At 38.1% G+C, this 144,179-nt stretch overlaps 1 protein-coding gene across 2 annotated transcripts; it reads right to left on the bottom strand.

Annotated features, from left to right (window-relative positions):
• Window positions 1-4,773: 4,773 nt before the first annotated feature.
• On the bottom strand, window positions 4,774-65,964 carry FUT8 (fucosyltransferase 8). Of its 2 annotated transcripts, none has more exons than XM_074149124.1 (9): window positions 65,544-65,964; window positions 55,318-55,433; window positions 55,024-55,189; window positions 43,284-43,398; window positions 36,319-36,556; window positions 18,705-18,951; window positions 17,291-17,467; window positions 10,473-10,623; window positions 4,774-6,423 (listed from the first exon to the last, which is right to left on the bottom strand). In XM_074149124.1, exons 1-9 carry the CDS (start codon window positions 65,744-65,746, stop codon window positions 6,106-6,108), a joined length of 1,731 nt encoding a protein of 576 aa, XP_074005225.1. In that variant the 5' UTR covers window positions 65,747-65,964; the 3' UTR covers window positions 4,774-6,105. The 2 variants fall into 2 exon arrangements, with proteins under 2 accessions (XP_074005225.1, XP_074005226.1); XM_074149125.1 differs by having other exon boundaries at window positions 5,474-6,423; window positions 55,024-55,186; window positions 65,544-65,746.
• Window positions 65,965-144,179: the final 78,215 nt, after the last annotated feature.

The following is a 144,179-nucleotide window of genomic DNA, read 5'->3' on the forward strand; positions in this document are numbered from 1 at the left end:
TCCGTTCTTCTAGGTTGCTACTCTTTGGAAAGGTATCAGCAAACACACTTCTTTTAGAGACAGATCTTCAGCATACAGTTGGACAGCAATCTCTGCATTCAGTGGATTCTCTCAGCAGAGATGTAATATTCTTGTGGCTCTAACTTGTAAGTGGAGTAATTTGAGAATTGTGCAGCTCTGTTATACAAACGCCAAAGAAAGAGAGCAGAAACACTAAAACCAAGCTAAAATAAAGGATTCTAAGACTGAAGAGAAGAAAATGACCTGTCCCTTACGGTCCTGTAAGACTGCATTCAGATTGTGTCCCTATCACTCGTATATTAACCTGCAGGCATTAGTGTATATTGAAAGCCAAGTACGGATAGGGAATGCTATGAGAGTACATATTTCATCTGGGTCAAGAAACCTGCCATGGTGTGGGCTGTAAATCTTATTAGGCGAGGAACTTCTATGCCTCGTAAGCCTCCTAAACACTTATTAGTCACATCTGATTATGGTGTTTTCTCTTTGAATCCTTGACTATACCAGTTAGGGAAAATAAGAAAATGCATTTAGTAAATTAAATAAATAAATAAATAAATAATAACCTGCAAGAAATATAATTTCACATGTTATTATGAAAAATCAAATACGGACACTTCCTCGTCAAGTAATGACCACTAGCCACTAGGCTAGGAAATCAAAACACACTAAGCAGAAAGGTTTGAAGAAGGTTCATACAACCACAGTAGATCAGGCTCAGATGCAAGTAAGCAGTGGGGTTAAAAAAATTGTGATAGTCTTCGGGAAACATTGATCTAAATGATTCTATTAAAATGCTGTGACTGGAGGATGTCTTTAAGACAATGAGAGGAAATGGACTGAGGTCCAATATGCCTCTTGAAGAAAATGTAGGATAGTTGGAACTTTGTCTAATCATGCTCAAGAAAATCATGCTCCTTCTTAAATATAATAAAATCAGAACAAAATCTTGAGTCTGTATAAAGTGGAAAAACCATGCAACATTGAAAGTAAAAGCAGTACATGTATTTGTCAGCAGTTATAGAAGATGTCCATTATAGTCCAGTGGAGATAGCTCCTTCCCTCAACAGCGTCTCCTGAGGAGTCAGCCTAAGAGTGTGAAGTTAATTTTGAGCAATAGTAAAGACAGTTTGGTGCAAACACTTGGCATCCCTTTGTATTAATCCAAGCTTGAATTGAAGTGGCAATAGGATTCTGCTGACAAATAAGTTGAGTCAAAGGAAACAAGCACGCAAAATGAAGGAAGGTTCTGCTAATTAGCAAACATCATCAGCATTGTTAGGTATTTGTACATGGTACCAAAATGGTAAAGACCAGCAAACACCTCAATGGAAGGGATTCCCAGATGCCTGCAGTAATGCTGGAAGGCCTCTGCCTTATGAACTTTGATTCTGAAATAATCTTGTACGCACTCTTGTAACCACTGACACAGGCAGACTAGCAATTTATTTTTTTTTTGCAGACTTGGAAATTTTATACTACCCTCTTATTCGTAGAATGCAGTGCCACTTTTCATACTTTTTAGAAACGAACAGGATACTATGAAGTCAAATTCAACCCGTTTGCGGTTGACATTTATGCATAACTTTCTTTTCTTCAGTCTTGCTCCCTATGAGGTTGTAGGTACATAGAGGGGATCTCGACAAAGGTCTGTAGACTGCAATTAGAATTCTAGTGGTGCCTTACAGAAATGTAATTTTTGTGAGTTTTAAATGCAATTTTAATGCAAGATGATAAGTAAACCAAAGTTTGTGCCCTCTGACAGCCTGTTCCCAAGCCACCCAAATAAGAAATCAAACTGTAATACAGTAACAATCAATGATCAGGATATGACCAGCATGATGTTTATATATGACTAGAACTGGTACTGGGCAAAATCAAAATAGGAGTTGCAAATTTTAAGTAATTCTGGCAAAGAGCAGAATGATTTTGCTGGCAGAGGTCCTTAATCCATCACTGAAAGTTTATTTGTCGTTTTATAAACTGAAATAGCAACTTAAATTAGAAGTACAATGCCATGCTTTCTTACTAGATTCTCTCCTTCCCACCTCCTAAACTAAGCAAAACTGGATTCTTCAGACACTTGAGAGATTACATTGCAAAGAAACTTATGACCTGGAAAAGCAAAAGTTCAATTCATTGTTTTAAAAAGAGTTCCAAATGGTAGGTGCTGCTCCACTGGCATGAAGGAAAATCTCCCTCCCCTTATCAAGAACTTGGAATGAAAATTTTCTATTTTATATTCTATTATGTTCCTAGCTCAGAAGCCAAGACCCTTATTTATTAATTGCGTATCAAGGCAACATAAAACCCATTATGGACCAAATTTTTACATTGTGAGTCTCTCTCCATAAGAAAGGTATCATCAGTTCTCTTTTCTGAAAAATTCTTAATGGGAATAAATCTTTCTAGTAACTGCAAGTTTCCTTAAAATTCAGTGGTAGAGGAGGTAGACAAAAGACTCCTCTGAAAACAGATATTTAAAAAATTTTGAAATAAAGCATCACCCTTCATGAACAAATCCATAATACCCCACAGTTCACAGGGATAGGATGTTGGTAGAGGAGACTTGGGAATCCCGTGCATCTGACTGAAGATCAAGGACCGACCTCAGGTTGGTGTCATTGTGGCAGACGCAGCGAACTGCTGACAATGACCACAGTCTCCAGGTGAACCGGTGTCATAGAACACTAGTTAACTGACCTACTCAGAATGAATTTCTTAACCCAGCTGGTAAGAAGCAAGTAGAATATTCACTTTACAGAGACTACATTTACCTGGAAAAGAAGTCATTACAGAGAATGATAATGTAAAATAGCAAAGAAAGGAAAAGTACTCTTTGTAGTCTTTTTTATGAACACAACACACACACGTGCGCGCACACACACACAAATACTTCTTATAGAGAAAAAATTTAATTAAACATTAGCTTGTTTAAGAGAGTATGAGGGCTGTCTGTTTTATATATGTCAGACTTGGTGGTTTGGTATGAGGCAAAAAGTACATGGCTGGATCGTTGCAGAGCTACAAGGCGAAGGGAAGAAACAAGATGTATAGTACCTGCTTGCAAGCATTCTGGCTAGTATCTTCATGAGTTCACGTCTTTCAAGATTCAGCATTCTTTCAGGTATTTAAAGACAAAATTTTTCCTTCCTGTTATTTCACTTTTCTGTGAGCTACAATAAAAATTCAGGGGTCTCAATTTACCCATGGATCCTTTCATAGTACCTGGACTCCACCGTAACTGAGAATAAAGTCTCTAATATTAATTTTGTTTAATATAAAACTAACTCAGTTTTAATGTCCCCAGATCCCAGGATTCCAAGACGTAACTAACTGGTAGTGTTAAAGGAAACAAACCTCTAGAAACAGATACATCTAGTAAGCAATGTATTGCTGGGTTCCTTCCTCTGAGAAGTACTGCATTATAAGCACTAGAGGATCATACGGTCCAGGGGAACAAGGTAATAGCATCTACATTAGTACATAACAATAATTTTATGATTTCATGCCATTTCATGATCATTCACTCAAAGATGATGAGCTAATTATTCATTAGATACTTAGAATATCTAAGGAGGCACATATACCTTGCCAATATTTTGTTGGTTTTATAGTTGGTCGAGGAATTGCCACATTATATAGGTATGTCTTCAATAACATCAGTGTTTTCAGTTCTCTCGTTACTACATCAGAAGATCTGCTCTTGCCTTTGGGCTCATCTTAGATGTTCTGCCATTTACCTTCTTTAGTGATATTTTCAATTGAGTTACCTGACTATGGAGGAATTTTCATATGTTAATTCATTTATGAATATTATTTCTGCATAAGAAATAAACTAGAAATTAGGAGCTCTGAAGTTGTAAGTAAAGAGCTTCAAAAATAAAACATTTTCAAAATCTATAAATATCAAATAGATAATATAATATTTGTAGAGAAATAACTGAAGTAGTTGAAAATGCACTGATCGAATAAATGAGGAAGAAATGCTTGTGGGATTGGATTTTTTTTTCAAGTAGAAAAGGAAAGTAGCAATAGCTTTATATGTACAATTCAAATTCAAATTAAAAAAAGTTATAATTTAGCCTACATTTGTGCCTCTGAAATACCACAAGTTTGGCTAAGTTAGTGGAAAATCTATCAGAATCACTTAGACAGGAAACTAACATTGAACAGCTTCCTTAGTAAGTTCAATATAAAGAAGCATCAGTTAACTCTAGTCATCTTCAGTCACAAAAATTCATCATCTTTAGCATTTCTTGGCCGCTCTTACCCATTTGGCTTTATCCTTCAGTCCCTCTTTAAATCCCATTTGGTATCTATGTGCATTTTTACTGATATTTCTATAATAGTTTTTCAGTTGAGGAACACATAACTGGAAGGGGTCTACAGGATCAGTCCTGCAAGTAACGTCAAAGAGAACCACTTTGTAAATTCCTTTACATACCAATCAAGTTCCATCTTACTCACCACTATTTCAATTAGAAGACTGTTGCTGGACTTCACACCTCCACAGATTTCCTTTTACCTCTCAGCCTAAAATTTATTCACGGACAAGTGCATCCATTTGTTATGTCAACAGTGTTCTTGGTCTATTCATAAATATAATTAAATATCCTTTTAACTTTTGCTTTGTTAAGGTCAACCAGCCATGCTTTTTTAATCTTTACTCATGTGGCACTTTCTCACTGTCTGAATAGTAAACATTTTCTGCACTTCCAGTATTCCAGATTGGATTGCACTAGAATCAGTATAACGCTATTAATATTCTTTCTATTTGGAAATAATCTCTTGATATCTTGTACATTTTATATATATATATACACACACACAATGCCCAAATCTGCGAACTTGTTTGTAAAATTCTTTTGTAAATTATCTCTTTTCTTAATAGAGAGCAGACTAGCAACAGATTTCAAAACACTAAGAATTACTAACAATTTTATGTCATGCATAAAAGTTCAACCTTGTGTATATTTTCTTGGAACATACTATTTTCTGGGTAAATTGTTAGAATTTTTTAGAGTACTCTAGATTGGCAGGTTCTATAAATGGGATAACCTGGAGTATTTTACTTAAAAGTAACAACATTCAATGTCAAAATGATAAGTGGCTATCTATAAGTACCGCCCAAAAATATTTTTGGAAGAGAAACACAGAAGGTAAAAGAACAGCGTTAGAGAATAAATGTAAGGAATTGAGCCACTGAAGTCATTCTCCTAAAACCACCGTCACAGAACTGAGAAACACTGTGCCACTAGCAGTTGCTGTACTACATAATGAGCATTTAAAAATTCAATGAAACTCCAGCTACTTTTTCCCTTGTGGGTTTTATGGTTTGTTTTGGTTTTTTTAATCAAAGGCAATGTCCAGAAACATTATCAGTACTAAAGAATCCGTTAATGGCATTGTTTTACAAAAGTTCCTAACAGACAGTGACTATTTTATTGTTGGATGTATCCTTTATTTCATTAATGATGAGAAGTAATCAATGAAATGCTAAAAATAAACTTGTAAAGAAATCTAGTCTGAAATCTGAATCTGTTGTTTGAAGCAAGTTCAGTGGTCAAGGTAACACCAGTTGAAGACTGACTCTTGCCCATTGTGAAACAGGCATGGCTCTTCTAAAAAGGTCACAAATTTTTCAAATATAGGCACCATGTTTTAAATTTTGCACATACAAAATATGTTCATGTCACTCAAATTACACAATGTGGCAGTGTTATAAGTCTAAACATTATTGTCAATTAATGGCAGAAAAAAGAGCTCAAAGCTCATGTAAGACTAATGACTGGGACAAATCCTGAAAAGAGACAAATAGTATAAAACAACAGTTTTCCTGTTGCGTGTGGGTTTGTGTGTGCATGTGTGAGAGTGCATATAACAAAAAATGTTTTAAGAGTAAGTTCAGGTAATAGCCCATCCATTTGTTCTCAGCTTCTTATCCAGTTTCATTACTAAAGGCTTTGATTTTAACTGCATGTTAAAATGCATATTCAAATCCCATATAAACCATTAGTTAGTGCATTGACTGGTTTGAACCAATCAAAATTGAGAATCACTGTCAAATGTCTTCTTTTTAATCTACTTGTCAGCCTCTGGGTATGTAGGGTACTTGACTGTTTCAATTTTCTCCTTAACTTTATATGATGGGTACAGGCCTGTTCTTCCTAATTTCCTGTTGATGCCTTTTGAATAACCATCCCAGTGGTTTCCAGCTACGCCGATTATATCTCCAGGTTCCATAGGAATTTCATCAGCAGTTCGTGGATGATGAGCATAAATAGCAACCTGGTTGTGGGCGTTCTGTCCCCCAAAGTAGTAGATATCATCCAAAGAATGGAAATACGCTGAAGCATCTGGATGCAATGTCTGCATAATTTCATAGGCAACTCGACAAACCTTAGAAATAAAAACAGAAGTCATAAATATTGTCTGTGCCTGCAATAAACCACACAAGTCAGCAACCAATGTGTAACAACTACATTTCACAAGAGGATCAACATTTTAATTGGTACTCTGGTAATCAGATTTAGTAAATAAATAAATAGATGAATAATTATAACAGTCTACTTTTCAGCAGAAATTGAAAACATCCATGTGAACCCTAGCCATCCTGCTTTCTAAAATTGATGATTCGTAGCCAATCAAATGTAAAAGCAAATTTGCTTTCTTTTTCTACTACTACTAAAAGTTATATATTACTTCCCTTTGAACCGTTAGAACCTGCATTTTCAAAATTTATTCTACAATAATGAGGCTTTACATTTACTTTTCTAAAGGATGCTCCAATTTTCACAATCAAGTAGTTCCAGAAGTCCAAGGCTTTAAACTGCTGTTAATATTAGAACAACGACAGCAACTTGGAAGACAACTAAGTGAAATTGAACTCCAGCAAGACAATGATGATGTAGGCGAGGAGAAAGATGCATTTTGAAGTGTCATTGTTTCACATTTTATGAAGGGAACTGTCTTCAGACTGGGAAGAGGTCCCCACATGAGAATCGTGTTGTATTTCTCAGAATTGCCAGAAACATAAAAGGCTGCCACTATATTTAATAAAGCTCTTTTCAACCATTGGCTAGAAAGCTCTTCTCCATCAGGTGTGTCTGATTTGGCCACTGTGACCTTTCTGATTTGTAGTCTACATTAATTTTTTCAGTATTTTTCTCTGGTTTTCATAAGCTTGATAAACTAACAATACAGCAGACTTCTTCAGTATGAAGCAGCATTTGAGCTTTTTCATAATTTTCGGTCTCCGTAAATATAGTAAAGCTTTTCTTTTCTCCCCCTAAAAATACAGTGAATAGAACTTTGATCAGTCAAACTAGACATTTGTACTTCCCCAGCTTCTTTGAGAGAAGCATTTGTTTAAAAATGTAATAGATTTCCTTTTATCCCTCTCCATCTTATCTTTGAAATAACTTTTCAGAAGTAGCTTTCAGAAGATGAGGCTGAAGTTAATTATTTCGAAGAACTTGTTATACACCGTAATACAGAAACAAATTTGATTACCCATACATTGGTAAGAGGTTATTTATTTTATAGCTTCTGTGACCATTTCTGTACTGACGTGTACAATGCAAAGTACAAAGACTAATAAATCCTGGAAGGAAAAGTGATTATTAAGAAAAATACATCAGGCAGAGGGAGCTACAATTTCATCTAAATGAAGACTGAAGAGACAGAAAAGCTCTTTGTTTTAATGTGCAATCTTCATCCTGCTACTGTGTTATGATTTGTGTAACTATCACATGGCTTTTCTACACATCTCAATGCCCTGTGGCTGAAACATGCCAAGGTGGGTTGTTTCCCTTGACTCCACATCACTTGATCAGCCTCATTTCTTTAACAACAGTATTTTAATGAAATATATATTCTTCAGCTTTTATCAGTATCCATTTAGTTTTGGTAACATAAATAAGAAATAATATAGGGAACTTTCTAAAGCACCTGATCCTATTCACATATAGTGTAATTTTCTCTTACTACCTCTGTAATGAAGTTTTTACTCTTTTTGGCAAGGAAAAGAAAATGGAAAAAGGTCAGCATACAATTAATTAACGTGAAAGTCCAAAATCACACAGGAAATAAATTAGACTACATTCTTATCCTTACTTTCTCTTCATACAGATTGGACAAAAGATGGTCATTAATAGCCTGATTTTGCTTACCTTCAATGCCAAAGTAACTACCAAACTGTTGATTTAATTGATGAAAGGACAGGGATAGTAGTTTGAATGTTAGAGATCAGAGGATCAAATTAAACCCATAAAAGAGAAATCTTTCTGAGCAGTGGGAAAACTTGCAACAGACCTGAGACAAGCCCAATATGTGAAAATACTGTAGAGATCCACATTGTTCCATGACCAGCAAAATCAGTGCTAAATTATTTTTGAGGAATTTGAATTATTAAAACACAAGAAATTGCCCAGAACAAATTTAGGTAGATAGTTGGACCAAATTCATAGTCCCAGCTATTGAGAGTAACAGTCTAATACACGATTTCCTAGACTTCAGTAGTATTTTCTGCAAGTCTGGACAACAAAAATATGCCATCCAGCAAATATGTCTATTGCAAATGCCAGGAGGTGCAGAATGAGACTGGAGTTCAAAGAGACCATGTACCCCACAGGTACACTCAAAGGGGGTTGTACCAGATGACCTCCAGAGGTCTTCATCGACCTGTATCACTTTAACTATGTCGATGTGTTTTAGCGTATATTCTCTTTTTTGAAATTACTCCAATACTTACAATTTAATTACAATACATTCCATCCAAACCATTTGTACTTAAACATTTTTCTTCTGTTTATAACCAGTGTTTTATTTGAAGCAAACATTTACCACTTTTAACACATTTTAACACTATCTGAATATAATAATAGCAGAAAATTTAGAGATTTCTTATTAATTTTTCATCCAACAGCACATAATTCTTCCTTCACAATATGACCTGTCTCTACACCATTGCATGTGTGGCATTTAAGACATACAGCCACGGGGTTGGCTGGTGATCACCTCTTTCACGGTGACGTGCATTCAGTGGATATACTTCAGCTGAATCAAACATTGTTGTAAGAGTAGATGGCTCCTCACAAGCTTTTCTTAGTGACGATTTTTCCTTAGAGTTTGTTCATGTCTTGGTCTGAAGTAGCTACATCAATAACCTTCTAAATATGCTATAAAATGTCATCTTCTTCACAGGGTTGGTGAACAGTGAAATAATGTATGCACAAGCATGACCGATGGATAAGAGACTTTTCTATGCTTTTTCTGGTTTTGCTGTCTTCTTGTCATGGGAACGTTACTAAGAATTCTGGCTGTCAAGGTCAATGTATCACTGTATTGATGATATATTAGTATTAATACTACGCTTGTCACCTATCTAATTGTCATTACAGTGCAGAAGACAATTTACGTTTGAGGCTGTGAAAAACATTTCTTTTTGAAGTGAATTTTAACTTTAAGATTTGTGTCCACTTCCATGTAACAGTACAATCATGTGTGACGACAATCTATCGCCACCTATAGCTAAAAGCTTTCCTAACCAGGAGTGTCACCTAAGAGCATATATGACAACAATAGGTAGAAAAACATTCACTCTGACGTCAATCATATTTTGCCATACTTGAATTAGGTGGGTCAGCATATCAGTCACAAAATACTGCTTTCTGGCCTTTTTTAATCTTAAAAAAAAGCTTTTTAAACAGCTTTTCATGATATTTGAAATTAATATATAATATGAAGTAATAAGAAGGAAATGGCAATGATGACAGTTACATGATTCAGTTTTCTAATGGATTCCAACTTGCTTCATCAAACCACTCAAGGAAGGAAGCTTGTAGCATGTAATTAGCTGCAACAAGAAGTCTCTATGGATTACAGTGGTCAGAACTCACGTTTATTGCATTGCTGCTGGATTGCTAGAAATCTAATAGACTCTAAAGAGAAATTAAATGCTTTCTTCATTCTCTTCCACTCCCAAAATCAACTAAGGCAACAGCAGACATATTTAAACTGTAGCAGAGTGCAATGATGTGTAGAAATGGATGGACACAAGTTACATATTAACTCTATGCAAAATTAAGAAGTGTAAAACATGTTTTAAATTATTTTTACTTATTTTAAATGCCTTAACTGAGCTGCACAGAAATGAATGGATACAAGTTACACATTAACTTTATGGAAAATGAGGAACTCTTAAACATGTTTAATATTATTTCTTGCTTATTTCAAATGCCTTAATTAAGCCAGTAACTTCATTTGAAGAGAAGCAATCAACCAGTGCTTACAATCCTCTTCAACGTTCACATAGCATGCCAAGCTTTTAATTCTTCCCTGAAATTTTCATGAGAAAGCACTGAGAGTAAGATAACAGCAGCACAAAGAAAACTAAGATTTAGAACTGGTACATATATACTCTGCATTGTATTTGTATTTCAATTTACCTGGGATGAAAATGTACAGACCAGGAAGTCTGCCTGAGACAAAAAGTGAATATCCAGAATAACACCTCTCAGGGAGTTTTCAGTGTATCGGTTATGAAGTCCTGCTGACCAGGATATGGAGTTATCACTGATAAATTCATAATTTGGATACCTGTGAAAATACAATACACTGTTAACAGCAAAGTCTTTTTTTTTTTTTTTAAAGAAGCATCATCTTTGCTGCAAGGTAAGATTGTTAATTTAAGCGAGTCTCTGCTTTATGGGGAATAAATTATAATTTTGCTGAACATTCTAGAATGTTACTCCTGCCTCCAAGAATGCCCTCTCTTTATGCAGAAAAGATAAAACTAAATAAAATGATGCTGTAAGTCTGTCTGAGATCTGACACTGTAAAAGTGAAAACACATCAGGAAGTAAATATCACATTCTGCTAATCCTACTGATTATAGATGAAATATACTCAGATCACTTCGCTTTCTGTACTACTAAACAGAATACGGGACCGTATCTTTAACAGACTATGTTTTATTTGTTACCATACATTCTATTAAATACTGATTATGACACTGCACAAGAAAATCAGTAACCTTTAAAAGGGACATATTAAATAAATGAATCTAAACTAACAAAAAAAAATAAAAAGTCTTTCACAGTTATTAAGGCCACATGGAGAACAAATTTTGTGATTTCGTGGTCAAAAGGAAAAAATCGAAGTGTAAAATTTCATGTCAATAAACCTTTCTTGACATATCATAAGCAAAATAGTAATACTTTAAGTAGAAATATTTTTATTTGAAATATAAACCCTTGTTTTATATTATTTTAAAAATAAAATTAAAAGTTCTTAACATGTAACAATGACTTTGAGAGAAAAAAAAAATCATTTAAAAAAATGTCAGAGAAGAAGAACGGTCTTCCTCAAAACATTTGTATCCCTGTACTGGGGAACTGAAATCTGAAATAAACAGTTGAAAGTAACACAAATTAAATACATTTTCAGACAGCCTCCTACCAAAAATAAGTTTTATATGAAAAATTCCAGGTAGATTAAGAAAGAACATAATCATTGCTGTTACACAATAATTATATTTCAATCATGAAGTGCAACTCATGTGATGAACCTGCCAACTCGAAATTTCAAGTACAGCGTTAATTATAAAGTAATTAAAATAGAATTTATTTTTCAAATTTACAACTTCCTAATAATTATAAAGCAATATATTATAGAAGACAGTAAGGCAACTAATAGTACATTTGGAAGAATTAAACATTCTTATATAGTTTAATAAAGAAAATCAGAATATAGAGCAGGCCCTAATGCTGGAGCAACAATAGCTCAGACCTGTAACTAGATGCTTCAAAGCCTGACACTCCTGTGCTGAGCAAAGCTCAAAATAAGGTTTACACTCATGAGTTCTTGGAAAGATACTGAAGTCAGCACACACTTGGATACAACAATGCAGCTGCTGCATCCACTCTGGACACACTATAAACATGCATAGATTATGAGGACCTCCCGTAAGACTATCCCTAATTTATTCCATTTTAATGTCAAAACTATGGGAAAACTGTTCCCAAAAGTGAAATGGGCAAATACAGCTGGCTTTTCCACGTAACATTCACTACTCATGACTACCAAATCAGGAAATTTATCTCAAGTGCCAATCAAAAAGCCGTAAGCAAAACTTCCACATTTGAGGAAGAATTTTAGTTTATCTTCATAGTGATTTTAATAGAATTTTGTGTTCCCAAGAGAAATATCTGCTCTAACAAAAAATAACATATGCACGGTAAATTTCCCAGAGATAGTATAGCAACTTTGAAAGTTGCATCTGATCCTGAACATCAGGGGAAGTTCATGTTACATTAAAAACAAGACAAAACAAAGCAAACAAACAAAACAAAACCAACTAAAAAATAAAAAGGAAGAGAAAGTGGAAACATTATTCATTTGGAACAACTGACAAGATCCCTTCTGAGAAATTATAGAAGGATATGGATCAAGAAATAGTTTTTTCAAGATGAACTCTATCACAATGATAATTTTCTTTAGTATCTTCTCATGTCTAACATATTCTGTCAATATTTAACCAGCTCCCGAAATACAACGGATGACAACACAATATTTTTGATATATTCTATTTCTACTTCCATTGAGTGGATGATATTGGGTTGGGGTTTTTTAAAGAAACAAAAAAAGTACAGAACTGGAAATATGTCATACTCTACTGAGAAAACTAGCGGAGGAACAGAAATGGGCATCAGTCTTATTTCAGTGACACAGCCCTGAGGGGAGAAACATGAAGAAAGTTTAACAGAAGGTGTCATTTCTAGGGACAGTGAACATAGTAAAGATATTTACACACCCCCTTCCAAGTTCTCGGCATCAGAAACACTGTTAAAGTTAATCACTTCCTTCAGACTTCAAAAATGAGAATCCACATACTCAGAATAGACAAAATAACCTTTCTTAAAGAATTTGATTTCTTACAAGCAAAAGATCAGTCTAATAACTTAACAAATGAAGCACACCAATGTCATATTGGATCTGGTTAAAAAACAAACCAAAGAAACCCAAACAGAATTATTTGCACATCTCCTTATGCATACATTGAGAATTTTCTCCTTCCTCCCGTTATTCCGGAAACAGTCTTTGAGATACTTTTAAATCTGGTCTTTAATTCCATTTTGTAAAGCTGATCCAAATTCACCTTATCAACAGTTTCAGAACCTATTTCTTCAAACCATTGATCCCAGCTTAGCATTTATCTACTCCCATGTTTAAGTTTACAAGCACATTTATGTTGCCCCCCCCCACACACCATGCTATGTTCATGCTTGGGAAAAGAGGTTTCCTTTAAACACTCTAAAATGTGAGCATAATAGCTGCCATACTTTGCTGTCTCCACCATCCTGTCTCCAGGCTGAAAAGAGAGTGTAAAGAAAAAGTACAGTAAAAGAAAGCATAAAGAAAAATACATACTCCTCTCAAGCTTAGCCATATGTGGCCCACTGACCTTCTCCATAAGGAAAGGTTTAATTCTCCTTCCCACTCACTGTAATGCTTTAGATACTATTTAAAGCTATTCTTACCACAATGACTACAAAGAATAAAGGCAACTTCCAAAGCTGTATAGTTAGCTATTGCTTCCTTCTATTCCACTTTCTATCTATATTTATATTATGATTACTGTAATACTTACATTGTAACCTTCTGGAGATTGTTTGTTTGTTTGTTTTAAGCAGAACTCAGGCAAGATCCTAGTACTAGGATTCCTGAATGCAGTCGTAAATGAATAATAAATAATAAGATGTCATACTCTTATCAAGAGAAATCGCCTAAATACAGTATTTTGTAGGATCTCTCCTAGCTTTCCAAAGATAGTACCCACACATTCTCTTCTTTATAGCAGGAACAGAGCAGACTGTGAAGATACAACCAAAGAATGGAAACTGGCATAATAATTTTTTATTTGTATCAGATTAACTATATGTAGTCTATCTCCTCCACGTATCTAAAAAATAACATCTAATTCTTGTAAAGCTACCTAATAGATTATTGAAACCTATATACAGGCCAGGAAGGATTTGTGGGTTTTTTTTTCCCCACTAGGAAAAAGGGAAAAGAAGAAATCAGAAGAAGGTAGAGAAGAGTGAGTTTAAAATCTTTCCTTTCTGCATCTACCGGCCTCAGATAAGGATACAAACCAAGCACAGTTATGAGACCATTTCAAGTTCCAATTGGTTTCAGAAGCTGAATAACTCATTGTGTAACTAGAGCTTATCAGTACACTGTGCAGTGAGTGCAAACCAGGGACAGTCCCAGGCTCCTGCTATCAATTTGCTAGGTCTGGGGAAGTGTCCAGAACAGGCCATGCAAGTTTTCTTCCCTCTGAAAGACGCCTGTGAGCACGTGTGTAAACAGATGGAGTAAGAAATTATGTGTTTGTTCAGGTCTTGCTCCAAAAAGAAATGGAAAATGTATGAGCTGTTCATCAGACTCAAGGACTTTGAAGCGCTACTGAATTCTATATATTAGGCATATGATGGCTCAGGGGCGGGGAGCATTGCAACAGCTGAACTACAGATAGTACACAGGGAGAAAAGACATCAACTTGCTATTGTGGAAGTAAATAAACAGCGAAATAGGGTGTGGAAAAAAAAAAAGCTTTCATAAGTGCTGAAAAAAACCTCATGAGGGAGGCAAATTATTGCAAAAAATGAAAGAAGCAAAATAGAGATGACTTTACAGGTAAATGTCCTGAAAGGAAGAATGCAATTTGTGGAATTTTACTGCTCATATACATGAAAAAGAGACCTCAAAAGATCCATATATAAACCTGCAAGGTATTAAATATGGTTTCTTAAGAATTTATGTGCATGTTCAGCTGCATTATTTTGAACACTCTACCTTAAAGAGAGAAGATGCTGTCAATAATATTATAGACTGGAAACACATAAAAAAGAAAATACAAAATTTTGTATCAAAAAGTATCAAATCAGTCAAAGAACAAGCAATTTGCACCATCCCTAACATACCACTTACCTAAGACAAATAGCATGACCTCTGCTCGCCACAAGTTGTCAAGTGCTTTTTATCCCATAATCACTGCAGCTGTTGAACTCTCAACCACACTCCTCTCTAATCATGTTGTTGTGTATCATCCTAATTCTGAAAATATATCACTTCTTTCTTTCTTTTGGAAAGCAAAACAAACAAAAACAGTCTACAAATTGATCGTACTGACTCCACTGTCTTTAGTACTGTACTTGCAGTTGGTAAACAACTGACTGCAACGGAAGTTTCTGAAACTTAAGTCAAAACATTTCTCCTTTCATGACTCTGAGTGGTTTGAAATACTTCGCTTAATAGAAACAACATGCCTATTTGTGTGAATATTGGCGAAATTTTCATTATTTAAATGCCAGCATTGTTTGACAGCCACTCACTCTCATGTAAAGAGATATATAGAATCTAGTACTTACTAATATTAATGCACCCAATAATGAACGCAACATAAGCTACTGCAGTACAATGTGACAGCTGCTTCTATCAAGGCTTGGTAGTGCAATGTGACTAGAACTCTTTTATCAGAAGTGTAAACTCATTTGTCTTTTTCTTCACAACAAAAGAAAGAAAAGGTTCCTTATTACCAAAACCTGACCTTAACCTGACCTTCAGATGCCTTTACACGCTGAAACATCAAATTGCATCCTGCATTCTATGAAATCACAGGAGGGTTCAAATGAGTTCTATTCGATTGCAAGCAACAGTAGGGTGCAAGCAGCTTGGGAAATTATGTTTCAGTGTAAACTATAAACTGAAAATTCAGCAGCAACACATAAAAAATAATCACTATTTACAGATTCTATAGCTATTATTAAGAAAATGTACAAAATTAATGTTGTACTAGTAAGCTGTATCTTATCATATTTCAATAAAATGTGATTTGGAATGGACTTTGAATTGCCATAGAAACTGCAATGCTTAATAAAATCCAGTATTGTTTTACTAAACAAGTCACAATTCCACTATTAGCTTTTATTGCTACTGAAAACTTAGGATGACATGTTTACATAGGTAGTACATCTCATTATTATTCACAAAGCTAAAGTATACCATGCTAAAGGTTCAGAATTGAACACAAAGAAAAAATGCATAACTGAGATTGTTACAGTAATATTGAATTCTGTTATGTTACAAGCAGAAATTAAAGTTATTTAGGACAATGTAATGAATGAAATATTATAACCTCAATCTTGTATTACCTGTCTTTTCATTGTTCAGATTTGCACTTTAAATGTAATGTTATCATAATTGTTTCTGCTACTGTTCTTGTCTCTACATATACAAAAAAGGAAGGATTAGATTGCCATCATCTGGAGTTGTATATGTTCATTTAGTTTTTTCAAAACTCCATAATTTAAACAGCAGCCCTTTATAGATACGAAAGAAAAATAGAAATAGCACAATTGAAATAAACAGGTTTGCAATGCTGTAGAAAATTCCTTTACTACAAAATAGCATTTTCTGCTTACCTTGTATACGTCAAAGAAAATTTGTAATCCTGTATGTTATCTTATATATTTTTCCAAGCATGTCTACCAAGAATAAAACAGTTCAAAAATGTGCCACTTTTGAGTTACCTTGATTTTGAAAAGTCTTAATTTCCTTGCTTAAATGAAAAACTAAGTATTCTTCTGCTCAAGGGAGATAAAATATTGGAAACAGAAACAGATGCTATTCAGTAGACAAATAAATAGTACTCAAAAGGAAAACATGTGAACTTGTACTCAGTAACGTATACGCTTAAACTGAATGTACCCAAAATACTTATAAAAGTTTCCAGAGTCATGGCAATAAGCATCTGTGAAATTGTTTATATCCCATAAACACCATAACCCAATAAAGATATAGTTAAATATGAAACATTTTTCTTCCATATACATCTGCTTTATTTTACTAAACAGAAGGTTTTGTCATCTCAGTGACACCTTGCAAAACATGCAACTTAACAATGAGTTTTTACAGAAAAATACAGGACATATTAGGAGTAAATGCATCCATGCTGTGCATTTCCAGGTTTGAACAGTTGGATTTTCTATGACAGGCTCAGATATCCCACAGCTAGAATAAAAAAATCATCCAAAAAAAGGTAATTTCTGAGAGAAAAATCGAAATCACTGGAAGCTGAAATGCAATCTTAACTGTTTAAATGATAACAAAATAATTATACTAAGATTAGTGCACGCAAAAGTCAGAAATTGTAAAGCTAGCCAGAAGGAACAAACTGAAATATAAACATAATTCATCTTACTTGGATTTTGCCTCTTGCAACAATGAAGGGTCATCTGTAGCCAAATACACTCTTTTTTTGTCAACACGCATTCTGCGAGCAAGAAGTTCAAACCGTTCTTCAACATGTACCATATATTCTTCAATGGGATGAAATGCTGCCTCTGTTCCTACTTTGTCTGTCCTTCGGACGTGAACACTGGAAAGAGGCAGAAACTAGGAACTCAATCTATAAATAAAATTTCAGTTGCTAAACTATGTATTGTAACTTTAAATTTCATGCCTGTGCTTTTACAATGCATATTAAATTGAATCCCTACATAAAACCAGAAAGGATTAAAACTCATTGATGGTCCATCAGATACACTGGCAACATAAATTTAGCTGTCAGTTTGTTCTTGAAAGCAATATTATAAACTTCCAAGGATGGCAAAGGATAACTGAAAGAAGAGAATGAAGGAGATTTAATTATAGCATACAAGGTATTCCTTTTGTGCAAAAGGTTAAGTTACCCGGTGTAGTTAGATAATGCTTGATCAATACAGTTCAAAAGCAAAATAGGAATATTTGCATCACGAGTATATTGGGACACCAACTACAATGCAGGGTTTGAATGAAGGTAGTTAGAAATGCATCTTCCCCATCTGCTTGAAAACTAACAAGGTTTCAGATCCGCGAGCGGAAAAGCGGCCTATCAACTCCATGGTCAAAAGTCAACTAATATTTGGACAGAACTATTGTGTATTCCTAAAAAGAAAGATTAAGGACTGAAGGAAAATTCTGGCAGAGAGAGCAATATTTGCAGACTCTAGCACAGCAGCAGCAACATTTTTCATGTTACGTGACAGTAAAACCTTTCTTCCACAAGCGGCTCTTTACTGCCCATAAGTGTTTTCCTTCTTCCTCCCCATATCTCCCCATACAGACCTTTCCAATTCGTAGTTACTGCTAAGAAACAACAATAGTGAAAACAACAGCAGGAAAGGGAAAGGCACATACCATGTTCAGGTGCAGCCAACAATAAAACTAGTTGTGGGTTGTGACATGTAAAATGTAGGCTTAGCCTTTTTTCCACAAACATAAAGGCTACAGGCACTTGAAAAGAAGACCCAGACAGAAAAGTGTCTGGAATACAAGCTGTAAGGTAATTACATGAATGAAATTCTATATTACCTTTCTAGATATGGAAGGACATATAAGCAGACCTTCTATTGAGCCACCCGACTATAGGTACACAACTATGTTGAAGAAATACTCTTAATCAACTTGTACTATGCAAGAGTTAAAAAATAACAGCTTCATCTAGAAAGCACCCGCTCTCCCCACAAAATGCTTGAGTCTTTTGGATAACCATCATAAAACAATTTGTCATGAACAGGAATGACTATATACAGATATTAAAGCACAGACAGTGAAAAAGAAAACTAAATACCCACCCGATCACTGGATGTTTGAAACCAAGTTTCCTTGTGGCTTCCTCTATTTCTTTTTCTAACCAAGGCTGTGGACGAATCAAGTATTTCACAAACTGCGAGACCCACCACACTGCAGGATCCCCATGTACACGAATTAGCCTATCAGCCAGGTCTTCGGGGACAGCCAACGGTAAATAAGGTGGCCGTGGGTGTAAGCTGTCAACAATGGGAAGTTCCACCACCTGAACATCCTTATCATTAGCCTCACCTGTTTTAAAATAGGATGAGTCAAGCAGTTTACTTATTAATAAGCTTTACTATTGGCAAGCAACATCCCAAAGATATCAGCTAAACTGTATCTTCAACTTCAAAAAGACTACCTAACCTTTTCTCTACTTTTTCAAAATAGCATTAAAAAAATTAATAAATAGTTTCAGACTAGATTTATGTAAGAACTGTATCTAAAAATCCACTCCAGTAGAACAAGGTTGAAGGTCCTTGAATTGTTGGCAGCTGGTAGTTAATAAAATATAAAAAGTGTTCCTGTTTATATATTCGCACCTTTTTATATACAACTACACCACTACTGTACGGTAAGACTTACTTGGACAGACTTGTTATCTAAAATGCTTAAAATTCAGTTACTTGTTTAAAAAATAAACAAAGAAATACTTTAAGGCCTAAGAAATTGTTAAAAAAATAACTGTACAGCCTTGCTGCTCTTTTGAATACATGTTATTGCAGTAAATCCCAGCATTTCAGACACCATTAGAACCATTAAATTAGCTATTCTACTGACAGAAGGGAAGAAAGGACAGAGAGACAATTCCTGTCTTGAAGAACTTAAACTATGAAGATAAGTAGCAAATTAAATAGATTAAGGAAAACTACCAAGCACTATACAAGCATGTGATTTATATACAGATAAGAATTTGTTATCTTTTAAATACTAACTAAAGTGGAATATACAGATATTTTAGATGGGACTTTTACTGAAGGCTCAGCAGCTGCTAATCATTTTTAAGAGTTTTTACAAATTACGCAAACATAAGTGTCTACATAATTGATAACTCAAAGCTATTTTCATATACTGAACTAAATTATAATACATGACAACATAATACAAAACATTACATTTGTGAAACATTGAACATTTCAGGTAAGATTTCTAGTGTGCTCAATTCCTCCAAAGAATATTTCATTGTGTGCAGTGTTTATTGGCAAAGACAGCTGGTTCTCTGCTTAGTGCTCACAAGCTAGGAAAGAAAATTATTTTAAATATAAGCAAACCAAACTCACATAACTGTTGATGACCAAGTAAACCTAATGGCTGAAAAAAATCAATTCAGAGTAAAGATAACAAGTCTTATTTTAAGAACAGTTAAAAGTCCCTAAGGTTAAAACACTTTTGCATGCACTAAAAATCATTTCAGTGTATTTCTGTCAAAGTCCTAGAAATATGACGCTTGCATGATTAAGTCATACATTGCCAGAATGCTACATTAACGTCAATGATCCTACCCAAGCTAGTCAAAATCCAGCAGGAACTCTGAGATACGGTTATTTAAACAAGGAACGGTTGTTACGATCAGGTATATTTCAATTAATTTTTAATACATTTGGAAGAATACATCTATGTATATTTCATTACTGTGCTGTATAAACACCACTTTTAGAAGAATTTCCTGCAGATATGGATTATACTTTTTAATTCAAGGAGTCAACTCTTGTTTTTCCCATCTATTATACCCCACTTACAGACAAAGATTTACTAAAAGTTCATAAATTTAGTAAAAATATTGAGCATAAGTTTTCTTACAAGAAGATGGAAAACATTTGAATAGTGTGTCTTCAGAAAGCTGCAATAAAGAAAAGCAGCCTGAAGCCACCAGGAAAGTGCTACGTCTGGTGCAGACGTGAAGTATTAGTCAAGGGAGGGGATTCTGCCCCTCTGCTCCGCTCTGGGGAGACCCCACCTGGAGCGCTGCATCCAGCTCTGGAGTTTTCAGCACAGGAAGGACACGGACCTGTTGGAACAGGTCTAGAGAAGGCCACGAAAATGCTCCAAGGGCTGGAGCACCTCTTCTATGAGGACAGGCTGAGAGAGTTGGGGGTGCTCAGCCTGGAGAAAAGGCAGCTCCGGTGAGACCTCAGAGCCCCTTCCAGTCCCTAAAGGGGACAGATAGGGGAGGAACTATAGGAGAGATGGGGAGGGACTCTTTATCAGGGAGTGGAGCCATAAGACAAGGGGTAACGGGTTTTAAACTAAAAGAGGGTAGATTGAGACTGGATATAAGGAAGACATTTCTTACGATGAGAGTGGTGAAACACTGGCCCAGGTTGCCCAGAGAGGTGGTAGATGCCCCATCCCTGGCAACATTCAAGGCCAGGCTGGATGGGGCTTTGAGCAACCTGCTCTAGTGGGAGGTGTCCCTGCCCATGGCAGGGGGTTGGAACTCAATGATCTTTAAGGTCCCTTCCAACCTGACCATTCTATGATTTTATTAGTCAGAAGTTTAGACAAGAAACATTCAGCTTGGGAATGGTATGAAAGAATGCTTGAGGTTCTATCCTTTTCACCCTTTGCCCCTAACTGAGAGAAGTGGAAGGAACAGTGTGGCAAAAGAAGCAATAGTAATCTCACCCAAGAGAAAAAAGAGAAAAGACTCCAGTCTTAAGCTAGAGAAGGAAATTTGCTGCAATTCTTTTGAGGAGAAAAAGCAGAGATACTAAGGTGCACACAAAAAGGTGAACTTTTATTCAATATAGCACCACTGACAATTTTTTAAATGTCATTCTATCATTGAAAAAATATGCTGCTGTGTAAAGACAGCCATTTGGAAAGTCTTGTTATTGATAAAGCTTATTGAGTGATCTGACCCACTATTTCACATTGTGATCCTGAAAAGCCCCCAGCAGATTGTTCCATACCATTCAAAGGATAACAGTGCGCTTCTAAAAATTTCAGGGGCTCTCTTAAGATTTTGAAGAAAATGAGATTGGCCAGCAATAACTATGAAAGCTCTCAGCATACAGCAAACTAGATTAAAATATGCAAAAAACGGAATACAAATTTCAGCTTTCAACTGTATGTGATCCATTGTTTGAACAGTAATGAAGTTGCAAAAGATATGCTGTGAATAAAGATCAGAAACAAACAAAATGTATTTCATGAAGGCAAAACAAACAATTTGGTTGTGCAAAAATAACTCCCAGGTGAAGTGTTAATGAGTGCACTTTGAGGTATGGAAAACTACTCTTTGAGAAGGAACTGAAAATATCATACGGCTATTTCACAGAGAAAAATAAGAGTTCCTTAATTTGTAAAACTACACAGCGTGACACCCAACAAGGGAACTATCACTGAAAGTATGGGTAACAAATGGAAAGTCATAAAATGAAATAATCACAAGTACAGATCAAAGAATGTGTTGTTGTTATAATTAGAAATTTTGAAATGGTCACAGAAGCCTCTCATGCTTCAGGACTTTTGCCAGCTACTAACTGCTGACAAGATAATTCTGACATACAGGGTGTTGTGTTGAGACAACCCATGTAATTGGTTTTTTTTAAAGAAAACAATTAAAAAAAAATCAAACTATCAATATGGTCATCACTATTTTCAACAATTTTGTTAACAGTTTACATAACATTAGAAGTGGGCAAGGTGCATAAGTCTAATTAATCCAAACATACAAAATTCTGATAAAGCACGGCCATTAGACATCAGTAAAAGGAAAACTCAAAGCAAGTGTTTGCTTTTGTCCTGGACAAAACCAGTGAAGGATAAATCACCAGTAACCAGGAGGAGTAAATAACCCTCTGCAACAGCCATAGAAGCAAGTGACAGCTTTGTTACCCTACTGATTTACTTTGTTTTTCAGTGTCCATTGAAAGATTCTTAATAGGCAATGATCTTGTCCTATTTTCAATGGGTATACTTTAATAAACTTTAATGGCAATTTTGGATAGCAGGATATTGTTTTCATTTACTCAGAAGTAGGTTGCAATCAAAATCAATGATACAGTAGATAAGCAAAACTCAGTCAGATTGATAGGCAAGCATATACATTATAAAAACATTGTCACATTCTTGATTGATATGAATTGTAGCTGTTCCACTGAAGATAGTGAAATTGGGTTAAAAACACAGAACGATCTTATCCACACATTTCTTCAGTTTTTAGCTATGTAGTCTCTACATTTTAAAATACTTCAGTTCTTCCACTTCCCAGCTGTATTTTTTGTTAAATAATAGATCAGCCATAAAAGGTAATAATCCATACTAATGCTTTTATCTTTTTCTCATGTTAGTAGTTCAAATCACAGTATCATCATGTCAATCAGGTCCAATTCCCCCCTCAGAGCAGATCACAGAATTATTCAGGTTGGAAGATACCTCCAGAGTTGTTGTAAGTCATTTATATTTTACCAATACTTTAAGCTACTTCTTCCAATGTGATTTATTTTGCTTTTACAGTTGCCATAATTTGCCTCTCTAATTCTATTTATAGCTTCTTTTCATACAATTCATATGATTCCAGGTGCTATTTCTTCAGTTTGGGTTAACTTAACTAATAGTCCTCCAAAGTGCTGCAACTTAATCCATTTTTCCTTCAATGAGTAATCAAAAGATCAAGTGTTTTTGTAATAGTCATAAAGTACTGCAATACTGGTAACCCTCACTCTTTTATCATAGCAACATACTCTCGAGGAAAATCACAGCCTTTTAAAGAAATTGATTTTTATTTAGATGACCCATGCCAGTTGCACCACCTAGTTCTTATTTATCACCATTTTTTTGATATGTTTATCACTAATAGATCACTAATACAGTTTCAATTTCCAGAAGTCCCACTATTACTTTTTAAATACTGAAATGAGCTGAGTGTGTTATAAAAAGCATAACTTAGTTTCCCTGCAATATCCCAATGTGCCTCAAACACTTACTTTATAGCTCACAGGACTTACATAATTTTTCATGATTTGGCATGATCTTACTTACTGTCTGCTTTTCAAATGTAATGTTTGTCCTAATTTAAAACCCATTTAGAAACTTTTGCTATTTATCTCTTTCATATCAAATTCTTTGAAGCCTGAAAAATGTTGGTTTGGCTCAAAACAACCTTTGGAATTTTGTCATTTTACCTTACCTTACTTCCTGTCTTCTGACCATTGGCTCAGACCTGCATTTGGATGGGCGTTTTTGCTGGGTGTTCATTACTTTGCACAGCAAAAATATCGGCCTCCTTTCAAGTAACAACCAATACTGTTAGTTAATGTTAACTGAAAACTTGTTTGAGCACTTTATTCGTTCTCCTATTACTTTAAAATTTGTCATCTAATTTCAAAGTATTCTTTCAAGAAGTTGTCCTTAAAAGTACGCCAAGGAACACTTAGCAAAGGACATTCCTGTTGTGTAAATGACAACTTCAATTTAATTTCAGGTTGTGTTGCTAGGAAAACAACCGAATAAACCCAAATAAAAATGGAATAGCTTCATTGTTTTTCTGTTTTTATAATACAGACTTATTTAAGCTGATCAACTTGCATAGATTAATCACAGCTCTACTTAACTAAGCTCTACAACCTGAAAGACTTCCTGCCAATTTGTGAACAATTCTAAATTCAGTCACCCAAGACTGAGAGCCAGAGCACCAGGAATGCTGTTGGATTAGCATAGGGATATGGTGAGAGGGACCACTGAATTCTCACAAGGCTCGTCATTGTCTTGCTGGCTACTGTCATGGATTGCAAAGACAGCAGGTTCATGGTTCATCAACTTCAATGATATTTTAATGCTTTTCTTTACAAAGCAGACAAAATGAAAAATGGAAACTATGCAAAGTTCTGGTGTGTTGTGCTACTTATGAATTGTCAACTAGTTCAGAAGAAAGAAAAAGTATGATTTTATCTATTCTGTGATGCAGACTGCATCTCCTATAACTATCTTTTGGGCATTTCTGAACATTATATTAGAGTCACCTAGTAAGGACTTTATGCCATAGTTGAATTAAAAATTGAATTAAAATGGAATTAAAATGAGATAAAGTTTCCTATTTTTCTTTTACAGTAGGGAATGTATAATATAACTTGTATATCTAAGTGGGTTTTTTCTTAAGATTTCGCTTTGCACATTTTTAATACAAAGGTTTTGAACTTGGTTTCTGACTACTTTCTTTAATCATCCTTTATCTGATCAAACCCTTTAAGACAGGCAGGTATTGAATAAATTTGCTGCAATTCAGTTTTAAAGAAACTGAAAATAGAGTCCTTTTTTTTTTTCCCCGCCAGGTTTTATATACCATATGGGTAGTGTTGTCCCATTTGTCATCCCAAGAGGCTGATTCTCGATAGCTTCACGAGGGAATAAACCAAAATGTTTTCAAACATGCCAACATGTCTTCTGTTGCTTTTCTCAACCCAGTACTCCCAAGGCTTTTTTCCTGGGACCTTTCCTCTCCTCTGTTCATAACTCTTGCAACTACCCTCACGTTTCCCCATGTCTCCTACCACTCTCCGTTTGTCTGTTGCAAAGTGACATCTGTGATCAGTCAGTCACTGCTTCTCACTTGCTGGTAGGCCTGAATATTGACTTCAGCGGCTGCACACACATAGCCAGGCTACCTATTTTGAGGACTTTTGAGAGACCTTAACAAGACCTATTTCTTTCAGACAAATTTGGCCAAAATTCATCCAATATTCAGAATTTACGATTAAAAAAAACAGGAGCAGACAGAAAGATACAGCATGATGACAAAACCTTTGCTATCACAAGAAACTTAGCTAAAATAATTCTCTGCCAAAGATACAATTTTATCAGCTCCCTCACGCCCCCCAAAAATAAAACTTTGATGGTAGTCTTATTTCTGCTTCAGCAAAACCCCTAACTTTCAGAGCTCCTGAACTCCCAACATGTCTTTGTAACACAAGTTCCACTGACTTCAATAGTATTTATTTTCCCATGTCATTCTGGTTCTTTGAAAACCCTACCCATAACCAAACCCACAACTTTAGAAAAACAGTGTTCTTACTGTCCTAGTAAATAATGAGATTTCAATGACTTTTCTTCACCTTGGACCTAATGAAAGCATGAACTGAGTCTATCGATTTCCACATTTGAAATAGCTATGTCTCCAACACAACTAAGGCCATAGCATCTACTGAAGTCTCTAGGGCTTCTATTCCCTTTTTAGTCAGCTCAGGTGATCTGGCCTCAAGTTGCGCCAGGGGAGGTTCAGATTGGATATTAGGAAAAATTTTTACACTAAAAGGGTTATTAAACATTGGAATGGGCTGCCCAGGGAAGTGGTTGAGGCACCATCCCTGGAGGTATTCAAAAGATGGGTTGACACAGTGCTTAGTGAATGGTTTAGTGGTGGTTTTTTTATCAGAGTTAGGTTGATGGTTGGACTAGATGATCTTAAAGGTCCCTTCCAACCTCGACAACTCTATGATTCTATGACCTACATTCCTGTTTAACTTTACTGAAAACTTCTCATCACTTAAATATTAGAAGCTTTTTATGGCAATTGTCATGTCACTTTGAGAGAAAATCAAGAAGTAAAGATTTTTCCCTTCCTTGATTGTTTAGATACCCAGCATGCCAGCTGGAAACTTTACAGATGAAGTGTATGATTGCATTAATTGACTTCATACAACAGTCAGTGGAGGCATTTTCAGCAGACTGTCAAACCAAGTAGAAATCAGGAAACTTACTAGTAATCTATTTTTCCTTTTATCTTTATATACTCAAACTGCTTTTGAACACTGCCCCATTTCATCTAAACAGCCTATATGAAAGGGGTACCTGTTTAAGAAGAGCTCCAGCTCCCTGGCTACCAGAAAATAACATAAAATGTATTTGCAAAGGCAAATACACTTATATAAATGCAAAGGGGTTTTGCCATGTTATCCAGGTTTAGTTATTCATGCAAACAATAGTCAGAGTTGACGCTTTAAAAGTAAGATAAGGATAGCTGAGATAACTTAGGAAAATATATATTAAAGATCTTTACAGCAATACTGAAGTAAAACTAATTTTGGATTTGATTTGAAACAATTCCACTGAAGCTTATTTTCTTTTTCAGTCTAATGTTTATTACTACATACTTAAAAATACTTCCAAATACTTGCTTTGAATATTAGGTTGACTTTTCTGGAACAGAAGATAAACACCTTACTTTTATAATAACCCTTTAGCAGCCGCAGGGACTGATCTCTGGCACGCGTATGCTAATTGGATATATGTAAGAGCCTGTAACAAGCATGTATAAGCATGCAAAAACCAAGACAACTTCAAGGCAACATTTTAGGAGACCTAGAAGTTTCAACCTGTCAAGAGAATGGAGCTTAATATTCAGGTTTGGCTGTCCAGGCACTCAGTGGAGAAGAGCTCCGGGTTTAGACATCTACTGTCTTTCTGAGGTAGTGATTTATAACTTGAGCTCTCAATCATATCTTGTCCTAATTTGAACACTTTGAAGACTCTTCGTTCAATGAATTAGTAAAAATACGTTCATATGCAAGTCCAGATAAAACACAACCCTCAAGGTGCACATAGACAAAAAGACCTTTTAGTTAGTCATAAATAAAACAGCAGAGAATAAAACTGCTATGCTGTCGGAAATTCATAGCAATGAGGCACAATTCACCTGAACGGTGCATCCGAAAGAAACTGAAACAGGGATGTGTTCAATTTCACATGGTCTACTAATATAAAAGAAGGAAAACCCTGCGTAACCCTGCAATAATGGAAAAAGAAATTTTTCTGGTCTTCAGTCATAGCATGTATGCCCATTTTGAAGTGGTCTATCATCTGAAGACAGAATTCTTTATTTTCCAAAGAAAAGAAGGGGAAAACGTAATGGAAGAATCAATAAAAACCCATATAACTCGCATACAAATATAAAAGTTTTCTCCATAACTGTAAGAGTAATAAAGTATTATTAATCTGCACACCACTAGAAACTTAAAACTACTACTGTTTCTTACAGGAATTAAGGGCACTTTGCAAACAAAATACCTACGTTTTTGAGATTTGTCCCAGGATTTATGCAATAGCAGATAAAGGAAAAGAGGTTCTAATGATTTCTCTACAAAACATGTTAGATGGCATTCATAGACATGTAGTGCCTAAACTAGGAGATTATAGCAAAGGGGTTTTTCTTGGAATATTAAATATTTATTCTTTCATATGAAATGTTAACAAAATAAATGTGTGTCTTCCAATGTAGGTAGAAAAATCAATGGAATAAAACGCAGGTTTTTGAATTTCTTATCTGTTCACAACACTAGGAAGAAATCAGCGGGCAGAGAGTCTGAAGACTGAGGAACAGAAATACAAAATGCAAGAAATTATTTCTGCCTTAAAAGTCTTGGCATAGCTTTCAGTTATTTCACATGGTGGAAAAACTTTAATTCGGTAACATTTGCCTGCTTATTTGATTCTTCATGTCTAACAAAATATATAGTAATAAAAGTATCTTTTCAGTATGACATTCTGAATCTATACAAGAAATAGATCTTGAGCAATTAGCTGACATTTTCCAGTTGTTTTTTAATTATTACTCAAATGCAAAAAGACAAGAACCCTTGAGGATTTGGTGAAGCTGTTACACTGAAACGAATGAAACATCCAGCTTTGAATTACAGCCTCTCTACACAGAATTAATAGTATCTGCATTCATAGAAACGATGGGCCCATATTAAATGATACGTTCCGAAATATTGGAGTGCTCCTCCACAGTGCTGGAGGTGCTCGTGCCTTCCACCTGAAACGGTGGTAACTGTTTTCAAGACATAGGAAGGATTTGGATGAAATGTTTTCATGACTTGAATCCGACCCACAGCTGCCAGGTCGGACAACCCCTGTTTAAAGATTACTTAAAAGTAAGCAATACTACTTAACCGTAACATTGCTGACATTGTAATGACTAATGTAGTGTATTAGAAAGTAACTTGAATGAATGAAGCTTGAATGCAGGTGATAATTGCCCTAAAAACCTGAGAATGCTTCGGTTTGGATTGAAATTTATGCAGCCAAACAAAGAACTCAGCTTAACATTTGAAACTTTGTAAAGATTGTGTGAGACCCAACACATTTCTGAGGTAATTTTACTCTCAATTTGCCTAATGCTGTTTCTCGACATTCAAAAAACACCGATTTTTTTCATGTGATCATAAAACACATTTGTATTCTTCCCTATTGTAGACACTACAGTGCAACTTTTCAAGCATAGAATGGTTACCTTAAATCCAAATAACTCCAATATTAGGCCAATTTGTAGCTTTTTGCTTATGGAACAATTCTTAAAAGAGCGACAGTTAAGCAAAAAAGGTTTTACAGTTTGTAATGGGAAACTGGCATCTGTTCAGCAACCTATGATTTATCATCCACGATTTCACGCTTGTGAGAAAAATTTGCAATTAATCACTAACCTACTAGTACTAGTTTTGCTAGTATATTGGGGCCATGCCTCAAAAGGTAGTATTTCATATGAACAGCGTGAGATATGTGATCAAATATGTGATCACATTTCTGGGCCCAGTTCTGGGCCATAGTTCTGGGCTCCCCAGTTCAAGAAGGACAGGGAACTGCTGGAGAGGGTACAGCAGAGGACCACAAAGATGATGAGGGGCCTGGAGCATCTCTCTGATGAGGAGAGGCTGAGGGACTTGGGTCTGTTTAGTCTGGAGAAGAGAAGGCTGAGAGGGGATCTGGTCAACACCTATAAATACTTAAAGGGTGGGTGTCAGGAGGATGAAGCCAGTCTTTTTTCAGTGGTGCCCAGTGACAGGACAAAAGGAAATGGGCACAAACTTGCATATAAGAAGTTCCACCTAAACATGAGGAGGAACTTCTTTCCTGTAGGGATGGCAGAGCCCTGGAAGAGGCTGCCCAGAGAGGTGGTGGAGTCTCCTTCTCTGGAGACATTCAAAACCTGCCTGGACACGTTCCTGTGCACCCTGCTCTGGGTGGACCTGCTCTAGCAGGGGGTTGGACTGGATGATCTCCAGAGGTCCCTTCCAACCCCATATCATTCTGTGATTCTGTGATCAGTTATTGGTACCACCGCAGAGAACAGAGGCAAGACTACATTCCCCCCCCTTCATGCATTCCTTAGGTTTCGAAGTCTACAAAGTGACAGAAATGCTTTAACTACCCCTAATCAAGAAATGTAGGGAAGTAAATCCCTACCACTTCGAAAATAATTATTTCAGTGGACACATTTATTCATGAATAAAAATCCCTTGTTCTAGGTTATTTTCATTCACTTCAATATACTTAAGTAATTCTCATTGAACAAAGCGTTTGCCAGTCTGCTTACAGTGCTGCCCATGCATGGAACTATTATCAGTCAATCACGTTTTATAAAGACATTAAATCTTATGCCTAAATTAACAATGACATAAGGAGAACGCATTGTATAAAATCTCCACATTTTTATTCCTTGAACATTATCAGATAGATAGTGCAATTATATACAACAAACATCAAAGAAATATACACATCCTTACTTCTGCCACTGGAAAATTTACTGCTCAATGGCTGTATTTAAAAGCAATGTATTCCCCATTTATCTCCCATCCTGCTGAAAAATGCTACTGACGTGGAAAACAACCTCTAAGAACACCATTCCTTTATCAAGAATAGATTTAATGTAATTCTTCATAGAATTAAATGAGAATCTATAGAACTCAGGCTATATAAAAGACTTAATCAGAACCAACATTCAATATTGTGGGCTTAGTTGATTACAGTGTGGAAGAGCACACAGATGCATTTTATGAGGAACTTATTAAAATACAAATGGATTTAGTGTAGTATGGGACTTTTGAGATTGCACAAGTGAACTTTGTGTTACAAGTTATAGCACTTATAACTCTTCAAAAAGAACTTTCACCTTCACTAACTAAAATACCTTATTATCATTAGAAATACTGCCATCTCACATCCTCTCTCTTTGCCAGATAATTTATGATTATGTTGAAGAGTAAAGTTTGCATCTGTCTCTGCTGGTGACTTACTTCTCTATGGAATATTAATCATTAATTTCTACTCTTTCCCTCTGAAGTTTCTTTTAACCCAATTTTATATACATCAGGAGCTTCTCTTCTATCTCATGGTAGTCTACATCTGGGGAAGCCTTCTGATGTGTTTTCTTGAAGCACAAGATATTAAATGAACTCAGTCTTCCATACCTACATGTTTTTTGCCTCTTTCAAATAAATCTACTAAATTTATGAGACACTATTTCCTTCTGTAAAACTCTCATTTACTCTTCTCCACTATAACATGTTTTTCTGTGTATCCCCTAAATTGATTCTGCATGATTATTTCTGTCAGTGATTTGCTGGAATCCTTTGCTGACAGCAAATAATATAATAACATATAAAGGACAAGTTGAGTAAAACAGAGTTAATTATAAATTGTTAAGGAGGTAACTAATACCTGTATGTTGATACTCACAGCATTTAAGTTAATGTGACATGATCTAGGCATTTTCTGACTGTGACACTTCTTCTCCTTTTGCATCCAAAGCAAAAGTTCCTTCTGAAGATTTCTTTTTTATTCTCAGGTCTCTGAGCAGAACAATGTTGTTCTTTTTCAGAACCTGCTTCTGTGTTTTACTACTTCATCCTACTTCCCACCAGGTATAGAAATTACTTTCACAAGTATCTTCATTTCTGTGCTGTCTGCAATGAATGCCAGGCTACTAGGCAGCAGGATGGGATTATAACTATGAATAATTTTGCTGTATACTATATTTAAAAATGAAGCCAAGAGTTAAATGTCTTCATGTGGATTTCACTACATATAAAATTGCTCACCCTACTAATATTTTCTGCCATCATATTGGTTCTAATTCCACCTTATTGCTGTCTATTTTATTGGTCCTAATTCAGATTGCAAATACTATCTCCCTGGAAAATACCTATCGCAACAAGGCTTTTAGCAGCTTCTGTAACAGAAACAATAACTACAGAAACCATTTTCAGGCTATGACCTATATTATATAAACGTAGCTATGACAACAACTAATGTATTTTTAAGACGAACTCTAAAGACTTTTTTCCTGATTTTGGACACCCACATTTTCATAGCAAGCAAAAAGCTACAGCAGAAATTTAAAAATAATTAAAAACAAATAATGTACTTTTGGGCTCCAATTTAACTTATTTCAGGGTTAAGGGAAGCCTGGACTCCACTTGTGCTGCTACGGGCAGTTGATCTATGCAAGTAAACCCTTTGTAAAGAAGGAAAAAGGAAAAAAAAAAAAAAACCAGAAATATAATTAACAGTTTTATTTTTGTTACACATGGATGTTGGCACTACGTTCAATTACATTACCAGGTATCTTCTAAATACAACTTCCTTTACAGTATTCTGAAGATTTTTTTATATATATATGAGAAGAACTTACCTCTCCAGAAACTGTTTTACATTTGAATAAAAGTTAATGAGAATCAGTTCTAGCAGGAAAAAACTAGAATCTTCTCTATCCATGCTTTGAAACAGAATCACAAATCATCATTTAAATTACTTGTAAAGCTACAGCAAAGCATGCTGTTCGGTTTCTCTGAGATCCAGAAAGCACCAACTTATTTCTAATAAAGGATGTACGCTTCATAAAAAGCAATACTAAATACTGAGTTGCAATGATAAAAAAATGTTGTATGCCCAAGTCCTAACTTAAAAAGTGGTAAAACTAAAAAAGACATACAGTACTTTTATCTGGTCTGCTGATGATAACATTAGCATAAACATACATCAATTAAAAAAATAGGCAAAAAAGCAATTTCTTTTACTTATGTCTCATGATGTATAATTCCTACCAGGAAAGAAATTAATTGCTTTTGGAATACACTGAAATCTTTGCCTCATTACCCCCTCTGTGTAATTCTGAATTCACCTGTATCAGTTTCATTTTTATTTTTATATATACTCAGTATTTTTGACTCAAAGACTTCTAATCATAAGAGGATTTCAAAACATTCCAAAGGACCTTAACTTCAAAGTCAACTTTTAACCATTTGAAAAGATCTTTTTCCAGAATTTATAACCATCTCTAACCCTTGATAGGAAATTTACAATGACCTCAAACACATTATGTAAAATAGGCTCAATAACAAAAATAAATCTCTCTCCTCCTCCATCCCATCTCTCTATATACGTATTTTCCTTCACTGTAAGATCAGCTGGTTAAATGAATTTGATTTCTATTTGTCTCTAAGACTTTGCTTCTTTTATTCCACTAGTAGTTTTGTTCATAAAGTTAAGCACTGATCTGACACTTGAAAGTGAAAAAGGTTTGCCATGTTCTTAAAGACAACATTTGCCTCTTCAGTTATACCTTGTATTTCTTTTCATGGATTGACTCATCTTGCGCAAAAAAGTAAAATACACATTTTAAAAAATGTGTCAACTTATTTTTCCTTTTGTTTTTCTAATGTTCCAATCTCTTGAGCAACAGCAGGTAAAGGACTGTTTAAAATAAATTACTCTACTTTTGCTCATCCAAGGCAGAGCTACTCAGTGGCTGACGGCTCTATTCAGCCTCTCTCATCCCAGCCTGTTTACTGGGTACCAGACAGCAGCTTCAACTGGGTCACTGAAATCACAATAACCTTCTACGCCATGCATGCAAAATACTAAAAGATTGAAAGGGAGAAAATCCATGGTTTTCAAGAACACATACCATCTTGACGAAATGAAGACTTACTCATGGAGAATCTACCATATCCCCTGAATAAATTATTACCGTAGTGTCCTGGTTGCAGCTCAGATAGCCAATGTTTCTGCAAACAACAGCCCTTATTTCCAATCTGAATTGTCCAGCCACATGCTTTTGTCTAAAAGTAGAAATTTTTCCCATATAGAAATGCCTATAAAATGTGGCAGGACCGGCTTTTTAAAGTTGCTTCATTTTTAAATTGAATTATGTTCTTTAACCTCTACTGTAAAGCAGATTTTTCTGGCCTTGAAACAGTGTAGTTCTTTCTGAGAATCCTTTCATATTTATCAATATCCATGCTGAAGGCCAAATAACAAAACTAGACAGTTGCAAGGAGAAAATAACTTCTTGCTACCATTCAATAACCCTCCACTTAAGACACAAAGATCACACTTCGTTCTCTCAGGCTATTACACTGCTCTGAAAACTCAGACCTACCTTATTCAAATTCTAAGGTCCTTTTAAGAATGCCCCTTTCTAAATATATTTTCATGTTTATGTACACAATTTTTTTTCGCATAGAGCATCTTACAAAGTACCTTCACAACAAAAAATCTATGCAATACCAGTAGCTTGATTTCAAGATTAACACAACCGAAACAAAGGGAAAATACAAGACAGATTGCTGTTCTGCTCTGTTCTCTCTAATCACCGTTCCCCACTATGCTTCACAGGAACGTAAATTTGCTTGAATTAAAATGCAAATAATGAAAGTTAGTGTATGAAAAAGATATTAAGAATTATAAATAGAAATTGAACAATTTTTTCTTCAAGATTTTATAAAGAAGAGTGAGCTATGGGAGCAAAAAACAATTCATACAATTGTATGCAAGTTAAAGGGGTTTTTAGGCTAACACTAAATATTCATCTGATTTATGTAAAAGAAAAACTACTGTCAACAAAGATCTAGTTCATGAAATGAAACTTTTTTTATTTATTGCAATTAATTCTGCAGAACTTTTTATGATTTGAGTTCGCAATTTTCATTTAGTCCTTTTGATTACTGTTGCCTGATTTGCTTTAATAAATTAAAAATTAATTTTGTATACCCACAGTATCGTCCTTCTTGAATTATACATATAACCATATTAGTTAATTCATATTTTAAGTTTATAGTTCAATGAATACTTAAAAGCTGGCACCACCACCAAATGAAGAGCTCTGCCATTTTTTCCCCTCAGGGTACCCCTGCCTTAAAAGCATTCATTCGTCAAACCATGGCTAGAGGCACCAAAGCCAATATTCAAATGTAACTGCAGGAAACTTTGTTTCAGGTTTCCTTTTCAAGTTATCTTTCATCTTACTGGTTTGCAGGCCTTATGGGAACACACTGTTATTTAAAACATATAGATGGCTTCTTTACTTCCAAATCCCTTCATTCCCCATCATGTAATGCAGATATGACTTCTAATCGTATATTAACCTATCCTTTATCTTAATCTGTTTTCTTTTTTAGGTTCCATTTAGGTTTTTATTTAGTTGTTTTATAGCCTTCCTTCAATATAGTATCAGGGAATGCCACCAGAACATCATAAATCAGCAAAAAAAAAATTATAAAAAGAGGCCTACCTCATTTTAGTATGTTGCAATGATAACAGAACATTATGACCTGGCAATTAAAAATATTCATGTTCAATATAGCTACCTATTTTAAAGAAAATGTATTAAAAAAATTAATGATAAATGTGTCTTCACAAGTTCTTTATATTATGGCTTTTATTACTAGGAAGCCATACATGCTTCTTTAACAATTCTTACCTAAATTATCCATAAAGTTTGGCCACAGATATCAAGGAAAAATGAACTGCAAGTAAGTTACAATTGCAGCCAAGATATAATTTCAAAATTAACCACCTCTTATTAAGATATTTTTTTCCTCTAGAATGACAGTACAGAAGCGTTTAAGTGAAATGGAGGAAAAAGAAAAATTATGCCACAGTGTAAAATAACTGCTGTATTTGCAAAAACCTCTGATTGAATTCTCAGTCTTTTAACATATTTAAGCTAGAGAAACTGAACTTGACTTGTAGGAATATCATGTTAAGCACAAAGAACAACTCCTGCCAGGGATGACAAGGGATGAGATGACCCCTAATTCTCCGCACAGATGAGAACGTGCCTTACTAATGTTTCTATCAGACTAATGTCAGCTCGCTTATTAAAATTCACCCTACTTCCAAAATTCCAAAAACATGCTAATTTCTTCTGAAATAGACAAGCTTAATTTTTATGCCTAGTTAGGAGAGAACTGGACCAATAATACATTAAATATATATATATATATTATCAGCTCATATAAGCCTCAAATCTTTGTAGAAGAGATTAGAATCTAAATTGTTTTGCTGAAGATAGACTTCAGAAACCTCAAAACTTTATGTTGCTAATACAACTAAAATAAAAGTGTCAAGTAGAGGCAATTTAATTAAAAAGAAGAAAGATAAATGTACAGATTTAAACTTTTCTTTTCAAAAAGCACAATTTACTAAATTATTATTCTACGCAGGTCTGCAAATTACATGAAAGTAATTCTTTGAAATGATACAATTTTCTGACTTTTTGGCCTATTTCTGTAATTTACACTGATACCTTGTCATAAGTATTCACTTGTATGAATATTTTTGATACATAATTAAAAAGCAACTTCTAATAAAAACTCATATAGACAGCATAGTTAGTACACTACAATATTAAAAAGTCTCCACCAAAGCAGAGATATCTTAGTAAGGATATTTTTTCAATACAATGAAGAAATAAGGTTTAAAAGATGCTTATGTATGCAACTGCAGTCATTAGTTATTACGCTCCACATAAAATTAAAGAAAAAGATATCAAAATAGTCCTATGTGAAAGAAGCTGCAAAAAAACATGGAGAAATTATTTGAGCTATTAAATCTTACCTGACCAGTGTCCAGTGGTGGTACCTGATCTGTCAGTACACGTCTCGCTTACAGGCCTAAAGACAGTCTCCCAGCCGCCGGTAGCGTAGCGCCAATTCTGAGACTCTAAAATGAGTGTTCGCTGAGTGCCGTAAGCGATCATGAAGCAGTAGACGACATGATGAAGCTGACAACCATAGCCACAGCCTTTGTTGATATTACACACAAGTTTCTTGGCTTTGCTGCAATCCTTCGGGTTCTGTAAGCATGGATGAAAAAGCCAAGCTGAAGAGAAGATATACACAAAGGCATACTTTTTTTCTGAACAACTGACAAATGTCATAAATCGTGCGAGTCATCCTGCTATAATACAGCTCATATTAAAATGGATGAGCAAGCTTCAGCTCTATGAAAATTTTATGTGAATTCTTGACTGTGAACACGAACAGTTATTGAACATACTTCACTATCCTAACGTAAAATAGAATACCTTCAACATTTTAAATTACTTTCTCATTTGTAAATCTGTCAGAATAAGCTAACATTTGGACTGAGAGTTCCCATTTCATCAACATGGTTCTCACTGTTGGAATGCTTTTTCCTTTGGCTTTTTTCCAAGTTTGTTAGTTCTCTTTCAATGAGCCAGAATGACATCCAGCGAAAGAAAATTTCCACCTGTCTACAGTATACAGAATAAACCAAACTCTTATTAATGGACCTCTTCCCAGACTAACTGACCATATTCCAAATACAGAATATGAAACACATACCTGAGGAGACTGATAAAAGACAGAATTTTAATCTGCATGCGCTCTCAATAAAATAATATACTACACTTCCACAATCCAAGAAACAAGGAAGGAGGCATATCTGTACATGATGTGAACGCTACGCTTAAAATTACAAAGTAATAAAAATTTTTAGGTATGTGGACAACACAACAACATAATCTATGGAAGTTATTCTTTCAGTAAAATACAGTACTTTGCTGTACACATTCGTATTTGCATGTCTCAACATACTCCTGCCTTACCAAAAGGCTTTTTATAAAATCTCCAGGTTGAAAAATCAGTTTTTGCCTAAGCTGCAAGAATAATGATATTTGAGCATCAGTATAAATTCTGTTCCTCTCATGTCTAAACAGCTTTAAATAAAATTTCTGTAAATTTGCAACAAACTAGGTGTTTCCAAAAACCAACAATCACCTTCTGGAGAACTGAGATCCATCCATCAAGTGATCTTAAAGATATTCTGAATATTCTGAGTCATAAAATACTTAATAAAAATTTTAATTTGGAAGTACCAAAACTAACCAAACAAGTTACCTATGCATTTTTAACAAATGGACACTTCCTGTGTGCATTCTGTGGTGCCTAAAGAAGGGCAAGTGCAAACTTCATTCTTCTCCAGTTGATGCACTAAGAGTTTCTTGCCTCTCTACCTTCCCCACTTACTTCCACAGAAAAATCTGCATTAAGAAAATGTTAAACTGATGATGCTGAAGAAAAGAATGTAGCAAGGTAACAACAACCATCTGCTAGATGCTACATTTTTGGGCCTTACTAGTCTGTCAGTAAACCAGAATCTGAGACTGAATCTATTCATTGCTCTGTTTAATGACTTCCCCTTAGATATAGACAACTACATGATTGTCATTATCTCCTTTCAATTTGCCTGATCACTAGTGTCACTTACTCATTTATAATTAAATAAGTATATGTAAGTCAAATGATTGAAATTTAACAAATTAATAATAGACATAGTTTAAGGCAACTAGAAGACAAAGTGTGTCAGTATTATGAATTCATAACCATAAATCTTGACTGGATCCTTGTGGCCAGGAACACACCTCAGTTAAGCTTAAGGATATGGCCTTTTTCAACTGTTTGCCTTGCCAGTATCTAATTTTGCCTTTATCATCCCAAAATGAGACTTCTACAGTGTGCTATTCTTATATCTATTCAGAAACCAGCACTGGCAATCATGGCATTTTTCTCCTTGAGTAAGCGAATTATCAGGATTCTATGTACTGGGATTAAATGCTAGAGAGCTTTCAAATGAACCTAAGGTTGCTGAGTCTACTATAGAAAAATGGAAGAGCTACAAGGTTTGCCCATTAGAGAAATAATCTCTTCTCCTAGAAAAGCGCCCATACAGACACATAGCTGAAGTCTTTCATAAAAAAATAAATGCTTCCCCATAAAAAAGTCAATGCTGATGGAGAATTTTCTATGAGATTTTTTTTTCCACTCTGGAATTTACGTTTGCATTTGTTTCAAATTAATTTGAATTTATCAATACCACACTACAACTGACACAACACACTACAAATTGTTTCTCATGAGTGAAGTGGAATAACTGCGAAAAGATAGAATACATTCAATTTGAATTATTGAAAGATACAAGTTTACACTTTCCAAGACTTACAGTTGTGAAGGGAACATCTTTTAGCACATATGCAGAGTGCCCAGAGCCATTTTTGTTGTTGCTGTTGTCATTGTACCATGAGTACTTTTATTAGAAATATATATCATTAATTTTAACGGCAGCAAAAGAGAGAGGATTTAATACAGTTTAAGACCAAAAAAATAAGTGACACATTAAATCACCAAAAATACTGGGAAATCCAGACACCTCAGAATCAAGTCTTCTAAGGAATTTTCTTTTCTTTGCATACATACACAGCCCCAAATAAATTAATAGTATGAATATGGCAATCTATTACTATTATAACTGATGATGTTATTGAATACTTCGTAACCTTTCTCTGCTTATATTTTTAAACTTCAAAGTTGAACAAAATGTTTTGATTCCTTTAAAAATTGGAGGCAAAAATATTCTGTTATTGGGTGACTGCAAGCTGAATCACAAACTTCCTAAAATAAATAGAACAAAAATAAGCACAAAAGGGGAAGAAAACAAACTGCTGCCTTCATAATCATTTACTCACTCTCCCGCTTCCAGAATATACAGGAGTCCTTGTCTGAGTGCTCTTGCATACTCTCTTCAATCGTTTGATAATGAACATCTCTGAAAATACAGTCTTTTGCTTAAATATAAGTTCCTAGCTTTTTAATTATTGCTCTAACTACAGGGAACTAGCTAAATGTAGCCTCATTAAATCAAATTTATGGTAATGCCATCCAAATGAAGTAGCAGTCATCACTATTCACAATCATTCAGCTAAATGATTTCCCAGGGAGATGTCCCAAAATAATGCAGCTGTCACTGTTCAACATGTACCAGAAAGAAAACTTTATGGTACTTTTATTCTTCACCAAAAAAAAATAATTTACAAATAATGTTCCGGATAGTTCTTTTTGGCATGGAGCTGGGAAGCAAGGGTTGTTAAATTTTTTTTTTTAATATAATTTTTTAATACAGCTATATTATGAATAGAGGTGTACATGTGTAATTTCAGACTCTGGACTGCTTTACACTGCATACTCACAGTAAGCCCTGTACTCTTCAAGATCCTGAAACTCACACTAGAAAATAAGTTAACTTGTCTTCCAAATGTGTAGTCACAGATATATTCCAGTTTTGGATCATTACTTGCAACAATCACTCAAGACAGGAGACATTTTAATCTTCTGAAGGGCTCCAAAAGCTTATTTCTGGCTTACTGTACAGGCAGGTAGGCCTCAGGTTTTTCAGACATAAGAATAAAAAGGAAAAGAGAGATGGTAGTAATTGTATATGTGAATGACCTGTCTCAAAGACTGTAACTACTCATGAGAAAGAATATTTTCTGCCTTTGAAAAGTTGGCTAGATTTCCACACCAACTTAGGGCAATGTTGCACACATGGAGAATTACCTGCTGTGGGGTCTGAATCTTCAAATAATCTTCAAAGAAACAAAGTATTCATGGAGTAAGGGACAAAGTGCAATCAAAGATCAAAATCAGGCCATGAAAGGAGTGAGAAATGGCAAATACACAGAAAAATGGCCTCTAATTATCTTAGTGGGAACAGTACTTTCATGCAAGAAACATTAAAGAACTGGTAAAGGCAAAGCCATTGAATTAAATGTCTAAGAAACCTTATATTAGGCAAGTCTACAGAAGATTGTCATGATTTCCATAAGAAACTAATCAAAAAAGGCATGACTCATGAAAAGTGAAATATTGTATTGATAACTACATTTAAAATAAGTATAGTGGAAGAAAAAATATTCACGTTTCAAAATCCAGCTGAATTGAAAATCTTGGCCATCATTTTCGATAGTTCCATAGTGACATGAACTCAAGGGAGACCTATTATTAGCTAAGTAATACCTTACACTGCATAAAAAACAAGCAAAAAACATAGTTTGGTGCTATTCCATAAATCTATTGCCATTTGTCAACTAGTGGATGCTCACTTCAAATAGCCTTGTGAAGAATTAATGTTAAGGGAAAACATCAGGAAGAAAAAATTAAAGGTATTATAAATTCTCACACATAAAGAACGATTGAAAATTTTAGGTATATTTAGTCTAAGAAGGGATTAATACAAAAAAAACACAGTTAGCTTATGAAAAAAAAAAGAATAGTTTAGTGAGAAAAGGTGCATTCCATAGTTCTGTTCCACATTTCAGTACAACAAAAACTGAGCATTCAACTCAGCTGTTTCAACTAACCTAAAAGGCACATAGGATAAACAGGGTAATACTATTTGTTGATAAAATACCCAAATGACTTTTAATTGTCTTGCTGCATATTTGCTAAACCCAAGAATTTAGTGCTATTTTTGATGACCTGCACAGTTATAATGCCACAAATATCAACATTTATCAAAGCTACATTTTTTGGAAAACACATATCACCATTCGTCAACTTAAACCTCAAAGACCTCAAATTAAGGAAACACATGTCCCTTCTGTATAGTTTCTAGATCCTTTCATGTGAAAGAGTCATATGGAATTTGATGTGCAGCAGTAAAGCATTCATATGTTTTTAATTTCCATAAGCTATGAGTGATGACTTCTTAAAAACAAAAACCAATGTAATTCCCTCTGTAATATGGAAGATACTAGAACTCAAAAAAAAAAAAATAAAAGGAGAGAAATACTAATTTTCTTATGTGGTTCTCTGTGTTACAGGATGAACCCATAATGATTAATTTTATATTTTAAATGCATAAATCTAAACCTCCCCTGGCACAGCCTCAGGCCTTTTCCTCTTGTCCCATCGCCTGTGACTTGGGAGAAGAGATCGACCCCCACCTCTCTACACCCTCCTTTCAGGGAGCTGTAGAGAGCGAGAAGGTCTCCCCTCAGCCTCCTTTTCTCCAGGCTGAACACCCCCAGCTCCCTCAGCCGCTCCTCACAAGACTTGTGCTCCAGACCCCTCACCAGCTCCATTGCCCCTCTCTGGACCCGCTCCAACACTTCAATGTCTTTTTTGTGGTGAGGGGCCCCAAAATGGACACAGCACTCGAGGTGGGGCCTCACCAGTGCCCAGTACAGGGGGACGGTCACTGCCCCAGTCCTGCCGGCCACACTACATGCATGCTACATTAAGTTAACTCCTACACAGATAATGAAACACGGGGCTTGATCTTTCTTTCCTACTCAGGAAAAATAAAATCTTGCCCCTGAACCCCACAGCAGCGAGACACAGGTCGCCCTCCCGCTCTCTCACACACAACTCTCCAGCGTCAGCTGCGAGAAATAACCGTTGACGATACCTGGAGAATCTCAACTCGCTTTCGCCAGCATAACTTTTTCAAAGCGCCTCAGCCCTCTAAAAAAGACCCAGCAGGTCGGTTTCCCCCCGCTTCCCCCCGCCCTTACCCGGGAAGGGCGCCTGCCCGCAGGCACTCCCGAGGCCCTGAGGGGGCGCGCGCTCCCCGCAGCCGTTGGGGCCGCCGCCTCCCGCCCCGGGCCTGCCCCAGGGGGTCCCACACACACACAAACCCTTTACATCAGTCTCCTCAGGACGACGAAAGAAGAGGAAAAAGTCGTAGAAAAGGCATGTTTTTCCGCATGCAAGGTAGTTACAGTACACCACTGCCAAAGTGTGATATCAAAAAGGATATCAATGAGGAACAGTTCTTAAGGAGTTGTTGAAGGAAGACAATAAAGTGATGCCTCCTGCGTAATTTACAGGGAGGTTTTTTTCCACGGAAGGGTGTCCTTTCTTATTTAACAAGCAACAAATACATATCTCAGTCACAGAAGAGAAGGTTCCAATAGCTGAACTGTGAAATAATGAAAATCTGGGAAACAAATTCAGCCGTCTACACAGAGAAAAGATGTGACATGAGGAGTGGCCAGACAGAACAGGGCGGTGAGGTGCACACGAGCAAGGAAAAACAAACCAAGGACAAATAAAACAGACTACTTCCAGTATCTTTTTGATATATAAACTACATAAATAGTTGCATGCATTCCTACATGAATAAAAGTCCCAAAAAAACAAAAGCTTTGTTTAAATTTAAGGCACACATAAGCACATACATTAAAATGGCTTTATGCACTCACAAATAGGGGCATCTCACATAAATATTGAAACTGTCTAGGACTAGACAACATATTCTACAACCACTTCAATTTTGCATACTTTTATTATTAAAAATGAACTGCTTGTTCAGAAGTTTCATACAAGGATTTTCATATTTTTAACACTGTTCAAACATATGTATTCTGATACTCTAAAGAATGAAAAATGAAAAGCAGAGACTTATCTATTATAATAAAACAAAGTATCCAAACAGGTAAGTACGGCCCAGTGAAAAACACGGATTAAAAAAAAAAACAAATCCAAAAAAACAACAAAACCCCAAATCCACAAAGATTTGCTTGAAGTACTATCATTCCATATACATACAAAATAATGTTTGAAACCAACTTTCTAATTTCTTTTGTATGTAATGCACTGATAAACATTCACTTAAAACTGTCATGTAATTATCCTATAACAAGGGTATAGCTAAGTGCTGTATGTAAAAAAACTAAAAAAACCCAAACTATTTACCATGATTTAAAAGCTCTACCCTCTTACCTGTAGATAAGTTATCCTCCTCTGTACCAAATCTGTTAGATCTTTGGCCTCTTTTTCTCGCCAATCTCCTGCTCCATCTGTTTGACTGAGGTAGTACAAGTCGGTCATTATTGACCTGTAAACAACAATGGAAAATAATCTTTAAAAATGGGAAACAATCTTATAATTGGAGGATTAGATAAAATCAAAGAAAAATTAAACAGACATTTCAATTATAGCCTCAAAACCAGTTTCTTCATGACCCCTCCTACCCCACAATCCAAACAGGAGCCAAGAAAGACTGGCTGTGTCCTCCATTTAACCTGTGTTCCATACCCATGAGTAATTATAGTATTAAACAGGAGATGGGTTAAAAAAAAACTCACAGGCCTGCTATATAGCATTTATTTCTGGTATGTGCTAAAGGAAACTAAGAAGAAAGACCAGTTCCATGCTCGATACATTATCCATTATCCAGATGAAAGTGCAATAGTGATTCCTACAGTAGCTTCTATTACAATGCATTGTTACTTTGCCTCCTACAATCACCCTGCTATGCTTGTATGGAATATAATATTACAAAAGTCTGTAGCACACATACAACAAGAATCCTTCTATTCTTATGAGTGAAAACTAACTACAGAATACTATTACAAGGTTTAGTAAACTGTTTTCTATGGCATGTAGCTCCTTGTGACTCTGGAGGAAGGTAAGCGTTCTGTGTGCTTAGAATGACTGCACGCTACTAATACTGAAATGGAAAAAAAAGTAAAGAAATAAAAAATTCAGAACTGACTCATGGTCATATTACAAGTCTAGACTACAAAACGTTAATTTTGAGGCCTTGTCAAATATTAAATTGAGGTTATCTAATACACTAGAGATCCCCTTCTTAGGGTTATCACATTTCAAATGGCCAAATAAGAGGATAAAGAACTCTGTGTCATGAGAAGAAAAATGATATATGACATTTATTTACTGAGATTAGCCAGGAATTTTGTGAAAAACAGCCCAAAGAGTAACACCCAGGGAAAGGTTTTTTTTACATCTGTGGCTTTGGGAAGGAAAAACTAGAGGCAAACCATTAAAAAATATTTGTAAAAACATTAAAGGCTATTCTACAAGTAACAGGTAGGCCAATTCAGAACCAATAATTTCAGGGTTGTCTTTAGAGATTGAGAGTATTTAAAGTTGCTAAACATTTCACCATAGCAATGCTGAAGTTTTAAGTTTGAACCACTTTTCTTAATTCTTTCATCTGAACTTGAGACATTGCAATTTATTGCCTGAAATTCTTGATAAGCCAGAATTTTGATCAGTGGGAAGAGATGCAACAGAACAAAGGCTGAGAAACTTGGGAGGTGATAAAAAAGAGGTGACAAAAAGACAAGCATATTTCTTAACAACCTGGGAAGTGGTCTTGTCAGTGAAGTAATACAAGATACTGTTGCTGGCAGCACTTGTTAGTAGTGGAACCACCACCCTAGTTAAGCTAAGGCTATCCCTTGTAAATAAACTTAGCAAGTAAGAAAGGAGCAGATGACGTACCTCTATTAGACAACTATTTCCAATGATATAATATGCAAGCAGTATATATCAAAATAAATCAAGCTGTGACAGAGCTATCTTTTTAACCAGAGTTATCAGACAACCTTCTCTCGCTAATAACTGGATTTATGGATCTGTATCTTTCCATCCTCACACCCTCATTCCGTTTTTCATACCCATACTTCTACACAGGATAACAGTGACACTGACTTACTATTGCATCTACTGTTGCTGTATTAAACATCATACCCAAATTGTTCAGCAGCAGTAATGTTCATCTTCTGTCGATCAGTTGGAAGTACCATACTTACATTCGAATCTCAAACTATATAAATTGGATCTTCTTTTACAAGGTAGCTGAGCTTGAAACACCTTACTCTGGCTTTGTGCAAACAATAAACAATTTAAAGTATCATCAGGTAACTAGTTTCGAATCACTAACTAAGATGCATAATACTCAAAATAACATGCAAACAGTTTAGGGACAATTAGAACAGAATTAATGATGCAGTAGATCTAATGCAATGGATTATATACAAATAACTACATGGATGAAGAATCTGCTTTTCTTAAAGCAGAGTTTTCCAATTTTTAGAAAGCAATACAGGATAGCAGGCAAATTAAAAAAGGAACTCATGCATTTTCTAAGGATTTAAATATATTTTTCTTCTCAATCAGGATGCAACCATGCTGGATGTTTAAAGAAAAACTCTGTATTCCAGGTCTAAACATTTTAAAAAAAAAAAAAAAATCCCGTACTATCATTAAAAGCAGCTGTGCAACCACAGCCACCTTTAAAACAATTTTCAAATGTTCTCTTTCACTGGGCTTAAAAATGTCTTTTCTGTTCTTGTGATGTAAGTAATCAGCGTCTCTCCTTTTATTTTATATATTTCTATTAAATCTTGTCATAAAATAACTGAAAATACAAAGTCTACCAATAAAAAAAAAAAAGGCTTTCCCTCTCAGCAGTTAAGTATTTTTTCCTATTTCTAAGGAAGTGTTGTCCAAATTTTATTTTTTATATTGTTGGCCATGATGACCATGACAGAGCAAAGGCTTTTAAATAATTTAAAATAATTTAAATTATCAGCCTTGCAGATGAAACATAATTATTTTCCATCATTTCTGAGGTAAGAGGAATGATGAGAGTCCTTACACAGCCTCAGCAACTCAACACTTTAGGGGAAGGCAGGTTTGCTTAGTGAAAGCCACGAAGAATATCAAATAATTTGTGGAAAATGTTATGAATTCATGGAAGAGTTTTCAGATAGTATCCACAACCTTTTAAAAAAAAAAACAACTCTTATAAAACTCTGAAGTAAACCAGGAACTGAAAAATTCACAGGTGTTATCACACAGAAACGATTATAAGGTACTGCAATTTTAAAGCACTTTCAGTCACAGAGACTTTCTTTCTTTGATTGCTCCTGCTATGAAATGTGCATTTTTTAGGTTTATATCTGCTAGATTCTTTCGAGTGGGGCAGACCATCATGATGGCTTATTAATACAGACTTAGAACAGACACAGTCTAAGACCAAAGGCCAGAATCAGGCTTCATGTGGAGAGCTAAAAAGTAGCTGGACCAGTGATTCATGAACCCAAGATAGCCAAGTGCAGACAAAAGACGAGCCTGCACAGGATTCTTAGAAGCTCTCGTGGGTGGTAAAATGGCAGAAAGACAATTTCAGACAGTGGCACCGTAGATATTTAGTAAGTCAAACTTCGTCTTTCTGAGTGTTACTAACCAACAATATCAATTTGTTCTTTTTGTTTCATCTCATAAATTAAATCCTGGAGCTGTTCTTAAAAGCATTTTGCTCCTGGAAAACAATGGAGTAAAGAATATGGCTATATATTTCATCTGCATTTGACTGTCACAACTAAAGGAGGGAGGATGGCCATTTTTAACGTATTTTTAAAGATCAGTGTAGATGTTTACCCCTGTCATATGACAAAATTACATTTAAACTTCCTAGAAACTTTACCATCAACAAATAAAAACTCAAAGAAAGAAAAATTGTGGTATGTTCCACTAAATTCAAAGGAAATAATGTGAAAATATGCCCAAACACTGTGCGTCAAAGCTTGGCCAGCTACCACAAAAGCCCTGATGACAGTTGTTCCCCAGGAAGAAAAGGGATGAAACTAACTCAGTAACAACCACTTTGCAAACAATATAATGCCAACATAGGAAACAACCATGACAACTAGAGGATTAATCTGTTCTTTTCTGTTAACTCTGTATCAAATAGTCTTTCCACTGCTAAGATGACGTTACCTTCAACAACTCCCTTCTCTATGGCAACTGCAAGAATACAATTACACATTCGATAATGCAGGAAACTGCACTGGACTATGTTGTTTCTTAAACAGAATCAGTAGTGAAATACCAGACAAAAACATCTGCAAGACGAGTACTCTCCGGGGGAAAATCTACACAACCCCTAGGACACAGCCAAGAAACAGAATCGTAGAATTGCCTCAGTTGGAAAGGACCTTTCAGATCATGTAGTCCAACCATCGACCCAACACTGACAAAAACCATCACTAAACCATATCTCTAAGCACTACGTCTGCCCGTCTTTTAAATACCTCCAGGGGCAGTGACTCAACCACTTCCCTGGGCAGCCCATTCCAATGCTTAATAACCCTTTCTGTGTAAAAATTCTTCCTAATATCCAACATAAGCCTCCCCTGGCACAACTTGAGGCCATTTCCTCTTGTCCTATCACCTGTGACTTGGGAGAAGAGATCGACCCCCACCTCTCTACACCCTCCTTTCAGGGAGTTATAGAGAGTGATAAGGTCTCCCCTCAGCCTCCTTTTCTCCAGGCTGAACACCCCCAGCTCCCTCAGCCGCTCCTCACAAGACTTGTGCTCCAGACCCCTCACCAGCTCCATTGCCCTTCTCTGGACCCGCTCCAGCACCTCAATGTCCCTCCTGTCATGAGGGGCCCAAAACTGGACACAGCCCTGAAGGTGGGGCTTCACCAGTGCCCAGTACAGAGGGACAATCGCTGCCCCAGTCCTGCTGACCAAACTGACTGTTCCTGATACAGGCCAGGATGCTGGTGGCCTTCTTGGCCACCTGGGCACCCTTTTGGCTCATGTTCAGCTGACAATTGACCAACACCCCCAGGTCCTTTTCTGCCAGGCAGCTCCAGCCACTCTGCCCCAAGCCTGTAGCACTGCAGGGGGTTGGTGTGACCCAAGTGCAGGACCCGGCACTTGGCCTTGTTGAACCTCATCCCGTTGGCCTCGGCCCATCCATCCAGCCTGTCCAGATCCCTCTGCAAAGCCTTTCCACCCTCCAGCAGGTCGACGCTCCCACCCAACTTGGTGTCATCTGCAAACTGACTGAGGGTGCACTCGATCCCCTCGTCCAGATCATTGATAAAGATGTTAAAGAGCCCTGGGGGACACGACTTGTGACTGACTGCCAACTGGATTTAACTCCATTCACCACCACTCTCTGGGCCTGGCCCTCCAGCCAGTTTTTTACCCAGTGAAGAGCACTCCTGCCCAAGCCATGGGCAGCTAGTTTCTCCAGGAGAATGCTGTGGGAAACCATGTCAAAGGCCTTACTAAAGTCCAGGTAAACAACATCCACAACGTTTCCCTCATCCAACAGGCAAGACACTTTGTCATAGAAGAAGATCAGGTTTGACAAGCAGGACCTGCCTTTCATGAACCCATGCTGACTGGGCCTGATCACCTGGTTGCCCTTCACGTGCCACATAATGGCACTCAGGATGATCTGTTCCATGACTTTTCCAGGCACCGAGGTCAGACTGACAGGCCTGTAATTTCTCAGATCATCCTTCCAACCCTTCTTGTGGGTGGGCGTCACATTTGCTAGACGCCACTCAGCTGGGACCTCCCCAGTTTGCCAGGACTGCTGATAAATGATGGAAAGTGGCTCAGTGAGCACTTCTGCCAGCTCCCTCAGTACCCTCGGGTAGATCCCAATAGATCCCCATAGACTTGGGTATGTCCAGGTGTTGGAGCAGGTCCCTCACCATCTCCCTTTGGATTACGGGGGCTTCATTCTGGTCCCCACCCCTATCTACTAGTTCAGGGGTCTGAGTACTCAAGGAACAACCGACTACTACTAAAGACTGAGACAAAGAAGGCATTAAGTACCTCAGCCTTCTCCTCATCCTTTTTCACTATGGTACTGCCTTCACCTGTTAAAGGATGGAGATTCTCCTGAGTCCTCCTCTTGTTACTAATATATTTATAGAAATTCTTTTTATTGTTCTCAACATTCCAGTAGTGATTAAGGCATCCAACAAGAGAAGCGCCATTTGCATAACAGCACCAAGATTAACAAAGAGCTCTAATACAACTTACCCAGAGTCACAGAAACTGTCTTTAAGTCTATCATCTCTTAAAAAGCAGATCTTCTCTATGACACAACAGGCTTTCCTCACAAACAAAACCCCCAAATCTTAGTCACTGTCCCCACATAGCTATGTCATCATTTGATCACTAACCCACCCCTTTATCTGCTTTCCCACATAAGAAGGGCATTACAAACCGCCTTAAGTACTTATAATTAACACTATTCTTTCTAATCCAAATATTACCTTATATATTAAAATATTTATGTTTATATATATATAAAAATAAATAACATCAGCTTGACATGCAATGTTCTATTTATCTAAGACACATAGGTAACAATTTTTTAAGACACTACCATCAACAAAAGGGCATTCAGCAACTTGCCAAATCCCTTCAAAATTCAACAAGTCCACACATACTTCAAAAAAACCCACCAACAATAGTATCACAGAATCACAGAATGTTTTTGGTTGGATGGGACCTTTGAGATCATCGAGTCCAACCAACAAAAACACCAAAAAAAAAAACCAAAAAAAAACCACCACCACCAAAAAAAAAACCCAAACCAAAAAATCCCAGAACACCAAACACCAAAACCAAACCAAAACAAATACCCACAACCACACACCACACCCACCCACAAACAGACACAAACCAACAATCTCGGCCACTAGACCATGCCCTCAAGTGCCATGTCTACATGTTTCTTAAATACCTCCAGGGATGGTGACTCCACCACCTCCCTGGGCAGGCTGCTCCAGTGCCTGACCACCCTCTCAGTAAAGTAATTCTTCCTAATATCTAATCTAAACCTCCCCTGCCCCAACTTCAGAGCATTTCCCCTGGTCCTGTCATTATTCCCTTGGGAGAAGAGGCCAACACCCACCTCTCTACAACCTCCTTTCAGGTAGTTGTAGAGGGCAATGGAGTCCCCCCTCAGCCTCCTCTTCTCCAAACTAAACATGCCCAGTTCCCTCAGCCTCTCCTCATATGACTTGTTCTCTAGACCCCTCACCAGCTTGGTGGCTCTCCTCTGGACACGCTCCAGCAGCTCAATGTCGTTCCTGCAGTGAGGGGCCCAGAACTGAACACAGCACTCGAGGTGAGGCCTCACCAGTGCCCAGTACAGAGGCACCATCACTGCCCTACTCCTGCTGGCCACGCTGTTCCTGATACAGGCCAGGATGCTGCTGGCCTTCTCAGCCACCTGGGCACACTGCTGGCTCATGTTCAGCCGGCTGTCCACCAATACCCCCAGGTCCTTTTCTGCTGGGCAGCTTTCCAGCCACTCTGCCCCAAGCCTGTAGCGTTGCCTGGGGTTGTTGTGACCGAAATGCAGGACCCGGCACTTGGCCTTATTAAACCTCATCTCATTGGCCTTGGCCCATTGATCCAACCTGTCCAGCTCCCTCTGTAGAGCCTGCCGACCCTCAAGCAGATCAACGCTCCCACCTAGTTTGGTGTCATCTGCAAACTTACTGAGGGTGCACTCAATCCCCTCATCCAGATCATCAGTAAAGATATTAAACAAGACTGGCCCCAAAACTTAGCCCTGAGGGACACCACTGGTGACCGGCCTCCAACTGGATTTCACCCCATTAATCACAACTCTCTGGGCACGGCCATCCAGCCAGTTTTTTACCCAGTGAAGAGTACACTTGTCTATGCCATGATTCTCCAGCTTCTCCAGGAGAATGCTGTGGGGGACGGTGTCAAAGGCCTTACCAAAGTCCAGGTAGACAACGTCCACAGCCTTCCCTGCATCGAGAAGGCGGGTCACATGGTCATAGAAAGAGATCAAGTAGGTTAAGCAGGACCTCCCTTTCATAAAGCCATGCTGGCTGGCCCTGATCCCTCGGCTGCCTTGCACTTGCTGTGAGAGCTCACTCAAGATGATCCTCTCCATGATCTTTCCCGGTACTGAGGTCAGACTGACAGGCCTATAGTTTCCCGGATCATCCTTCCGGCCCTTCTTGTAGATGGGCGTCACGTTGGCCACCCTCCAGTCATCTGGTACCTCTCCTGTTGACCAGGATTGTTGATAGATAATGGAGAGAGGCTTGGTGAGCTCTCCTGCCAGCTCCCTGAGTACCCTTGGGTGAATCCCATCTGGCCCCATGGACTTATGCATGTCCAGGTGCATAAGCAAATCATTAACTACTTCCTCCTGGATTACGGGGGGGTTGTTCTGCTCTCCGTCCTTATCTTCCGGCCCAGGAGGCTGTACACCCTGGGGGTAGCTGGTCCGACTATTGAAGACAGAGGCAAAGAAGGCATTAAGTATCTCAGCCTTCTCCTCGTCCTTGGTCGCAATGTTTCCCCCCGCATCCAGTAAGGGATGGAGATTCTCCCTGACTCTCTTTTTGCTGACGTATTTATAAAAACCTTTTTGTTGTCCCTTATATTAATGGCCAGGTTGAGTTCCAGATGGGCTTTTGCCTTCCTAATTTTTTCTCTGTATAACCTAACAAGGTCTCTGTACTCTTCCTGAGTTGCTTGTCCCTTCTTCCAAAGGTGATAAACCTTCCTTTTTTCCCTAAGTCCCATCAAAAGCTCTTTGTTCATCCGGGCCGGCCATTTTCCCCTCCCTTTAATTTTGCGCCTCATGGGGACAGCCTGCTCCTGGGCCTTTAGGATTTCCTTCTTGAAGAGCTTCCAGCCTTCCTGGACCCCTTTGCCCCGCAGGATTATCTTCCAAGGGACCCTCCCAACCAGGGTTCTGAACAGGCTAAAGTCCGTCCTCCGGAAGTCCAAGGTGGAGGTTTTGCCAACCCCCTTCCTTACCTCACTAAGAATTGAAAACTTGACCATTTCATGATCGCTAAGACCAAGAGGGCCTCTGACCTCCACATCTCCCACTAGTCCTTCTTTGTTTGTGATAAGTAGGTCTAGCGAGGCACCTCCCCTCTCCTACCAGTTGTGTCAGGAAGTTATCTTCCATACACTCAAGGAACCTCCTAGACTGCCTGCTCTCTGCTGTGTTATATTTCCAGCAGATATCCGGTAGGTTGAAGTCCCCAACCAGAACAAGGGCTGGCTACTGCGAGACTTCAGCCAGCCTCTTACAGAATACTTCATCAACCTGCTCATCCTGGTTGGGTGGTCTATAGCAGACTCCCAACACAAAATCCCCCCAATAACAAAAAAACACACCATAAACTGTGATTCTCAGAGTGAATGAAGGCATCCGATTTGCTCATTCTAAACTTATGTTCTATTCCTTTCAGGAGAAGAGACCAGATGGACTATGTGGAGGGAAACGGAGATTGCTCCTTCCCAGGGGAGCTACTGTGCATCCTAAGGGAAAAGGACACTCCCGAGACAGCAGTGCATCACAGGCCAAAGGATGTGCGTGCAAGGAGCTGGGAGCTTTCCTATACCTCATGCAGCAAGACTGAAAGATTAAAGGGAAAGAAGCAGACAGCCTGGCTTCAAAGGTGAAAGAACAAACTTCCTCGGGACTAGAAGCAATCAATAAAAGCATTCTGCAACACAAGATAATTGCATTGCCCGAAGCCAACGTTATAAATAAATCAAGAACATAAGCTGAATATTCTAGAAATATTTTTGTACCTGTTTTCTCTTATGCAATTACTTTGAATTTCCATACTATAAAAAAAAGGTCTAAATTTTATTTTAAGAAAACCTACTTTCTGGCTGTTTGGTTTTAGTCTTCTTTGGGGACCTCACCATACAGGAAGGTCTACAAAGATCTACTACTAAAACTCAACAGACTCCAGGACATTCTACTTTTGATAACCACCGTGTCAGTCTAAAGAATACTTTTATTCAAAAAGAAAATTCTTAAATAAAGAGAAAAAAAAAAAAGAGCAGCAGTTGATTGCTTGCATCATATACAAGCTTCTTCCTGTACCACAGTGGTTTCAGACTTCGACAGTGGGATTAATCTCATAACTTTCCGAGGTTTACAATGAAGAATTTTATTATTCAATGCAAAGAAGTATGCCTTTCTGGTATGGGTTTCACCTCATCCTGAGGTACAGAAAGATGTGAAGATATAGCTGTCAAATATAGAAAACTTGCAAGTTGGGCTTGATGAATTAACCATCATTGGTGTAGGAAGGAAAGGAATAAGAAAAGGAGTCATACTGGGAGGCAGGAGTGTAAAAACTGTCTGGCATCAAACACACACATCATCGGTGTAGGAAGGAAAGGAATACGGAAAGGATTCATACTGGGAGGCAGAAGCGTAAAATCTGTCTGGCATCAAACACACAACATTATTTAATGTTCTACTGTGGCAACTGCCTGATGTGATCCTGGCTATACAAACAGAGCAGTAATGTGTACACAAGTGGTTTTGTTCCCATGACAAACACCAGTAAGTCTGGCATTAGACTACTTGCTCCAGCTTTGGCACAGATAGTTTAAAAGGTACATCAAGAATCAGTGAGCTGATGTCCAAGAAGCCTAAGCAGAAATAAATTCTCTGGAGAAAAAATATTTCTGAGTGGAGGTAACTACCGAAACAAACTGTCCAAGGAGGTAGCAGCTTCTCTGTCAGTTGACTCTTTAACTGAAGATCTCAAGTCTTTTGGAAAATTCTGTTTCAGCCAAGCACTACTTTTACTTCAGTCAAACATACATAATCGCACTCAGCAGAGAAATAATTGGATGAAATGTAATGGCCTATTTTGTATAGATAATAACTCTCAATAATTGAATGGTCCCTTCTCACTTTAAACTCCATCAATCTGTGACAAACTGGGGTTTGAAATCGTGGAAGATTAAATTATAAAATTTAATGGACTAAGTTATTTGCCCACATTAAAAATCAAATTCATATTATTTTTAAACTATCTTTTAAATAGTGCTTACATTATTTCCAAAGAATTGAAAATTCTTACTATTTTTTCTTTTTCCTACAGTATTATTTTCGAAGGCTCGTGCCTTACTACTGATGTTCACATATGCAGATCTCAGCTTTCTAGGAGAAAGAGGTACTTATTTACCATGGCATATTTATTTAATTTAACTATTTTCTTATGACTGTTTACTAACAAGACACAAATTGCCATTGCAATCCTGTTGGAACATAGAGTTATAAATATAATAGGCTTACAGACAGAAGTTACTGAATTTTTAACGCTTCCTGGATTAATTTTGTTTAGCATGAACAAACTCATTCAGAACGTTTTAGTATAATACAAAAGATACTTCAACAATGAGAAGGGCCAGAAGATCAACAACAACTGAAAATATAATTCCAGCACATCTTTGAAAACATAATTATGACAATGTAATTAAAGGTCATTTCTATCTGAAATATTCTGTTAAATTGTAATTATGAAAAGAATTGTCTTCTCAGAATGACAATTAGTCCTGAAATTAAGATATTACCCAATTTTTGAAGTATTTCCAATTATATAATATCCCAATGATCAATGTAATTTATATTCCAGTATTTATAAAATACACAATCAGATGCCTAAAAATAAGCATTTTCAAGGTTTTTTTAATGGTTTAGTTTTATGAAAAAATATGCACATATGCTCATTTATAGACAGATGCAACTGAAAAGCAACAACAGGCATTCAGGTCTTCTGATAAAAAAATGAAAATATATCAAGTTAAAGGGTCATACTCTAAGCTGTAGTGACATAGGCTAGATACATACTTTACGTCCCATGAAATACAAGTAATAATTTTGCTTTCATGCCCACATACCAGTAATTTATCCTAAGAGATTTTTAAGCAGTGTATCGGTAGTTCATTTAAATCAATCCATAATCCTGTCATGGTTTCAGTTGGGATAGAGTTAACTTTATTACTAGCAGCTGGTATCACGCTAGGTTTTGGATATACAACAACATAAATGTGGAATCAACTAATACAGGTACCTTTCCTGATGACCCAAATCAGACAGAAATTCATCAATGCGTCTTTGCAGTTCATTTCCTTCTAGATTTTTCAGTTTCTTCAATTCACTCTGGAGGAAAAACCAAAGTTCCTTAGCCCCATTTTCAATCCTCCTCCTCAAAATTTCATGGTCTTTTCCAAGGCCTCCTATTTTAAAAAAAAAAAAAAAAAAAAGTAGTATGAAAGCACTTGTAGCTGAATTATTTGTTAAGAAACCAATACATTTGTGATACGGAATATCAAAACTTGTTTTAGAAGAAAACTTATCTACCAACCATCTCCTGTCCTCTTCTTATAGTTTTCTATCTGTTCTTTGGCCTTCAAAAGTTGCTCCTCTAAAGCATGTACCTTTCCTGCAGCTGGTCCCTGATCAATGGGACCATCTGGTATCCTAGGATACAGAAAATAAAGAAGTTATTTGATGTATAAATATAATTGTTAATTGATACATTATTTGCATTAAGAATTCAGCTCTCCTCTCATTTTTGTTCCATACTGTTTTGCTGATAAGCCTTCTTGGCATTTTCTTAAAATCAGAAGAAATTAAACATAGTTACATAAATATAATTTTTAAAACCTCGGTCCCACAGGAGAAAACCAGTGCATAACACAGCTGGAGCTCACAGGGTCAACCTGGTGTTAAAACTGTGCTGTTTACAAGATTTCCACTCACTGACAAGACCAATCCTGGGCTCTGCTTTTGGAAATCGTATTTGCAGAGCATTTGTTGGACTGACCGGCACACCAGCAAAGCCTGATCGAGGGATGGGCCTTCACAAGACTCAAGTTCTGGCTACTTTTTACATTCACTCATGAAATGCACTCTGGTCTTGAATGCTGGCCATATGTTCTCAAAAGGACTAGAGCTCCAGCGCTGAAACTCCACTTTTAAGTTAAGTCTTGCTACATATTGGCACAAGATGATTTCAATGTACTTTCTCTCCCTAGAACAAGATCCTAGCTTCTCAAATGTACCATCATGATAATTTTTATTAAAACTCCTGTATTCTAAACTGCTGGTCACCTAAAACAACACTAGCAACTGTAACATCCATTTGTGAAATCTCTGGCATGTGAGCTCAAGAGAAGTATGAAAACATGTATCCTGAAATCTATGAGCCTTAAATCAGTCCTAAGGGTATTACTGAGGTTTGCTCACCACCTCAACTTGAATTCATATTTTAATAAGCTGAAATTATTAAAGTATAGAAATTAGATGTTATCTTCTATTTGCCTCACAAATTAAAAATTAATGCAGGGAAACTAAAGCCCCCTTTCATCTGTAGAGAAATGACACCTCTGGTGGATACAATGGTTAAAAATTATTCCACCTTTTATAAGACCTTTGAAAGAGCTGACCCTGAAAAGAGGAAGCGGATGCATAATGAAAAGTCTTGAGAACTATAAGGAATACAGAATTCTTGCAGAACATGAAGATGATTCTTCATTCGTAATGGAGTACGAGCACAAAGAGAAAGGGATATTCTCTCCACACACACATATACAGAGACACCATAAGGGAAGACCCCTTGCCAGACAAACGATGCCTCTAGCATAGAGCAAATAGTGGTTAGAGGGAGCATCTTCACACTAAATCAGAAACAACAGTGTTTTAAAGATCTTACTTAGACGTCATTAACTTTAATGTCTCTCAGATCTGGATAATTAAATACCAGTAAAAATTTAGGAACTGATGAAAAGTCCGTTTTCACTGGGACACTTGAAGGGAATAAATACCTAACGTGAGCATGAGAAAGGCATATCACACAAAGCATAGCATTTAAATCCCCTTTTTCAGAGAGGGGTGGGAGAGGCAGAAGAGGAAGCTCTGTAAAAAAGAAGTTTAGTGAAAAATTCTGCACTCTTAGAGCTACCTATTGAAAGCAAATAAGGAATAATTAAATTATTGCAAAACATTTATTTGTGTTTTAAAGCAAAATAAAAAGGAATTCTCAATAACTGTTCATATATCTGCCTTTTTATGCAGCGAGAGAAGTGTGACACAACTGAGGAAAATATTCTAGTCTGAAACTTGTGCACTCCCTACATATACTCCCTCCATATGAACAATCCATTTGTGGATTGTGACAGGACAACTAACCACAAAATTACCAGGAAAAACGGAATGTCTTATCTTGTACAAGTCACATCCCCTAAAGGCAGAATTTCTGAAAAACAATAAGGTAAAAGGATACAAAGTCATTACCATAAGAAATCTTCAGGCAGCGCACACATCCCCTGAATGTAAGGAAAGTCTGTTAAAGTAGCAATTACAGAATCCTACAGAAGGATGGTTGTGGATGATATGAAAGAAGCATGATAATTCTGACCATATGATACAATTAAGATTTTAAAAAAGAAAAGTTCATGTCATTTAACATTCAACTTGCTTCGGCATACTGCAATAAAAATTATTACTATACTTATGTTGTTAAGATAAAAGGAGCTAGGATGGGGGTAAGGGGTATTCTCCTAAACTAGTTGTTTGGACTTCCAGAAATTACATAATTTTAGGATAAAACTAAAATAAGTTGTCCTTTTTGCAGTTTTGTCTCTACATCTATTACCTCATCAGACTTGGAATTGCTGTCTTCCTCACTTTCATCCAGTCTCAAACTTAAGGGAAAGGCTCTTCTCTGCAACCAGCACAGCTTGCTTGTTACTGCCCTCTACAAGTACATCAACTGAGTTGGAGATAAGGCAACATTTGAGGGAGAAGTGTTTGAATTAAAATCCTTCTCTATACTCATGGCATCATCTATGTAGGTAACTTCTAGCGCAGAATATCCTAGGAATAACGCATACTTATAAGAATTCCTGTTGAAAAACATATACATAAGTTCTCATACCAAAATAAGGATTGGCAAATGACTTGCTCCTTAAAATTTCAGAAGTAAGTTTATCTAAACTATGATTCTAATCAATAATAAAAGATCATGCCAGTAAGCATCTAGCACAGAGTATCCTTCACTTATTGCTATGACAACATTGTTAATTATGTTATAAACACAAAATAAGCAAAATTAGAACCCACTTACATGGGCAGCCATGATAATACACCAAACAGTGGGTTTGCTTGAATTAATTTTCTCAATACTTACAAGGCGTGATTTTTGTATGCTGTATCCCACCATTTTATATTAAATATAAATTATCTTTTCCATAATGAACTATCAAATAAAGATATTACTTTATAACTTTAAACAGAGTAGAGATAGCCCGTTTCTGCTTTATCCCTTGTTTAGTAATCCAGCTACACTTAAAGACTGAATGAAGAACTCTGTGTACGTCATCCGTATCACGGAGGCCACTTTCTCATCACCTTCAGGTAACATAGAAGGGAAACAGCAAAGTAGCAATCTTTAATCTGAGTCTCCAAAGGCAAAAAGAATCACTCAAAATTTAATTCTAGTGACATTCAATTCAGCTGGAAGAACTGCCATAGTGTGTAAGATAATTGAAAAAAAAAAAATTAAAACAAAAAATAAATCATAAAACCATTCTAACCTTTTCCTATTTCCGAGGTATTTAAAAGGTTACCCTAATTTATCAGCAAAAGAAAAAATGTAAGATTTCACAAGGTCACACTCAAATATTTTCTTATTCTTTCATTTATCTCTTTCCGAGTTCTTCGTATGGAGCTGGAAGGTTTATAACTAACTAAAGCTACATTATGACTGGCTTTTCTGCTTTCATTTCTTTTTTTCTTCACAAGAAGAAAATTATGTGTAATTATTAATAACCACTAACAAAAACAAACAAACTAAAAGAATACAAGTTGTCACTTCACCCTTCTAAGATAAAACCTCTTCAGTAAATACAACTGGAAAAAACCACTCAATGTTACCTGCAAATAAAGAGCGAGCAGCGTCCCTTATCAATTTAAATCAGCATAGCCCTGATCGGTGCTGATTTATATCCACCGAAGCTGTGTCCCTTCCCTTAATTCAGAGTTGCACAAAAACCAATAAAAAGAGCAGAGATGCACATCGTATAGTTCAATGATTTTTCTCTTTCACACATTGGCCTGTGCAAGAGCCTCAGCTTCAAACTTGAGACACTTTAAATACATGTAATACAAAACTGTACTTTAAAATAATATTTAAATTTTTATCAACTCAAAGCTATTCTTGTATCCGAGTCCCTTTCAGTGGTTACTACAGGCTTACTGGGCCCAGAGTAATTGACAGAAGTACTTTAATAGATTTGCTTATGTTTAATTGATCCCTAGTTTGAATTCTATCCCAGCTTCAGCGCCAATTACATTAAAGCAATTATAGTGATCTTCCGAAATTAAAATCCTACCTCATCTTTCTGAAGCTACTCTGGGAACTATGAGAATAATGTCGGAAATATTGATGTTTCATTTTACTTGTTTGATTACATTTTACCCATTCCCACTCCTGTTCTACTTCATAACACATGATCCTATTCAGGTAAGAAACAAGTTATCATATTTATTAAAAGAACTGTAGGTTCTACAAAATGTAATATTTAATAGACTGTAGGAAATAAATACATACGGAATGTGATGTATTAGCAATATAAACACAATACGAATACATTTAACAGGATTCTCTATTTCCCTGAAGAGAAATCTGAGATTACTGGTTCCTATACTGCCAAGTTTATCTTCCAGGAGAGGAAAAATATTAAAAGATATATATATATATGTATATATAAAAGATAAAAATTTGACTATCACCCTGCAAGACACAAAGCAGCACATGAATACTATGAACCATTATCATATTGCAAAAAAGGAAATCTCAGACACAGATGAAGGCATAAAAACAACTTTTCCAGTTTCCATTTAAGAAAATCACATTACAAAAGTAGTAATTCTAAGTTCTCCTCCTCCTCCTAAAAGCCTTACATCATCTAGACACAACACTGACAGCCTTTAGCAATTATATCATAATCCTACTAGTAAATAATATTTTCAGGTAAAAGTACATTACAGACAAAAAACAAAACAACATTATGTAATGCTTTGATTTTATTGTTATTCCCTATCGAGTTTCCCTTATGTAACTACAAAAATTGTAGTTATCTGTAATAAGTGTTCTTGAAAAGGCTCTTCCGGTTCTACTGGATTGTCATGGTTTGGCCTCAGACAGCAACAGAGAACCAGGAGACCACTCTCAGCGTCCCCCACCCACCACTGTGAGAGGAGAATGGGAAGAAAAAGGCAAAACTGGTGGGTTGAGACAAGGACAGTTTAAGAGAACAGCAAAGGGAACTGGAAAACAGTAACACTGATAGAGGGATGCACAAACGTGGTTACAGCACCACCACTCACCCACCGGACCTGGGAGCCCCCTCCCTGGCCCTCTCCCAGCGATGGACTGGGCATGGGTGACATGGGATAGGATACCTGTGTCCCTGTCACAGCCTGGGGAGAATTAACCCTGTCCCCAATGGAACCAGGATACGGATACAGAACAGTAAAATAACTATCTATAAAAAAATCAGTTTTATTACTGTTTTGCACTAATGGGATCCAGGCTGCTTCTAAAATCAAACCAAATTTGCTCACATAATATTGTTAATAAACATGTAAGGACTAAGGTAACTCTCCAAATCTCATCATACCACAGTATTCACACACATGATTTCTAGAACACTGGCAATACAAAACACCTTTAATTTCATTTACCTTCTTCATCACTAATGTACATCTGTGCTTCTTTATAGCCCACAAGTAAGGTTTTTACAAAGCATCTTACTGGCAAAAAAACCCAAACTACAGTAACTTCTCACCTAAGGCTTTTCAAACGCACTGTAAAAACTAAGTGGTGCCTGAAGTCATTTCAAGTCATCAAAAGTGCACCACAAAAGGGTACTCAGCTCCTAAAGGTATAATTTTATTTCAGGCAATTTTCAAAAAGATGTGACAGTTCCAACTGGCACAACTGCGAGTGTTCATATTGAAAAAAAAATAAATCTCAAAAAAACCTCACCAAAAATCCTTACAAAAATATGAACTATTCTTGACCAATATGGGTAATAAATTACAAATATTTTTTAAAACTCCAGAAGAACATGATGGAGTTTGTGAAATCAAACATACAAATATTGGGGGGGGAAACACAAAACAAAACCCCCACAAAATAAACCCCAAACAGACTGCCCTAAAACCTAATTCTACTCCTCATGCATCCTGTGTGAAAAGAAGCAACCAGGGGAAAAATTAGAAGATCAAATATGATTTAAGTATCATATAGCAAAAAAGGGATAAGCAGTGTTGTATAAAGCTTTGTCACAGATATGACATTTCTCAACTTCTGAATGGCTGATTTTGCATGCACATAAGGTATGTTCCGTAAGGCATGTTTTTGATTTTCTTTTTTTTTTTTTTTTGCTGTTGTTGCTGTCTTTGGGGATGAGAAGCTGCTGCATAAATTGGCAGCAAAAGAGCATTCAAATCTCAGAGTGGAAAGTTCACTTCTTGTCACTGGATGCTGGCATTCATGGATGGCTGGATGAAAAGCCCAGCCCAGCTCCTATTTTGAACCATCCCAGAGGACGGACACTTTTATCAGGCGAGAAGCAAGTCAGAGAAGTCCCAAGAACCCATTACGGTGGGAAATGCCAGGCAATTGAAATGTATTGTCTTGAAATGTATTTTACCATACAACTAAGGTCCCAATGTGATTAAAGATGAAATACCCGTTTTCTCTGACTTCAAAATGGAAATTGTTACAACGTACTTTTGTTAAACTACTGAGTTGTGGTAACCGTACCTGCTTTCCATCCCTTCCTCCCTGCCCTAACTACCTATTACTAATGACACAGCTAGATAGTACGGTAATTTTCTACCATTCACAAGGCTTCTTTGCCCACTAAGATAAAATTCTATTAACTTGGAGCTTTTACCATCCAAGAGTTTTATTTAATTATGTCAAAATACTTTAACTAGTGTAGTTAATCAGAACCCTGTTTATTGTTACAGTTTTCCAGATAGATACTCTCGTCATGTTTAAACTCCTCCCAAAGTAACCTAAAGTTATTACTAAAATACACTTAAATTCATGTGTTAGTTTAACCCTGTTGCATGCTGTAATATATTCTATATCTTCACTGCAAAAAGCGTGCTGCATTTCTGTCAGGATAAAAAAAAACACCCTCTAGTTCTCTAGATATGAAACCTTAGTGGAGAAGGGCAGCAAAACCAAGTTTTTACCTCATTGTAACAAAACCCAGCTTGGCAATAGGGTTTACCTTTACAAGATGCACTGATGTAGACTGTCGTCTCGACCACTCGGGTTTCACAGCCAGTACCAGTAATTAAGAGTTTTCAGTACAAAACCAAAACTTCTAGCAATTAAATCATATTAAGTAATAGCTCCAGGCTTTCTGCCTTCGATCAGTAAAGCCTAAAGGTACATTATATCTTCACTTTAAGATGCCAACTGGAGCAAATGTAATCTTTTCCTGTGTAATTCTAATTCAATTTCTGAACTTAAGAACTTGTTTTGTTCTTTAATTCTGTTCACAGCAGCAGTGATCTCTTCCAGGACACGGATTCTGAATCTATGGACTGTTGGCTAGTGCCTCATCTTAAATAGCTATATTTAGCTATTTATTTTATAGCAATATTGCTATAAAATGGTAAATAGGACTATTTTAAAGCTAACACTTATTTTTAACACCACTCGTTCTATCTGGCAAAGAAAGAAATGAGATACTGAAATTCTATATGACATTTATGATTTAATACTTTAATGATGCAGGTTGACCAGGATATTTCTCAATCCTATTTGTGAAGTTCCTATAAAAACAGTATCACAGGTTTTGCTCAATAAAAATAATACAAAGGCTATACATTGTGATACTTCACTTCCCTCAAAGTCTAGTACTTCACCCATCTCAGATCACCTCCGACAAAAAACTATGCCTGAGTATCTCCCAGTTCCGAGCTGGCTCATTTCTGGCCAGCACTGACTACTGAGCCTGGAGATGTGGTGCTGTTCAAATTGGCATTTAAAGTCATTTTAGGCTTTCTCATGCAAGAGTTTCAGATTCTCCTGTGGTTACATACAACCACTTTGAAGAAAGGTCTCAGAAATATTTTTTAGCACGTATTCACAAAAAAGAAGCTGAACAGAGTCCAGTTAAGACAGTTTTGGATGACCTAATTTAACTCTAGAAACATGCAGCAATTTACTGCAGCATAGAGAAGGAATGTTGGAATGATCTATTGTAACATGTTTAGATTAGAACTAAACTCATGTTCTTATTTCTATAAATCATGGGAAATTATCAACAGTACAAGCTATTATTTAAAACTTGGCCACAGAAAATGTTGTATTTATCTGAATATAGATAGATTAGGGAAATGGAGAAAGGTGTTTAGAAAAATCATCACTGCTAAAATACAGCTTAGTCTGTGTCTAAGCATCTCCTATATCTACTGCCTCCTCACTGAGAGGAAGAGTACCCAATCATCAGTAAAATCAAGAACATTTATTCTCTTCTAGTCACTGTGTGATTTGAACTGGTTATATTTCAATGGCTGTGCAATACATCACATTATCACTCATTCAAGTCAGGCAGACATGGGGGGCTGAAAGCATGGAGGGTGGTAATCTTTACATTCAAGGCCAAATATTTCTCCCTTTGAGGCAAGAAACCTTAAGGCTGACTATTATTTTCTACTATTAAAGGAATTTAACGATATTGTATTTATGCCTAAGTTTCTTCATAGCAGCATACTCTACATTACACCATTTTGTTAAGAAAAATATATTAAACCTTTTACCAATGCAGTTGTTATCATATATTAATAAATTGAGCTTAAAAAACTACAGCCCACTCAGCCACTCATGGCCATATTACTCAAGGTGAAGATTATCTATGCTTAGTGTTGAAGGCACTTGGGTCAGCAGAACTTCTCCACCTCTGTGCAGCACACCTCATGAACACTGAGGTACTTCTTCAGGGCTGACACTTTCAAAACTAAGCCATTTGTTTTTTTCTAAGCTAAGAAGCCTCATCAGCACGCAACCGTATCTACCGTGCATTCCAGAAACCAGGAACAGGGTGCAGTGAAAAGAAAATCCAGTAAGGAAGGGAAGTCTACCCAGCCTACCAGATCAAATATCTCTGGCTATGCACAAAAGAGGGAATGCACCAGAAGAAACATCAGAACAGGGTTAAAAGGAAAGGTGTTCATTTCAATGCTACAGCATCCCTATGCGTGAATTCATTCTAAATCAAGGGGAGAAACAAGCTGACCTAAAGATATTAGAACAGGACTAGAACCATAAAACATGCTAGTATGGAAAACAAAGATTTTTGCAATTCCTTAATTTTTGCTACAATTTATGAGGCAAAATAGCAAGAAATAAGATATAAAATGGCATCTGCTCCTAGAGGGTATTAAAAGGAAGTCCAAAAATCAGTTTCTCACTGCCAAGTAAGAACCACCCAAGAGACAAGATGAAGACTTAACTGCCAGTGCCTCTTGCTCTTCATGGTCTACACAGGTGATCCATACAAGACCACTGCTACATACATCTCCTGGTGCTTGCGAGTATGTGGTTGTTAAAGAGACTGTAAGTAGATTCAGGTCACTTAAGAAATTTTAAAAATAAACATTACTCTCCCATTCTGTAAAATCTTGTATTGGCCTTTGCTCTTTTCTAACCTCCTACAACACATGAAGCCTCTGCACTTGTCCCCATAATCCACCAGGACTTTTAGGTTGCATGTGGTAGCATCTACATACTTAGGTCCAACCTGACTCTGACACACATCCTGCCTAAGAAGCTCTCCCTTGCAAGTTCTTAGGAAAGGAGACACCAGAAATCTATGTTAAAAGCTGTCTGTCTGAAAAAAGTGAAAAAAACTCACTTTAGATTACAATTATACCCATCTATAATGTAACAAATAATTATGAAAAGGGAGATTGTCCTACTATTTTACAAGTACTGCTACAAGTTTAGCAGCAAGGCTTTTTTACAAGTACTGCTACAAGTTTAGCAGCAAGGCAACTAAAAACTTAGTTAAAAGAATACATATAATGCGGCAGACTACTGCAGCTCATCTTCAACAAGTCCACGTTTATCTTCAACAAGCTGCACAAAGGTTTTCATCACTTTTAAAAAGAGCTCTCCCAGTTACTGCATGCAGAAGTGTAGAAAAGTCATTAGCTCTTCTAATTGGTTTGAACGTCTTAGTAATTGCACTTGTTTGAAGTTGGCATTGAGGAGCTCATCACCTACAGAATTCTTTTATTGTGACAGTAACACTTGGACACCATTAAATAATGACTGTTAAATAATGACTATATTAGACCAAAACTAAATGTACATTATTTGTTTAAAGTTTTTGCAATATATTTTCAGTTAGTTATAGCACTGATTAAAACACTTATCTATACTTCTGTTAAACGTGATTTTACCAAAAAAAACCACAAACAACCTTTTCAATTTAATTTCAGACATTTCATATTTCAAGTGTTTTCTGAAAAGTTTTAATTACTTTTAGATCCTACCTGAGAGATTCTGCCATCCGCCTTAAGTCTTCATTTTGCTGCTTTAAACGTTCAAGTTTAGCAAGTATCTTGGATAATTCACGACTAGAGTGATCTGGGTGCTCACTGTCTCGTACCAAGTGTCCACCAATATAAAAGAGTAAAGTTCCCCAAGCAAAGAGGATGAGCATAATCCAACGCCAGGAACCAGTCCATGGCCGCATTTTCAGAAGTTCAATTCACTCCAGAACTGCTTCTGCTCACAAAATCACAAACATTTTAAGTCCTTTGCCAAAAGTGGACAATTTCAGTTCCTCTGCTTCACCACATTGTACCAGAGAAAAGTTGTTCTCAGGGTTTATCTTACTGCAACTGCTTAGAGAAGATCCTTATGGGGCTGTACGTAGAAAGCATTAATATCGCATCATTCTTCATTCATATTCTGTGAAAAGAATAAAAAAAAATCTGAAATTATAATTCTGATATATAAAAATATATTGGATTGCAATTAAGCTAAATGTATTGTCATTAACATTCAGGAATAAAGACAGACAATGTCACTACTTTCTGTTAAGGAGAAAAAGAAAAAAGCTTTTAACTTTCCACCAAAAATATGCTGAGTTCAATAATGAATGACAGAAAAAATGTGCAAACAATTCTGGATTTGAAATGGTCAGAAGAAATGCTACTTTGTACAAGAGACATGTTTACCAATTTGTGTGTCCTTTCACACATTAGAATAGTTCAAGAATCATTCTGTGGTAAACTTAATAGTCTCCTTTACTATCAACAAAGAGCTTTTATTCAATTACAAATGTCTTCTCTTTTTTTCACTTTTATGAACTCTCTTCTCCATTTTTATCATGACTCCCACCCTGTAACAGAAGAGTTATAGCCATTCTAACAATATATTCTCCTATTTGCAAGTAGATTGGTCTAGCAGCAGCTGTAATACCAATTAAGTAACTTACAAGCACTGAAAAGAGTGTAAGCAATCATTTCTAAACAAACAATCCATTGTATACCTTACCTATTGCTAAAATTGCAAGACAGCACAACTTCTCTCTTTACCCTTCCACTGTACTTGCTAAAACAGGTAAGACCACTGAACACTGAAAAGAGGTAGAAAAGAGGGGGGTTTCATGTAGAACCAGTGTGGTACTGCTACACTTACACATTTGAAAATTGGGCATGACTTTAGAAAGCTAATTTTTGGATTTAAAACAGAAGAAAAAATTTCTATCAAACCTATTTCAACAAGTGTTATTATTAAAACTATAAAAATGCAAAAAAAATGCTTTAAAGGTAATACCTTCTCTCATCTAAAAACACTGCACCATTTTAAAAAATGCAAAGTCACCTCAACTCATTTTCTACTTGGCAAAACGTCATTCGATGAGCGTAAGAATCTCCTCATTCTATACAAAAGAGATTTTAAGATTTAACTGATCAGCATGTCCAAAATAATAAGCACTCCTCACCTCTTTTCCTCCTTCTCTGCAATGTAACATTTCTACCTTTTATAAAAGGCATATATATGCCATTTATACTCAATTTACAAAGTAACCTACATTTCCAATTCTCAAATCTGTAAATCCATCATATTTCCTCTGAGATGCTATGCATACCCACCTTCTCCCAAATTATTCTTCTCTGTTTAATCCTTCTTTCACCTTAACTTCTTTTTCATTTCATTTAGTTGTTTTATTCTGTTCCAACTCATTTCAAGTTTAGAGAGAAGATTTCCCAACCTGCAATAACTTCCAAACTCACCCAGTCATGGAGATCCTACATATACTTTTTAAAAACAAGTTTTAGAACTTGTTGCTAATAAAAAAGTAACTTTTTGAGCATTTGGTTTAAAAGGATAAATAGAAACTCAGACAGGAGAAATATCAGGCAACTGTTTTCGGGAAGGAAATAGAATGATAGCTTCCTCAAGTACTTGTCTGTGGTTCTGAGGATAAGATTGGTCAAGTACTTCTGGCTCTCAAGAGCTTATAGAATTTTCAAGTGCGTATTGGAGGGAAAAAAAATGCCATTTTTATTTACATCATTGTACATCTTGAGCAATTAATGGTGTAATTATTTTCAAGTACTTTGTTCTTGTAGCATCTTCACATTGCTTTATACCATATACCAACACTTTAAAGGTAACATCTTTTAATAGTAGACCTGGTTTTACTTCCTGAAAATAAATAAAATTATGTCTAAAACAATTAATTAATTAATTAAAAAACAAAGAGTTCTGAAACTACTCTTAGATATTTTAGAAAATATGCAAAAGATAGCATGTTTTATTTGATTCCTATGAATCTCTGATGATGTCATTGTTCTTTTTATAAGTTAGGTCACACTACAGTTAAATATAAAATGAAGATGCCAAACTATGTGAACAAATAGGAAGAACATTCTGAACTACCATTAAACAGCCTGTATCTCAAAAAGTGGTGTATCTAATTATATATGAGTTCTGACTACTCTTCACTACTGGCTTTGCACTGTAATGTGCCTTTGTCGTGGTTTGGGCCGGGTTGGCCAATAGATGCTCTCCCCCACCTCTCATTCCAAGGAGAGGAAGAAGAGAGATAAAGAGATTTATGAATCTAGGAAAAAACTGAACTACTTTCATGAAATATTAATAACAAAATAAAAAGGAAATAATGATATAGATACAACATATGTAAATATACATATATACACAAAATCGTATCAAGCTCCCAGGGAGATGTCACCAGCAGGCACTGGGAAAGTTCCAGACTGGTCTCAGTAACAAATGGGAACTGGATTCCGGAACACACTGATAGGGATGCAAGGTAGACCAACTGACAGGTCTTCCTCAGGCACCGGTCATTAAAGAACAAGAGCCATTGAAGAGGAGCCAACCTGACCCCTTTGGTCCCTCAGCTTTTATCCTGAGCATGGCCGATGGAACACCCTATTGGTCAGTTTGGGTCACCTGACCTGTCCACTCCTCCCCATGGGGTAAACAACCAGGTCAGCTGACCCCGGTTGCCACGGCAACGAGTGTAGGCAAGAGCCTCTCCCACTGAGCAGAGGGTTGTCTCCACTCCACCCCAAACCCAGGCAGCCTTTTATATTTTTTCTTCCATTTCATACTGTTCTGGGAATGCAAAATGTCAAACTATTTCAGTATTTCAAAGTCCGTACAAGACCTTTATATAAATTAAATTATAATAAATAAAAGACTAGCAGAAATAAAAGAATAAATAGGGGAACAAAAAAGGAAACATGATCACATTTTTAAAACTGTTCAATTTCTACAGCTTCTGTCAGGCTTCTGAAAGACCTCTACATGCAGATGTATACCACAGACATCTGCCTGACAGAGAGCCAAAATGTCAATATTTATCTTTCTTTAATTTTATATAGCTGTTTATGAGTTTCCATACTGTAAACTAAGCTCAGGACTGCCAAGAAGGAAAGTATATGCCTAAAGTTTGAGAAAAATCAGCAGCAGCCCACAAATCGTTCTCTTTAACATCTTTATCAACGATCTGGACGAGGGGATCGAGTGCCCCCTCAGTCAGTTTGCAGATGACACCAAGTTGGGTGGGAGCGTCGACCTGCTGGAGGGTGGAAAGGCTTTGCAGAGGGATCTGGACAGGCTGGATGGATGGGCCGAGGCCAACGGGATGAGGTTCAACAAGGCCAAGTGCCGGGTCCTGCACTTGGGTCACACCAACCCCATGCAGCGCTACAGGCTTGGGGCAGAGTGGCTGGAGCTGCCTGGCAGAAAAGGACCTGGGGGTGTTGGTCAATTGTCAGCTGAACATGAGCCAAAAGGGTGCCCAGGTGGCCAAGAAGGCCACCAGCATCCTGGCCTGTATCAGGAAGAGAGTGGTGAGTAGGTCTCGGGAGGTGATCATCCTGTACTGGGCACTGGTGAAGCCCCACCTTCAGGGCTGTGTCCAGTTTGGGGCCCCTCACCACAAAAAAGACATTGAGGTGCTGGAGTGGGTCCAGAGAAGGGCAACGGAGGTGGTGAGGGGTCTGGAGCACAAGTCTTGTGAGGAGCGGCTGAGGGAGCTGGGGGTGTTCAGCCTGGAGAAACGGAGGCTGAGGGGAGACCTTGCTCTCTACAGCTCCCTGAAAGGAGGGTGTAGAGAGGTGGGGGTCCGTCTCTTCTCCCAAGTCACAGGCGATAGGACAAGAGGAAATGGCCTCAAGTTGTGCCAGGGGAGGCTCAGATTGGATAATAGGAAGAATTTTTACACAGAAAGGGTTATTAAGCATTGGAATGGGCTGCCCAGGGAAGTGGTTGAGTCACTGCCTCTGGAGGTATTCAAAAGACAGGTTGACATAGCGCTTAGTGACATGGTTTAGTGATGTGGGTTTTTGTTTGTTTGGTTGGTTTTATATCAGAGTTAAGTTGATGGTTGGACTAGATGATCTTAAAGATCCCTTCCAACCTCAACAACTCTATGATTCTATGAAATCCAGTAATTCAAACCTGAGGTGAACCATAACATACATGGTCATTAACACCATCTGATACTGAGTATCAAAACACGAGCCCACCAAACTTAAGAGGTATGGGAAAGCAGTACCAGTAAATATATTTTATTAAGCAGGAAACAGGAAAATATCTAAATAACAATGATTAGTGTTATTATTAAATTATATTATACAGTGACGATCCTTTATCTAAGAATACTATGTTATATTTCTTTTACCACAGGAAGCCACGTATTTTAATTTACTGGTTATCCCCTGAGATTTACCGTGATTTGTCTTACATTCAGAGTCCCTTGCATTTTCCAGTACAAAAGCACATCAAAACATAGTATATTGACAAATAGCTACTTTGCATTTTCTTCCCTGCAATTTTAGATTAGTTCTCGTCTCCCTTCTCGGGGACCCCAAGAATGGTTGACTACTCTCTTACAACATCACCTTCCAATATAATGTAATAAGGTATCTCTTCTGTCTCTTTGAAAGGGCTTACCCTGGGCATTTGGAGTGAAAAAGAATGTATTCCTCTATTCTCCCCAACAGCTCTCGGAATTCTCTCTATAGCAATCTGTTAAGCTAAATTTCTTTTTAAATTTCACCGCTACACTCAGTTAAGAGGGTTTTGATCTGATCTCGCAGGGAAATCATCTCCCTTTCATCAGAACCCAGCTACCCTCCACAGAAATCCCAGTCCCAGCACTGACAGAGGTGCAGGGATGGACTGAAAGGGCGAAGCTCAGCAGAAGCAGCAGCGTACAAGAGTATAGTGGCAAAAGAAGCTTTAATGCCAGCATCAGCGGTGGGGCTGGAGATACCACAGTGAAAGTGGTAACCTTCAGTGATTCTTGAATGTAGGCTTGTAAAGACACAGCTTTTAGCTGTCTTGAAATAAAGCAGTTCGGACTTAACGTAAATGGTGGAAAAAATCTTCCACATATGAATGCAAAGGGTCTCCTGGTTCCATAGGAGACTGAAGATGAAGAGACTACAGACAGCTATGAAATCTTATCAAAATAATGAGACACAAATAGATACTGGGGGTAATTAACATCAAGGCTTTTTGTACTTAAATGTAGGATTTTTCTGTCACTCCTTATAAAATGATTTGTTATTTTAAACTCCTGTTTCAGGTAATAAGGAAATCAAGCCAGTATTATGAAGAAGTTTTGTAGAATAAAACCAAAGTAATATTAAAAGCAAATGCTAAGTTGAAAGCAATGTATCACCTACAGTAAGCTATTTCCCAGGTTTAATTTAATCTATTCTAAAACGTCAATACAAAATATGTAGTATTATTTAATGTAGCAAAAAAGTTCTGATAAGTACTTGCTATTATAAATCATTAGGAATACACAATCCTTAATGCATCAGTTGAATGGAAAATAATATTGTGAGAAAGGAAGTCAAATTAAATTTATTTAATGCTAAATGCATAGCATTGAAAATGTGGTTAGTGTCACAAATTTATTTAGATTCCATTAAAGAGAAGACAGAATATTTACATAAAAGTAAGGGTCTGCTTCAATGCCTTAATCAGGAAATCAAATTGTGCGTACTACACATGAAGCCACAATTGATTGTAAGCATATTAAAATGTTTTGTTGTTAAATTAACAGGGAAGGTTTGGTTAAAAACCATTGCTTCAATGCAATACAATATAGTGTGTACAAAATGACTAAAGGAAACAGTAAAGAGAACACTAACTTAATTGAAATGATAATTAAAAAAGAGACTGAAGTGTAGCTCCAACATCATCAGGAGAAATAATGTGCATCCATGTCAAAGTTATTTTGTTATAGCAAAAAAGATCAATGAAAAAAATAAATACATACTATCTTTGCTCATCTTGCCCCCATAATGCCTTCTGGTTATTTTAAAGCTTTAAAAGGTACATACTTACAGATTAGAAACGTGAATAGCCTAATACCATAATTTCAAATGAAAGGACATTTTCCATGACTTAACTAAATTCCTTGTTAACTCGCTATTTCCAACATGCTTTCAATAACAAATTCAGCGATGGAGTGAAGATTTTCTCCTTGTGTATTTTTGCTTGCTATGCAGAGTTATGGCCCCAGAATAGCATTAAGCTTTTTCTTGGCAATTTACAGTTTCAAGTTATTTTAGATCCAGTTCAAAGCAAGCTAAGCAAGTCCACTTTTGGCTCAACCACCTACTGACCCAGATTCACTCAAAAAAGTGTACCCTGTGTATGTTGAAAATAAAAAAAATTACTCATGAAGCAAAACTCATCACTACAGCTTATACATGCAGCGTTATATGTAATGGCATTTACATTATCTACAATTCTTTTTTCACTGTATAAAACATGAAATTCACTCCACTGTTATGAGCTATCACAATGACTTATCACTAAATGCAAAACACTCAAAAAGCATGTTACACTGTACATGCAACTCAGATTTAATCTGCACATCATTGTTAGTTTCTCTTAAAAGCAAAGTAAATTTAAATAATATTTTTTAAGATTTCACTAACAAAAATTATCTTCTTAGGAAAGCAGGCAACTCTTAGTAATGTTAACCTGCACTGCTCTCATAGAAATAAAATTAAGAAAAAAAAACACCAAAACCCCACCAACTTTCTGATTCCAGTTCCTATGTAACAATGATGCGATGGCAGAGCTTCTGACAAAGGATTAGAGCCTAAAGAAATAATCCTTTTAGGATATTAAAACAAAACTAAGGATCAAATGACAAAACACTTAAATGTAGTGTTTGATATAAATAAGCAAACGTTGCAAATATTATTTATGGTATACGCAATGCATTCTTTACGAAGGCTTATGTGTTATTTGATTAATGACACACCATCTTCATAATCTGAACTATGTCATATAGGTAAGATTTCTTCAGTCAAATCCTATGTCCTAGTATTTCAGGTAACCATGTCATAGAAAGCTTTTAAAGTTCCACCTAAGAAAAATGCATTTCCTTTCCCCATTATTGGAAGACTGTTTAAAAAAACCCAGTTCTTCCAGTGCTTAAAAGCCTTCTTTAATTTCCAAGCTAAATTTATATTGTGTTAATTTATACTTGTGTTTTCTTGCACTAGCATAAACTCAGTTTACAGAGCTCACTTACTGCCCTAGTCTGTACACAGTGGTGCATCTACAGAAAGCAGCCTTATCACTTGTCAGACTTCTATGCAAGTCTGAGCATGATACGCCGGTTCACAAGCACTTCACTGCAAGAGCCTTACAAATTCTCCACATCCTGCACCAGCTCCCATCCCAATTAAGTCTCTTCAGAAGATCAGGAATCAGAATTATATACACAACACACAAGATGTTCCCACTGTCTTCTATGAAACAAATACTTGCTTTTCTCTCTTGGATCTGCTGTCTGTGATATGTCCTAGGACTGGATTTGTCTTTTTCATGGCCACATTACTCTGGCAGCCAGCAACCATTTTGCAAGGACATAATGCCTCCAAATCTTTTTGCACCTATATCTCTTCAAATTTATAAGCTCCCATCTTATATATAGAAATTCTTATTTTTAGTCCTTTTAGCTTATTATACTTTATCCCATTCTACCACTACAGTATCCCAAGTAAAAAATTCTTCTTGCACATTTTTCTGAATCTCATCATAACACTCCTCTACTTTGTGACCTAAATTTCATTATAATCTATTATCTTTTGTGACATTGTCACTACTGAAAATACCAAGATGAATAACAGATGTAATCCACTGCACTAATGGTGGCTCTCCTTCAGTCCAATACTCTTCCTTGCAGCACAAGTCACCATCACTTCATCACTTCAGCTACTTCCGTTTCCAATGAATGATTCTACTTTTCATCCACATTTTCTTTAGCTCAATATATAATTTTCTGTGCCAAGAAAATGCTGAAAGGAAGTCCAGATACACAGCCTCTCCCAAACTATGTTTCATTAGGAAATTTACTTTCCCTCTTTGAAAGAGTTAATAAGTAAACCTAGAATAATCCAGATCAAACAATCTTTGGCAAACTCATGTTGTATTTATCTCATTTTCCATTTTCATCTAGCTACTTTATTAATTGTCATTTCTTTCAAAATTTGTCCCCATTCTTTACATACTACAAACCAGGGCTGGTAATTATTTCTAATTCTAGCATTCATCTATACTAATCCCAAGAGATTATCCAATTTAGTTCCAAACTGTTTACAATATTGACTGGAAACTATTTAGAAAGCATTTCATTCATCCATAATTTTTCAATTACCTTTATTAATATAAATTAATATATATTATTTTCTTCAATCAGGGAACAGAAACCCATTCACAGAATATGTATTCATGTTTGTATTCTAAAAGTATCCAAAGTGAAATTCCTTTAGTTTTCTATTCAAGTTCACTGTTTCAGTTATATGATTTTATTTTTCTATCCATAAAAACTATCCATCCCCTGCTTTTTCTGGAACAAGGACATAAATTTTGTAGTATTCTATATGTATACTTAATTCTCGTGTAAATTTACTTCTCTTTTCTTCTTGACTTCTGTTCACTTCTGTCACAGGGCAGAAGTAAACATAGTCATGAGACTTGCTTACTATTTACTCCAACAGCCACACCTCCATCTTTACTGCTGCTCCTGTAAAGGCCTAATTTTATAACTGTATGGATTGCTCTGAGCAATTTGAGTGATTTTCTCTTCAGGTACTTCCTGCTGCAGCTTCAGGAGGAAGGGAAGGGCTCAGGGGTCCGGCACCGGGGCAAGTTCTCTGAACCGCTGACATCGAGGAAGAGAGAGAACTATGCAGCAAACTTTCTAATTTATACTGCATGGGACGTTCATGGTATGAATTAATCCTGTTGGCAGCTTGAGTCAAGTGCCCAGGCCTTGCTCTTCCTCATCCCTGCACCTGGCAAGGCTTGAAAACACTGCAACTATGAATCCTAGCCTGTATATTTTTATAGGCTTTATAGCCCAACTGGCTATAAAGTAAGTATTTTCACGAGTTCAGACACCAGTCTCTTCTAGAAGCGCAATTTTCTCAGGCATTACAAGAGAAATTAGTCCAGTGTCACTCAAACCAGGACAGTATATTATCTTTCATATAAATAGCAGTAAATTTTTAAATATCATAACTTCGTAACACATCTGAAGAACAGCTTACCTGCTTCATGACATCAGGAAATAAACACAACTGCATCATGGGCTTGGAGGTTAACAAATAAGTGAAATTAGTAACTATTGAAAAGAAAAAAGATCCCTTTAGATTCATATTCAAATGAAAGTGTTTCACATTCTATAAGAACATCTTCCTTTTGATTTGCCCTTGTATCATAACATTGAGAAAGAAGCTAATTCTTCACCTTAAAATATCACATTTTCTACTTTTTATTGAACTAATTATGGATTTCAATCACTTAATGAAAATATTTTTAACTAACATCTTTCATTATACTTAGATTAGATACAATGTGATCTAGCAATCAAATAATTAAATCAAAAAGTATTTTAGGGTCTGCACTGATGTAATAAGTAACTTGTACAAGACAGTCTCGTTGGGTCCCAGTTCCCCTTCTTAGTATTTGCCAATCTCAGAATTATGTTTGAAGTTGAATTCATTAATATTTACAGATACTATCAAATTTGCAGCTGAAAGATGCTATAAATCTCGAATGCAAGATACAAATCTGCATAATCAATTAAAGTAATTCAGCCATTTATCAGCTTTGTCAAATCATTGTTTCCCCATTTCTAAGCATTACTCCCTGTTCAAAATACCAGTCAAAACTTTTTATTTTTAACCTTATTTTTTTATAAAATGAATACAAGGGTAATATATATTCTTTCGTGTACATTATGGTTTATAAAATTTTTAAACATGTTAAGGAAACCTTACAAAGAAAATTAATTTTCTCTTAATCAAAATATTAAAAGATACTAGAATAATCCCTTAATGCAACTGGAGAAATCACAAATATGGAGAAATGGAGAAAACAAAATACAAATAAAATTAATAGCCCTTTAAAAGAAGCAGAAGAATAAAACTCCCAAAATTTCAAGAAAATTTCTGCTATCTTGCAGAAAACATAAGCTCTCTTTATAACTTCTTAACCTAAAACCATAATTCAGCTCTCATAACAAAATTCGTCTTTGTTCATTTTAGTATTTATTAGAGACAACGTATGTATTGTTCCAATTCCTGCCTTTTGTGAATTCTGGTAATACCTTTAAAAGTATATAACATCATACTTCTCAGAAGTGCCCTCCATTCCTTTTGACAGACAGTATTAGGGAGGCTGGAAGCATTCTGTTTGCTTGTTCAGAATCATTTTAACACTTAAGATGACTGGGTCAGGTAGGGCTTCCCAGAGAAACAGAGACAATCTGCATTCCCTGGAGATATCCTGACCACGCTCAGGTCTAGATGTTCAAGAAACCGTACAGTATGGTAGTCAAGAAAATTCCAGTACAGCAGCTTGAAGCCCAAGCAAACTCAGGGTCCTATGCCCCAGTAGTTATGAAATTTATTTCTATTAAAACAAAAGAAAACAAAACATCACCAAAAAAAAAATATCACCAAACCACAAAGGAGAACGAAGTCCAGTATTAGTACTAATCCTACTTCAACACCACAGCTTTTGGTCAGAGATCAAGAAAAAAAAACAAAAACAAACAAACCCCCCAATTTTAGTAATTTTAATATCACAGACCAAACATTCTCAAAATTATGCTTTATGAACACCTAGTAGTTCAGTTATCACAATGGCACTGGTTCGGAGAGATCCATATCAACAGTATTTGCCAGAGGGGTGTTTATGCTGAAAGTATACACAGGACACTGTCCTTGAAACGGTTTGACATGAGTTAAGAACTAATCAGAAGAAAGAACTTTTTTAAACTAGATAAAAAACTTACACCAACAATAAAAACAACTACTGTTCGAAAATATTAAGCACTCTTTTGGTTTAGATACAGTAATAAATACAAGTGCTTATAATTTTTATAACGTATTACTTTTGAAGGCTTGAAAAAAGATACAGTAATTTCTAAATTTTTTTACAATTGATGCAATTTTAAACAAAAGAGGGAATTGTACCCTGGAAGGAAAAGAGCAGCTTACTTGTCAAATAGATGCAAGACTCTCTGTCAAACACTTGCACAAAAAGTAACTGGTGATTTTTCTTTTAGAAAGATAAAAGACTCAATTGCAGAAACAATACGCTCCACAGAAATTATATATGTGAACTCGTTTTAATAAGAAGTGGATAAAGCGGTCTTCAGTTTTACAGTCCCTTTTAACTATTAAGATAATACATTAACCAGAAACACAGCACAGAAGTTACCTTTGTCTTATCTGAACTAACCAAGTGTCTTTGTAAGATAAAATTATCTTAGCAAATGAACAGGACAATTAAATAAGAGAGAAGGTTTATTTATTCTTGTTTACTTACTGTATTGACTCCATACAACCCTAATCTAATATAGGCATAGTCAAGAATGAATAATAAAAATTCAAACATCAAAGTCTAACGTCAAGGATGATCTTCCTCCAGAGTTAATAGATTAATAATCTACTGATAGTCTTTGGTCATTTGAAAAGAAAATAGAAAGAGTGTGAATCTGTGGAAGCAATATAGTAAATGAACAGATTATGAAAGTTAGCAGGACATAACTTACATTAAAAAAGAAAGGATTTCCAACACTGAATTGCTTCTTACCCTTGAAAACAAAGGCATAACAAAATCTGGGGACTAGGCGTTTAATCTAGATAAATTCAGCTCATGAGGAAGGGACTTCCTAAACATATATATGTATAACAGCTCAAGGAATCAGCCATCGAAACAGATGATTTAATGAGGTAATGGATTCTCGGTTGCTTATTCCCTTTAAATTGAAGCACCAAAAATGCTTACAAAAAATATACAGTAGTTCAATCAAGATGTTGAAATTAATTGGGTTTTCTGCCCTGTGTTAGTCTGATGAACAGAAATGGCTCATCCCTTTCTTAACAAAGCTTAGAACTTATTATTTTCTTAATAGAGTACAGAACTTAATACCTCTAATTCTGTGAAATACTTCTGGAGATCAGGAAACCTCTAAAATAAAAAAGACCAGTCTTCTCAGCCCATCAAGCTGCATATCAAAGCATTAACATGGTCAATAGCCACATAGTATGGCTTATCTCCGGAAAAGATAAAAGTGCTCAGAAGTTTCCTTGAACAAGACTTGGAACATCCTGCTGAACTTTGCTGCTGCTGGTTGACTTCTTCCAGCAGCTGGAGATTTCTATTAACCAACAGCCCCCATGCCAGCATGACCCCGCTACTGGTCACATGATGGGATTCTAAAATGTGAGTTGCATTTAAACTGCATGTAAGAATGGACCCCAAGGCACCCTAGCATGACCTAGTTAAAATGTATTCAAACATGCCTACTGATCTTGCTGATTTTTCAGACAACGTTTTAGCCACAACAGCCAAACTTTAGATTTTGTTTCTCTAAAAGCCACAAAAAAGCCTGATTTTTAAAAATAGGCTAATGCTCTCCAAATTTTCTGGGATATTTCTTTTTAAATCAAGCTGAACTCTTTAGCAGGTAAAAGAAGAAAACTGCTAATTTTCAACATCACTCAGAATACAAAACAATAAGGTAACGACTTTCATACTGCATGTGGTTCCACAGCCAAGAACTTCACAAAGTAAGGAGATTGCCCCAAAACATTACTTTGTTCCATAGTTTTGCATTAGAATACAAATTTATGAGAAGCAGACATAAAAATGTTTTGCTTTCTCTTTCAGTGCGTTTCTGGAACCAAAGTACAGCTGCCTCTTCTGCTTGGGGGAAGTGCAGCTTCTTATTCGGTAGCATAATCTAGATACCTTGGGGAAGGAACAGAGCGGGACAAAAAAGATGGACAACCCTTATCTAATATTTGATGTTTCCATTCTTGTTGGTGCTAAAGCTCTCCACTGAATATTCCCTTCCACCCACTTCCCCATGCCATTCCTTAATGGCTGCAAACATCAGAAGCAAGATTAGATGTAAGATCTTTTTTCTTCTAGCTGGCATCAAAGCAACATGCAAAAAAATCAAGAAACTTAACACCAGCCTGTTCATAACTCAGCTGGACGTTCATAGATCAAGATGCAAAACAGGCAGAGAGCTGCTGAGTTTATAATAGTTATGCAAAAATGCATGGCACTTGGCATCCATAAGAAAACTGGAGTCCTATTTGCAACCAGGAGGTTTTGCAAACTCAACACATAGTCAAGGCAGTAGTGTTCAGAAGCTGGGAAAAAAGAAGAGTCACAGAACTGAGCTAAAAGCCTTCCCCGTTACACGTGGGAGGTTTGGAGACTGCATGATTTGACAACCCAGTAACAGAAATGCCAGAATACAATTTTGAGTGGGCCACATCAGGGAAAGAATGTCTGGAGTGATCATTATCTAAATAATGAGACTTGCTTTGTATCACCATTTTCTAATTTAAATTGAACTGTGTTTTCTGCAGTGCTTTTACTGGAACAAGAAAATTCTTGTTGAAGACTGTAAATACTAATATTGCCATATGATAAAGAAGTATTTCCCTTAAGTTTGATTCCACTGTGCCACAATATATGTATCTTAACATTTAAAAATTCCCCTTGGCACTCCAGTTTTCTTTGAAACACTACTCTGTTTTCAGAGATAAACTTTTATTTTAAGACACTGAAATTTACACACTACAAAGTGCGTAATAAGAGTATCTGATCTATAACTAATGAGCTAATCCAAGTATGGGAAGCCACTTACGTCTATTAGCATATAGGCTCCTGCTGTCTAATTTACACTCATTTACAGCTTTCATAGAGCTCCATGCCACCAAAACTTGATTGCTTCCTGCTTGACCATCACCATGGCTCAAGAGCACCACTGATCTAACATCTATTCTTTTACTTGAAAGTGAAAGAATCAAAAAACTCAAGGTACTATGCACAGTAGTACAGCTATGCATAAAACAGGACTGTGAAACTTGCAAGTCAAAACCTCAAATAAAGTTGCCAATGGCTCTTCCTTTCAAAATTGGTGTGACATATTATTCAGGGAAAATGACAGATGAGTTTAAAACTTACCAAGTTTAACACACCTCTGAAGGTACTAGATTTTTGTCTAACTCCTTTTATATCAAGTATTAAGATTACACTGTTAATCAGAATTCCCATTTTTGTTTATAGCATAACTATCACTAATTCATAAATTTGCTGTCAAACCGTGGTGTTAGAAGCTATCAGCCTTAACTACTGAGCTATTTTCTTTAATACACAAGATGGCTTGGGGTTTTTTCTGTCTGTGTATATAATGTGTGTAGATATATAACTTTATCAACAGAAACAAAAGAAAGTTGTTTGAATTTTTTTCAACAAAATATTTTCTTATAAACTAAACATTCATTGGTCATAAGACCAATTAATTTTGCATATAAAGTCTGTAATTAATTAAAAACAATATGAATACTGTATTGTAAAAAAGAACTTAAAAGCTAAATTTGCATATTTTCTCACATGTACTTCTAGTGAAACCCCATTCAAGTATTTCAGGTTGGTAATAAGGAACATAATATAGGGTTTGAAATTTCCTTTCTAAAAAGGCTAAGCATTAGGAAAAACCTATAGTCATGTGTTCTCCTTACTGTTTCCTAGGCAAGCTTACAATACTATCCACAAAGCAAGCCATTAAATTCATAGAATCACTTCACATAGACTCATTATTTGGGAGAAAAGCAGTATTTTCCTTCGTGGTGACCACGCTCTAATAAGGATGTGATTATATCATGGCCAGCTGCTCCTATGCTTAGTATTCCCCCAGCAGCATCTCACAATTCCTTGAACTTCCAAGTTACGGTATTTCCATGTACTGGCTTTTATGTCAGATATTATCTTCTTGTTCCTACTTTAGGTGTAGGTTTTTGCAGCCTAATTTTAGCAACGTATCAAGACAAATGAAAAGGTGCCCATTATTACCCACGCTGGTACGTGAGAGAGCTCTCCATGGTCCTGAGCAACCTCCTGCAGGAGTCACCTCCTGCGTCCAGCTAAGGCCCAGCCACAGATCATAAATCGAGTGCCACTGTGACAGATAATTGCTTCAGCCAAGTGAGTCTCAGGACAGAATACCCTAGAAAGGTAAAGGTGACTTCAGATGGCATTAGACTTCAGCTCCAAAGGAAGGGAGGAGCATTAAGGGATCTACATGTCTACTCCTGAATTTATTCACAAAAATCAGAAAGCAACAATGAAGCAAGAAAACAACAAAATAAGTCTACTTCACCCACTTGAAAATTACAAACTTACAATTAAAACAAATGGCAGCAGAACCTAAGTGGAAGGCAGGGTCTTCCTGCTAATGCCCTAAACATTACATATACACGATTATCTACCCTGAGGTGTTCAGAAATGAAATACTGTTTTCCAAAGTTGCTTTTGCTAAACACGGATTTTAGACAAAGAAGTACAGTGAACAGATTTTTAAAGACCTTGAGTAATTCTGTCTCTGGGTGTATAGGTCAAGAGGCAGGGAGAAGAAAGAAAATTTTGAGACAGATATGGTACCATAAATCTGATAGTAGACAATACCAACATCAATATTACAAAGAGATTAACTTAACATTTCATGTGTACATTTACTATTTAAAGCACAGGCAGAATGTACTTTTCAAAACACTGTAATAAATAAAACTGTGCTCAAAGGATGTCACATGCTGCTGCTGGTATAATTCAGTCCTTCCATATTCAAAGGACTTATTGTCCCCTGATTTCTACCCCTAACTTAGATCCTGATCCTGCAACTGACATTCACAGAAGCATCCATACACCCAAAGCATCAGCTGCAATCAATATACAAAAATTCTCAGAAACAAAAATAAACAGAACCCCTGACTACCTACACTATTTCACACATCTTCATTTTCCAAAACTGGTCTGAGTTATATCTAATCTTTTCAGAATGATATTCAGTCGACTATTTGGGGAACTATTCATTTTTCCTTTACGTGCATTTGTGTCAGTGATGTCAAACAAGCAAATTATTTACTAAATTCATTTATCACAGGGGATAAAAACACACAATACCAACACCACATTCTCAGTGCAATAGTACCTGGCCTATTTTCTAATCACGTTACAGAGAGTAAAAGATTGAGATTGCCAAAACATCAAAACCCACAGGCTTCATTTAAAATTTAAGTAATCATAAAGCATTACATTTCAAGTTTGTCAGGGGGGAAAAAGCAGATTAAGATATCAAAACTTTTTTTCAAAGTTCAGGGAACACTATATGCTTTAGATTATAAAAATTCTTAATGTTTGCTATTCAAATATCCCAGAAGTGCAGTACATGGAAAAACAGCAACTGAGAATTAGACAAGTAACATTGATGAAGCGCTAACTGATTTTCTCCCCACTCTCCATCTACTACCACAGTTTCAAGACAATACTACCAACATAACAAGCGCTGGAATTCTTTCTTTAGAAAGGATTCCTTATCCTCAGTGGAACTTTTCAGATATACCAGTTCTCCAACAGCTTTGGCCTTCTGCAGATATGCATGCTTTTATAAAGACTGAATCAGCCGCCAAAATTCTGACTGAATTGTATTTTACAACCTTCTTGTTCTCAACCTGCGTAACTTGTAAAGACATCAGAATCAAAATATCTAAGCGTATCATTACAGTATCTCAGATGCGATTCTAACTCTGCCTCTTCTGCTCATAGTTTATTCAAACTTGAATAAACTTATACCGCATACATCTGCTGTTTTCAGATTTTTCATAAAGGCATCAACTTGAAATGAAATATAATACTAATTTGAACACATTTGTAGATTGGGTCCAGTTTTTGAGATGCTGAGAAATAACCATTTCACAAGATGTTGAAAATGCAATGATAATTAGTTCTTCTAAAGAACAGTTCTATGGTTTCTTCAGCTACCTTTTCCGGTGTTGATTAATACCACATAAAAGACTTCAAGACTGTTAGTAGCTGCCACTGCATTTATTTGGAGTAGAATCTTAGCCTTTCCCTTTATGTAGTTAAACATCTTGTATGGCAAAAGGAACATTCACACTGAATTTCTTTCAGAAAATGTATCATAATTTTGTGATAACACTTTTTAAATTCAGAACAAAATTTAAAAGTGTTAAATTCCTTCATTAAACTATAACAACTAGGTTAAATGTGCTGTGCTTTTTTATTTTTACCTAGAGCAGCACTACTAAGCGCTCCTGCCATTGCCATCTTACCTTTCGCTACCACAGTATCTGCTCAACACTAGCGAATGTTGAATCTTTTGCTATGGTCAGCATAACGCTTTGGCAGTTTAAAATAGTTACAGGACTGGTGGCAAGATATTCTACTTCACACTATGATCATCAGTTTTCAGAAGCAGAAGTGATGATGGACATCAGTGTCCATATGTCAGGAGGTCAAAACTGATGTAAGCTTTCCTAAATAAACAAAACCAAAAAGAAGCTACCTGAATGACAGCCAGAAGAATTTTGTTATCTAGGTAGTAAATACATTTCAAATCAATACTAAAGACAGTAACACTGAAGGAAAGAGAGTGAAGGGAAACGTAATGAGGCATGTATGAAAAATTTCATGCAAGAACATGACATTCTACCACTGTAGTAGCCCAGGGTAATTTTATTTGTTAATGATGTTCAGAAACTTATTTTCAAATACCAGGCGGTTGGCAGGCTATTTTTATTTTCCTTTGGAGAAAAGGGAGTGATGGGCATACAATTTATTATTCCAAACTGTCATTGGTTATTTCACAGAAATATGTATAACATTACAAAAAATTTCTTTAATTGATATATATGAAAAACAGTACTTTGTACTTTTATACAGAATCATTTATAAATGGTCTAAATATTTATTAATAGATTTCATACAATTTCTCCAGGAAAAACTCTCTATGCAACAAAGGGTGGAAGAGAAATTACGTACACTGAGTTTATCTCAATGTGATTTGCATAGGTGATTCCAGAGAGAAATAAAAGATTTCAGATCCGGTTCTCATTAACCCAAAAACCCCTTGAGTTTGGGGGTCTTTATTTATTCACTTATTTCAGTAATACACGAGAAGTTAAACTTTTCAAACTACACGTGATGGAATATCCATTTTAAATATACCAGTATACTTTGCTTTTTGTAGCAAAAATACTAGACAGAAGTCTAAAATAGCATTGAGTGATCAAAAATTCAACTCCAGTATTAAAAAAAAACCCAACAAAACACTGTCCTGATTTGCTTTTAATGGATCTGTTAACATTTTCAAAACTGCAAAAGGGATTCCTGATGCTGGCAAAAATAATGGTGTACTGCCAACCAGATCTACAAACAAGAATGTTTTCATTTGTTTCAGATTACTAAATAATAGTAAGTTTTTAAAGAAACTCTGTTACACATAAAAACATTTCTGTGCTGTCAAAAGCTGGAAGAGGCTTTCAAAAAGAATATTATAATATTTGTATTGCAATACACAAAAAGAAATTATATGCGCAATAAGAAGCAACAACTGCCAGACAAAATCCTGCTTCACAGTTCTTTTTCTTAAGCAATGCATATTAAGATCATTATCAAGAAAATGGGAACATTCAAGGCCATTGATCTGAATTACCTTTAGTAGAGTGAGCTGAATTTAACTCCATCTAAAAACTCACCAAAATATCTTAGTCTTCCTTGATCCAGCAGTGAACCTAAAGCATTATTTTGACATCTGTTAAACGTGAACCAGAACAAATGGAACTAAAGTAAAAAATTCGCTGGTTGTTATTTAGGCGCACATGAAAAAATATCAGTTAAATACAGAACAAGGTGGGGGAGGATGGGATGCAAAAACTTCTTTGCTACCAAATTCAACTTTATGAGTGTAAAATACTTTTTTTTAGTCTTTTCACGTAGTCTTCAAGAAGGCTTCCACATACTGTACTGAGTAACACAAATAGCCGTATCTTCATGAAATGCTACGTGTGCTGGTTCATTTAGTGTCATTCAGATTTTTTGTTTTGTTCATCACTTGGCCACAGGAAGACCTCCTCCCAAATCTCATTTCTAACTTTCTTTTAAAGAAGTGGAGAGGAAAAAAAAAAAATAAGACACTTAAAATGTAAACATTATGTCAAGATTATTTAGAACCAAATATAACGCTAAAGTTTCCTATACTGATTCTATTCAGAAAACCTCAAGAGACTCTGCTTTCCAGATAATTTATTCTTAGAATGAACTGCACATGACCCAGCACAGTTCCTTCAGCAGAATAAGATTAATCCTTGCATTACACTCTTCCTATTATGAAAAATAACCATATATGCCTGTTTTTCCATTCCTTTATAGAATTACAAATTCACAAAAAGACTGCTTCTCTTTTCCCAGCAGACCTTCACTTTCTAAAAGCGATTGGTTCAGAGCCTTGCCAACAAGAAGAAATTAATTAACAGTTTATTGATCAGGTCACCTCTAAACTGGCTCTTCTTCAACATACCATACTGAAATACATATTAAGTAACTCTTTTTTTCACAGTTTCTCCAGATTTGCTTGGTACAGAAGTTAAACTTACAGATCTTTTGCCTCAAAGACCAGCTTTGGAACTCTTTTAAAATCAGTTTCTATTACATATACCACCTTCTATTTTTCTGGTACAGAAATCAATATAAGCAATAGTTACACAACAAAGTCAGGTTTATATATACATATGAATAGGATTTGGTGCTACTATAGAACTATAGCCAACTAAGATAAAGTTATATCCTATGAAAGAAGCACTCACATCAGCAGGGAGCAGTGTGGGCCACCATTTCACAGTTCTGTTGAGGAAGCTTTCCCACATACAACACAGGCTTTTGGAACAGTTTGGCACAAGCTTTTTTTCTTAAGTTTTTTTGTTTGTTTGCTCATTTGTTGGTTAGGGGCATTTTATTGCTTTCAGTGTTATGCCTTCTCTTCTCTCCTGCCCTATTCTCTCAGATTTTCTCCGCTTGACAAAAAAGCACATTATAGACCAAAACTGACGAACATTAGGATATAAAAAGGCATGAAACCCACTCAATAATTGCAATCACACACCATTGATTTTTTTTAACATATTCATAGTTCTGATGATTCTAGAAATCAAGATAATTTTCAAGTGTTCAGGATACCGTTATCAATAATAAAATGAAGGGGAGGGGATCTATTTTTTCTGTAATAAAGAAAAACATTAGATTCCCCCAAACACTTTGCACAGCAACCAGTTCTACCAAAATGATCCCAGAAGAATTCTCATATTTGGTATTAAAAGATAAAATAAAATTTTAGCAATGACTTGGTTCTTAGCTTGTTATAAAATAATTTGTCTTCCCTGCTTGCTTAATAGTTCATTCCTTAATGAACTATTGTATCCTCCTTCTATAACTAAATATCAGGAGGGGAAAGATTTAAAAAAAAAAAAAAAAACAAACAAAAAAACCCCACCAAACCCACAAACACAACCAAACAAAAAAACGCACACACAAAACAGAAAACCTAGAACCTTCTCCAGAATTTGACTGCATTAATTGATCCAGAAGAAGAGGGGGAAGAAACAGCAAAATTCTTCTTGCCTTAAAGAACCCTGAACAAGCAGTCACATTGAGCAATTTAGCTACTCATAAACACAACAGTTCTTCTAGATTAAAGAAACATTTGATTATTCACCATAACAGACTCGGAATTAGACTGAAGTCAAAAGACGTTACAGCATTAAACAGAGTAACAGAAAAAATTCCATTTCAGAAAAAACACTGTTGGTGTGTACAAAAAAGAAAACAGGAAAAAGCATTTGTTAACACTACACCTGCTAAAAAGAATACAGATTAAAAATGGAAGAAAAAAAAGGAAAACCTTTCCTGTGTGCATATAGGCATATACATGCTTTTAAGGTCACTAAAGAAACGGCACAGATTAAGATCCTGTTGCAATACAAGAGACTAAAAGAAGTAGCTGGCAATGACTTACTGAGTGTCTACACGGAAAGACTCAGAAGGAGCATAAATGTATGGAAGTACTAAATTGCAACAAAGTTCTGATCATTTTCTATATCAAATTATAAGTTAGTTCATTCTTTTGATGCTTCTTTACAGTTTGTTTTGACTCTCAGTACATACAGAGCCGGAGAAAATCCATAGATTTTAGGAAATCATACAGAACCTACTGATTATATTTGGCATGCACCAGCAAAAGATCTCATGGTCTCTGCCATCAAATCCTTCTCCAGACTATATGTTCACAACCGTTACTAAATTATGAAAAAGTCAATGCAAAGACATAAATTAAATGCAGGCAATAAGCAATCCTTCGATATAAGGCAAACGGGGAAAACCCTCAAGTACTGCCAAGTTTGAGGGATATGCAGAGTTCAAGCCTGAAAGATCATTGCTCCAAAAGGCATGTAGAAGAAATAAGAGTGAGGGGTGGAGAGCGTATGTTATCAAGATATCCTCTGAAGCCATTACAATACATGAACTGCATTCCACTAATGTTCTGAACAGAGATTGAGTTTTCCTTTTTCTTGACCTTGATTTGTTCTATGATCCCTAATCTGGTGAGGGATCAAAATAATGATCCACTGTAACACAGCTTCAGGTTCATCATACGAATTATTTCAAATCATAACACATTTTAAGAATTGTCTGCTAGTTAAAAGCAACAATTATGAATTGAAAAGCAGAGATCCCAGGTAATTTAAGTTAGTTTTCTGGAATATCCCAGGAAAAGCAGGAAAAAGCATTATAAATCAGTAAGAAAACATTGAGATCAGCAGACTTAAACCAACTAGATGATTTGTTTGAATGGAACCAGCCGGGAAAAAAATAGTGTAAGCATCTTTAATCTAGATGTTAATTTAAATTAAAAATGGTTTAGTAACAGAGAAATACAAACATCATCAAATATTTTGCGCAAATTAATTTAAGAATCTGCTCTGAAATAAAGCTTTTTTTTCATGTAACAATACTATTAGAAGGTGTCAGTTGTCATACTGCTGCCAATAGTGGCACATGACAGCATACATACACACACTTGGTTTTGCATACTTTCTGGCTCCTGTTCACAAAAATTTTGCATGCACAGAAAGGTGCACAATACAGTTGACATTCCAGAGCTTTCTTTATCACTGCCTACGATATGATTAATAGATTGTTTTACAATGCTCTGTGGGATGCTAATCACAGCATTCAGGACATTAAGAAAACTCAGAGTCCACTTCCCATAACTCCATTCATTGCTTTTTAGTGTGCGCTTTTTAAAATACCTGTGGCTCACTGCACCAGTTGTTATTCTGCCACAGTCCACAAGAAACATGAATTCTTCTCAGATGAGTGTTAGGCACATTTAACAATAGCATAGATATTTTTTCCATATTTGTTTGACTTCTACTACTACCAAATCATGCTGAAATGAAGATGAGATAATCAAGGAGAGAGGATGCATGATGCAGATGGTGCATAAAAATCACCAACTGCTGCAAGCATTCATTGACCAGCTGCACAGTGCAGAGCGATGCTTTTGGGCCTGTGAAAAAAAAGCACCGAGTTATAAGCTGTTACAGCTATAGGACAATCAGCAATCTCCTCACACCCTTCAGATAAAGATCACGTTCATGCCAAATACAACTGCCACGTAACACCGCTGACAACAAAATCAAAGTCGTTTGACAATGGGGCAAAATGGAATGATTGACCTCTGGAAGTTTTCAACCCCAGAGTACTGTCAGCCATCAGATCATCTATTTGAAGGGAAATATAAAGTAAATAGCTATCATCACATCTAAAAAGCCATTAAAAACATGACCTCCTGCACAGCACTGCAGTTGTAACATGCAGGAAAAAGAACACTTTAAGACAATGGAATTTCTAAAATGTGATCCATCAAGAGGAAAGAGATATAAAGCAATTCTGTCTTTCTAAGCCAATCTTAAGCACAGAAGAGAAAGGAGTACTTTTCTATGGTTAAAAAAAGGATACCATCAAAATTAACATGGTTGGGCAGAAAGGTGCAAAAGCAATCTTTTAAAAATAGGACTTTGTGAAAACATCAGCATTTTTCCTGGAAAGGCACATACTCAGTAGCAGAACTGCAATGCCAATATTCATTCTGAAGGATTCTACCTCTAGCCTGACAAGTGAAATTCTACAGGGTGTTGAAAGAGGAGAAAGGAACGATACAACTGCTGCACAAGAAGATGCAACATGACCCATTCAACGTGCACTGGATTGGCTGACAAGCAGCTGGTAATACCTTGAGACAAGGATGGATTTCACAGAATTTAATATTCCTGTTACACATTGTATTTTACATAGCATTTGTGACAAAAATGTTACCTGTAATACGCTGACTTTGGTTAAGGGTATGTTGGTAACCTGCTGGCAGAGAGGAGTATGGTATCAAGAAGTGAACTGGGATTCGTGTGTACTATTCTGTAACATGTTTGTTCCTTGAGCAATAAAAATGGGGTCTCAGTTCCATCTGCAAAGCCAACGGCAATCCTTCTTCCCTTTTTTCCATCTCATGTGTATATTTGACTAAACAGTCTTGTTTCACTGCCTCTAATACATTGTGCCTCCCATCTCTGCTTGCCAAGTAGCCTTTTTACCACCAGAGAAGCTCAGAAAATAATTTCCTAAGCTATGTCTTCCCTTCTCCTAATCAAAGTCAGTCTTTCATGTATCTGATACCTCATCAAAGTACCATTACCTGTTTTCTATGAGAATCTCTCCAAATTAGATCAGTTTGTCTCAGGAGAGGTTTGTCACCACCCTCAAGAGAAGTGTATACCATTCATCATACCTTACAGATACCAAAAGGCTGCAGGATAAACTGCTGGAGAAGCTGAAGATACAAAAGTAGAAACAGTGCACTAAAAAGGGCATTTAAAGGCAGTAGTGATTATGGCTGCTGCATGATACCGAAGGCAATCATAGCTGCACTCAGCACTGGAGAGACCACACCTCGAATACTGTGTCCAGTTTGGGGCCCCTCACTACAAGAAAGACATTGAGGTGCTGAAGCCCATCCAAAGAAGAGCAACGAAGCTGGGGAAGGGTCTAGAGAACAAGCCTTATGAGGAGCGACTGAGGGAGATGGGGTTGTTCAGCCTGGAGAAACAGAGACTCAGGGCACTTAGGTTTAGTTTAGTGTATCAGTCTAATCTCAGACATTTAAAATCGTATAGATTATCCATGGTATTTGCAATTTGATTTTTCAGGCACTATAAAAAATTTTACTAATTTATAGCCAAATAATATCCACCAGATTACTATCTCTAATTCTGCCCAATTTACAGTCAGTGCTTTAGATTTGGAACACTTAACTTTAAAATTAGATGCATTCAAGATCAAAAGTTACTTGGTCCATTGGAATAAAATACTTAAGCTAAAAAAATAAATTAAAAACCTTATTCTAATATCCAGAAAGAGATTCTATGCTGCTTCTGGGCATCTTTTGAAAAAAGTTGTTCTCCCCATGCTCCACTAACAGGAGAGACAATAAATTAAGAAAAAGAAAGGAAAAAAAAAAAAACCAAACCAAAAAACAAAACCTGTAACACAGCAAGGAACTAGACATTAAATCATAAAATGTAATAAGGTTATCAGAAAGTTATTAGACCGCCCCTCTCCTCGAAGATGAGATCACACATGCTTACATGTCTTACTACTTAGAATCATAAAACTGTCTAGGTTGGAAGAGACCGTTAATATCATTGACTTCTTATGAACTTCCAAAAACAGACATATGCTCTTCTCCGTCTACTGCAGTGCTTCACAAGCCACACTGCATTAATCTCCACTGGTAAAAACATCAGCTTGTTCGGTTTTGTGGTATTGCAGAGACCTAGAACAGCAGCACTTACTCTCTGTATTAAATCAGCCTCAATTTTTTCAACCTCTCCTCATAACTCATGGATCCATGGACTTTCCAATTTGGCAAAGTAATTTTGATTTGTTTGCATGTATTAAGTGCATGGCTCAAAACGGGACACAATGAGCTAGTTAACTAGCTCTAACTAACTCTATTTCTACCCTAAGTTGAGGAGAGGGATTTACACAGTGTTTCATGACAGTGCTTCCATGCATTTATCCTGGTATGGTGTTACATTTTCAGAACTTTTTTTTGTGTATGACACTGTTGACTTACAGACAGTTCTTAACCCTCAATCCTTTTTTTTTTTCCAAAATTCTCAGCCATTCCTTGTTCTGTATTTGCCTATTCAATTTTTCTTTAATTTAAAAGCAGTATTTTAAGCTAGCCCTTAATGGCTTATATCTCATTTTTACCAGATCATTCTAATTTGTTTGTTCATGTTAAATTCTAATCCAATCTTCGGGCTTCTCTGGTGCCTCTCAGCCTGGTATCATTTTTCACTGCAGTAAACATGCAAGTCAATGGATCCGTTAGTAACCTCTCTTCTTGAGAAGGAAAAAGACATGAAAGACTGTTGTTTGTGCTGCTGCATCAGAACTGACTTATATAGAACACTTTTAATAAAGCATATATTTCAGAGAGCCAGCCAAGCAATAAGCCATCTTTCAAACAAGAATCCAGGCTAAATGACTACCAGAATAAAACAGTGAGCTGAAGCCGAATGTTAGAACAAGAAACAGACTTTGCTGATCTTCATGTGAAGGAGAAAGTAGTAAGCAGGAAGGATAGTAGATACTCCAGAAACACAGAGGGATGATCCAGCTTTAATTGTGATAAAAAGGACAGGGCTATATCAGCAACATACACTTCTGAAAAGCCATTTTCCTTTTCCATCAGGAATCATGCTGAACGTCGAAATAAAGAATACCTATCCAGGTTCCCCTACGATAAACCTTAAAACTCAAAATATAAAGGCCTTTTGCAGAGATTAGTTTATCTTCAAAGGCCCATCACAGATAAATCTAACTTACGGTATGTTTAAGAAAGGATAAGAAAGTGTCTTAGAATGTAATAAAAAATACCCAACTGATCTTTCTCTTTTAATAAACTACAAAACCACAGTTCATAGATGGAATGGATTAAACCAAGTATGAAATATGATGTGAAAAAGAAGAAGACTACTGTGGGAATGTTTTTACATGTGAGAATGCAACCATCGCCACAGTTTACAGACAAGTCAAGGTAGCGTGAACACAGTACAAAATGAAGTATAAAAAACTAAGTATAAGCAAGCTTATATGCATGCATCCAGGCTCACACTTAAATCAAAACCATTCCTAGTTTACCAAACTGTAAACTAAGATACAGACAAACTGCTGCATTACGTAACATCACGTACAAGGGACCAGCCAATTCTGCTAAGAAGTGAGATTTGGACAAGTCATGCAAGTTCTTCATATATACTTTTCATTCATTTCCAAGGCCCAGAGTACACAGATATTTCACATGGGACAGTGGTGGAGGAAGGCTGTTATAAATTTTCTGCTCATATCTGCTAAGATTTTTCCCATGAAATATCTGCAATATAGGTGAAAGAGCCCAAGGAATAAGGGTTTTGTACGTAAGACAGAGTATACATAATGAATCTATCAAAGAATTTATCTTTTTAGACGTGAGAGGCAAAAAGAAGGGAGAGAAATGGGTGTAAGGAGAAAAGAAAGGTGAAGTGGGTGTCTGATTGACCCAATTTTGTCAGTGATCTGACATAAAAGCAAAGGACCTGACCTCTCTTCTGCAAAGTTTGCTTTTTCCAGCTGCAAGGATTTACGAAATCCTTAAGAAGGGCAGCTTTAAGTAGCACGGGCCTTCATCCAGTTTCTTTAGTTATACTCTTTGTCCCAGTGGAGGCAACATCACAAAGGAAGAGAAGTACTTACTTGCCAGCAATAATTATTGTACAAATTAATACTTCTGGTCACTCTTCTTCCTCACTTTCATTTTGAAGCCTAGGTAATTATCTGAAAGTAAAAAAGGAAAATAAGATCATTAGGCTTTATCCTTTTTTATCTTTATCCATGTTTTCATCCTTTGACTATTGTATGCTGCATTCAAGAGATGCATGCAAACAACCTTATTAAAAATATTGCTTAGAATTTTTTAGGATTTGTGATTAGATGAGTTGTAGCAAAAATCTCATGAAAACAGAAATTTATATGTATGAACAACCTCTGTTTATAATGAGGTCCAAAAAATAGAAACTCTGTCTGCTTTATTGCCCAAAAAAACCAACAAAGGTTAAGTATAGGCATCTGTGAAAACAAGACAAGAAAGTGAGAGGGAAAAAAGCAGTGGATGCATGGGATATATATAGCCACATGTTAGAGAGAGGGGAAAAAAAAAAAAAAAAAACACAACACGAGAAAAACTATAGGATCAAGACCTTAATACCAGATGCCAAAAATTAAAATAGTAAATGCCTCAAACTGAAATAGTCGCCACATGAGAAGAATAGGCTCTACCTTTAAAACACATATAAGCAAATGAAGTTGGTTTGTACCACTTGCTTATTTATGTTTTTACATAACATACATAGTAGACCATATATAACACAGTAGATTGTTTTAAACTTAATCTTACTTTTGGGTTATCAAGGCATGGACTCACTACATCATTTTATAACAGTGGTCTCACTAATTCAGAATGGCTGTACACTACTGAACTAAGTGTTGATTCTTGGCCATCTAACAGAAAAGCAATCAAAAGCTGCACAAATCAGACTCTGAAACAGCAATAAATTGGATGTTGAAAAAGCTAATTTGGGATCCTGAATTCAAGGAAAGGGATAAAACTGGGGAAGAAAAATAAATAGGAAACCAATTAAAGCAACAAAAGTACCGGGAATAGGAGTGAAGAGAAATGATAAATGCTTCAGATAATTGTCTTTTACTGCAATGAGAATTCTGCCAAACTAGTCTTATTTTTGAATGAAAATTAAGTGATTTTATATTTCGAAGAGAATCCAGAGCAGTCGTACTATTAAACAAACAAGGTGAACTAGCAACTCTCAAAATCTCAAAAGCAGCAACAGTGATAAAAAAAACCAAACCTGAACTGTGTATTTTCTTTTTCATGTAATCAATTATTTAAAATAATCAGCACCTACAAGGTCAGAGCCCATGAACCTCCAAAAATGGAATGCCTGGCAGAAAGAGTGAGATAGCTGAATTATACCCAAACTATCAATCTCAAATGGAAATGAAAATAGGCTAAGGTGGCACTCAATAAAAAGCATACAACTTGTCCTGTGAAAAAGGACTCAGAAATCCAAACAAAAAAAATAAAACACTGCTACCCCATGTATAAAAAGTAACATCAGGGTTTTAACTTTCCAGGAAAACTAAACTAGTTCTTTTGTTGTACCTCTCATCAAATCAGTTACACTACCCGTTTCACAAAAAAGGAGAGGTGAAACTATCAGCTGAAGGTGAGTCAGGAGGCCAAGCAAAGCTGAATATGGAGCCCACCTGTTCCAAGAGCCAGTGAACCCATTAGAGCACAGTCTAGAACGATGGTCACTTTTCATTTTATATGAAGCATTATGCTGTATTTTCTTACAAGTCCATATTTGCAACACCTACAACAGGTACAAGGTAGCATATATACGAGCCATATGGAAGGAAAAATAGACTTAGGCAGATTGGCTCATAGTAAACATGAAGTGGAAATGTTTACATTTCAAGTAATTAAAAGAACTATTACTAAATTTACAAGTTGATTTATCTGTAAGCAACAGAATTATAAGCAGTACCAAAAGGCCAGAGTCCTACCAGGCTGGGAAATTCACCATGCCCTACAAAAAGCTCCCCAAAATTTTAAACTGTGGTATGCTAAAATATACAAAACACACAGAACAGTAAAAAGAAAGCATGCATATTTGTGTCTTTTTTTCTACACTAACATGAGGTACCTGACTTGGATCTTTTCTGAGAGTGACTGTGATCAGAGCTATATACTGTCCTAAATGCAAATCAACCAATGCCTTATTGGCTGGTCCTAACGATCTTTTTTAAAAGCTAGAAACCAGCTGGTGCACCTTACGATCGTGTTACTCTCGCAAAGCCACATCATCTGTGAAGGAGACAGATCAGGATCTGGGTCATACAACAGCCACCTACCTCTGATTACCAGTCTAGTTATACCAGGAGTTCTTGTCACCACTCAAGGATATGAATATGCAATTGTTTTTTAAATTAAACTTAAATCATTTTCTACTACTCCAAACACATAAATCATCCTCTACTACTAAGTATGATAATCCTTCCTTCTCTAGTATTAGCAATTTCAGAAGGCCGCAGAGCAGCTTTTTAATGAAGTCACTTGCCTTATTTCAGCGCTAGCTCTACAGTTCCAAGTAGCTGGCTGCGAAGTGACTGAACCTACGTTCAAATAACCAATTTAAACCACAAAAGCCCTTAAAATAAACAAACAAACAAGAAAAACAGCTAAAATGTTCCTCTGAATGTTCTTCTCATGTTTGGTAAAGAAAAACAAATGAAAAATTATTCCTTCTGTAAGCCAAGTAAAGCTCAGAATGTGTTTTCCAGCTTTAAGATAAGATGGAATGTGTTTTTCTAATGGAGGAACAGTTATTTAGCTGAATAACTGAACTTCATTTCTCTTACACCCATTAATCCATCTCTCTGGTATCATTGTTAGTTGCTGATACTAAGCAAGTTTCCTTAAATAGATATGGAAAGAAAATGCATCCCAGGGGAAGAGAGGGAAAGATAATCTTTTTAATACATATATTAAAAAAAGATATCTATAATATCTATATAAGATTACCTATATTACATATTTGAATACATTCTTTTTATTTTCTTTAGTTTAACATTCCTTACTGCTAAGACCTAAGGAAAAGCTGAAAGATGCTCATCCATAATATGCAAGGACCAAAGTCAAATCATGTAACTTCTACTGCACACAGAAGACAGGCTCTCAGGAATTAGCTGTTTCGCACTGAAGTGCAAGGATTCTTTCTGTGGTTCAATTTTTTAGAGCAAGTTCCCCTTCAAACAAGCTTTGACTACCACAGGTTTGAGAAGGACATACAGTTGTTCAATGAAATTCTACTTCACTCAAACAAAATACAGATTTGGAAGCATTATTCCTCAAAATTCCTCAAAACAAGCCTAAAAGAGATTTCCGCAAATTGTTTTTTCTTGTCAGATACGACTTCACCACTTCAACCTTGTTCTAAGAGTACACCATTTTTAATGGCACAAATAATAATTAGGAGCAAAATTCAGTATCATTAAGTGCTTATCTTAACCAGAAGGAAATATAGAACAGCTGCTATAAGGTATAAAGTCCCTTCATGATATTGAAATTTTCACACATAATGATTTCTCAAGACATAAATCAAGAACAATCTACAGAACTGATACAGAACAGTAAATAATCTGCTGATTTCTTTCATGGACATATTAAAGGGCCAAACTAAGAATTAAGTTATTAAATAATATCCCAAGTAAAAACATATTTTTAACTTTTTCACTTCCTAGGAGGTAGGTCACCCAGAATGTAATAAACCAATGTGACACTCTGCAGTTTTCAAGTTCGTTCCTGCTCCCCTCCTTCAAGACACATTGGCCCAACCACTTGACTCATCTTTCCCTTTTATTTAAAAAATACATGACCTTGGCTGACACATCCCAATATTCCCAGAAGATAGGTCACAGCTGTTCAGTGCCCCCAGTCCTCTATTCTTCACTTTACAAAGTTTCATGTATGCTGCGGTGACACTGCTAATACATTATATACTTGCATGTGTAGTGCAAATTTGGAGAAAATTTGGGAAAACACTGCAAGCACTGGACCTCTCTTGGCTCTCTCAAATCCAGGAAAACATATGTTACATTTCTTTTCCCCAGAGTCCCACTTTTTCTCAGCCACGTGAAGTGCCATCTGGGCTTCCCAGCCTGGCAAGCTAAAAATCTACTTTCATTCATATCACCAGAGAGCAAATTAAAGGCAAAGACTGTCCTCTTTAATAAAATAACAAGACTTACAAATGGCAATCACAGCTCCGAAGTGATGAGTGGCGAGCATGGTTAGTTAAAGGGTCACAGGGAGGAAGAGGTGGCAAACAGTAGACTATCTTCCAAGCTTCCCTGATCTCTGTAAACTAAAGCAAAAACTAGGGGGAATAAAACTGAAGAAGCTGGAAATCTCAGAAAGTAAGCAAAAATATGACTCAACTGACACTACACATTTAGTGGGATGCTACATAAATGCATCCCACTTTGGCTCAGGAAGGACAGATATAGATGGTGGAGCAAGAACTCTTGTCTCGAATATCCAAGGTTTGTATTCTTGTTCTGAGATCCAGAATACAACACAGACCAAACACTCCACTTAACATTAAAATGAGAAAGTTACGGTGAGAAGGAAAGTGGAGATCTCCTATAAATCACCAAACAAGAAAATTTAACTGGATGAGGGTTTGGAGGGACTGTTGAGAGAGGTCATCTGTTTCTTTTTGGTTTTTTTGGTTTGGGTTCTTTTTTTTTTTTTTTTTCTGACAGCTATCAGAATCATTCAAAGCACAACATTTAATATTAAGTCTTCACGGAATAGGCCTTTCGGGAAATAGATCATAGATATAACTGGGTTAACCTCTAGTTGGTAACTGGCTTGACTACTGTCTTCATGAAAGTTAACCTAAAAGGTTACATCAATATACTACTGCCTGAAACTTTCCCAGACACTGACATGCAAATCATCATGTTAGAACAAGCCCTGAAATACTCCTGATAAAGGCCAACTGCGCTCTTCCAACCTCTGGGAACAGTCTGAGGGTTATCACATGGCCGGGAAAACTTCCAAATGGTATTGCGCATGCAGCTACCTGTTTTGAAGGCTGAGAGATTAACAGAAAGGACAAATCTTAGTCCATGCCAGCTGTCCTCAATATCAGACAATGGTCCACTTTATTAGTGTTGATGCAGCCAAAAAGGATTTGAAATCAAACTAGCTTATGGAAACAAAAACGAAGTGCAGATAAGGTATGGAAGACTACGAAAAACTAAGAAAAGGGAAAAGTAGTAACCATCTTTAGAAATTTAACCAAAAGAATGAGGAAATTTAGAGGCAAGGAAATCACACAGAGAGAACACTCTCTAAACACAGGCTACTGAGAGAGAAAACAAAAAAAATCTGTCAGGAAATCCAAATTAAGAAAGTTGTTAAGTGAGAATACAGACAACATGAAGAAGAAATAAAGGCTGAAATGCTGGCAAAACCTGTTCTCTTGAAATAAGGTCAAGAAACTCAATAAGAAACAGACCTGTGTTTGAATTTGAGGAAGGAAATTGTTTGTGCCATACAGCCTCATGATTATTTGTTATGGGTTACAGTAATTATTTCAAAAGAGAAAGCCTATCCTACCAAAGGACAAGGCTATGAATACAGTGTTTGACAGTCCCAGCAAAAAAAAAGTAAGATCTAAATCAGCAAGCTTCACAGAAGAAGAAAGCCAGTAACATGCATGTCACTGAAAAACAATTGTGATGTTGAAAAACACAGCAAACAAAAAGGAACATGGCTGTAAGCCAAAAAAAATCTATTTTGTTTCTATTTCATATTTACATAAAAAAGCCAGGGATTATTTTAAACTGTGGGATTTAATTCAGCCTCTCAAACGTCAGATACAAAGGAGAGAATTTTTTTAAAACACAAAACACAAATCTTACTACCCACTACAAATGGTAGCTACCCCTACAAATACCATTACTCAGTCTTTTAGAGTCAGAGAAATTTATATTGAGAAAGCGACCATACAAGAGAAATACCAACACCAACAGAATTACTAAAAATCCTTTATGCATGTATTGAAACAATTCATATAGTAGCAGATTAAAAGAAAGAAACAGCATCTTCTGTTGTGCCTTAGATGCCTACCCTATTCCTTCCTTTTTTTTTTTCTTCCTCTTTAAAAATAAGTTCTTCAAATGTGCCCACAGTGAGCACATGGTTTGATATTACTACGGAAGTTATACTAGGAATTCATACATAATTTCATCTTTCATTTTAACTTTTTCACACAAGACCCAAATAAAAATCATAGCATTTTATCCAAAATCTGTCGTCAAACAGCTTGAGTGACTCTGCTTTTATTAACAGATTGGTCAAATAGCAGTAAGGTGACATTAAGAAGACCGTGGTCAACTGCACTGCTGTGATTCTGAACCACGCCAGCAGCTGTGCGCATTGCAAAGATGGTATCGGTTTCATCCTGCTGCCATTGCTGCTCCGTGGGAAGGCCAAGAACAGATGCAAGCAGCGCTCAGCATCCAGGACGCTGAGAAAAAAGGATACAACACTGCTTCCCTTGAGGCGAGACAGCGCTGCAGCTTCAGGTTTATCAGACACGGGCTAATCAAAGGCAGATCTTCAAACAAAGGTCAAGAAGACTATCAGAGCTGAGATTTCAGCAATTAAGATCAAAGAAGTGGTCAGGGATTTTCAATAAGAAAAATCTGAAAGACCTTTTTGAAATTTGTCTGTTAGGTGGCTGATGTTGCCCGATAAGGAAACTGAAAATTTATATTGAATATAATTCTATTAACATGAATATTACACAAAAAATAAGCAATTTATATCTTTTGGTAAACCAGAAAATGCCTTTGAAACTACTCCTCAATACTATACACCACGTTTTACAGACCCCAAATGTTAGGGAAAAAACATGTACTAATAATACGGTACTTTTCATTTCAGAGAGGTTTCAGGTCTTTTAAGTTGCTCATATTTGAATAATCTTTGATACACCTTTTCGTTGAGTGTGCTTCGCCACAAACACACTAAAACAGTGTGATAGTAAGAAAAGACTATTGTTAAATGCATGAAAGTTCCTCTTGAAGTGGTTCTGTTATTTTCCTATCTCCCACTTGTACTATCCATTAGGCAATCTTGCATTCCTCTCTTATTCCTCTGATGATTAATTTATGAAGGAAATTTTTAGGAAATTATACATATGTCTTTCCTACTTGGTGATAAAAAGAAAATATAATTTTTAAAGTTATATGTTGAGTTTAATCAAGCTGAATTTCATCTTTTTATCTCTTTCAGTCTATAATTTATGAAAGAAAGCAAACAGACTCACTGCAATGAATTTACGGTGGGTTAAAGGCCCCACAACTGAGAGTTATTCATTCATTCATTCATTCATTCATTCCCAAAACAAGTATATATTGGTTAGTAACTCACATTTCCCTCTACTATCTAATGACTGTGGTACAAACTAGCCTATGTGACCAGTATTCGATATGATCTATTATAATTACAGTTTCATATATATGTATAGCTACATATGTATAATGTGGATATGTATAATCTATACTATACGTAAAAGCTAGTTTTCATACAGCAAAGGACTTCATAAATTATACCAAGCATCACTTATGTTTTCTTTTATAACAACAGCCTCACTTAGCCATAGATCACCCTTTCTCACAGCAGTCAAGAGGTGCTAATAGACACCATGCAAAGAGGACAAGGCAGTGCTCAAACACCAAGGCATACAGAATCATAGAATTCTGTTTTCTGCTAAATCCTGATCCAGCAAGAGGACAGTATGAAAGGAAAAGGCAGTATATGGAAGAACTCAAGGAAGCATGAAAGAAAAAACATTGAGACTGTTAATAAGCATCGAGATGTAATCTTAAGCCTGATGTAAAAGCAGATTTTGTAGTAGCTTTCACTATACGTATAGTTTTACAGAGATACAATTTGACATCAGTACTGTCCATCACTGAACTCATTATAGAGCCTACTGGATAAAGAAGGACAAACTTGTCACTACGCTTCATACATCTCCATCAGGAAAACAGAAAGTCTAAAGTTGAAAAAGAGCAAGATAGAAGATAGCTGAGAGAGAAAACGTTTCATCGAGGCTCAAACTGCACCCTCAAGAACTGATGACTCTTCCTCTCTTCTTCACAGTTCAAAAGACAATATTCCATTTTGGTTTACCACATTCCAGCAGAAACTTTTCACACTGATATATGTGCTACTAATACACCACTAAAAGTATTTACACTGATTGTTCTGAAATACTGTCACAGTGTATTTCGGGGTTTTTTTAATGTTAGTTCATACTAACTGTGCACACCTGGCACTATTCACCTTCAAAATAACAGTAAGTCTTCACACAGCACATCCAAACACAGCTGAAGAATTCTCAGATGGGAATTCACTTTTTCTCCATAATCTCACTTTTTTCTCTATAATCACATTTGACCTAACATATAAATAAAAAAATGCCATAATCTAAGGGCCCTGAGCTATAGATATTCTTCAACACCAGGTGATGGCAGTTAACAAACACCACATTGATGCAACATTTTCAAGCAACAACCAAGAAAAGGACTGTCCCAAGGAGCATTCTATACACTTCCATTCCAAAGCACTTATGATTTCAAAAAGCACAGTTAAAATTATCACCTCTCTCGATCAGATATGTCTAAGCCAGATAAAGAAATAATCAATCTCCTCATGGTTGCTTCTGCCAGGGAAGGTAAGAAGTTTAAGCAACAACAATACTACACATTTGTAAGAGACTTCAGGAGAAAAGCCACTAACAAAGGTTATCAATCTAAAGATTGAGGAGCACTTGAATAACAGAAATCGCACACAATAACATCAGGCACACAAGCTGTTCTTTACTGCCCTAGAAGTCAGATCAATGGAAACCCCCTCAATAAATGAAAAACTGTACTGGCTAAATATGTTTGACTTGCAGGTGCCACTGAATTACACCCACTATTTACACACTTCTCAGCAGGAAACAGTCATCTTCATGAACTCCCAGGATGCACCTTTGCTGTCTAACACAATGTGAGCATATTGCAACGTTTCACATCAGTATCATGAGAAAAAATATTTCAATAAACATTTAAAGACTGTGAAAAAGTGTTTCCATATTTACAGTAGCTACATATACATTAAGCAAGTCAGAGGAAGGCTTTTTAGAATATATATGCACTTTTGAGACAGCACTCTGAAATTAACGTGATACAATTCTGCATCCTATTTTTCACATTTATTTTCACCCATGTGAAAATATTTTCATTTCACATTTCACAACTATTGTCAACCACGTAATTGATATTTTGGTTGACACTTCTGATGGGACACTGAACCATATCTCCATCTACTAGCTCAGATTTTTAGAAACGTAAAAAATTAGTCCTATAAATTTTTAAAAACAAAAAGCCATCAAGATCAATCATTTATTCTCCTAAACAATCAGTAGTAAAACACATTCAAAATATCATACAGATGCCTTAACCAATATGGCATTACTTGACAATCTGCAAGAGTTTTTTTGTGAGGGAACTATGTAACAGCTAAAATGACCGGAAAGGAGAGCTTGTCTCCACAGACAGGATTTGCTCTGTCAGTGTGCCAGGGGAAAAATCAATCCAGGCTCCTCCGACCTACGCTGCACAAACACGGGATGCCCAGCATCTGAAGGGATAAAAGATTTACTTGCTATCTATATTCCTCTTCTTAGTCTATCTTATTAAAATAGTTATCTTATTAAGCCATTTGTTGTCAGGCACCATGTCTCAGCTCACTGTGCCTCCAGTACCTCCCCTCAGGTATTTATATACATTGATAAGATTCCCCCAAGCCTTCTCTTCTCTAGGTTAAACAGTCCCCAACTCTCTCAGTCTTTCTTTCGTCATCTTTGTGGCTCTTTGCTGGACTCCCTCCAGTATGTCCATGTCCCTCTTGTACTAAGGAGCCCAGAACTGGATACAGTGCTCCAGGTGTGGCTGCACAAGTACTGAGTAGAAGGGAAGGATCACCTCCCTTGAACTGCTGGCAACACTCCTTCCAATGCAGCCCAGGATACCGTTAGCCTTTTTTGCCACAAGGGCACATTGATGGCTCATGTTCAACTTGGTATCCCACGAGGAACTCCAGGTCCTTTTCTGCAAAGCTGCTTTCCAGCCAGTCGTCCCCCAGCAAATGGGTTTGTTCCTCTCTAGGTTCAGGACTTGGTATTTCCTTATGTTGAACTCCATGAGGTTCCTGTCAACCCATTTCTCCAGCCTGTTGAGGTCCCTCTGAATGGCAGCACAACCTTCTGGCATATTAGCCACTCCTCCCAGTTTTGTGTCATCAGCAAACTTGCTCCCTCTCCATCACCCAAGTCATCAATGATGTTAAACAGGGCTGGTCCCAGTATTGACCCCTGGGGTACACTGCTAGTTACTTGCCTCCAATTAGGCTTCATGCCACTGATCACCACCCTCTGGACCCAGCCAGAAAACCAGTTTTCAATCCACCTCATTGTCTGCTCATCCAACCCATACTTCATCAGTTTCTCTATGATGATCTTACGGGAGACAGTATTAAAAGCCATACTGAGGTCTAGGCAGACAATACCCACTGCTCTCCCCTTGTCTACCAAGCCAGTCATTTCATCATTTCAAGGTTATCAAACTTGGTCAAGCATGACTTCCCCTTGGTGAATCCATGCTGACCATTCCTGATTACTTTCTTTTCCTTCACATGCATAGAAATGGTTTCCGGGATTACTTGTTCTATCACCTTCCCTGGAATGAAGGTGAGGTTGACTGGCCTGTAGTTCCCTGTGTCCTCCTTGCCCTTCTTGAAGACAGAAGTAACATTTGCTTTCCTCCAGTCCTTGGGCACTTCTCCCATTTGCCATGAGCATTCAAAGATTATTGAGAGTGGCCTTGCAGAGGTTGAGCCTCCATATACTACCTAGATACAGCCAAAAAAATAACTTACATAAGGAAAGGAAGAGAACAGGTTGCCAAAACACAAAAAAATGCCTTTATAAAAGGGCAGTGGACTTGGGTATCCCCATAATATGGAGTGTTTTCTGGGAAAAATGGCATAAGCGATCCCTGCTTAAGTATCAGAACTGTAGAGTGAGAAAACACAAATAAACCCTCAAAATAAGACCAATGAGAAAAAATTGCCACATAGGAAAAAAAAAAAATTATCCTGAGTTTGTTTCAGCAGGGAATCAATTGTAACAGTGAACACGTTCACTACAGTGAACACTGTAGACGTGCATCCAGCTAACTAATCCACTTAGGCAGACAAATCTGACAGTTCCCCATCTATACTCATGAAGAACAAGCAAGCCCACCCTAAACAGCCACACCATTCAAATAGCGAAGCTGAGCTTGGTGCAGTTGGCATAGTAGAGGTACTCAAAATCTACATAAGGAAATGTGCCATGAAAGGCAGAGTCCTGGAAGCCCTAACTGAAAAATATAGTTGGTCACAAAATTGTAACTGTCTCTGCAAGACAGGACAGTATGATCTTTTCTCCTGTAGGACTTTAGAAAACAGTGGACTTGGAAGTAAGCAAAAATCAACATTCTGTAAAATGGTATCTCGAACTCACTCTGTGAAGTCTAGGATGAAAACGTCTCTGGCTGAGAGTTACCAGCATATCCTGTTACATTTTAAGACATAGTTTTATGACCTTACTACCCGATTTCAGTAGTCAGGGTATTTCCTATTCTTGGCCCAATAGCTTGAAGCAACTAGGGGTATATCGGAGATGTGTGTTCAGTATGCCTGAGGATAAACTGCAAGCAGGTGATTTTGTGCACATAGAGAGATCTGAAGAGCAATCAACTGAATAGAGACAATGTTCTCTCAGCACTTCTGTAGACACAGAATCTGCAAAATTATTATCTATCATTACCTATGCATGGCACTGCAATATATTATACAGGAAAATCAAACAAGCATTTTAAATTATGTTGAACTCTCTGTATCTTATATGTATGTCTAGCTCCTCGAGAGACCACCGTTTCTTTGCTCTAGGTTGTACTGAATCCCTCATCATGTAAAAGCCCTATCCGTTGTAATCAAGTGGAGAAGAAGGATAAAAGGGCTTTCTCACATGCATTCCAAGGGCCATCCTGCCACCGAAGGAAAAAAATTACATCAGAAGAAACCATCAACAACCTGCTAAGGGACAACATCCACTGCTCCCGAGGAAGTACACAAAGTCTATTCACATCTGTAGAGTTTGAAGATGTCACAGGGTGTAATGTAAGCTGTCATATTACCCAAATTGCAACCCATCTTTACAGCCTGGTAGGGCAAACTTAAAAGTATTCATATTTAGTCGAGTTAAAACTGAAGTTAAAAGAGACCAAAACTTGCAGAGAGAATGTCTAGCAGTTCATTCCAAAATCCAGCGCACTGACTAGGCATCTGCAAAGAAAGACAACTCAAGGAAAACATCTTCCAATGCCATGTCCAAAACAATGGGCCAAATCAGGAGAAGGGTGTCATTCATACTGTCCCAACAGTGAAAACACCCCAAGCAATGGACAGATCAAAAAGTAAGATGCTGTACTGTTTAAAAAAAAAAAAAAATCCCAATGGAACTGTGAAACAGACTTAATGAACAGAAAGGTAAGGACATGCATGTAGAAGATTGTGAACTATGAACAAGTCTTTCCAAACCTTTTTAAAAAGCTAAAAAACGTAAAAAGGAAGCGGAGAGACTATCTAAGCATACCAAGGCATGGCACACCACCACAAAGGTGTCTCACGGAAACTAAACCATAAATAGGGGAAACAAAATTAGGTTTTTTTAAAAAATGAGGATTTTTCTTCTGTGAATTCAACCCACGCCCTAAATAAGGAACAAAAGCTTGCAGCTGAGAAAAACTGAAGACATAACGTGCCCGGTCTTATACAACCTGGGGTGGGAGAGAAACAGGAGAGAGAGAGAAAAGAGACCACCGACACACTACATACACCACAACGGCAAAAACTGCCCAGTCTCAAGGATACAATCATCTAATGCATGAACACCCATACTGACTGTCAAACAAAGGAAGCTGCTTACTCAACACCCAGAAACAGAGAAGATGTCAGCTAAGTACAGCATATGCGAAACCTGTATACAAGTTTCAGGTATAGTACATATTTTATGATCATAAGTAGATGCATGGAACGAAAGACAAAGGCTCCAGGCAATTTGAAAGCTCATATTTTTGAAACGGGTCACTTGGTCAAAAGAAATCTCCTTATAGGCAAAGACTTAAAAGAAGTTTAACCTCCAAAAAGCCTGACAAATATATTTGGACCCATACAAATCAGGCTTACCATAAAAAGTTACTATGACACTGTGCAAGTTCTAACGAAATTATGGTGGAGTCCAACATAAGTAATTTAATAAAGTAGAGATGAGCATTGGGAGGTTGTTGGAACAGAATTCTTACTGTACTTTTACAAAATCTTTTGGAAGAGTGATGCTTTGAAGAAAGATTCTAACACACAGCAAGTCAGAATTAACTTCCATAAGATATTCACATCAATGTTCCACAAGCTTCTAAAAACAGTCTTTACCTTGCAGAATTTATAATGTCATGGTGATATTCATTGCTATTAACTATCTCAAAAAAGAAACTCTCTAATACTAGAGAAAATTATTCATCTTACCACTACAAAGTTATGAAGCAAACACATAATGAAAGCAGACTCCTAAAAAGTATTTACATTCCAAATTAATATTGCTACCATAAAGCAACTGTAGCAGCACAAACTTCACCAAATTCTAGAATGACCAATATCTGCAGTGTTTCATTTTATGTTGAATGTATTACACCTATAAATAAAAGATAAAATAAAAAATAAAAGATGTAAAATAAAAATAAAATAAAATATGTAAATTAAGCTTTATTAATACCTACTATTTGATGGAAGTAAGTAAAATGGTTGATTCACCGGAAACTATGCTTTGCTACAGAAATCACCAGCCATCTTAGGGAGGATCCCCAAAGACCACAGGTTAGCAAGTACACATAAAGGGGCAAAACCTCAGAAAAGGGTCATTCAAAGACTTCTTCATGTAGCATTCCATACTTGAATTAACAAAAATTATAATAATAAAAAAAATATTCCCAGCCTGTCATTTAACAGTAACTCTTTCCTACAGGCAACTCTTCTGATTTTGAGACTTGTAGCCGTAAGTCTTCCAAAACAGTTACTGGGTTCCTTGTATTTTACAACTGCTTCTCTTCTTTTATTTGTTCCCCATCCTCACTTTGGAAATGCGGAGGAGGGACAGAACGGAGAAAAAAACAGACAGAAACAATCATGTGAGGGAACTAGTATATCATATATTCAGGGGGAAAAAGAACTCAGAATTTATTGCAACTGATTTCACAGATAGTCAGAAAATCACCACCTTGAAATGATGCATTATGAGCTACATAATATGAATTTACATACATATCAAATGACAAATGACCCAGAAAGATCACCTATTTTTAAGGCTGACAGATACTTCCTTGTAGAAGATTAATTTTTCGCTTTAAGTTGCCAAAGACTTTTCAAGATGACCCATTCTGTGCCAGGTGTCCATCTCAAAGCTGAGCTACTTCAGTGTTTTCATTGTGCAAAAAACATTTTTCCCCTTTCCAAGCTACAGAAAAATACATTTTTGCCCCATTGCAAAAGGCTATTTTTTCTTTAAAAAGTTTAATCACTTCTGCGCTTTACGATCCACGTGCATTTTCCTAAGAGACAGCAAAATGCATATCCTGACACACAAATGTTTTTGTCAAGCTGACTGTAATGTTACTGTTATTGATTTTGTTTTGATATGTTATAGCTGAGTCACCTACACATTCTGTCTGTACTGACTGCTTACCAGTATAAATGGAACTAAGCATCCACAGTTGTAGACTCACAGGATACTACGGGTTGGAAGGGACCTCCCGATATCCCCAGTCCAACCTCTTGCTCAAAGTAAAGTCACCTAGGAGATCAGAACAGGTTACTCAGCTTTATCCACTTGGGTCTTGAAAACCTCTAAGACAGAGGCTGCACAGCTTCTCTGGGTAACCTCTTCCACAGCTTGACTATGCTCATGGAGAGGAAGTTTTTCCTCATATCCAGTCTGAATCTTCTTTGTTTCAATTTATGACCACTGCCTCGTGTCCTCCCACTACATGCCTCAGTAAAGAGCATGACTCCATCTTCTCAGCGATCTCCTCAACCAGCAGGTTGTTGTTAGGTTGCCCTGAAGCCACGTCTTCTCCAGCTGAACAAACCCAGCTCTCTCAGCCTCTCCTCACAGGGCAAGTGCTCCAGCTCCCAAACCACCCTGGTAGCCCTCCACCAAATTCACTTCTGTTTATTGATGTCCTTCCTGTACTGAGGGTCCCAAAACTGGGTAAAGTACCCTAGATAATGTTCTAGTGAGCACCAAGTAGAGAGGGATAATCACTTCCCTCCATCTTCTGGCTACATTCCTATTAATACAGCCCAGGATGTTGTTGCCCTACTTTTCTGCAGGGGCATGCTGCTGCTGGCCCATGGTCAGAGTGCTGTCTCCACCAGGACCCCAGGTTTCTCCAGCAGAGCTGCTTCCCAGCCAGTCAGTCCCCAGCCTGTATCACTACAAGGTACCCTTCCTTCCCAGGTGCAGGACTTCGCATTTGTCCTGGTTGAATTTTATAAGGCTCCAGATGGGCCTTGTGTCCACAGTGCCAAAGTCCACCTCAATGGCAGCCACGTCCTTATACACATCAACTATTCCCCTCAATTTGGTGTCATCTGCAAGCACAAGAGCACACACCATCACCTTCTCAGGATGAACCCCTACAGTACCCCACTTGTTACCAACCTCCACATATCACACATTAACTGTTACTTTCTGAATCCATCCATCCAACCAAACAGTCTTTCACTCATCTAGTTCTCCATCCGCTCAGGCTGTAATGTCCAAATTTGGATACAAGAATATTGTTGGATACAAGAATATTGTTGGATACAAAGTTGAAAGCCTTGCTAAAGTCAAGGTGCCAGTACTCCCCTCATCAAAAATTCAGCCATTTTAGAATAGAGTGCAATCAGGCTAGTCATGCATGATTTACCTTTGATAAATCCATGCCAACTGTTGCCAATCATTTCCTTCTTCTTGTGCCCAGAAATGTGTTCTGAGAACACCCATGCCCTTATTTTCCCAGGGGTAAAAAGGAAGCTAGCCAGCTTTGTAGCATCTTGGACTGTATTCTGGCCTTTTTTGAAGGGTGCAAGATATGCCTTTCTCATACGGGAAAGCTCTTCTGACATCCAAGACGTTTGAAAGACGATGGGGAGGGACCTCACTGTGACTCTGACCAGCTCTATCAACATCCTCAGACACGGTCCATTTGGCCACATGGACTTGTATAATTCAAGTTCTCTCAATAATCCTTGACTCAGCCACTGCTGGTAGCTACTCTCCTCAAACCCTGCCACTAAGCACAGAGGCGTGGGAGACCTTGTTGATGAAGACTCGCTAAGGCAAAGATGGCATTGCGTACCTCAGCCCTATCCATGTCCCCTGTCACTAAATGACACATCACATTCAGAAACAAGCCCACATTTTACTTTTCCAGCATTTTGCTACTGAATTACTTGAGGAAACTCTTCCTTCTGCCCTTGACGTCCCTGTCAAGTGTCATCTCTAGGTGAGCATCGGTTCTCTTGATGTCATCCCTATATACGAAGACAACATTTCTAAATTTCTCCTTTGTAGCCTGTCCCAGCTTCCACAGCTTGTATATCCCACTTTTGCACTAGAGCTCAGACATGAATCACAGAATCATAGGATCATAGAATACCGGGTTGGAAGGGATCTCAAAGATCATCTGGCCCAACCTTTCTTGGCAAAAGTATCGTCTAGCCAAGATGGCCCAGCACCCTGTCCAGCTGAATCTTAAAAGTGTCCACTGTTAGGGAAGCCACCACTTCCCTGGGGAGATTTTTCCAATGGCTGATTGTTCTCATTGTGAAAAATTTTCCTCTTGTGTCCAATCAGAATCTCCGCAGGAGTAACTTGTACCCATTACCCTCATCTTTTCCATGTGACTCCTTATAAAAAGGGAGTCTCCATCTCCTTTGTAGCCACCCTTTAAATACAGGAACATGGTGATAAGGTCTCCCCATAGCCTTGTTTTCTCAAGGCTGAACAAACCCAGTTCTCTCAGCCTTTCCTCTTACGGCAGCTTCCCGGTCCTTTGGTGGCCCTTCTCTGGAATCCCTCCAGCCTGCCCACATCTATTTTATATAGCGGGGACCAAAACTGAACACAGTATTCCAGGTGTGGCCTGACAAGAGCTGAATAGAGTGGAATAATGACTTCTATATCTCTGCTGGTGATGCCCTTCTTGATGCAACCCAGCATCCTGTTGGGTTTCTTTGCCCCATCAGCCCACTGTTCACTCATATTGAGCTTATTGTCAAGCAGGACCCCCGGGTCCCTTTCCATAGAACTGCTCCCCAGCCAGGTAGATCCCAGTCTGTGCTGCACTCCTGGATTATGTCTTTCCAGGTGCAAGACCTTACACTTGTCCTTGTTGAACTTCAAAAGGTTCTTGTTAGCCCACTCTTCCAGCCTCTCCAGGTCTTCCTGCAGGGTGGCTCTCCCTTCCGAAGTGCCCCTTTCCCCACTCAGTTTGATACGATCAGCAAACTTCATCACGGTACACTTGATCCCATCATCCAGATCACTTATGAGGATACTAAACAGCACTGGGACCAGGATCAATCCCTGGGGGACCCCACTCATGACAGGTTGCCAGTGTGAAAAGGAGCCATTTAGCACCACCCTCTGGGTGGCAGCCTCGCAGCCAGTCCCCCACCCACCGCATAGACCACTCATCTAGTCCATAACACACCACATCACGAGTGTCCACCACTCGCCCTACATCAACAGAGCAGGTTACTTTGCCATAGAAAATTCCCTGTTAAGTTCCTGTAAAGTTCCCTGTTAAGCCAGGCGCATGTCTTGATACACCTGCTTGTTTTCCAGAGTATCAGGATGGACCACTGGCATCTGAATTGCTTCTCAGTGATGTCCTGCTGGACCCAGCACGCACAAAGAGGTATCCATATGAACAAAAGGGTGGAAAAAGAGGGAGCCCAATAGGACTTGACTGAAGAAAGAACTGCAACGTGGGAAAAAGCTGATACAGTTGAAATGGTGAACAGAATCTTGAATTTGGGCTACAGAGCAAGTCTGAGATGGATGAGAAGACTGGTAGGAAAGGAGAAAACAAATCCAGATGAGAGACCAGCTAGGCAGGGAGACCAGAATGAAGTTCAACATTGAAGTTGAAAAACTTCATAAGACAGAGCAGGAGTCGGAACAGGAGCAGAACATAAGAGAGGACAGATGCTAGCCATGATAGAGAACTGGATATGAAGCTGAGGATAGTGGACAGAAGCCCGAGACCAGCAGACAGGAGTGTGAATAACTGGATAGGATTCAAACAGTGAAAGAACAACGGAATAAAATTTGTTAAAATCTCCCTGCACAGCAGTTCTGGATCTCAGACAAGAAGCCCTTCAGCAAGAAACAAACTGTTTAGATGGGGAAAACAGGATTGTGATAAAAATTTCAGAATAGGGCAAAAAAGACTGGGACAGGAAGATATTTAAATAGATATCACAGAAGAAATAAGCAGGAAAATCAGCACCTACCAGAACATGATCATTCCCAGAGCCTGGAATAGAACCCAAAATTCCAGAGTTTTGTCACTACCTTAAAACACTTAAAAATCTCAGAAGACCATTCACAGATCATATCACTGGGACCACAGATGGATCACTAATTACTAGTATCCCATTTCCTGCTAGCTCAAGTGGCAGAAGTCTCATGGCAAAATATACACATTTCAGCCTTTCTAAAGACTTATATGCTACAATGGAATACCATAAGATAGAAGGTTTCCTCCTGGCCATAAGAGTTGCTGTCTTTTTTAATCTAGCATATAGAACATTTTCTTTATGTGCAAAGTATTTTTTGAAACAGATAAGTACCAAAAACCTAATCCTCGGTTTAAAAAAAAAAAAATAAAAATTACAGTCACATCACAAAAATTAAAGACTATCTGATCTTGTTCTCTGTGCCCTTGTGTGCAAGGTACTTTTGCTGTGTTACTGAACAAGATGTTTAAAAAAAAAAATGTAATTAACGACACTATATTATATAGGGACCTTGCCATATGCACTGCAAATGTTCGCAAGGTGCTGTTAATAAGATAGGTATTTCAGGAAAAGAGAGGGAGTTAATAATATCCTGGAGAATTTTATTTTCTTCTTGTTCCTTGCAAGCAAAGAATCTTTTTTTAAAAAAACAAACAAAACCAAAAAAACCTTTCCATGGGCAATCCACTCCTCGTCAAAATTTTGGACTTAGTGTCTTGGGGCTAATGTTGCAGCAGACCTGAGTATTTATACTTGCAGTCTACATCAACAGACACCATACTGCAAATCAAGCAGCGAGGTCTCTTGTAGCGTATGCGTTCATGGATCCCTATCAAAACATCTATAAAAAAAATAATGAAGAAAAGCCAGGCTGTTGTTAGTAAATTACATAGGGAGACAGACCTTTCAGAGAAAACATTTTAGAACACGCAAATATTAAAGCACTGATAGATTATTTTGAAAAATCATATCATAAAGGCCCTAAATTGGATATGCAACACGAAGGGACACATAACACATCTCCAGAGACTCCTGCAAAAATATTACTAGCAAAACATGCAAGGCACTAGAGACTGAAGGTAATGAAACAGCAAAAGAGGAAATTAAGAAGGTACACTATGAACAGCACATAACAAATAGTGAGGCCATACGTTATTCGATACCAACAAAAAAGATTCAATATTGCTCATAACACAATATATGCCATTCTGTGCTACATACTGAAAGAAATCTAGTAGGGAAAAGTGTAATATTTAACCATATATTTACAGGCCAAATTACAGTTCCTACGAGAATCCTTAATTCTGACATTTCATGATTTATGAGGGCTTGATCTTGCAACTTCAAAGTTCTTTGAAGATAGTTTTTGTTGCATAATAGCAAAACAGCCATGCAATTTCCCTAAAATACACACACATCACTTCACTTGCAGACTATATTCATCATATAAAAGAGATGCATACTAATGCAATCATACATAGCATGCATCACCTACATTTGTTTTCCTTATTGTATTAGAAGCATATTCTATGACCAAACAGCAAGCTCTTGAATCTAGAAAAAAACTAAGTCACATTTTGCTTTGACACTAGCTCCCCCTCCAGACCAGCCTAAGATTACAGTAATTACTTTTTAAATTCTGACTCTGCAACAAGATTTAAATACTCAAGTCCAGATCTTCTTCATCTTTAACCCCTTAGATGTCAATGAACAGACTGATCAGATAATGTATATGTAAAATTATTGTTTATTATTTTTTACTGTACATAAAATCCAAGACAGAAAATAATTTGGTTTAGAACAGATCTGACAGATAAAGCAGCAATTCTATACAGCTACAGAGAGACGGGAATGGACAAAAAATACATTTTTTCAGATTAATCTTACGAATGGTCTGCAATTTTTGTAATATGTAAACATTCCATTATACAATCAAATCTCTGTTTGCAGCCCCAATAAAGTGATCATAAACTACAGATGCCAAAACAAAAGGAAGCCCCTATACAGTTTAGTACTACCTTTATTGATTCACTTAAGGTGAATTAAGACCATTTCTGCTCCAGCAAGTATAGCTAATATCTTTTTCTTGTTCTAATATTAGCTAGAACTAGTGTTTTTCAGTTCCTCAGCTAATGAAACTACCAAAATTTTAAACAAAGACACAAAAGTAGGAAAGCAAGCTACAACTTCCAGTCTGCCCCTCTGTACTTCCCAGCTGTCAAATGTCCTGGCAGCTACATCAGTGAATGGGTGAATTTGCGTGATTCAACACTCCAGATTGATTCCTACCCTTCCTTCATTATTGAACTGCTTGCTCAGAAAATATGGATAATTAATTATACTTTCAACACTGAAAGAAAAGATTGTCTCATTACGTGTTGTTGGGAACATATGCAAACTTTGCAATACGCTGCTTTTCCAGTTTAAGGTACGTACACATATGAAACCCTAACAAGTATCAATAAAAATTTGGCAGTAAGCATACCTGTAATAATCAGAGAAACAGACGTTACTGGAAATACATGAAAGCACAGTCACCCGCTCCTAGTAACTGGTTTTCTTTAATAAAGGAAGGAGTTGTAACAGCTTTCTGTAAAAGCACCCCAAGCAGCAGCAGAACAGGTAACGTTGGCCATTTATTTGCTTTTGCAGTTCAGACTTTTCTAAAGGTTTTGACAATTTACAGTGGAGAATGGCTTAGCGAAAGAAAAAAGAGTAATACTATAAAATCAAAAAGCCTTTTCGTGCTTAAACACTCTTTCTGAAGTATTTACTCCATTAAGCTTTCAGTTAATGCCTAGACAGTAAGATACTACATTCTGGGGCAGAGGAAGTACATATATATATACATAGATGTTTCAGCTGACACGTATGTTTCAGTATACACACACACGCACAAAAAGGTGCCGAGTGCTAATACAAGATCACAAAGTGAAGAATGTTCTGAACACATGGGTGCTTTCCGCAGCCACGTATGCACGGCATGTGGATCACAGCGTACCCTCTGTTCATTGAGGACACAAGGACGGCAGGTACCGCCTCAAGGAACTTAAAAGTCTTTTAACAAGCCATTTTTCAGCCGATGTCTATGCCCATAGGCTTTTTTGGTACAACCTGCATCACGGCATTATAGTCTCTACCTATCCTTGTACCCTCAGCTGTCAGCTTCTAAAAGCAGAGGGTCACAGCTTGGTCTTTGGAGAGCACCTAGAACGCTAGGGGTACACACTCGCAGGCACGTGTGGAAAACCTGAGCGTTATATTAAGCACACGCTTGACTAGAGGAAAAATCGCCGGAGCCTTATCAGTAACAGAATCCAAGACCAAAGCAATGAAACGTGCCGAAATACGGGAAAGGTCGCCGTGGGAAAAGCCCCAGACAGCAACCGATGGCTCTGCACCCTCGGAAGACAAGCACTTCCTCGAGCTGCCAGGCGGCCCTAGGGCGTAAGGTCCCTCCACAAAGCCCACCTTTCCCACCTACTTCTCTCCTCAAAAAAAAAAAAAAAAAAAAGCCCCAGGCGTCCCCCGGGGCGGCCGCAGTTCCCGGGACAAGGAAAGTTGGAGGCCGCCCCCCGCGCCCTGCGGCCGCGGCGCACGGGACGGCAGCAGCCGCGCTCCCCGCCGCGGCAACCCGCCTGCCCGCGCCGCTCCCCCGGGGCATCGCAGCCGCCCGGCGCCCGCACGCACCTCCCTCCTGGGCCCGGCCCGGCCCCGCTACCGACGGTGATGCCCCAGCCGCCCGCCAAGCCCCGGCCTCCCCTTCCCTCCTCCCCCCGCCCCGCGCCGGGCGCAGGCCCCCCGCCGCGCTCTCCGGCCGCTTCAGGCCCCAGCGGCGCCTCTCAGGTGAGGGAACCCACGGGGTACCCCAGCACACGGCGGGGGACCGGCACCCTCCCCGCCGCCGCCGCCACCAACCCCCCCCCCCACCCCCGGCGGCGGCGGTTGCTGAGCAGCGCCGGAGTCGCAACGGCGGCGGCGCCAGGCCCGGGGGAGGGATGGGGAGCGCTGGCTGGAGCAGCCCGGTCTGGGCTCGGCACCCGCTTCCCCGCCGCCGCCGCTCCCGGCTCAGCCCCCGCATCCCCTTACCCGAGTGCCGGCGCCGCTGCTGGCGCTGCCGTCGCCGAGGGTGCCGGGAGCGGGGAGACGCCGGTGGCGGGGGGGGAGCGGCGGGGCGGCGCGGGGGAGAAGGGCGGGGGGACCCCGCGGTGAGGAGACGGAAGCAGGAACCCGCCGCCGCTTAACGGGAGCCGCCGGCGAGCTGAGGCGGGAGGGGTGTGGGGGGGGGGGGTGGTGCGGAGCGCGAGACGCGGGCAGCGCGCGCGCCGAGGGCGGGGAGCGCCGCGCGCGAGCGGCTGACAGCGCGAGGAGCGGCGTTACGCCGGGGCAGCGCGCGGCCGGGGCAACCGACGGCGCGCGCGCGCGCGCGCGCCCTCCGCGAGCGCACTAGGAAGAGCTCGGCGGCGGGCGCGCGCCGGCCGGGGGAAGGCGGCCTATGGGAGCGCGCGGGTCGGGCTCCTGATGCTGCCGGAGCGCTCTCGTCATCCAGCCCCGGAGCGCGCGGCGCGCATGCGCGGCGGGGGACATTACACTCCCCCCCCCCCCCCCCGCCCCGATCCCTCACAGCCCCCCGCCCCCCGCCCGTCTGCGGCGCGCCCCCACCCCGGCGGCATCTCCCCACCGTCTCCCCACCGTCTCCCCACCTCCCCGGGCGGCCGCGCTCTCTCTGGCGGGCGAGGGGCCGCTGCGCAGCGGCCAGCGCCCGCGGGGATGGGGGAGGCCGGGAGAGGCGACGGGCGTGTGCGAGGAGCAGCGCTCGGCTTCGCCGCCGTCCTTCCCGCGAGAGAGTCCCGAGGCGGGCGCGGGGGAGGCCTTCCCGGCCGCTGAGGCCCGCTGGGGAGACACCCCTCCGGGCAGGGCCGGCTTTAGCGCCCGGGCAGCGATGCCGTGTCGGCGGGCAGGGCCGAGGAGCTGGACGGCGCCGCCCGGAGCCCCAGCCGAGGGCTGCCGCCCGCAACAGGCGGATCCCCGCCTGCGGTGCTGGAGCAGCTTGGCCGAGGAAGAAGCTCAGTATGGTCTGTTCGGGGGTTTCTGGTTTGGTGGGTTTTTTTTTTGGTTTGGGTTTGGTTTTTTTTTAATATAACGATCCCTACGAAGGACCGAAATCTCCCAAGGTTTTTGTAATAAGGAAATAAAGTGCGTGCTCTGTGTCCTGCAGGACGTGGGGGAGGCCTGCGCTGGCTGAGCACCCCTGACTGGTCCGGCTGATGCTTCAGCACCCGTTGCTTTGTTCTGCTGCTGCGGCTTGTCAAAATACTTCCTGAAAATGCACATCAACACAGGTGAACTGGGGCAGATGCAGAATTTCAGGGCATTTAATGTAGCTCTAATTTCTTGAACATTCACGTGGGAAAGCTGTAGACGTTTTCAGAGTTCGTGGCGTGCACTGGGAACGTTTCGGTTGTTCTTGGGAGATGAAACGGCAGGGATGGGAAGGTAGCATGTGGAGAGTGACAGCAAGAGTGTGTTTCCGTATCCTATGATTTGTGTAAGAGCCAGAGCTGTTCGGGATGGATTTTTTGTAATGATCACATCCTCCTTAGACCCCCTCCCAGCCTCAGAAGAGTTGTCCTGCCCGCATATTGGTGCTCTGTCATGTATTTGTTCACACTTGTCTTCTCCAGGTTGTTCCATTGTTCCACAAGCTTTTTTTTTTTCCCCTCAGAACTAGTGAACACTCACAAATGTGTTTATAAGATCTATGGAAGCATCTCTTGGTTTTTCTCTTTTGACTTCGTACATTATGGGTCATCTGCCTGCTTACATGGGGCTTGGGTCACAGCTGCTGCAGGCATTGTCTGGGGGACAGAAAGAAGAATTATAATCCTCTGTGCCCATAGCAACCTTCCAGAGAGATCAGGAAATGCAAAAATAATAGATATATCTGTTTTCCCTAAGGTTTTAATTCCTAACTGACAACACTAGAGTTTAGTTTAGAAATTGAAATCATAAGCAGATTGCCGGCGGCTGTCAAGTATTGAGTTGCTGCTGCTAGCCCCTATTACTGTGATAGTTGTTATTATTTTAATTACTTAGAATTATATTGCCGTCATGCCTACAATCTTAGTGAAGGATTTGGATTCCAAAACCCACTGGGTTAGATACAATGTTTATGCAGGTAAAAGAACAAAACAGTTGTTTCAAAAGAGCTTAGAGACATTTTCCATTTGTGACATAAATCCACTAGTGAACTATTGCTGAGGCATGCATAAGGAAAAAAAGTACGAAAAGCTAAACTATCATTAATGACCTCAAGCTTGCTACCCTACCATCCCTTCATGGAAGGAAAAAACAAAGCAAAACAAAATGAAAAACAAACCCCCCCAAACCAGTGCCACAGATCAAAAACATTTGAAAAGTCTAAATATAGGGTGGGTGCTGCACCTGGGGAGGAGTAACCCCCTGCACCAGTACAGGTTGGGGGCTGACCTGCTGGTGAGCAGCTCTGTGGAGAAAGACCTGGGAGTCCTGGTGGACAACAGGATGACCACGAGCCAACAATGTGCCCTTGTGGCCAAGAAGGCCAATGGCATCCTGGGGTGCATCAGGAAGAGTGTGACCAGCCGGTCGAGGGAGGTCATCCTCCCCCTCTGCTCTGACCTGGTGAGGCCCCATCTGCAGTCCTCTGTCCAGTTCTGGGCTCCCCAGTTCAAGAAGGACAGGGAACTGCTGGAGAGGGTACAGCAGAGGGCTACAAAGATGATGAGGGGCCTGGAGCATCTCTCTGATGAGGAGAGGCTGAGGGACTTGGGTCTGTTTAGTCTGGAGAAGAGAAGACTGAGGGGGGATCTCATCAACGCCTATAAATACTGAAAGGGTGGGTGTCAGGAGGATGGGGCCAGTCTTTTTTCAGTGGTGCCCAGTGACAGGACAAGAGGTAACGGGCACAAACTTGCATATAAGAAGTTCCACCTAAACACGAGGAGGAACTTCTTCACTTTGAGGGTGGCAGAGCCCTGGAACAGGCTGTCCAGAGAGGTGGTGGAGTCTCCTTCTCTGGAGACATTCAAAACCCTCCTGGACACGTTCCTGTGCAACCTGTTCTGGGTGGACCTGCTTTGGCAGGGGAGCTGGACTAGATGATCTTCAGAGGTCTCTTCCACCCCTGTATTATTCTGTGATACGCAAAAAGGCCCAAAGTGTATGCAGCGCAGGTAAGGGAAGGAAGCCCCACCCCTGCAAACATTTAAGATCAGGTTGGGTGGATCTGTGAGCAACCTGATCTAGTTGAAGATGTCCCTGCTCATTGCAGGGGGGGTGGACTAGATGACCTCTAAAGGTCCCTTCCAACCCAAACGATTCTATGATTCTAATCTGCATCAAGATGATCCAGAAACTAAGGCAGAGCTTTCCAAATGAGCCATTTACCTGCATGTTGCGTTTGCTTGTAGGATCCACCTAAAGAAAGATTCTGAAAGAAAATAAAATTGTTCAGGGAGACATCTGAAAACTGAAGAGTGTCTGCTGATAGATCTTCCCTGTCTAGCGGGAAACTACTGGTTTATAGACATAAATCTGGCTACTAGCCCACAAAATATTAGGGTACTTTCAGTGCAAACCGTTCTGAGATACAACGTCTGCAAACTGCATAAAAATCGGCACGAAAATAAGTAGGCTGTTTCATTAACATGCTTGTGGTGATTTCAGTTGTAATTACTGTGGTGTGGAACGAAATGCATTTCAAGCGATTGTTCGATGCAACGAGGATACTACTGCTGGTTTATTTGCTTTGGGCATATTATCTTAAACCAAAGAAAAACTATATAGTACTAGTATTGCCCCAGTATCCACTGGAGATACCAGCGGATGAGAGATGTGATCAATCTGCACAGAACTTGTGCAGGTATGAGTTATTTTTGTTTGTATTCTAGGTCTAACCATCCCGTAGCAGCTCCTGCTACCGGCTTCGTTTTTATTTTGAGGAATTGGTGACCTGAGCAGTGCTAAGCCGTGACATAATGGGAGAAAGCAAATTAAATGACTAGCGAGAGAGATGAAAGGCTACCGAGGGAATTGCTCTTGCAGAGCAGTGAGTTTTTACAAATGCTAAATGCAGCAGGTATGTACATTTAGAAGTACGTTTCCCAAACCAGATTAAAAGGCCAGTAGCTTATTTATTTATTTATTTATTTACCACCAAAAGAACCCCTCATTTTTAAGTGTAGAACCTCACCTGTGAGTCCAACAAGGAGCTCCTTCATCAGGTGACCAAGGGTCAAAGCCTTGGTTTTATGGATGCTCTGAAACCCTTGAGAAGGGAAATTTACACTAGAATATGTGATGCTTTTTCACTCCTATGATAAGGAAAAAAAAAAAAAGTTAAACAATTTTGCAGTTTTAAGGTGGAGGGTTCTAGTTGTCCAGTGTACGTACTCTAGTGCTTAATCTCACAACCCTAATGAATCGCTTTTAACTGATACATACTCAAAATCTGCCGGAGTCTGGTAATTCCTCCCCTTTGGCGAGAAGCTGACGCGCTTTTGCATAGCAGGTGGAATCTCAGCAGGGCAACTCTAGTTTCATTTTGATGAAGCATCCTGCCACCTGTCTCTGAAGTTACTCCAAGTAGCAACTTGAGTTAAAATGAAATGTAAAGATGTTTTAACTTTGCCCCCTCAAATACATGAACACGAACTGGGAGTCCACGTTTAACCCTCAGAGGATACAAAATTCTACTTTTGTGAACTGTCTTTCTCTGTGCAGTGTTAGCTGTCTCCTGTTCTTCACTAGCTCCAAACCCCGGTGTCGTAGAGCAGTCTTAATGGATACCACCAACTCGGGTAAAAATATCTGACTTCTTAAATCCTTATCCCTTTGAGTTGTATGATGGCCTCAAAAACTTCGCAAGCAAATTCAGTAGAATTTCACTTCATAGTAGAAGTAAGCTTGAAAGGAAGGATCACTAGAGCTAGAAAGCGTTTTAATTATTCCAGAATTTATTTGGGGATTTTTAAGCATCAGTTTGGGGTTTTGGCTACCTTAGGTTTTCTGAACACTTTTTATTCATTGCAGTATAGTTGTACCTTGCAAATACTTCACTGTTAAAGATTTCCAGTTTTACAGGTGACACCAGAGTTAAACCACACGCTTATCTGAATTCCTCCTTATGCAGCTCGGGGTTGTGAACTGGCTCACTTCACGCCAACTATTCTGTGTTATCTACTTCAGGCCACTATGAAACACTATACTCGAGTACAACCACAATCAAAATCAGAACAGGAGAGGGTTACAAGCATTTTTTTTCTGTGCTGGCTACAAAGAATAATACAAGTTTCAAGGATAATTTATCCAAACTTTATTTTCTCATATAAAGTAGGGAAAAGACATGGGCAGGAACAACTCTAAATCCAGTACATTTAAGAAACAAATGTAGAAACCACATTTGAAAAAAAAAAAATGGAACTGGGGTGGGAGGGTGTTATCCCTTTTTCCCTCTTAAATAAAGACTGTATATACTGCGGAGGAGGATGAGTTGGGAAAAAATGTAGGCATCTAAATCAGTTCATTTATCTTCCATTTAGAAGTCAACTTATTATGAGTACCCAGACACAGCACCAGTCAGGAGAGCTGTAGGACTTTATCTGCAGGAATGCAACCAGAACTTAATGGTTAAAGGAAAATCAAACCACAGTCAGCATGGAGATTACAGAAACTGCCAATGTTGAAAACATTATTTTTTTTTAAATGCTTAAGAATATTATCAATCATTTAATATAAAACCAACTTTCTTAAATTCTAAAGAATCTTTTAAAGGGTCCCTCAAATATTTATTTTCTCGCCCTCAGAATTTTTCCTGCTTTTTCCATTGGTTTGAAGTCTGATCTCCCACTTGTTAAGGCTTAGTTCCAGGTAGAACAATTTCAAACAATTGAAAAAACCACAAGTTAGTAATGTTATAAGAAACCTTTAAAAACCAAGACTTGCATCTATGACCATTAAAGAATATCACCAAAGCTTGTATTTTTCATTTTCCGGGAAATGCCAGCAGGTACAGCCAGTCATTATAAGTGCAGGACAAAGTAAAGTAATGGTTCCTCCTCTGTGAAAAAAAAAATAAAAAATAGTTTCTGAGACGTATTGCTTTTACAAGATGTAAGATAGTGCTTCAGCATTAATGTGCACAAGTACTTGCAGCTGCAAGCAACTCAACAAACTTTTCTCTCCCGTTTATCAAAAGGCTTTCCTTTTCCAGCTTAAAGCAGGTGAAACCATAACAAATATTGCACAAGGACTGTTTATCTGTATCCAAAGCATTTGAATAAAGTGTTTATATAAATCAGCGTAAACGTATTCTTTCTTGACACTTCCACTTTTACGACGCTTTGCTTTGAATTCTGACGGGGTTTGAGGTGGCAGACCGTTTTGTTTCTGTCCACACACTGGTTTTATAGCAAGCAAAGCCTTAAAGGTCACAAGGAGCGAAGTGCAAACACTATTAAAATGAGCCCGGCAGGCCCCGTAATAAAAAAAAATCACATCGTGGATGTTCAATAAACGTCAGAGATGCCTGTGGTTATGTGGAAAATATTGCTGCACAGTCGTGTGTCTCTTCTGGGTGAATGGAGCAGGGGCAGCTCCGCTGTCACAGCAGCAGTCTGCGCATCCCAGCAGAACGGAGGCGATGCCATCATAATGTTGGAAAGACACTACTGCAAAGGCAAAGACAAAAGGAGCTTCTCCAGGTATATTTTTTAAAATCGGGCCACAAGTAGTACAGCTATGTAAACATAATCATATGCAGATGCATAAGTAAAATACAAATTATCCAAAAAAGTGTGGTTTGGATTATCCAAAACCATGCACAGTAAAAGCTGCTTCAAGATTAAAATCCAGCAATGCAACCTGCGTTACGGGCTGGGCTAGCAGCAGCAGGGACTCTGCCGCCTGAAGTCCGTCCAGCCCTTCCCTCTCTAAGAACCCATTTCAGTTGCTAACAGCAGAAATACTTGCTTTCATAAACTGTCAGCCATTTGGACCAGCATTTTCAGAGCTCTGTCCCTTTTCTTTCAAGTGCCTTAACTTTTGGAAGAAGAGTTTCAAATTTGTCAGGATTACTCTGCTGATAAGAATGTGCCTTTAGCTTTTCCTCTGAAAATCTACTTGTATTTAGCCAGGCTATTTGTATAAGGAGCAAGGGGGGTATATAACTTTAAAAAAACCAGGTTTTTCACACCCCCAGAACTCTCATATAAACAAATTGAGGTTTGCAACTATGTTTTCCAACCAAATTTCCCAAAGATGCTAAAGGTATTGCATACAATCTACTCTTTCAGTAGGACCTAATCTGAAACCGAACTCCTGGTCTAGGGGTATATGGAGACTAAAAGAAGGAAGTCTTGTCTCTCATGTTTCAGTTCATCTCCATGCATCTCTTACTCCTGGAAAAGCTCACACATCCTTACAGACAGAAAAACTCATCATTTTTCCACTGTAAAAGACTAGGAGAGGCAGCATTTCTAGAGCTGAGCGGTGATTACAAACATCTAAATGTGTTTATGTGGTATTACTAAGATGTTAATTGCTACAATATTTGAAGGTTTCCTTTTTCAGATTTATTTTATAGTGACTGAATGCGTGGCACTCGAGAGTTCTGGTGTCTACGTTATTTGCAGAGTACATTAAAGCTGTATTAATTCTCTCTTCTAGACACTATTTACCCTTACGAAGGAGATGTGCTTGTTCATCATCAACACATTTTTGCATGAAAATTTCCTAGCTTTACTCAGCTCCTATTTCTACCACCAGAGGGAAGGGGAAAGTGGTGATTATTATTGAATGCTTAACTGTGCAACGATGTTTCTCCGGAGTAGTTTTTTATTTAGATACACCCACGGCAAATAAATAAAACTACTGGCTTGTCGGTATTTTTGTACACCAGGTCACTCTTTTCCTTTAGGAAGAGCTTGGCCCTTGGATTTGGGATTTTTGCTAACTTTCAGTAATTTATTCCAGATTGATGATTTGGTTTTGCATTGATCTGGACGTTACAATTGCTACTTGCTAATCAGCTTCCTTGCTCAGATCAAGTTCCCTACCCCAACACATTTGTGTAAGTAAATTTATCATTTCTCATAGAATTTTCAATATCGGAACTTTAACAATAGCATTATCGGATAATTCCTGGGTAACTTATCAGAAAGCCCTATCTGTGTGTGCACAGGGGTGCGGTGCCTCCATTCGCTCTCCGAACAATGGATTTCCTGTGAAGGTAAACTTAGACTCCAGAACAGCCTGGTCTGGTTTACTGCCTGAAATGGAAATATGGAAAGCTTTATCTGTGCCTGATAGGGAAAATACTCTCGCCTTTTCAAACAATCACCCCAGCTGTCCTCTTTCTCAGCATTGCCTTTGCAAATGGTTTATGCACACACTTTCAGTGGCTCATCAGCTCATAAAAGATCTGCCTGAGAAAGTTGGTCTGTAGCACTGGCCTCTCACATGGCACATGAGACTCTGCTGAATTCTGGACATAAATACTTCTGTAAACCAAACCCAGATAAGACAAACACATTTTATTCAATTAAGCTTTCATTAAGCTCAATTATTTTCTTTTGCTTTTGACTAATTTCCGTGATTTTATTATTACATCGGTAGCTATGATTGAAATAGTTCTTAAATGTCCCAAGGGCATTTCATTGTTACTGTGTCTACCAGTGTTTGGCACAAATGGAAAAACAGCTAATAAGCAAGTAAAATCAATTTATCAGTACCACTTACTTATCAGCCCATTCTCAAATCACATGTCCCACATGTAACTTGAATGACCAGTTTTTCCTTCCATTAACAAGTACATTAAGAAAAAGGATCTACCTCCCAGCAAGTGCCAGATAAACCAGATACTGTACCCTACCTGGAAATTAAAAAGTTATATGCAGCACCTTCGGTTGAATTTCATTCCTGCTTCTAGCAGTACTGGCACAAAACAAAGACTGTGGCTAAAAACAAGTATAAAGCATGACTTTGTATCTCATAAAATAAAATAACCTCCCTGCAGTCATAAAGTATCTACCAGAAAAGAAATACAGCCTTCACTTCCACCAGCAGGAACTAGAACAAGCCCTTCTCCTGCAATGGAGGTAAAACATCTACTTGCAGCTCTGGAAAGGGGTCTTGCTACGCTGACAGATGTACTCAGGACTTTCTTTCTTATTTATTAAACTCCATTATCTCTGGAAAAAAAAAAAAAACAAAACCAAAACCAAAAACAAAACAAACTCCTCCGACTGGTTCAAAACATAGCAGGCTCTTTGCTGGGAACAAGGGGCTGTTGGGAGCACACTGTTCTGGTACGCCCCTCTCTCCTGGTTCTCCGCCAAATGCCAAAGTTGTTCAAGGTTTTGCTTCTAACATTCAGCATTCCTGCTTGGTGGGAGCTCCCTCCATGTCCCACTGTAATCAAGAAACTCTCAGCCAGCGGGGAGAAACAAAGCTTTTGTCAGGAACGCTCAGAGCCACTGCACTGTCACCAGGTTTTGGGACTGGCTATCTTATTTCTCAGTTTCCCTTGGATTTTTTGATAATCAGTTACTTCTAACCTTAAAGAAGGAAAATAAGATTCAATGTAGTTAAAAAAGCCAAATTATTCAGGCTTCTCTAGTTGAAAAATGTTATGTTGTATGAAACGAAGGATTGAAACTGACTTTAGTCACTAACCTTTCACCTTTCTTGAATTAATTTTCAAGTGTTGACTTCATAGCATCTCTGACAGTCAGCCAGATTTTTTTTTTGACATTAGTAATAAACAGTTACCAGTTTTGAAATGTCTGATAGTTCTCAAATGAAGTATTTAACCATTGTTTAAGGCGGCTTTCTCTTCTGCCAGTTACACCAGATTAAGCTGACTTGCTGCAATGCCTTTTAGCAACATGGAAAGCAGCAGAGCATTGCCCAGTTTTGGACCAGGTTACTCCAAGGCAGTGATGGATTTGGCCATTGCTGAAAGAAGGCTAAAAGACCCACTTTTGCTTTCTAAGCAAATCTGTGTTTGACTACTGTAGTAGTGTTTCATTTGTACTAATAATAAGCTATCTACAGTATGCAAGCTTTTTTCAGTTCTGAAGTAAAATTTAGATATGAAGCTGGTGCACGCATGAGATTAAAATTCACCTTATCTAAAATGGTAGCACAGAATTTTCATTTGCACAGGAAACCTAGGGAGAAGTGCTTTATTAATTTGAGAGTTATGCCCAAAAGCATACGGTGTGTGAGTGAGGATTCCTGTCTCGTAAGGACTCAAAATGGGTGAGCGTCTTCTTGTGCTCTTCTCTTCCCATGTATAGTGCAGGTGGTAGAGAGACTGAACTAGAAACACGTACACGATCTATCTAGTCATATATTAGCAGAGGTAAACCAAAATTCTTCACCAGTTCCACCTAACTGGATTTACCTTCGCAGGGTGGCCACAGAACAGCAGATAGGTGGTAACGTATTTTACATTACCCTCTATCACGGTTAGTGCAGCGAAGCAATCTTACACCGTCTACATGGTATATATTCATATCCTGTTCAAAGGAGACTTGCTATCTGTTTGAGCTCTAAGAGTTGCCTCCAAGGAAGGGTTGAAGACAGCTTAGCTCCTGTCTTTGGAGACATCAAGGATGAAAAGTTTACATAACCTTTTACAAACATATTTTAAAACGAATTATTATTTCATTTTGATGTTTCAATTTCCTGTTGATCCTCCAGCCAAGTTCATATGTGACAAAAGAAACAGGAGCGCCATGAAAGGGAACCAGTGCAAACTGACATATGTAGATACAGCATAACCACTGAGAAATCAAAAGCATGTTAATGGCAACACAGATCTTGGAGCAGCAGGATTTATACAGCAGGTTTTGACCATTCCAAGGTTCCTCTGTAGCCACTCCATAAAGGATAGTCACTATCCAGGATGGCTTCAAACCTGTAATAATTATTATAAGCTTTATTATTTTTGTTTTCTCTTTCACATTTGTATAACACAAAATTTCACTGATAAAATAATGCAATTAGAGAATTAAATAATACTGTATTTTTATGAGGTACGTATACACGTATTTCTACATACTGCAAACGTATCAATCAGTCAAAACCCAAAAAAGATTTGGGAGCATAAGCAACTAAGGAGTATTTTTTTAGAGGCAGAGTCCTAGAAGCTGACCAGCAGCACCTCTTGGAAAGAAATGCATGTGCCCGTTGGACTGACAGAATATTCTGCACGTACAGGAAGAGCGAAGCAGCTTCTGTTCCCACCTAAGCAAGCGATGCAGGTCATGTCTCGTCTGCCAATGACTTCCCCTGAGTTCTTTGTGGCAGCCATACACAAAACCTTTGACCATTTTACCTCTTGAATGGTAGGGCTTTTGTCATGAACAACCTCCTAAATATTCTTAATCAGAACATAAACATGTAAAACAACATTTGAAATCTCTACTGTAATAGTTTAAAATGTTTCAAAATGCCCACTGACATGAACCAAATAGCAGAAATGATTCTTGGTGGCTCATGGAGAGAAACCTTCATGCTATTTTTTTACTCTAAGTATCAGTAGGCTCCTTCCTACAAGAGAGAGAAATATGTGAAGTGGCTGAAAGATAAACATGTGAAGTGGCTTTTGCTAGTTTTGTGGGATAATCATGCAATCTGTCTTTCAGTAAGACCAACTGCTCCCTTCGGCTGGAGTGCCTATCAGCTCCAGCAGCACTGTAAAACTGATCTGCATTTCCTGTCCTGATACTTTTTTCAGTCCACTCTTCTGTCCAGATTTTAAATTCATTTTTTTGGCTACTGTTGAAATTTTGTACAAAGTAAATGGTAAAATTCTACGTAATTACTCTGAAGAAGAAGTGCATGATGCTATGCTATAGAGGAGTAGCTGGGCTGGATTAGCCCGTACCTTTGGCAGGGCAGCTGCATAAAACCTGACGCAAGGTAACGGGCACAACCTTGAACATAGGAGGTTCCATCTAAACATGAGGAGGAACTTCTTTCCTGTGAGGGTGACAGAGCACTGGAAGAGGCTGCCCAGAGAGGTGGTGGAGTCTCCATCTCTGGAGACATTCCAAACCCGCCTGGACATGTTCCTGTGCAACCTGCTCTGGGTGGACCTGTGTCAGGAGGGTTGTACTGGATGATCTTCAGAAGTCTCTTCCAACCCCGTATCATTCTGTGATTCTGTGAACCTGGCAGGATAAACTCAGTCTTAGATATACCTCACAAATGTAGATGAGTAAGCTACAGTAGATGAACTGGAATTAAGATGTTTCTCCTGTCAGCTCTGCTGTTCCTGACCTCTGCTGTGCACTTTGACCAGCTTTATTAGTTTGTTCACCATTACTTTTTCCCGCTCCCACCTGCAGAATGGCAAGATAACAACCATCTCGAAGGCAGCGAGCCAACATTTGCAAAAGAGCTCTGAGGTGGTCAGATGGTGGCTCTCAGAGGATGGCAATGGGATGTAACAAGTACTGACACTATAGTTTCTCTTTAAATAATATTGGACACTGGATTTTTGACAGAAGTTATTGCAAAGATTTTTCTCTGTTGGCATGACAAATTAATTCTTTTATTGGTATCTTGGGGGGGGATTGATTGCATTGAAGTTTTTTGTTTTAAAGTTCAAACCTTCAGTGAATGCAGGGGAGCTGCTTTTTCATCATAAGATTTCATCACAAAGCCTATTCCTCAGGGCTCTTTCTGGCTGTTAACAGACCTATTAGTTCAACTTTCATTTCAGTAGACTTTATATTCCCTAGTAATGCCAACTCTCTTGAATTCTTACTGAGACCTACCCTATGTAGGCTGTTACTTTAGATTTTATTGACTGGATGGAATATTTACTCAATTGTAAAATTCAGATGTTACTTATTTAATAAACCTCATACAGTGCTCAGTAAATGACACTTGTATATTATTTTGGAAAATTTTCTGGGATCCTGCAGGGTGAACAGTTGAAAATACTAGCTGTTACACAGATGGCATTGCGCAATAGACCTCAGGTACTACTGAGTTGGTTTAGAAGTTGAAAGAGAATACAAGGCTGCGCTTCCCAAAATGCTGCTGTGTGCACACCAAGGGAAAATCCCTGGCTACCAGCTTGCTTAAGGAAAATGGCAGAAATGTGGACACAGAACAACGTAAGTATAATCCCAGTGTTTATATAAGTGTGAATGGCGCTGAGCTCCATGCAGCTGTTTTCATGTGACACACCATGCATGATTTAAAATAAGATCTCACAAATTAAAAGATCAGGTAGCACAGAAGGCAGTTCATTGCAGGAGGCTACCCAGATTACTTCCAGCTAATGGTATGCTATTGGCAGTATCATAGAATCATAGAATTGTCTAGATTGGGAGGGACATTTAAGATCATCTAGTCCAAACATCAACCTAACTCTGATAAAAACCCATCACTAAACCATGTCACTAAGCACTATGTCAACCCATCTTTTGAACACTTCCAGGGATGGTGTCTCAACCACTTCCCTGGGCAGCCCATTCCAATGCTTAATAACCCTTTCCGTGTAAAAATTTTTCCTAATATCCAATCTGAACCTCCCCTGGTGCAACTTGAGGCCATTTCATAAAGAACTTTTGTAAAGAACTTGAAGCACTTTCATAAAGAACTGGTCCTAATCTTTGACATCAAGATGAAGATGTGGCCCAGAATCCACAGTGAGGGGTGTGAGCGACAAATAGTTTAGAAACGTTTTGCAGCCTATGCCCATGCAGAATTGAGGGACACTGGTAGAAAATAATATTATTTGATAAATCAGCTGATTGTCTAAGTAACTAGTGGACAGCAGCATAGGCACCAATGTCCAAAGCTGGCACTATGAAATAGCACAGCAGTAGTGCAACTATTCTGGAAGCATTTCATCCAGCACCCAGTGCTCTGCCTGTGCTGTGACTTGCCGTAGCCTCTTGGCATTCCCTGTGTCTGCTGGAAACAGTGCTGGAGGAGAGACTTATGGCTCCTTGTAAGCCGAGGCGAATACAGCTATTGTAAGGAAACATACTTGTTCCACTTCTGCAACACAGAAATATATTTTGTATTTCTAAGGAGCACAGGAATCGTACAGAAAAAAAACAGAAAAGCCCAAGAAGATTCTGCAACTAGCCATTACCAAATAACCTGCCTCCCACAGCATCTCCATTTAATTTTCAGTGACTAAAGACATTTAATCAGTGAAGTATCAGAGTCTATATCCTTGGTCAACCTTTCATTTCATTGCTTTAACAAAATCAGCTGGTTGAAACTGGATCTCTTTATCTCTGAAGGAGAGGAAACTAGAGTATGTCAGCAAATTCTTCAGGCTGCCATCTTCTGCCCAAAGTTTACCAGGCCAAAAAGTGGCTAAAACCCACTCTCATAAAGGCACAAAATTTGACTCACGAGGCAACCAGGAATGACAGAGCTGTTTAATATCTTAAATGTTAAATATAGTTTGCCATGTGGCAGGTTTGACTGTAAAAGTCAGCTATATGACTTGCTTCCTGTTAAATGCTATCTTGCTGGGAATTTGTAAACAAACCCTTTATTGCATGGTTGCCTCAGATGACTCATCAAACTATTGAAAAAGTTCACGTGTGTAGATCAGAGTTAATATTTATACACTGACTGCATGCAATAAGAGTGTGACCAGCTCTATGGAGCGAAGTAAGCCCAGCTACGTGCTCCATGTGTTGGTTTGCGAGCTGGTGCTTGGATTATTGCAACGTTGACGGCAGTGCTAATGTTCCCCGAAGCTCTCGCTGGCAGTTTTAAGGCATGATGTAACAAGCCTTGCCTGGGTGGAATGCTGCCTGGCTCTGAGGTAGTTTGCTTGCTTTGGTTTTGACTTCTGCATAAACAATTTGCGTGTTGATTTTTAACACGGTAGTTAAAAAAGCAGGCTGCGCCTCTGCCTTTTCCTGTTTCTTCCACAGACTTCTTCCTTGTATAAAGCATTTAGTTAGCTTCACTTTGCTTATTTTACAATCTTTCTTCGTTTCAGTTTGTAAAAGTTCACGTTTACTTTGAATGCTACTGAATATTCCCCCTAAATGTGCACCATTTGAAGGACTTTTCATTTACAGTGGTTACTTGTCCACCCTAGCCATTGCTGTCACACTCGCATTGAAATATTCACTATTGAAATAGTCAGTGTTCTCAGACCATCCATGGAATAAGCTACATAAAGCACTTCTAGGGCATATACTGTTTTCATAATACCAGCAAAGCAGTAATATCGGACCAAATTCAATTGGGAACTAGGCCTATATTCAAAAAGGGAAAAAAAAGCACAGTTCTACTTTGTTTTACAAGCTTCTCTTTGTCATTTAATTCTGTAGAGAAATTAGTTTGAACATTTACATCATTGCTTGTTTTAAAGGTGGGCTACAACGGTTGTAAAAACCTTCAAACACCTGTTAAATTTACATCACTGGCAATAAACAGAAAGCCAAATCCTGGGTCACAGCTTCATTTGGTCTAAACAGATAGAGTTTCTTTGAAAACAGCAAACTTACAGATTTGCACCGGTTCAGAATCCGACAGATTCAGACAGGACATACAGAAGTTGTGGGGTTAAATGTTTGAAAAGCTACTAAATAATTTCTACTATCAAGGGGCAAAAGGGTTGAATTTAGCAGTAATGTCAAAAGGTGAGAGGAAAGATTTTTATTTGGGGAATGATTTAAGTTAGCTAGGACTTTTTGGTCTGGAAAAGAGAAGGAGCTGGCAGCAGCCAGGTTCAGAGCAAACAAGACAGGTGGTTCTTCATGCGACCGGTGGTGGACCTGTGCAACTTCTTGCCACAAAGACCTTGTAGATAATAAAGCTCATGTGAGCTCCAGGAGAGGTCTTCTAAGAGTTACTAAACACCTCAAAACCACATCCAGGCCAAGGAGCTGAAAAGAGTTGGAGTGCAGGAATGTATTAGGGGGAAGTATCATTCCTGCTTGCCTTGTTCTTATTCTTCCCCGGGTACGGACAGTGCTGGACATGGAGCACTGGGCTCGCTGGGCCTTTTGTCTGACCCAGTACACCCAATACAGGTTCTTAGGTGAAAGAAATACATCAGTGATGCATTTCAGAGTAAATGAAGATTTTTCTCCTCCACTCCGTGTAATATTAAGCTTGGCTATCTCTCCCTGCCTGCTCTAGAGCAGCACACCACCAAATAAACCTGTTTTTCAATTTGTTACTAATTCAGCCCTCAAAATCACAGCATGGGAAAACTCGGAAATGCTAAGTTTTTAATCAAATAAATTACCTTCAATTGCCAATTTGAAATACCGTCCAAGACCTAGCCTGGTAGTTGCTAGGTAAACCCAGACAGTTTTACAGTCTGGTTAACTGATTTTTATACAACCCCAAAGAGTTAATCATACTTTATATGATACATAGAATACGTAACAGTTCAGTATCAAAAGGTGTCGTCACCTTGAGTTTGTCTTGGTTCCATTATTCATGACCGAGTTATGCAATTACACAAACACAGACAAAAACTTACATGATGGTGTGGTGTAAAATCATCTCCATGCGCTGCCAGGAGAAAAGAGTGAGAAGGGATAAATAGTTACTCTAGGAAAGTTTTGGGTTGTTTTTTTTTTAACCACTCTAGGACTGATTCTTCAAATTGCTTCACTTGTAAAATGAGGTGACTCCATCGTCACAAGTCCTGCTGCAGACCGTTCTGGGGAAACCATAAACACACTAATGGAGACAAATGGGCTTGTCCACAAGGGGTAATCAGTGCACAATAAAGCAGGAGAGAATTTCAAAGCGTGCTAGCCAGCTTGCAATAACTATTATGGTCTATTTCCACATGCAGGAAAAAACTAATGTCCCCAGTATCTTACACCTGACAACTTAGACTTTTCCAAAGTTATAAGTAAGTGATGGACACTGTGAGAAACATCATGATCTCTCCTTTCCAACTGCTAAAGATCTTATCTCTATTGCCTAAAAACTGTCTTTAGTCACATAAAGTCTTTCCATCTTCACACACAAAAAAGATTGTAGTTGCCTGTATGAGGCAGAGGTAATTTTAAGAGGAAATTCCACATCTAAAGAAGCAGCATTTTTCTTTGAAATACATATGGAGCTATTAATTGTAAGGTGCCAGGGGCTTGCTGGGTCTAGCTGCAAGAATGTACGCATCTTTAAAAGTCATCGAGCTTGTCTTCCAAAGACCGTTCTTCCACAAGTGGCATATCCATGCACAAACACAGTGGTTCCTTGGTTAGTAATCTGGGGGAGAGGAATAACAAGAACATCCGCCTCTACTCTGCACTGGTGAGGCCACAACTGGAATACTGCATCCGGTTCTGGGCTCCCCAATTCAAGAGGGATAGGGAACTACTGGAAAGAGTCCAGCGAAGGGCAACGAGGATGATTCAAGGATTGCAGCATCTCCCTTATGAAGAAAGGCTGAGAGAGCTGGGACTCTTTAGCCTGGAGAAGAGAAGGCTGAGGGGAGACCTTATCAATGCTTATAAGTATCTAAAGGGTGGGTTGAAGGAGGATGGAGCTGGACTCTTTTCAGTGGTTGCCAGTGGGAGGACAAGGGGCAACGGGCACAAGTTGGAACATAGGAGGTTCCATTCAAATATGAGGAGAAACTTCTTTCCGGTGAGGGTGACAGAGCCCTGGAACAGGCTGCCCAGGGAGGGTGTGGAGTCCCCGTCTCTGGAGATTTTCAAGACCCGCCTGGATGCAGTCCTGAGTAACATGCTCTGACATGCTCTGGGCAATCTGCTTCAGCAGGGGAGTTGGACTAGATGATCTTTATGGTCCCTTCCAACTCTAAAAAATTCAGTGAAATTCAGTGAAAATCTAGCAACAGCACCACATTGAATTTACATCACTTGGGAACAGGTAGAAAGACAATATCCACGAAGTCTGTCTTTGTGGGTGAGCTTCCCTCTGTAACTCTTGGTGAGTTTTCAGGGGAACTGCAGACCCAGGATCTGCCTTCTGCCAGTTTTATGAGAAGGACCTGAACACAGCACATGTGCTTGGACACATATGCATTCTGAACAAACAGATCTCCCACCTACTCTGCGGTGTCTCTTGCAGGCATCATCAAAATCAACTGAACAGCTCAAAATGGAGGTTACACAAAGAGATGCTGTGATGATACTGAAGCAGATTCAGTGGTCTGCCTGGTCCCCAGACAATCCTATATTCCTGAGCAGTCCAGACAAAAGCAAAAAGAAAATAAACTGTGAATTAAAATCTTTGCCCTTCTTCTGGTACAAGCTGATACAGACCATAATCTTATTGATAATTATAAAAAAAATTAAAGCCCCTTCAGTCATTTTACCTTCCAGTCAGAATCCATTCGCAGCTGTCAAATAAAACCAGTTTTACAGGCAGATTTTGTTAAAAGACTGTGTGCAAACTAGCGCTATATCTTCACTGTTTAAATGGGCTTGGGTAACCCTTGTTCTTCCTTGGACTGACAGATAAAACAGGAGCTGACAGGGATGAAGTGTATAAAACTGATTTTTTTTATATATCCTTTTAGCAATTTGTAGTCCTAAATTACGTAGAGACACTTCATCTTATTATGGCCCTTTGTAGGATTATGGCCCAGAGAGCCTTTATGGTGAAATAAGTACATTGCATGCAAAGAGACGAGGGCAAAACACTGTGGCTGAAATACTGTTAAGTGCCGTTGAATTCACCACATTTGGCAACATCTTTCAACAACCTGGGTTATGCTGTAGTTTGTTGCAATAGCTATTAGACAAAGATTATGTTTCCTACAGTTTCTTAATGTATTGTATTATATTAATATATTAATACGTCTGAGAATACGAAGAAGGGCTCATTGCCAAAATATGATAGAGGTGGTAAGCAAGAGGAGAACACGAACTGCTGGGTCAAAAATAGGAGAGATTAAATACACACAAGGCAGAACTCAACTTGAAGAGACAGAGCTGCCCTTAAGAGAAAAAACCTACTGCAGGGAATAATTTAAGATCAGGCACCCAGACAGTATTAGTTTGTGGAGTGGGAAGTCCTGGAAGAGAGTCAGTATATCAGGTTTTCTTGTATGTGCACTAAAATAAACCATAAGCAATTTTGCATAAATAATTTCTGGCTTCCTCTAGCATGCACGTTAATTATTGCAAGTGTTTTTAATTAATCAATCATTCAGAATTTTAAATCTGGAAAACATGCTTTATGCAATAATAATGGAGTTCTACAGAACCTTAAGCTTTCAACTACTCTAAGTTAAACATAAAAAGGTTGTGTTCCATTTTAATTTACTGTTCAGGGTTTTGCTATAATTCTGTGCAAACAGGCAATGAGGGACCACTAAAATGCAACTAGTCCTGCTGGCACAACTCTGCAATGAATTTAACATAAAGTTCTGTTCCTCTAATGCTAATTTAGTGAGGTTATAAGCTGAAAGCAGAAACAGATTTTAATGAGATAATGGCAGAGTTTTACACTGCTTTTATTTTCTGCTACTGAAGATCCGGGGGAAAATATTCCACCTAAGTGGTCACATTTCACTTGATTTCCTGGAGATCTTGTATTGAATAAAATCCCACATATTTAAAAAGAAATGTTAGCAAATTGGAATCAACAACAAACCAACAACTTAAGAAAAGCAAAATAAATCAAGTGAGGGAAGGTTTGGCATTTAATCTGGGGGCAATAGAGGTTTTGGGGAGACCAAAGAATTTAAGGCGATGGGCCAAGTGTGCTTCTGAAGTGTTTTCACTAAAATGGACTGGAGGAAAGGATGTACATTGTGATAAATGAGGTACAAAATCAATGCTATTGGGATGATATGAATAAAGTTACACTTTTCTCCCCGTAGCTGATTCAGGCTGTCTGCAACGTCTGGTGGATTTCACTTGAGATGGTCGTATTTGGAAGATTCTGATTGACAAAACAGGTAGCTCTCTAGACTTCAGTGCAATTATATGACCATTACTATTAGCCTCAACTGCAAGCCACTTCCATAAGCTGTTTTATCATAGACTGATAATTTCATAGTTCCCTACAAGCAATGCATAAGAAGCAGGAAATAACTATGCGACCAAAACACTGAAGTTTGATGGAAATTATATGAACAGTAGTATACTACAAGGCAGCCAGCTATTACAAATTTGAAGCGTAAACTGCTATGTGTGCAATAGGTTTTGACACATATGTTAAATAACATTTTTTGAGAAGCTTTCTTGTTCTAGCCAGGTATGTCATGAAGACTAAAATCCAGGTAACGAAAATAATATTTCAAAACCCTCCACCTGTTGGTCAGAACTTATCGCCTGTCAAGTGTGATGTGCCCATTTATCTCATGTTACTGTAAGAGCCACGAGCACTGTAAGAACACCGTAAGAGCTTACTCAAGTAAGCTGTAATTTCCTTACTCCCATTTGCTTGATTTCTTTTTGCTCAATTTAGGTCTGAAACTGGAAGGTGTACCTGCTGTCACTCACGAGCCGTTACTGCTTGTGGAGGTGAAGCTGACTGTTGTCGTGCTATACCTACCTGTAATACTTCACAGCCTGAAAATTACTAACCAACTTTTCTACAGAAATTGCTCAGGGCAAAGTCAAATTCTCACTTAGTACAGGTCTTAATTTCACTCCTATGCAGGCAGTTGTGTGTGGTCTCTGGGATTTATGAAATACAGTGATTGAAAACTCTGCTGGAGAGATGGCTCCATACGCTCCTGGGTTGAAAATGAGGAGCATCCCTCATAATCCGGCCTGCTAGAGAGCACTTTTCTTCTCTGCTGCCTCTCGTTTTCTGCCACTCAATTATAAAAGACTTCTATCCTTGATTTCTTGCATCAGTTGTATTTTTATTTGGGGATGTTAGAAATTCTCTCTGCAAGTATGTGATTTAGGATGTTACTTCTGAAATGCTGACTTTAATTCATTGTTGGTATTTCTGAAACAATTCGGCTGCAAGTCTAGGATGAAAGAACAATTTATCCTGCTTTTTTTTTTCCATTTCTGTTCTTGTTATGTTTTTTTTAGTAGAAGTATTTCCATGACAAGTGTGGATATTCTTCTATTGAGAAGGCCCCAACATCATTGCCCACTAATTTTTTTAAATATTAGCTACTAGTGGAAGGTCATTGAGAATGAAATAAGCAAAATAGATTTGTGTGACTTGTAAGCCATACAGCCTTTTCCTTGCATGAACTCTAATGTAGAATAACTTCACAGGGCTCAGAAATAAATTTTCATCTCAACCTGCAACAAGAGAAAGATTTCTTATGTATATGACAGAAATGTGAACATTTACATGAAAAATTATCAAGGCTGATAAAAGGACAGCTGAATTTTCACTGTGGCTATGAATTAAGTTTATGAAATTTCGGAAAGATACTATATTCTTCCTTCTAGAAAAAAAAATTAGTCTTCTTTCTTTTTTTTTTAGTTCTGCATTTAAAAGGCAATTTTCTCAATTACTAAGGACTAGATTACAAGGAGAGTGCTCAGGAATGATGGCAGTCACCAGCAGCTACAAAACTAAAGAACTGACATTCATGAGAAGAGTGCTCAGACAGAAAACAAGAGAAAAGGAAGAAACATTAAGGGAGAAGACATTGTATAAAGGAGAGCTTGGAGACATGAAGAGTGATACCTTGAAGAAGTTAAGAAGCAGAAAGAGTGGATTCCCAAATGGAGGTCAAACCAGAAACCTGAGTGACTAAAAATTTAGATGAGACATTTTGATTAAGGAAGTCAACCAAGATAAAAGTAAATTTGAAATAAAAAAGAAAGACAGATGTCAAAGTTAAATAATGAAACATTCAGTATTTGATCATGCCGGAATGAAAAATTATCAGTTCTGTGAGCGACAGAATTCCTGATGTCTGTTTTCTTACAAATTTGTGTCTTGTGACTTCATTTTCTGTTGTCCAGGAAAGTGTGAACTCTGACCAAAGTTTTTCCTGGTGTTGAGCATTAATAATAATTAATAATTGTGCATTCACTGGAGGGAGCACGTGCTGCCTTTTCAGCAGTAAAAGCAAGTGCAGATCTTTCCTCTTCACCTAGTCATCAATCTTCATGAAAACTGCAGCAAGTTGGTATTTTTAAAACCTTCACTCTGTTATCACTGGGGTTTCAGCTTACCAATGGGTTCAAAAATGGGTCATTAGATTTAGATGCTCACATAAACATACACATAGCTGAATCAAATAAGCCTTAAGAAATAAGACAAATTGTGTGGAACAAATCCCAGAGGAAGAAGAGCTGTGGTTATTGAGTGGAAAGGAGACGAATGAGGCAAGACAAAGAGAAAGCTGACTTTGTCATGGCTTCAGGACAAATGGTGAAAGAGGAGGTAAGATATATTGAGACAGTGTTTAATAGAAAGAGAACTGGGAAGACAGGAGAAGAGAGCAATTTATTGAAAAGCAGGAGAGGAAGGGATAGGATGTGAAAAGACTGTGGCTGGCAGGTTCTGAAGAAGGAAAGGAAAGAGGAAGCTGTGGCTCCCCAATGATAGGCAGTACAGAAAATGAGGTTTGAAGGCAGAAGAAAGTTCAGTAAACCAAAGGAAGAGATAATGAGATGAGAAGAAAAGTGAACATAACCAGCAGTGGGAAATACAGTAGTGCCATCTGACTGAAGGGACAGAAGGCAGCAGGCACAGGTGGCCAAGGATAGAGATGTGGATATGGGGAAAGGATAAGCTGACATAAGGATGAACTGTGTGAAGAAAATTGAGTAATGGGCATTAGATCGCTTCTGCCTTGCAACTGTGTGCCAGGGCTTGAGGAGGAAGGCTGGAAGGGGCTGGCAGGCCAACTCAGCTATTCTGTGCTGTGGATGCTGCCAAAGGGGCAGGTGGAGCATAACTGGTAAATGCTTTGTTCATGAGAGAAATATTGAATTATGTCTGGTAATTATACAGCAAGGGAACTACAGATAATGATGTATCTGTGCATCAGTGTCTCTGGGAGTATCGATTAATCATCGTACCAGTCAAAGCTGGTTGTGAACTCTCCAACAAGACACAGCTTCATCAGGGCAGGCTGGTATCAGCACGAGGATCCGCATTGTTGATGAATCCTGGGGCGGGATTCCAGGGGACCACCAGGCATCCAGCCCTTGCAAGCAAGGGAGCCAGCTGGCTCGGGGGCCTAGAAACTCTGAAACCACAGGGCAGCCCAGAGGGCAGACCCATCCCAGCGATCCAGACCAGGGAAGGGAGCAGACACTGAGCAAAATTAACACAATCGTGAAAGTCACAGCTGCTCTTCAGGAGGTGGGCAGCACTGAGCCCGATGAGCACTGTCCCAATTTCAGCCAGCAGCTGCCAGGGATCATACTTCATTTCAGAAATCCCATGTGTTGGTATTTGCAGACTCTTTTCTCAACAGAAATTCCAGCTTGCCGGAAATATCAGAAAATGGTGCCTTTCCCAGTCTGAATAAAACGTATCTGTATTTCTAAGACTTGGCCAACTTTGCTTGCCACAAAAATTTGTTACTTGCAGGATCATAGGTTTCCTAGTCATCTTGAATTGTTAAAATTTTTTGGCACTTGGCAATTTGTGCATCATCCTCCCACACATATCACTGATTTGATAACGGACATAAAATCTTTCTGCCATGACTTGAGTCTTCTGAAATCAAGTTCATGTAAAGGGGAAGAGATTCTCTGCCTGACTGGGCCATATCAGCAAAAGTGTAGACCAGACGCAACTATAAACTGAGTCAATAAGCTGCAAACATTCAGCAGTGATGTTTAGTGAGTGAATATTTGAGAAGTTTCAAAAATTTCAACCTACAACTTGCTGCACTTCCATTTCATCATCTATAAATGGGGAACAGGCTTCTATACTCCGAGAGGCAATGCCAATTATTTTAAGGTATACATAGGCCAGAAAATGCCTATGGGTCTTTTCTTGGAAAGAGCATAGAGGAGAAAATAATCTGTCTATGTTTGGACATAGCTTCACAAAAAACCAAACTTTCTGAATACGCAAAAGATAACACAAAATGAAAAAGAGTTACTTTTCTTCTAAAAACTTTCTCCAGCTAATTTGTCCTCCCTCTCCCTGTTTCTAGTATGCTGTTGCTCCGCTTCCTCTGCCATGTTTCTCTGTCCTGAAGTTACTGGAATGTCCTGTCCTTGACACAATCAGAGGTTAGCCACAGTGACATTACAGCAGCCTGCACAAGGACGATAAAAACCAGATTTGCTTCTCTGTCAGCCAGCGCTGAAACACAGATGCAGAAAACCGTTTAAGATCATAGGGTTTGTTTCTTGTAGTGACAAGCCGGCAGGATCTCCTCTCCTTGTTATTTATCAGAAAGAAGTTAGCTGCTTTTAACACGATCTCTCCTTGCTGTTGTCTTAACTGTTCTTTCAGAATCTTTCTGACATAGACCAAGTCTAAAATGTCATCTTGTCATGTCACATGTTGTAGTTTCAAAAGAAATATTTCTATTACAAGAAGAAATGGCCCTCTTTATCTGTTTTTAGGATGTAAGCACAAAATGGAAAATACAGGAAAAATATTCACTCCTTAACTGTGAGTACTATGCAACTGTAAGCTTATCTTTACTAGTACCATCTAGTGCCTACAATTACTGTCTCACACTTCAGATATCTATAAGATATAATCATTCCTCTAGATAGAAACATTTTTCCTATGTTATTTATGTGTATAGTGTTATACATAGAGGAGCTTTGGGATTTATAGGGTTTTATAGCAAGTTTCTGGTCTATGACAAAACAGAAATAATGACCAAGCGTACAGTCCCTTGCTCAGAAAGGGACGTCTAAAAGAGATCAGTTTGCTGAAATAACCACTTGTGCTTTCTCTCATGGGTCCCACAGGTGATTCTAGTAATGAATTGGCAGCTCTGGATTTCATACATTTAGGAGTCATGTGGTTAACACAGAAAAAACCAGTATTTATGACAGGTTAGATAGCTCAGAGAAACAGACAATGCTGGATGCAGCCTTGACCATCCTATTCAGTACAGAGCTTTGGATGGGGTAACTTTCCAAGGAAGCTCTACTGGCAGGTCAGTCCAGAATGCTCTAAGAGAAAGTTGTGATGGGTATAAGTGGACTAATGACAAAGACTTTTCAACTGTAATTGGGCAAAAGTGTTCCACCTGCCACTGACTCTGCTGTTTTTCTTCCTGTTCCCAAGCAGTGTGAGTCTTGTAATCAATAAAAAGATAGGACTGTACAGATCTTTGGTCTGCAAGAAGCACGCACAGCTGTGCAGGAAATGAAGGTGGAACGATATAAAAACCCCAACTAAATACGGACATTTGCATGAACTGGGTTAAGCTCCCTGAAGAAAGTCGCAAGTAACTATTAACAAGTTTGCAAAATTAAACAGGGAATAAACAACCGCACAAGCCAGTAGCAAAAAAAAATGAGTAATTGTGTGCAATGATGGCATTTAATAAACAGCACGTTAGAAGAGAATGTGATTGCTAAATATAATATATTGTTGCCACACCTGCTACAGTCTATATTGCTTTTCTCCTTGTTTTCGAGATGACATGAACTGTATTATCTATAAATAGATTAAACTGCAGAAGTCCGTTACCTACAAATAGCACATGTGATTCTGCAAAAAGCACCTTGCTCATGCTGATCTGAACAACAGAAAAGATGTGTTGTGTAATGGTGGAGAGAATGGTGGTGACAGTTGGTGGTTGCTGAGGCTGAAATCTTCCGTATAACCACAGACCTGTGACAGCAATGGTACAAGCTTCTCTCCAGACTTTGCCCTTATTTTCTTCTACGTTGATCTGCATGAGATAATTCTGCAGGTGAAAGATATACGTATAAACCTTGCCATCTTCTTTCCTTGGTTAGCAGATGTGATCTTGATACGACTTCTAGTTTCTAACCGCTAGAAAATGCATTACATAAATCATATACCAGGACAAATATATGCCCTCAAGTGATCTAACCTGCTGCAAGAAAATGAAGCAGTTGAGAACATACTGAAATATTTCCTGGCAGGGATAGGGAGCCACTCCCAGCAGCTGGCAAAAATGGCTCAGAAAAAAAGCAGTGTTTACTTTTAATCTTGTGCATATCTTCTCTATCAGCACTTTCTGTGATTCTTCTGCTTAGTTGGGTCTCCTATTCAACTCCACACAAGATCCCCCAATCATTCTGTGATAGCCACCATTGTCAGAAGCCATGAACCTCTTTAAAGCTAAATTTCTCCTTAGCAATATTATTCTCTTTCCCAGAATCACACAAGAGGCTTGGTTTGCATTTCAGCTAGCTGGTGCTTCAGGAGTGACTTTCTCTCACATCAAAACAGAAGTAACATTTGCCTCTTACCCAAATTGGGGGCAGTTCAGAAATCCGTCCTCCCTTTCTCCTTCCTACCCCATCCAGCCCTTTTGCTCTCTTTCCAGTATCGCAGCAGACTGTGTTCAAAACCCAGCAGTACAGGACAAGCAACTCCTGGCCTTAGAAGAAAGCCTTTTTTACCTAATGCAGTGGTCAACCAGGCTGTGCGTATTCATAAACAGAAACAACCCCCACCCCTCCACAACGTGGCTGTGGGGCTGGGGGGGACCTGGGCAGTACAGTTCGAGTCAGGAGTGTAAGCTCACTTGGTCTCCCACAACAGCAGGCAGGTTGTCACAGGGCAGGATGCCCGGGCTTTGGTCCCATGCATCCGATCAGGCAAAGACACTGGCGTTTCATCTCCCTGCTATCAGCCTCCTGCAGAAACGCTGAGATGAGCTGCAAATGCAGCATTTGCACTGGCGCAAAATTCTTCTCAACCTTTGCCTGGTTCACATTACGCTGTGCTAGAAAAAGATTGTATTTGTTTTACAGTTTAATTCTAAAGGAAGTCAGGAAAAGTTTCCTGAAGAAGCACAGATACTCCTTCATTTTAAAAATCTGTAAGAACAGTAAGTTCTTACTCGTTGGAACAAGTACTTTTTCTAGATCAAAGTTCTGTCTATTTTTGTTACCACTTTCATTATGATGCAGACAGAAGATACTCTGATCTAGAAAGCAGATAAAATATTTCAACCATTACGAAGTAGCAACTTCAATTCATTATTTCTGCAATAAATAACAGCTCTTTTGTCAGATCATGGCACATAGCAGTAGTAACATAAAATTTTCACTCGTAGTTAAAGTTTAGGAAACAACAGAAGTATTAAAGTAAAAACATCCTGTACTAAGTGAAATGTCAGAATTCTGAAATGAGCTTATGCAAAACCAGTTTTCATTTTATTCATTTTTCCTGAAATTTGTTAAGTTCACCAAAAAAAAATGTTATTTTGAAAAATTTCTCAGCCAAGCTGTTTTAATTGCACTTTCTGGCCAATTCTGTACTTCTATAGACTTCTCTGGTATTTTACTTCACAGATCCTTATGTGAAGTGTCACATCCTGGATGGAAGTGGATTCATTCAGCTTTCTTGTTGTATTGAAATCAGCTATTCCAAACTTAGAAGTTAGGCATGTCAATAGAAGCTCAACAGCATTTTTGCCTCTTAAAGGCAAATCACCAGTAGCAACTTCTGCCTCCTGCCAAGTTCAAATCCAGGTACTGGGGAGTCATCTATAGATGCTTCCCTGAAGATGGTGAAGCTCCCAGCCTTTGGTTCTATAGCAGCTCTGCTCTGTAACATTTGACGTATGCATCCGTACTCCCCTTAGCACCCATCTTACAGGTAGATGACCTGTACTGGAGGTAAACTGAGGCATGAAGTAGTTACCCTTCTGACATGGTAAACAATATCCTGGAATTTCAGAAGTCTAACAATCTTAGTGTTCTCTTTGGAAGAAGATTTCTAAATTTGGTATCCCTTGCTTCCAGAATAGAGGTGGTCTTCATATCTTCTCTAAAAAGTGTACATAAGCTGACCAAACAGTAAACAAGAGTCTGAATGTCAGGACATGTGGCAGACAGGATGGGACTCAGGAGACCTTCTCCTGTCTGCTTGTATCTTCCTGGCCTGGTCAATGTGGGATGCCAGGAAAGAAAAGAAGCTCCAGACATATCTGAGCTCTAGACTCTGTTTCCAGCATGGGACAACTCAGGCTCCTAACACTAGCAATCTGACTGACTGTCCCTTTAGCAGGGCAGAATTTTCTTTATGAAACAACATTTAAATTGAAAAATTATCATTCATTGATCATCAAATAGTTGCTTGTAAGCATTTTAGGCTCTACAGATGTGTATCAATCAATGTCTGGATTCCTGGTCTTCAGGTGGCCTCAGTGCTCCCAGATTCTCAGGTATGCAAGCAGCAAGCTGTGCCAGAGCTTGGCATAGCCTGAAAAGCCTGAAAACATGTCAGGGTCCTAGGTTTCACAGCAGTCTCACAGGGCAGACCAGAGATATCCAGTCCTGTGAACTCCTGGTCTATCTGGAGAGCCATATGAAGGAGTAGGGGATCTCAGTGGTTTTAAGCCTTGGGCTATTTTCAGGGAAGACAACCTCAATCTCAGCAGCCTTAGCAGCAGCTGAGTAGAACTGACACCCTTGTCCCTTACAGAGAAGTGTATCACTATGAAGGTTTTCAGTAGCCCTGCTTCTTCCACTGGGATATGTCTGAAATTTTTCTACATTTTGAGTAACTACGCTGACAAAACTGGTTTATGGTTAAAACCAAGCCTCACTCCAAGGCAAAATATACTGAAGTAATCCCAAGAGGTCAAGGAACACATTCGCTGGATGACAGAGTTACCAAAGGCTGTGTGTGTGGCTGCTCTTTT

This window comes from Numenius arquata, chromosome 6, assembly GCF_964106895.1.
Source record: "Numenius arquata chromosome 6, bNumArq3.hap1.1, whole genome shotgun sequence".
NCBI classification, from domain to species: Eukaryota; Metazoa; Chordata; class Aves; order Charadriiformes; family Scolopacidae; genus Numenius; species Numenius arquata.

Coding starts and splice junctions, on each gene's coding strand:
- FUT8 (XM_074149124.1), bottom strand. CDS start 65,746: ATGCGGCCATGGACTGGTTCCTGGCGTTGGATTATGCTCATCCTCTTT. Junction 55,190..55,317: donor TAAGAAGAGGACAGGAGATG/GTTGGTAGATAA, acceptor TTTTTAAAATAG/GAGGCCTTGGAAAAGACCAT. Junction 18,952..36,318: donor CACCACTGGACACTGGTCAG/GTAAGATTTAAT, acceptor ATTTTAAAACAG/GTGAGGCTAATGATAAGGAT.